This window comes from Vipera berus (genome assembly GCF_964194415.1).
Source record: "Vipera berus genome assembly, chromosome: Z".
Classification (NCBI taxonomy): domain Eukaryota; kingdom Metazoa; phylum Chordata; class Lepidosauria; order Squamata; family Viperidae; genus Vipera; species Vipera berus.
The window spans coordinates 44,936,992-45,059,060 of record NC_138205.1 but is presented as its reverse complement, the minus strand read 5'-3'; the positions used below and the strand labels follow the sequence as shown (position 1 = coordinate 45,059,060).

The 122,069-nt window shown below is 41.0% G+C and overlaps 1 protein-coding gene across 1 annotated transcript; it reads right to left on the bottom strand.

The window, feature by feature from the left end:
• Positions 1-5,940: 5,940 nt before the first annotated feature.
• On the bottom strand, positions 5,941-94,590 carry RAPGEFL1 (Rap guanine nucleotide exchange factor like 1). Its single transcript, XM_081344791.1, has 15 exons — positions 93,408-94,590; positions 53,159-53,237; positions 51,248-51,401; positions 50,930-51,027; positions 49,902-50,014; positions 48,072-48,239; positions 47,139-47,236; positions 46,756-46,878; positions 45,512-45,690; positions 38,535-38,625; positions 29,410-29,460; positions 28,452-28,539; positions 22,694-22,758; positions 11,146-11,200; positions 5,941-8,787 (listed from the first exon to the last, which is right to left on the bottom strand). The coding sequence occupies exons 1-15, from the start codon at positions 93,820-93,822 to the stop codon at positions 8,663-8,665; spliced, it is 1,902 nt and encodes a 633-aa protein (XP_081200917.1). The 5' UTR covers positions 93,823-94,590; the 3' UTR covers positions 5,941-8,662.
• Positions 94,591-122,069: the final 27,479 nt, after the last annotated feature.

Sequence of the window (122,069 nt, the reverse complement as noted above, 5' to 3'; positions counted from 1 at the left end):
AATTGGAGAGCTGGGAAAAATTGCAATTGTCTTTGCTGGGAAGAATTGCAGCAGTGAAAATGAATGTCCTGCCTAAATTTTTATTTTTATTTCAAATGATACCGGTCCTTAAAAAAGATTCTAATTTGGAAGAATGGCAACGGGGTATCAACAAATTTGTTTGGGCAGGGAAAAGGCCACGAGTTAAACTTAAGATTATGCAGGATACTCGTGAAAGAGGTGGTCTTAAAATGCCTAATCTTAAATTATATTATGAAGCTGCTGCGTTATCAGGAATAAGTGATTGGATTAATTTGACACAAGAGAGATTATTAAATCTTGAGGGCCATGACTTGTTATTTGGCTGGCATGCATATTTGTTGTATGATAAGAAGGTAGATAATGTGTTTAAAGTGCATATTTTAAGACAGGCATTGTTGAGAGTCTGGAAGAAGTACAGACATAAGCTAGATTATAAGATGCCGTTGTGGGCAATTCCAAAACACGCAATAGAAAACATAAATGTTGGCTTCAAACATGATGTGACTACGTATAAGGAGATTTTAAGCTTGGAAAGAAATGTCTGGTGTTTAAAGCCGTACAACCTCTTGCGAGATGAGAAGATTGTTCAAACTTGGTTTCAATATACTGTTACGGGCCAGGTGGAAAGAAGATCAGAAAATTGGTTTTGCAATGACTGACGAAAATTTGATAAAGCAAATTAGAAATCAGGGTCCAGCACATATTAAACGGATATATCTTGCATTGATAGAAATTGACTCAGAAACAGAACTTGTTAAAGATTGTATGATAAAATGGGCCCAGAATATCCAAGAAGTTATTACAATGGACATGTGGGAAAAGATATGGGTGAGGAACGTAAAATTCACACAAGCCCAAAACCTAAGAGAGAACTTTTATAAAATGTTTTATAGATGGCATTTAGATCCTAAAAAGCTTGCAAGTATGTATCCGAACTATCAGCCAAAATGTTGGAGGTGTGGTGGCGAAGATGCAACATATTTTCATATATGGTGGACCTGCAAAAAGGTTAAGGCTTTTTGGATAAAAATTTGGTGGAATATGCAGAAGATCTTCAAGCAAAGGATAAAGTTTTGTCCGCAATTGTTTTTGTTGGGCATAATTACAGATGCTACTGTTGTGGACACTAAGTTGATGTTGAATTTAATTACAGCAGCAAGACTTTTAATAGGTCAATATTGGAAGAAGGAGGAAGTGCCGACTATAGAAGAATGGACTCTAAAGGTTTCTGACCTGGCGGAAATGGCAAAGATCTCGGCTTACTTGAAAGATCATTCGCAAGAACGTTATATTATGGAGTGGAAAAAATGGATTGATTATATCCAGAACAAATATGGGACTAAAAAGTTTCATTTAGCATTTGAATAAGTCTTCCTTTCTTTTTTCTTTTCTTTTTCTTTTCATATGTAATATTAATATTGCTTGTAGTTATCTTATATGAGCTAGAGAGCGATAGATTTAATAGTTTATTGTTGTTAGCATATGGATGTTTATGATTGTTTTTTGTTTTTATACCTTGTACTTAGCTCTGGGAAGTCGGGGGGGAGGGGGAAATGGGGGGAGGGATAGGGAGGGTTAGCTAGGGGTGGGGGGAGGGGGGATTGTTAAAGATAAAATGTACTGTAAAACTTTTCAATTAAAAAAAAAGTGGAACAATTCAATATTATGATAGAAGATTCAACTGATCAACAAACACTTTCAATGGAAAACCCAGAAAAGGGAGTGACAATATGGAAAAAGGAAAAGACTTTCTACATAAATCAGAAGGAACCTGAGGATTAAGAAGAAGAGCAGACTGAAAAGAAGATAAACAGTTCAGGACAACTACATCGAGATGGAAAAATAGACAGTTTGTTAGTCCTCTCAAAAAAATGGCAACTGGATGGTTTTTTTTACATCAAACAATATACATAACAACACAGGGAGATTTGTTTGATGATTCAAAAGCATGGAAGCAAGCAAGCAAGGAAGATGATTTGGCAAAGAAAGCAAGCTAGAATAAGACCGAAGAAAATTGGAATTTTGACTTATTCATGAGAATTTAAAATAGAATATACTCAAATAGATAAGATGTGTACTCAGAATATTAGATATTGTTATGAGCTGAGATAAAGAAAACTTTGGTCATTTAAAACTTGGAAGTATAAATATTAAGTGTTAAATTTGAACATTGATATGCTTATAAAGATCAAATGTAAAGGTAATTAAGATATATATAAGCCAAAAATCTATCGATGAATGTGATAAATATGTTTTTACTTAGTGGTAATAATAAAAATTGTTAGCTTAAATATGAGATAATAGTTCAAAGGACTCAATTCTTTGGTGGGAAACTAAAAATTGGGAAAGATTAACCAGGACATTGATTGTCTAAAAAGATTGAATGTTAAAACAACTAGGATATGTATAAACTAAAAATTATTGATAAATGTAAGAAAGTTATTTTTATTTCGATATAATAAAAACTGTATTAATTTAAATATGAAGATAGTATATACCAAGGGGAAAAGAGAGGAAACATTTAATGTAATAGTTTGAGATCTGTACTAAAGATATTTTTATTTTACTGAATTATTGACCAACTCAGCCGCCACATTGCTTTTCAAATATTTAAATGTAAAACTAGAAAATCAATAAGATTTTCTTTAAAAAAAAGAAGTTGCAGGTGCTTCATCACTGGAGCTTTTTAAGAAAAGATTGGACAGTCACTTGTCTGAAATGGTATAGGGTCTCCTGCTTGAGCAGGGAATTGAACTAGAAGACCTCCAAGGTCCCTTCCAGCTCTATTCTGATTGAAAAATTCTAAGGTTAATTGAGCACTTCTTATCTGACTAGAACTTAAGTAGCAAGCTTCTGTGATTCTAAATCAGAATTTACTTACTTTGAACACTGTGAGGCAGTTCTAACTGGTTGTGTCTTGCCATTATATAAAAATACAGAAATTCCCCTCTTAGCCATGGTGCCGTGATAGCGTATAATATGAACCATGGTAGCACAGTGGTTAGAATGCAATATTGCAGGCTGACTTTACTCATTGCCACGAGTTCAATCCTGACTGACTCAAGGTTTACTCAGCTTTCCATCCTTCCAAGATCAGTAAAATGAGGACCCAGATTGTTGGGAGCAATATGCTGACTGTAAACCACTTAGAGAGGGATGTAAAGCACTTTGAAGTGGTATATAAGTCTAAGTGCTATTGCTATTGCTATCTCATGATATGTTTGTGGAAGTCATGAAAAACCTAGTACTGTATAGGAAGACATGACATAATGTAATATCTGTATTTCTCTGCTCTGTGAGCTTAAATGTAGATGGCCTGCATCTACCATTCTAGAAATCAGTCAAATTTTAGTTATTGCATGTGCTGAGTCTTGCTTCAACTGCATATTTATGAATGCTACAAACGTGGAATGTGCAATCTTCTATAATGTGCAACTCTTACCTCTAACAGATGCTAAATTAAAGTGTTAAAACATAAAAGTGTAAAAAAAAACTCAGAAAGACAGAACACATAAACTATCTGGGTTAAAAACAGACCTATCAGTCACAAGTTAGCACAACCAACATATGAACTCAGCTTCATCTCCTAACCCCACACTTAGTGGCAAAATTAAGTCTTGACATTAGAATCTAAAGTCAACATTAGCCAAGGAAGACAATAGAAGAGTCTGCATATGAGGTTAGAAGTGCCACAAACCAGTGACTGCTTGCATCTGTAAAATGTTAACCATGAGGACATTTATAGTTTCAAGGAAGAAACTTGCTTCTTTGTTTTGGAATTGCTTCCTCCATTAAGGCTCTTTCCATCCTGGCATTTCTATGCATGCATTTCATTTCAGCAATCGCTTTGATGCATCTATGCTAAACACAAATATAATCCATCTGGACTGAACACGATGGAATACCCCCACACACAGAATGTACAAGTGTATGCATTTTTGTATAGCACTCTCAGTATTTAATAGTTTGTATGCTTACCATTTGATTTTTTTTAAAGAAATTAAGGTGCTTGTCACAATTCAGGGGTTGGATATGTAGGAAGCTACCTCTATCCAATAATTTGTTCCTGTCCGAAAAGAACTGGTAAGGTCAGCACAGTCCAGTCCTATCTACTAAATGGTGTCACTAGATTTTGGAAGTATACATTTTCTGCCACTGGTCCTACTATTTAGAACAGCATTCCTTCTCTGCTATATCCTTGAGCTTGCTGTTATAGGAAAATATTTAAAACTTCAGGATTCCCTTGGCCAGATGGTTTGTAAGACTGCTTCATAACATATTTTATTTTACTTTATTATATTTATTATATTTATCTTGCCAGTAATTTATCATAACTAACTGAAGTCTGCAGACATACATATTACCTTCCTCCTATTTTCCCCAAAACAACAACCCAGTGAGGTGGGTTGGGCTGAGAGATAGTGACTAGCCAAAGTCCCCCACCTGCCTTTCATGCCCAAGGCAGGACTAGAACTCATGTCTCCTGGCTTCAGTATCATAACCACTACTATTTCCTAGGATGCAGTTTGATTTTAAATGGTTTCCTTGTAGCTGATTTTGTACTATGTATTTTATGATGCATTTTTATTTATGTCACCTGCAGTTCCCTGATAGTTTATAAATTGAACAAAATAAAAAAGCTATCAGAAGTTTGTGAATACTATTATGCTTTTAATTAGTAAAATAAATTCTGTTGCTAGATCTTTTCCAGCATGTATATAGCCTTACTATACAAATAAAATATTTTAATCCTTTAATCCTTTGCTTCATGAGAAATATGTAATGAAAAGATCAATATAAAATCCAGTATATTTTGCAATGTTTTTATTTCCACCATTTGTTTTCTTATCCAACATTTCTGTAGCAAAATAATAATAACAACAACCAATCATCATAGTAATAATAATAGCTACCAGACCAAAAATAAGCTGCACTTTCTTGGAATGATGCAATGCATCTTATATTCCAGTTTACAGAAGCTTTTAGGACTATATGTAAGTGAGCTGTCCCTCATTCCAACAGTAGAAAAATCTCTGTATATTGGCCTGATACAATTTTTTTTTAAAAAATGCATGTACAATTCAAGAATGCTTTGTTAAAATATATATATATGTACAACCTATATATAGATATATACATTATACATACAGACACTAGGACCCGAAACTCTCACCAGGAGAGAGAAAAAGAAACAAGACCAAGAGATCCTGAAATGAAAATCCCTGAACAAAAAAGCCACTAGAGGCTAGCCTTATCCCTTATACACCACACATACATTAACCTTTATCAAAGAGGAAGTCAGCAAAGCAGAAAAATCATTTTTAAAGTAACAGATTTATTTTCAGCATCTAGTTACTTGATAGCTATCAAAATAATGACCAAGCATTAAATATGTTAGAAATGCAACAGAGAGAAATGCAGTACTCAGTTCTAAAATGAAATTTACTGAGATTCAAGTATTTCCCTTTAAGCATAAAACTATATTCTGTACAGACGTGAGATGTGGGTTACTCAATAGGGTGCAAAATGCACCCTGAGCAGGCTGAAGAGTATTCCTGTGGTTAATTCACACTTTCAGAATGGAACAGATCCCTGGACTTAACACTCAGATTCAAGAGCCCAAACTAGAGGCACAACCTTATCATGCAAGAACTATAGATCTGATTAATCAAGGGTTCTTATATCTTGTCCATCTCATAAAACTTGTTAGATTTCTCAACAGAAGGCTATTCTAAAGCTGTCTGCAGAAAAATGGCATCTCTTAAAATAAAAGAGGCTACCAAATTCTTACTTTTATTGCAGATTAATTAGTCCAGAATACATAGGTATATTCCTAGTTCCATTCTGTTAGTTGTCATTGTAATTGAATTGAGTGCTTTTGAGCATGATCATGCAATTGAAGCCTCATCCTTTTGCATGTGTGATGTCACAAAAAAGGATTGGGCCTTTTATCATGTCATAACCTCCATCTTGACTTTTTTTGACTACACACATACACAAGTGTCCCTGAACAAGAATATATTTTCATAATAATTTGGAAGTAGACATTAACAATGTTTAGTACACCTTATGCACTTTGTTCATACATTAAAGCCAGGACAAGGGATAATAGAGGACCACTGTCCTTGCAACATATTATTTCAATAAATACAGGCAGAAATATTGCCTAATCCTGTATTACCTTGACATTTATTTATTGCAGTTTTATCCACAGTTAGATTTAGATAATTAAATAAAATCTTTTCCTCTCCAGCTGCATTCTCTTTAGGTGTCAACTCCTTTGTTACAACAAGTAAGCTTAAAAAAGGCTTTTAGTGCAATCAATAAAACCTTTTAGACAAGTATAATTGCTTGGTGGGGGGTGGGGAGGGAGGCTGAGGAGGCCACAGGTCCCAGGAGGTCCAATAGTCCAGGTATTCTCCTTTGCTGCATTATACCTATTTCACAAGAGCAAAGGCAAAATTTGTTTTTATCTGACTAGCCATTATATTTGTGTGCATAGTATGGAGTAATTAAACATTTCTAATGTTCTTACAAATCGTCTCATGAAAGAAAAGGAAAATCTCAACATCCTCTCCTGAGATGAAATAGTACTATTCCATACTGGTTCTTATAGTAACTAAAGCTACAGGCCCCATATCTGAGGTGCATGAATTCACATGACCAATAGGTGACATAAAGACTGTTCACCCATATTTTTGCCTTGCTACCCTCAACCTTGCTGAAGTTGATTACCTACAGTGACCCTTTTCAGAGACTCTCCAAGAGGAAGGGATAAATTGCTTTGCTCTCCTTGTAAATGTTCAAATATAAATGTATTCAGTTCCTTCAGATGTATACTGTTTAGATAGCATCCAGAATCATGGATTGTAGCTTTCATGGCTTCCTGAAAAACATTGGTTGAGTTTAGTCGAAGTACTGAAGATCAAGTTTAATAACAGAAAAGCAGAGTTGGAAGGGACTTGGAAGTCTTCTTGTCCAACTACGTGCTCAAGTAGGAGACCCTATATCATGTCAGACACATGATTGTCCAACCTCTTCTAAAAACCTCCGTGATGGAGCACCCACAACTTTTGGAGGCAAGTTGTTCCACTGATTATTCTTCTAATTGTCAGGAAATTTCTCCTTAGGTGGATTTCTCCTTAATAAATTTCCATTTATTATTTCTTGTCCTGCCTTCATATGCTTTGCAGAATAGGTTGACCCCCTCTTCTCTGTGACAGACCCTTATATATTTGAAGACTGCTATCATGTCACTCCTAGTCCTTCTGTTTATAAGACTAGATATGTTCAGTTCCTGCAACCATTCTTCATATGCTTTAGCCTCCAGTCCCCTCATCTCCTCTGTTGTTGCTCTTCTCTGCATTCTTTCTAGAGTCTCTTTTGTATCGTGAGGACAAAACTTAATGCAGTATTCTGAGTGTGGTCTTACCAAACCAGTATAAAGAAGTACTAGCACTTCACGTGATCTTGATACTATCCCTTCTGTTGATGCAGCCTAGGACTATAAAACAGTGACTCTCAGCAGAATGGGAATGGTTCATGTTAATTAAAATCTGTTGAATAGACATACTCTATTAAAGAAATACAGCAGATATAATTTTGGTATGCATTTTAAAATTTTTCATTATTTTAAATCCCAGAGAAAAGAAATATGTCTGTTATGTCTAGATGTTAACAAGATTTTCTCATCTCAGTTAAAATTAGATTTTGAAATGCATGGTAATGATTAACAGTTGGGGGAAATCAACCCTGGAGGACTGAGAATCTCCTGGTAATCTTAAAATATTTCCACAGCGCACTTTTCTCAGAAGGAGAAAGGAGAAGGAAATATAAACGTACATTAACACTATAGAAATATTTTATTAAGATATTAACTATAAAAAATAAATGCTTTTTGACATTTATGCACATGCTGCCTCTGGCAACTGCTCTTTTTCCAATTATTGAGATTGGAAACTTATTAATCTGATTCAAATATTTGTAATTTTCAAGCAGGTGTTACATTTACTCGTGATGGAGAGGTAAACCTGATGAATAGGGCTCCAATCTCCAGTGCAAACTTCAGTCAAGAAATCCAGTTGAATGTGATCTCCACAAAGCTGTTCCATCTCTTCTGGACATTTTATTGTCTGTCTTAAGAATCCTGTAAAAGGGAGGTCATATACAGAATTTTAACTGACAATAAAGGCAGCAGAGTAGAAAACTGATAGATTGACCAATGGATTGAATTTTTTTGGAAAAATTTCCTGCATATGAATTATTATTCACTGACATGAGGTTTGATTAAGAGATAAGACACAATTAAATTGTTCCACTATATTGTAAAGCAACTAAAAAGGTGCTATTTGGGTTTTTCAGCTCTGACATCAAACTGGATGGATAAATCTAGCAGGAGAGCTTCCCAGCAGATTGTGTCTCACTCTAATCGGTAAGATTAAAAGGTGCCACTTCTATTTTCCACCAACATGTCTTGGGTCAGCCATGACAAAGACTCTTCATCCTTGCCATCTTGTGACTCCATATTTGCCTCTGCAACTAAGGCAAAGCCTAGGTGGGTCCCCTGTACATCCAAAAAGTGCTCAAGTATCATACAGAGTAAACATTCTTTTATAGCAATGCCTGCCTATGGGCAGGGATTTCACTGGCTGTTTGACTCCAGCTTGTGAGAGAGTTCAAAGAGCAAATTCTGATTGTCAATAACTTGGAATTGACGGACATAAGCCTTTGTCTGTAGCTGCTGAGGAGATGATTCCATTTCCAAACCTGTGGAAGAAAGGAAGAAGGCTATTATTTAGGGAATATTGGTGTTACACATACTAGGCTTTATATTTTATGAAATCATGGCTTATTTAATAATGTTGAACAAGGCATAGGCTAGGTTCACACAATATGCTAAGCCATAATGTAGTTGTTTGTTTGGCTTAGTGTTCAAACTCATCAACTGTGATTCATAAATTATAATTTATGGCTTACTGTAATACACAAATCTAGTCAACTGGGACTTACTGTATACCTATGGGTAAGCAAATCATAGCATCATATGCTATATGAATCCAACTGTAACTACATCTTAGGTTTTGATATGGCACAACATTGTCTCCTAAAATATCTGATAAACTAACCCATACAGAGTATTTAATGGACTGAATTCAGCTTTTATTTCCAAAAGAGCCCCTCCCTATATTCCTATTTATACAGTTACGCAGTAGGTGAAAAATAGATTATGCTCATCATTCCACCAAAAGTGGTAGTAAAGTAATTTGGTCACAAAGCAACTTCTGATTTGTGGGATAGATGCAGAACACAAGGCATGAAGTATTTATCTTGATTCAGAAAAGGAGTCCCAGAAAATCACTACCAGATAACCACAGAACGACAATAGATAAGATATCTTCAGATTCTTTGCAGATATTCTTTGCAAACTTGTAAGCCTACATATTGGAATCCTACCAAAACAGATTCATTTTAATTTCTCCTTAATCTAAAGATAATGCTCAAGAAGAAACAAAAGGAAAGAACAGGAAGATTGCTATTATCACTATTCAAAGAGTGACCCCAGAGGCAGATCATCTCTTTCCAACTATGTGAGTTTCTTCAGGGTGATAATAATTAATTAGTTTAGCTAGGCTGTCTATTGATTTTATTTGGAATTCTGTATATTTAATTGCTGGTGCTTTCTTTCTCATGTTTCCCTTTACTAATAGACTCATATTTGCATCTAGAGAATTGTTTCCTTGGTTTAATAGGATAATTTTTCATTACAAGCCTTTCTACATGCAAAGCTGTATAATATTGCAATTGCCTCTTGTGTTCCAATTTTGGAAAAACATTTATTAAGAGGAGGTGGTTTTTTTTGGTGGACTTTAGCCAGGATTACTCAAAGTAGCTTTCTGTTTTCTATATCAGGGCTTTTCACCCACTGTGCCACTTTTAGGATATGGCAACATCCGAGTACCACCAGTCGCCTAACAAGGTGTCAAAAACTTGATGACCCAAAAAAAAGGAAAAAAGTGATGAAGTACAGGTAGTCCTCAACTTACAACAGTTCACTTAGTGACTGCTCAAAGTTACAATGGCACTGAAAAAAGTGCCCCCCTAGCCACAGCCAAGCAAGACACCTGCCTGCCTGCACAGAGGCGCTCTTCCTCCTATCCAAAGTTTTCATTGTTGTGAGCATTTCTGTTGAGGATTGGCAGTGGGCGTGGGGTGGGGTGGGGGTATGTTTGGTTTTTATTCCCCCCCCCTCTGCTGGGTGGTTGTAGCAGGTTTTGGTCACTTCACATGACCTGGGACACTGTGACTGTCATAAATATGAATCAGTTTCCAAGCATCTGAATGTAAATCACAAGACCCTGGAGATGCTGCAACATTCCAGCTGATCGGCGCTTCTTCTGGAGCCTGGCACTGATGCTGGTGCTTCCGCTGAGCCCTGATACCCTGCAGCTCCAGCCATCTCTCACTCAGGCTTGTGCGGTGCTGCCACCAGTTCAGCTTATTCCCCTCCCCCACTACCACTTTTCTAGGATGGTCACATACTACCTGCCAGGTACCCGTACCACTAGTTGAAAAGCCCTGTTCTGTATGACTAGGTCAAATAGAAAATTCTTGGTGGAAGAGTTTAGACCACTCTAGATAAGCTATGATGAGTCAGAAAGTTCAGCCTAACTGGTATTCTAAGTGTCTTTTATGGTGGAAACTTTGGAAGAAGGGAGATTTTAAATTATCTGCTCTTTGTAGTCAACTGAGCAAGGCATAACAGTCATACACCACAGTTCAACCTTAAACTATCCAGCAATCATGGTTTCACAGCTGTGCTACTCAGAGGAGGAGGTAGCAGTCTGAACAGACTCCTCCTCTTATGCCAATTATTTGCTATGACCTAGAGTGGTAGATTAATCAAAATAATGCCTCAGTACATTTGCTACAAAAAACACACCACCACAGTGGGATTTAACATATAGAGGTTCAGCTAATTATTTAAACAAAACTCAGCAGATCACAACAATAGATGGATCAGTTTAAAATTCTAGATTATTCAGATATTGTGTTTCTTCCATGTTCTGCTAAATGTCTCATAGCCAACCACACATAAATAGCCCCACTTGTGATATAAATACTTACAGAGAGGTTGACTTCGGCATTTCCTGATACTGCGTACTTTTTCTGCAACTGAATGCTGCAAAAGAAAATAGAAAGGGGAAAAGAGCACATCTACATTTTGATCATACAAAAGAATATTGGTCATATTTCATTAGTAAACAGCTAAAGTTTATAAGTAGGAAGTAAATATATATTGAATTTGCACTGTTTTTCCAACTTCATAGAGGAAGTTTGTTTGTTGGCTACATCTCCCTTCCACATTTGATAATATATATTTTTTTTGAAGAAAGTAGTTGGATTGAGGAGGTGGTTGGATTTTATTTACAAAAGGCACTAAAAAAACAAATTATCTAAGCCCTTTTTCTGTGAAGTTTTGAGCCAGTGTTTAATATGGAAACCATACTGATCATACTTGTAGATGATCTGGTGGAATTAAGTTGAGGAGGTACAACCATCCTAAATTTTCTTGCTCTTTCAGTAACTTTTAATAACATCGATCATAGTAATCCTTCTGCAGAGAGTGGGAAACATAGTGTTACGGTGAGTCTCCTCCTTTCTCCATGGCCAATTTCTGAATGAAGTTGGTGGGAAGAGAACAGTTAAGCCCAGGATGTATGGGAAGCCATAGGCTCATCATTCTTACTCCTTTTATTTAACATCTAAATGAAGCTGCTGGGTTAAGTCATCTGCTATTTTAGGTCCGATATCATCAGTATGCTGATGTGGCCAGCCCAGTGAGGGGATATATAGCAGTATCATTAGCAGAATGCTGATGATACGGTTATACATCCCCTCACTGGGCTGGCCAAATGATACTATTGAAGTCTTTCCAGTATCTGAAAGCTGTGAGAGTTTTGTGCATAATCTCAGGATCCTCCTTGACTCAAGGATCTGCTTGAAGTACAGATGGCAGTTTTGGCCAGGAGAACTTTCGCACTGGGTGAATCTATTACACCTTTTTCAGATAGGAGTCCATTCTTATGGTCTCTCACGACTTAGTAACCTCACAATGAATTTTGCAGTGCACTGAATATGGGTCTATCCTTGAAAACCATTCAGAAATTACAGATGGTACAAAATACATTAGCACAAGTGGTCAGCTATGACATGACGTGCAACATTCATGCCCCTTGAACTACACTGAATACTCCTCAGCTTCTGGGTGACAATTAAGGTGGTGATCAACATGATTAAAGATCTAGATGTCATAGGGCCTAGTTATCTGTTTCCTGGGACTTCTGCTTGCCCTGTAAGATCTGGCAGAATTAGCTTATTCCTGATTCCATAAATCAAGCAATGCCATCTAACAGGACTCAGTAAATACGCCTTCTCTGTTTGAAGACTTGCTGTCTACAACAGCATTCTTCCTGTGATTTGCCTGGGTCTAACCTTATGGCCTTTAAAAAAAAGCATTAAAAATAGTTCTTTCCCCAAGCCTTAATTTGAGTTAATCGGTGGTGGTGGGGAGCTTTTTATGTCTATTGTTGAGAGAGAATTTAATATACCTCCAGATATTGATATTCTTGGAGATTTATTTTCTTTTTTATTACTATTTTATATAAACTGCTCTTAATTTTATAATATAATCAATCCATAATTTTCAGTAGATGTAAGATTCAAGGCCTGAGTGTAAAATTCAAAAGTACATTCACGTGTTAAATCATAATGATCTTTGTAATGCCATGTTAACAAACGTATGAATAGTACAAAGAAGCAAACCCATAATATATATATATTTTCTCTCATACAGCGGGCTGCTGAATGGGATGCACTGTTTCACCAGCAGAGGGAGACTTCTACCAACATAATTGGGGCAACCCTATTGACTCCAGAATATCTATCATTTTGTCTGCTGTTTAACATACAGCTGGTTTTGCTATCAAATTGAATCACTCTCATTTTAAAGGCTCACCAAAAGATTTTGTTAAGAACCGTAACCAAGTAGGGTTTGCAAGATTTAAAATTACTTTATTAAAGAAATCTTTCATCAATTCTATGATTTTTGTGAGGAAAATAAGAGGAGGAAGGAGCATTAGTATTATTTCTGCCTTGAGTTGCATATGAAAAAAGAGGGGATAACATTTTTAAAAGAGCTGGACTTCCGGTTTGTCACGCAGCCGCTATGTACGGCTGGGAGACTTGCTGTCTCTCCCTGGTCCACTTTTGCGTTGCTGAGGGGCCCTGAAAAGGGCCTAAGGTCACCCTGAAGAGGCGACCAGGAAGGAGGGGCGCTCACTAGATTGCAGGAGAGCTGCAACTCTCCTGTTGGACCTGGCGATCCCTCCAAACCGGCGGACAAAAGGACCGGACATTATGGCTCGTCCCTAGGCTGTGAACAGCCAAAGTCACATTTTCCACCAGGCAACTCTTAAAGCAGCACGGAAGAGACTGGGTGAGATTTACCTCTTTTATACCCTAATTACTTTCTGTACCTCTTTAAGCTGCTAAGCATTTTCCCCCCTGCAGTGAGGGAAGGGGATTTCAGCCCTCCCACCAGAAAGAGTGGTGACTACATACTCAGGGACGTTTTAAACATTGAAAAAGTAACTGAATCCCAATTGGAACTTTATTTCTCAAAGCATGTGGATTGAAAGATTTTTTATTTCCTATTTTTCATTGTCTACTTCTGTTGGAAATCTGGATGCTTTCTTATAAAAAAAGAAAAAGAAAAACTGACTTCCGGTGGCTCCGCGGCGACGGAGGGAGCCTTCCCGGGCTGCCCGCGGCTCAGCTGTTGTTTTTTTCGCCCGAAACAGCGCCGATCAGCTGTTCGGGCGAATCCGAAGCCCCCTCCTCGGGAGAAGAGGAGGGGGCGAGCTCCCAGGTAGGGGTAGAGTTCTCCAGGGCCGCCTGAGCTTATGGCTTGGGCGGCTGAAGGATTGAACTCCCCCGTAGCCTGGGCTGCTCCCAGCTGGCCGTCGCCTCTGCTCCTGATTCTTGGAGCAGAGCCAGCCGTCTGCGACCACCCCTGCCTGAAGGAATGACTATGATTTAAAGGAGCAGGCAGAGCGATACAAGAGGAAATGGTAAAGAGGATTACTATGTTTTACTCTCCAGCTTGATGGACTTTTTTGGATTACAAATCTGAAGTGAAAGTGCGTCATATTTGGTAAAAGATGGCGGCTAAACCACCCCCTAAAACTCTTCGGAGTGCTGGAACTTCTCCCGTGCAACAATCATTATTGCAGGCGCTGCATCCTCCTGATGTATTGACATCAAAGGACTTACAAGATGCTCTTGAAAAACATACCCAGGTAATTTTGGAATCAATTAATATTAGATTTGCACAGATGGAGGAGAAATTGGAGAAATTGGAGGAGAGAATGGAGGAGAGGATGGAACAGAAGCTCAAAGCGATGAGGGTAGACATCTTGACTTCAGTGTGTAAAGTGGCTCGGTGTGTGGAAGAATTGGAGGAAAAGCTAGAAGACTTGACTCAAAAGAATGCTATATTAGAAGCAAAAGTATTGGAGAATGAAAATAAAATGGAAAAGGAACTGTGTCTTGCTGAATATTTCCAGATGCAGTTTGCCATTAGAATTAGAGGCTTAAAGGAGAATACTAAGGAAGATCTAAAGCAGCTGGTTTCTGAGGCTTTTGAAATAGTGTTGAAACAGCCAGCATCTGAAATAAAAGGAGGCATGGACAAAGTGTTTCGTGTGAATTCATGGATTGCCAGACAGAGGAAGTTGCCTAGAGATGTGGTGGTATATTTTGCAAAAAGGGAAACTAGAGATGAAGTTATACAAGCTGCTTATGATACTAAAGTTATGATTGCTAATCAAGAAGTTTTGGTCTTAAAAGAAATTCCTCCAAAGATTCTAAGGAGAAGGAAGGATTTTACATTTCTTGTGCAAGAGCTCAAGCAACGAGATATAAGGTTCAGATGGGAGATCCCAGTGGGGTTGATGGTGACGCACGAAGGTAAAAAGTACCGTTTGGTTACTGTGATGCAAGCGCGTGATTTCTACAATAATGTTTTAAATGCAACGCCATTAACACTTTTGGAAGCTGGAAAGGGATCTGGAGAAGGAGTGCATCAAGAGGCCGAAGATGGTCAGATAGAAGACAACGGTGTTGGAGGAGATCAAGATACAACCTCGTTGGATGAATCTATAAAACAGAGGGTGACGCGTGCTGCTGCAAAACGATCTAAGAAGAGAAAGTAGCAGGAATCGCAGAAGTCTTTGGAACTTTTACGATATAGACAAGTAGTCAAGTAGGGGAGGGGGGAAAAGATTTGGGTGTAGACGCAATATATTTCTATATTTGGTGGTTTTGTGGAAAGGGTGAGCTTTTTTGGATTAAAGTTCAAGTTTTGTTTGCAATCTTTTTTTTTTCTTTTCTTTTTTGTTGTGTTTGGAATAATTATAGATGTGGTACTGGAAGAGGAACGGTCGATTACAGAAGAGTTGACTTTAAAGTTTTTTGATTTGGGATCCTTGGTTAATTTGGAAAATTATTTGTAAGAATGTTATATCATGGAATGGATAAAATGGATGGAGTTTATTTAGGATAAGTATAGGGTTGAGAAGGGTTTTTTTTTCTTTTTCCTTTTTTTTGTTTTTAATATATGTTTAATACTATTAAGGTTTGTTCCATTCTATATAAGCTAGAGAGTGTCCTTTTCTTATTCTAGTTTTTTTTTATATATATATTTAATATTGTTAAGGTTTGTTTTATCCTATATAAGCTAGAGAGTGATGGATTTTAGAATTTATAGTTGTTAGTATATGGTTGCTTAGGTTTGCTTTTTTTTATATATATATACCTTGTATTCAGCTCTGGGAAGTAGGGGGGGGGAGGGGGGGAGGTAGGGGGGGGAGGAGGGGAGGTAGGGGGGGAGGAGGGAGGGGGAAGGGGGGTTTTTCAAGGGAAAATTGTATTTTAAAACTTTTCAATAAAAAAAAAAAAAAAGAAAAAGAAAAACTGAAAAGATTAAGACAACTTTGGGACTCAAAGGGAAACTTTAAAGGGGCCTGGCTGACTGCCCAAGGAAATAGATAAGATACATAACCTTGAGAACTTTGAAACAACAGCTGTGAAAGGCTTTGTGCTCCCTATCTAGGAAAAAAAATCTTTCTTTTGGATTTTCTAAGTGTAAAGCCTTTAGTTTAAAATACCAATATGACCAGGAACAAAATTTATTTATAGATGAGGATCAACAAACTCTTGCTATGTTAAAAACAGTAATCCAAATTCTTACCACAACCATTGAACTACTAAGAGGCTATGTGAAGAAAGAAGAAGACAGCCCAGATATGAAAGCCCAAATTTTGAGCACAACTAAAGAACCATCTATACAATAGAAAAAATGAAACATTTAAGTACAATGACAGAAGAATCTACTATTAATCAAATATTGATATTTGAAAATCCAGAAAAGACATTGACAACCTGAAAAAAGGAAAAGGTTTCTTATACAATTCAGAAGGAACTGAACAGTTGGATGAGAAGACAAACAATACAGAACAACTACGTCGATATGGAAGAATCAAGAGACAACCCACTAGACCTATAAGTCCTCTCAAAAAAATGGCGATCGGATTGTTTTGCCAACATCAATTAATATATATGATATTACAAGCAGATTGGTTCGATGACCCAAAAACAAGGACATGGAAGATGATTTGGCAAAGGTAAAAAGCTAGTATAAGACTCAAGAAGAATGGAGTTTCGACCATCTTACTGAAATCTGAAACAGAATGTACTTAAATAGATAAGATGTATATGTTGAACATAAGACATTGTTATGAACTGAGATAAAGGAAAAAATTTGGTCATTAAAATTTAGCAGTATAAATAAAATAATAAAATAATAATAAAATAATATAATTCACCTTTTTATGTGCATAAAGGTCATGTAAAGGTGAATAATGTAGATAAGCTAAAAACATTGTTGAAAGTAATAAATAGGTCTATATGGAATATTAAAAACAAAAATTATCAGTTTAAGCAAGAGATAGCAGATATAAAGAGGAAGACAGGAAGCATTAAATATTGAAATAAAAAGAAATTTTGATTACTACTTAAAAAAGAAGCAACTGAAAATTAACAAAAAGGAAGAATAGCATATTGTATCCTTGTTGACACAGAGGGTGAGAAGTTAAGTAAATGGGATGTGTATTTTGAATATTAGATTTTGTGAGGAATGGTGATAGATGAATTGGGACTATACTAAAAATCTTGGGAATGATAAATATCAAATGTTAAATCTAAATGTTAGTGGAAATTAAAATTTTAATTAAAATTAAAATCAATGTTAAATCATTGATTGTCTAAAAGATTGTATGTTAAAACAATTAGAATATGTGTAAACTAAAAACTATGGATATATGTAAGAAAGTTATTTTCTATGTGATGGATAGGATAAAACATGTCTTTTAATTTACAAATAGACAGTACATATGAAGGGAAAAAGAGAGGAAATATTTATGGCAGCTATTTGAAGTCTGTACTAATGATATCTGTATGTAATTGAATTACTATTATCCAGTCACCACATTTGTTTTTCAAATATGTGAATGTAATATCAGAAAATCAATAAAATTTGTATAATTTTTTTAAAGAGCCATGCCAATTTACATATAAGGAAAATACTTGATTAAAAATGATTGCTGACCTGCTGCAGAAAGAAACATTTTGGAATGCAGTTTTTAAAGTTCTATTTTTGTAGTATTGATAGATGAAAATAGGTAAACAGAAAGGAACTCTATTTTTCTATTAACAAAAAATTACTATTGGTTGTTGGTAAAATGTAACCCCTCAAGAAAAGCACTATATAGGGTTACTTAACTGCATTTTCATATGGTATTATAGACCTTAACATGTAACTAACTAATGTTATTAAAAGGCATAAGATTTTGTGAGCTACATTAGAGACGCAGAAGTGTAGAATTTAATTTGGGGTGAGGGAGGGGAAGACAAGTTGATTATGCAGATGAAATATGACGCAGATTATCAATTAATCATTGTAACATATGCTTGATAAGATTTTGAGATAGATCGAAACCTTTTGATGTATGTAAGTTTTTAGTAATCTCTCATTCAATTACACTGTTAAATTCTCTTTTCTACCACCCAAGGCATTCTTCTGCAGATCAAAAAGTGACTATTTTCGGGGGAAAACAGACTTAACCTTTAGCTTGATAGAAAGATGTCCTAAAAGTCTGCAGTTTATTGTTTTCAATCTATTGGTAGGTTCCTTATGGGGTTTCAAAGGAGCTCCGTAACTTTGCATAGTTCCGCCATTTTTCAAAGTTCTCACTTGTTCTCCTGTTTCACAGAAGCCTATGAATCCTATAGAAAGGTAACTTTTCCTTCCAAGCTGTTTCTGCTGACTTCACAGACCCATCCAGTTTGAATGTGTTTTTATTTTTAGCAACAATATGATGGTGGTTTGCCACTGCTTTCTTCTAAGATGTTTATTTCATTTCCCAGTTTAGCTCACAGCCATAGGGGTCTCCTGAGTACTTAACACCCTTTTTATTTTTCCCCGGAACAGCCAAGATTGTTTTTCTCAAACATTCATAATAACGTGTTCCTCTTTTTCCCTAAAACTCCTGAAATGCCAACCTGTTAAAAATGGCCAAAAGCAACTTCACACAAAAAGACGACAAGTTCTTTTGGATAAACAGGCTTGTTGGAAATATGTTATACGAATAATTGCAGAACTTTTCTTTTTAACGATTGGAAAAGATGAATGCCCAGCCTACAAATAATTCTGCATTTCACACGATGCACAATTAGGCCAGAGGAAGAGGATGAGGTCATAAAAAAAACTAGGGCTTCACTGACTAAGATGCAGCTTCGTCTCCCCTACGACCACCACCACCTCTGTCTCCTCTTCTCCAGAGATTAGAAAATCTGGGCCAACTCTGGCACTGAACACGTCTCTCTCACACATGCACATTTGTCTGTTAACAAGGAGAGCTGCTGGAGCTTCTGAAAAACTGTTGCCATGGTAACTCCACTGTCCCACTGAGCTAGACACTGAACGGAGGAGTCACCCCTAGATAATCTCCCTGGGGCAGGGGGGAGATGCAGGAGGGAAGGGGATTTGAGCCCTCCCACCCTTCCACTGTCAGACTGCATTTGCTCAGCCTTGCTGGAGGCTAAAGTCAACCATTCCTACTCTTCCCCAGTCCTACAGCAGGGACCAAAATAACGCTGAGTGTTTCTTGCAATTCGTTGTATCCTAGCATGGTGAGCAGTCTCAGCAGGAAAGGAAAAGCAGAAAAAGATGGGTTCTGAGGCAGAAAATTAGAACAGCATTAGCCTCCAGCATCCTTTTCTTCTTATGCCTTTACAGCAGAGAAAAGGCTTTTGGGCTCGCTATACAATAAACCTATATGCCTTTGGCATAGGAGGTGGAAGGGATTTTCTCTGGGTAAACTATTCAGGGAGTGGACTAACCCCTCCTCCTTCCTAAAACTCAGTCATCTCTGCTAGACCTTCATTTACTCTGCACATCTTAAAAATATTTTGCAAAGCAGTGTTCTGTACCAGCCTGCTACCGGCCCTGCAGAAAAGGCAGGGACAACCCCTTTAGAAACGGCAAGAGGCTGGAATTACGCCTGCCAAATTTATTCACATAAAACAGAGTAAGACAAGACACCAACCATAAAACACGAGCTAAGAAGCAGGAACAATCCAAGCGGTTGCGTTCAGCAAACCAGCCCTCCCACACATTCCCCTTAAATACAGTTCAGGGCGTGGCCTCTCTGTGCCTCCTTCCGAGGTGCCCCATTGCCTTCCTCTGTTTACTCCTGACTGACTGCCTCCTGCGTCGGGCGTCCTTGAACAGGGCCAGCTGTGGGTCATCTTCATCCACGCTGTCAGGCTCACACAGCTGGGTCTGCATCGTGACCAGATGAGAGGGGCCTTGCTGGGGGCTCTCATCAAGCTGTCCAATCCCCTCAGCAAGCTCTTCAACACCCCCCTCCTCCTCCTCTGAGTCATCCGACCCAACTGCCGAACCCACAGGCTGACCCTGAATCACAACAAGCAGCCCCAGATCTTCAGATGTCACTTTGGACATTAAATGTTATGGAAGTTGAGTCATCATATGGACCCAGCAATCTGTAAATCTGACCAGCATGGCCTGGTACAAATACCAAGGACTCAGTCGTCTGCCCTGGGCTAATCAAAAGAGCAAAGTCCTCTGTCCAAAGCATTTCAACTCCAGGTCAGGCTATTGACATTGAGAAACCTGACACAGAAAACCCACAACAATTTCTACTTTGTCACATATCATCCCTGAAGCTCCTTACTTTCTTTATTCCCTCTATTTTGCAACTGGGGAAAATTTCAGGGAAATTATTATAGCCAGCCCATCTCACAAGGTTATTGTGGTGGGGGTGGGGAAGAAGACAAGGAAGGAGTATTAGCTATGTTCACCACCTTGAATTACTTATAAGGTATCCGAGGAACCATCTCACCCTGATGGGACTTTTGCCTCATTTGTTCCAATGGAAAGGGCCTACTTTGGATCCCAAAGAATTTTGGCTGGTGAGGTCCAGGAAAAGAGTCTTTTCAGCTGTGGCTCCCACCCTCTGAAATATTCTGTTGGAAATGTGAGATCCACCTTCACACTCTGGCCTCCCAGAAAAGCCTGAAAACTTGGCTCTGTCACTTGGTTTGGGGCCCCGACAGAGATCTCCCATGCTGAAATGGCTGATGGGTAGAGAGGATTCCTACCCTAAGACTGTCCTCTGTGTTGGTTTTTAGTTTTTTTTTCTTTAATTCCTCTAATTATAATTGTCTTGTAGGACTTTTCCACTTTTTATCAAACTGTAAGCTGCCCTGAGTTGCTGTATCAGTGAAATGGATGGTATAAAAATTTAATAAATAAATAAGATAAAATAAAAGCAGGATAAAAATCTATTAATAAATCTAATTGCATATACTGAACTGGAAAGATACTTGTGCCTAGCTGTACATATAACTGTACACATGTGAGTTTCCATATCAGGGAAAAATCGGCATTACAGACTGTCCCCTGCCTATCGGCTTTGTTCCTGCAGGTGCAGGGAACAGGCAATGCTTATAGGAAGCTGATGTCATTTCAGAGATGTCAGCAGGGGATGGGATTCAACCAGCACACTCACATGGTAAGTGTTTTATGTTGAAGAGTGCCTGAATGGAGCTAATTCAAGAGGCCATCTGGGCACAGCACATCCTCTTTTCTCTCCCCAAATGCAAAAGCTGAAATCTAGACTTCTTTTCCTGGAGGAAAAGGGGCACAGGAAACCTATGCATAAATGCATAGGTATGGGTGCCCAGTCATCACCTTATGCACTGTTTGCCATGTCATCTGTTATAGCAGGGAAATGCTCCTCTGAATTGTTCAACATTGTAGGTTAATATTTTTAATTATAACTTAAAGGAAATGAACAAAAAGTTTGCTTTTATAATAGTGCAAAGAGGTTATTGCAAAGTAAATGAGTATAAAATACAGCAGCACAAGATTTTTTTTAGCTATGTGTGAAGATGAGTATGTGCTTGTATCTGTGAAGGAGAGAAATCACACAAGTGATGTCTAGTGTAATAATGAAGTTGCAAATGCTTCACAGCTTTGAATGTGAGCTCTTGGAAGGAACATAGCTTGGTGACAAAGCATTTGTTTTGCATACAAAATGTTTTGAGATCAAGTTTCAGATAGGACTCAAAATCTTATCCTCACCTGAAAAACCACTGACAGTCATGTTGATAATTCCAGTCTAAACAGATCAGTGATAAGTCAGATTGCAAATCTGAAATGTATCTCTTTTTTCTGGCACTGGATATAAGTGAAATAATTTTATCCCAGTAAAAATTGAAACAGTTTTTAGTTTGAAAGAATTTTATTCCAATGAAGTAGGTGAAAGAAATATCCCTGTTTAAATGATTCCAAAGCTTATAGAATCAGAAATTTCTCAGCAGCATTTTGCTGGTAGGAAAAGCTCAGTCTTTCCCTTCAGAATCTTTATAGAATGGGCTAGGGAAAAAAGGCACATAGAAATAAGATTTTCTTCTTTGTCTTATCTGTCACTTCATCTTAGTTCAGTGCATAAGCAAGTCCCACGTAATTTAGGAATCAGTGTACCTGCCAGTGGCAGTAACACTATGATTGTGATTTAAAAAAAACTAGCACAGATTTGGCAAGAAATAGAAACAACAATCTTGCAGGTGCTTTCTTCATATTTATCATGGAGGCAAATCATCAAGAGAGAGTGCCAAATCATACAGCATCTTCTTTGGCCTTTCATTGCATACAGTTTTTATATTCTCACAAATGGCAAATTATATAGAGTTCCAATTGGACATTTAGCATGCATTCACCCCGTTACTTTACAACCATCTGAATTAATACATCATTTTACAATTTTTCTGATGCTTTAAAATTGCATTTCCTTATGGAGACTCACTAATTTTTGTTTTAAGGGCCCCCTAGGAGAAGATGGACTAGACACACTTTAGATTTATTCCCTTTTTATGACATAATTATTCCCATTTTGCAAACTGGGAAATTAAAGTCACTATGAAGTACAGTAAAGAAAGTTGAGAATTATTTCATATAGATTCTTACCAGTTTCTCTACATTGACTAATCCATCCACTAAGGTTTTGCTAGCTTCATGTAAAAATGTCAAGTCTGAGAAGACAAAAGGGAAAAAGAAAGAGGAAAAGTAAGTTAAGAAAAGGATGAAAAGCAACAATTCATTTCTATTTTTTTAAAAAATATTACTAATAATCAAATAATCCTTCTCTACTGCGATTGTAGCAAGTTAGAAGAAAACCCTCTATGCTCCATGGCAGATTTATTAATTCTGCTAATAGCTCAATGTCTGTTATTCAGATGGAATTATATGCATGTATAAGAAAAACATCTGAGTAGTGATGATAAAGAATGAGAATCTTGCTATTTCCAGGAGACTGTGTATCAGAATTGGAAAACAAGTTTTGTCTTTAAAACACTAGCACAAATAGATTTTCTATTTGAAAATATTCATACGCATTTGAGAAAAGTAATAGTTTTGTTGATAACTAAAATAACACTAAACTTTCCCCTGAATAGATTCTGCTTCTTGAACATCTTGGAGTAACTAAGTACTCTCTAGATGTGTTCAAATTAAACTCCATACAAAGTCCTTGATTTATGACCACAATTGAGCCAAAAATTTCTGTTACTAAGGCAATTGTTAAGTGAGTTTTGTCCCATTTTCTGACGTTTCTTGCCACAATTGTTAAGTGAATCATTGCAGTTGTTAAATTAATAACATGGTTGTTAAATGGTTTCCCCATTGACTTTGCTTGTCAGAAGGTCTCAAAAGTTGTTCACATGACCTCCAGGATACTGCAATTGTCATAAATATGAGTCATTTGCCAAGTGTCTGAATTTTGATCACATGGCCATGGGGATACTGCAATGGACATAAATGTACAAAAATAATCATAACTGACTTTTTCCACTGCCGTTGTAACCTTGACTGGTCACTAAATGAACTGTTGTAAATCAAGGACTACCCATAATTTCTCAGTCACCACAATAAAGGTCATTATGGCAGACTAATGAGAAAGGGCTTTTTAGACCATTGTATTATTATTGTTCTAAATATCCTTACTTCAAAATTAAGCTTAAAATTAGATTTTCTGAGAACTGTTCTGTATAGCAGACTTAAGATGCTGTCTCCCATGCTAAAACAGTTAAACCTTAAGGAGCTGTACAAGCAATTACATGTAGTTCTCAACTTATGATCACAATTGATCCCAAAATTTCTGTTACTAAGCAAGGCAGTTATTGGTGTTTTATTCCATTTTATGATCTTTTTTGCAACAGTTATTAAGTAAATCATTGCAGTTGTTAAGTGAATCGTGTGGCCATTAAGAAAATCTGGTTTCTCCCATTGACTTTGCTTGTTGGAAGCTGACTAGGAAGGTTACAAATGGTAATCACATGATCCATGGACATACTATCATAAATACATGCCAGCTGAATTTTGATCATATGACCATGGGGCTATTGCAATGGTCATAAGTGTGAAAACCATCCATAAGTCACTTTTTTTCAGTGCTGTTGTAACTTTGAATGGTCACTAAATGAATCCTTGTAAGAAAAGGACTATATGTAATCTTTGCTAACCAGTTAACAAACGTATGTAGGAAGCATACCACAGTAGTAATAGGAGACTTCAACTATCCAGATATCAACTGGGAGACAAACTCTGCAATGAGTGGGAGATAAAACAGATTCCTAACCAACCTAGCCAACAACTTTGTCACCCAAAAGGTGGAGAAGAAAACTAGACACAAAGCTATACTGGACTTAATCTCTACAAATAGAGAAGAAGTGATAGAGGGAATTGAAATTGCCAGAACCTTGGGTGAAAGTGACCACGTCATACTGGAATTTAACATAATGCAAACACTAGCAATAGAAAACAATCCAACCAGTGTCTTACACTTCAAAAGAGCTGACTTTAACAAACTCAGAGAAAACCTAGGAAAAATCCCATGGATGAAAATCCTAAATGGGAAAACAACTCAGGAAGCATGGAAAACCCTGAAAAACGCGATCATAAAAGCCCAGACCAGCACAATACCATTGAGAAGGTAAAACAAGAAATTGAAGAAAAAAACAGCATGGCTGCACAAAGATCTCTCTGACAAACTGAAAGACAAAAAGGACAAATACAAAAAATGGGAAGAGGGGCACATAACTAAGGCCGATTATCAACAGACAGCCAGAACTTGCAAAGATGAAGTCAGGAAAGCAAAAGCTCAGAACGAACAAAGACTTGCAACAGAAATCAAGGATAATAAAAAAAGTTTCTTCCAACATATTAACAACAAGAAAAAAGTCAAAGAAACTGTAGGCCCATTAAAGAGAGAATATGCCAAGGAAATAACAGGCAACAGGGAGAAAGCAGAGCTGCTTAACTCATACTTTGCATCAGTCTTCACACAAAAAGAAACTATAGCCCAACATACCAAAAAAACCACTGCAAAAGACATACTAGAAACAAAATAAGCAAGAAAATGGTAAGAGAACACCTATCAGACCTTGACAAATATAAATCACTGGGACCCGACAGTTTACATCCCAGAGTTCTGAAAGAGCTGGCAGATGTTATCTCAGAACAGTTGCACCACATCTTTCATAAATCCTGGAGCACCAGGGAAGTACCTTAGGATTGGAAAAGGGATGATGTGGTTCCCCTCTTGAAGAAAGAAAGAAAACGGATGCAGGAAACTACATACTAATCCAGGGCTTTTCAACCTTTTCACCCATTGTACCACTTTTAGGATATGGCAACATCCAAGTACCACCAGTCGCCTAGCTCCAGCCATCTCTCACTCAGGCTTGTCTGGTGCTGCCACCGGTTCAGCTTATTCCCCTCCCCCGCTACTTTTCTAGGATGGTTGCGTACCACCTTCCAGGTGACAATGTACTGCAGGTGGTACCCGTACCACTGGTTGAAAAGCCCTGGACTAATCCATTTAATATCAATAAATTATCCTAGAAAAGATAATCAAAAACCAGATGTGCGAACAGCTAGAAGCAAACCAAGTCATAACTAGTAGCCAGCACGGGTTTGTTAAAAACAGATCATGCCAAATCAATCTTATTTCATTCTTTGATAAAGTGACTAAACTAGTAGACCAGCGAAATTCTGTGGACATAGTATACTTAGATTTCAGCAATACATTTGATAAAGTAGACCACAACCTATTCCTTAGTAAGCTAGAAAAAGGTGGACAACATCATCACTAGATGGATCTGTAGCTGCCTGACAAACCATACTCAGAAGTAAGCAGTGGGATACCACAAGGTTCCATCTTAGGCCCAGTATCTTCATAAATGACTTAGATGAGGGAATTGAAGGGGAACCCACCAAATTTGCAGATGATCCTGAGAAGACAAACTCAGGATCCAAAAAGATCTTGACAAACGTGAACAATGGGCCCTTATCCAAGAAAATGAGTTTCAATGTGGAGAAAAGCAAAGTTTTACATTTAGGCAGGAAAAACCAAAGGTATAAATACAGATTGGGCGAGACCTGACTAAAAACAGCAATTGTGAGAGGTATCTTGGAGTCCTAGTGGATGATCACTTGACTGTGAGCCAGCAATGTGCAGTAGCAACCAAAAAACCTAATACAATCCTGGGTTGTATAAACAGAGGCATAGAATCAAGATCATGTGAAGTATTAGTACCGCTTTATAAAACTCTAGTAAGACCACACCTGGAATACTGCAGCCAATTTTGGTCACCATATCACAAAAAACAATAAGTCTTTATTGATTAGCCCTTGGGCCATATCAAAGTGCAAAGTTCCAGCAACAAATTGTTACTAAAATTTGATAAAGGCAATTTAAAATGGAATTTGATAAAATACAATTTAAAATGGAATTTGATAAAATACAATTTAAAATGGAATTAAAATAAAATACAATTTAAGATGGAATTAAAATAAAATACAATTTAAGATGAAATAGTAATAAAATACAATCTAAAATGAAATTGTAATAATGTACAATAATTTAAGATATAGATAAAATATGATAACATTATATTTCGGAGTCGCCCTTGCAATCTACCCCAATCATTCCCACATATGCAGATCTCAACCGGATCATTTTGATGTCACAAAAAAGATTATGAGAGTTTGGAAAAAAATCAGAGAAGAGCAACTAAGATGATCAAAGGCCTGGAGACTAAAACATACAAAGAACGGCTGCAAGACTTGGATTTGGCTAATCTAAAGGAAAGAAGAAATAGGGGAGACATGATAGCAGTATTCCAGTATCTGAGGGGCTGCCACAAGTAAGAGGGGGTCACGTTGTTCACCAGAGCACCAGAGGGAAGGACAAGAAATAATGGTTGGAAACTGATCAAAGAGAGAAGCAACCTGGAATTAAGGAGAAACTTCCTGACAGTGAGGACAATCAACTAGTGAAACAGCTTGCCTCCAGAAATCATGGGTACTCCATCACTGGAAATTTTTAAGAAGAGACTAGAGCAGGGGTCAGCAACCTGAAACAGTGAAAGAGCCACTCGGAACCGGTTCCTCACAAAAAGCAAAACTGGGAGCCGCAAAAAATGTGTGTGCATGTGCAGAACAGGGTTTGACTGAAGAGTGGAGCCAAGGCGAGATATGCACCTACCCTGCATATTTGAATTGATTGGTTGAACTTTTTTAGTCCCACTTTTTTTTTTGGACTGCACATGGCAGAGGACTGGGAGCCGCAGGAGACGGCTGAAAGAGCCGTATGCGGCTCCGGAGCCGCGGGTTGCAGACCTGTGGACTAGACAATCACCTGTCTGAAACAGTATAGGTTCTCCTGCTTGAGCAGGGGGCTGGACTAGAAGACTTCCAAGGTCCCTTCCAGCTCTATTCTATTCTGATCTAGATTTCTACCCAATCTAAAATTGGCAATAATGTTGGTCAGGTGTTCTGTCTGATGGTGATTATCACATTTGCCAACTGCTGGATTCCCTTGCTTCTTTACCTCTCCCAGTCTTGCTGGAAAAATGTGCCAATTGATTTTCTTTCTGTCTCTGCATTAGCTTCAGGACATCTGGTTTCCATTGAAATTCCTCCTGGCACCTTCCTGTTCAATATGTCCACAGGTGGGCAGGAACAAAAAGAAGGAACACCACCATTCTTAACAGGCAAAATTCTCGTCAATTTTGGTTGGTTATAAAAAAAATCCAACATTTCACTCCTCTGCCAGTGGGAAGGAGGAGCAGGGAGGAATTCAAGGAACTGGCCCTCTCTGACTAGCTGTTGCTTCCCCCGACTGCTGCAATCCTATTCCATAGGTAAATAAGTATTGGTGTTTTCTCAAGCACAAGGCAATTCAGGCTTTGCATGAGCATGCTCCTCTCTAACCATGAAGAGATTGTGAAAATGGCCATTTAGGGCAACAGCTAATAACTAGAGAGGAGTGGGTGACACCAGGAGCTTCATACAACAACTAATAGAAGGAGACATTGCCTAGAGAAGGGTAGGCTGGGGAATTCTGGAAGTTAAAATTCACAAGTCTTAAATTTGTGAAGATTGGACATCTCTGGCCTAGGCTGATTAAAGAGTAATAGGGAAGGCTCAGCGCTAAACCTCTGCCAGGACAAACTGAAAAACACTACTTTTTAAAATAGGGCAGAAAAGTACAATGGTAAACTGCTTCGATGTTGGGAGAATGACAAGCTGAGGGTGATATCATCCAGTCAAGTCTTGTCAATGTGACCCAGTTAGTAGGTTTTGCAGAAGACTCTTAAGACAGTTTTCCATACATTCCAGTTTGAGAAAAGCAAGGACTTTGTATCCATCAAGTATCACTAACCTTTTAGGATGAGGGGCACAAAGGGGATAATGGGAGGTTTCATCCTAGACAGGACTTCTCTGTAGCTTTTATGATTCCTACAGGGATCCTAAAATGCAAAAGAGAAATGAAAAACTCAATATTATCTGTGATAAAAGCAGAGAGAGAATCAACTACGGTCATTCCTCTACCCCCAACCCCCATTTTTAAGTTAGGCAAAACCATGGATATATCCAATTAAATGTGTTAAATATGAATCCTTGATGAGGCTAGGAGGCTCAAAATCATTCTAATCATCACAAAAACTGTTTGAATTAGGCAAATTTAGGATTACTTTGAAAAGTAGGAGAGAAGGAAAAAAGAGAAAATCTTTTTTTTAATGTGGACCTTAGGGTAAAAAACTATTTTTCCCCCCCAAAATTTATATCAAAATGTTAAAAGAGATTCCAGGCAACATTCTTGGCCTATACTTATTTCATGCTAGCTGACAGCAAAAATCTGCAAATATTAAAAATTCTGCCATAGCTCAATAGGTGAGATTAAAATAATGGATCTGTTTTTCAGGTAAAATGTCCACCACAGCCATTTGTTTCTAGAAGATCCTCAGTAAGCTTCCAAGAAAATCCAGAGATTCCCTGGGACACTGTTTATTAACCACTGTATTAAGAAAAGAAACACATCAATGACTGCTAGAAAACATTAGAAGAGAGGGTTTTCAACATCTAAACTGAACTTATCAGTGGGAAAAGATTTATCCTAATTGCTGGAAGTGAAATAGCCTAAAATCTAGATTTTTTTTCTAGTTTTGATTTAGGACACAAGAGGGAAAAAAAGAATTCAGGGCTGATTATAAAGTGGGATTAAAATAAAATAATAAAATATTTGAAATGGATGCTCTTGTGCTTGCATTGCACACTTTTAGTTCCTTTTAGTCACACTTTTTACCAGCTCTTTTATAAAGAAAATATGAATGATTTACCGTGAGGTTTTCAAATTTACGAAACAAGTTCTTAAATTTGCCTGGAAGCTTCTGGAAGAAAAACAGAGTAATAGAGATATAAACAGTTCTAAATGTACACAATGGTTTAAAAATGATCAGTTGAAAGCAGAGTTTATCCTGTTCAGTTTGTCCTCAGTGATGGATGTGGGGTAATCTATCCAGACAAAAGGCTGCTAAGCACTGTGGAAAACGTGCAGATGTTGACTGAAAGTAAATTGAGCAAGCTACAATTTAAAGAGGAGAAAGGCGTGTCTCCCAACATTTTCCTTTCCAACTGCTTTTACAAAAAATAATTTCTCCATGAGGAGGTCATACTGTAAGTGACAGAAGTGCCCCAGTTTAGAAGCTATATACAGCTTCTGAGAAGCAGTTGAGAAAAACGAATGACCACATTGAGGCTTACATTAATCCCTGGTTTAATGGAATTCATTGTAAAATGAAAAGTGAAGCACAAACTCATCTTCTCCTTATTTCCAGGTGTTCCATTTGAGACTTCAGATAAGGGAAAGTAGTTAAACAGGCAAACCTGTTCAAAAAATCAAACTGAGAATTTATGCTGATTTCTAATGTTTTCTTAGATCTGCTTTTCCAATGAATGTTAGACTGCATCTTACAACTAGAACCATCTAACATGGCCAATTGCCTAGCAAGGACCATAAGAAAACTTGAGGAACCATCTTACCCTGAAGGGACTGGCTCACCCCACCCATGCCGGCAGAGGGGGCATTCTGCAGATCCTGTCAGTCGAGGAATTTTGGTTGGCGGAATTCAGGAAAAGTGTCTTCTCTGCTGTGGCTCCTGCCCTTTGGAATATCATACCCTCTGAGGTGAGATCGGCTCCCACCCTTCTGACCTTTCGCAAGAGCCTTAAGACCTGGTTCTGCCAGATGGCATGTGGCCCCAATAGGCTTCATACTGGAGGTGGTTGATTAATTAAGAGCTAATCCCACCTCCCCCACCATGCATCGGGCTCCCTCCTTCTCTATCTTGTGACAATAATTTTATTTTGTTTATATTGTTATTTTATTGGGTTGGAATATTTTATATTTGATGATTTTAATATTTTTATGCTGTAAGCCGCCCAGTCGCTTTGAAAGAAGACAGGTGGCAAATAAATTCAATATTAAGATAATCATAAGAAAACAAGTAGATCTCTTCAGGTGCAGCAAATATGATCTGGTTCAGTCAGTACTTTCTACTGTAGTATGACATGGCATTTACAAAACTGCATTTAAGACTGCATTTGGCTAACTAGCATGTTAAATACTGAGCTGTGGCAATTTAAGCCCACATGCATTACAAAATGGCTCCCAGCCTCTTTCAATAAGGGATACAGGTACACCTTTTCATTTTGAAATGTGTTTTGAATGAATGTGACTGTTAAAACATACACATGCTGCATAATGACCATATAGAATAGAGAAACTGGTTCTTGGGTCTGAGCTAGATCCATTAAATCCATTAATAAAAGACTGTGAGATACCTCTCACAGACATCAATCAGGTTATATAACAGCCTCCCAAGAAATCATCTGGAGTTTTATGCCCTCTATATTTATTTATTATTTATTTATTAATTTAATTTATATACCGCCCTTCTCCCGGAGGACTCAGGGCGGTGAACAGGGCAATACATAAAAACTAGATACAAAAATTAAAAATTATTAAAACGTGATTAAACAATGCCCATAATAAATTAATACAGATTAAAAATTGAAGTCCATTTATAAAAATCCCACCCCGTCCCATCAGGCCAGGCCAGCTTGTTTAAAGAGATGGGTTTTAAGATCGCGCCGGAAGGAGCGGAGATCGGGCGCCATCCGGAGCTCGACCGGAAGATGGTTCCATAAATCCGGTGCACCCACAGAGAACGCCCTCCCCCTGGGGGCCACCAGTCGACATTCTTTGACCGGTGGCACCCTGAGGAGGCCCTCTCTGTGGGAGCGTACTGGGCGGAGGGAAGTTGACGCCGGCTGCAGGTGCTCCCCAAGGTATTCCGGACCCATGCCATGAAGGGCTTTGTAGGTCATTACTAACACCTTGAACCTCACTCGGAAGACAACTGGTAGCCAATGCAGCTCGCGGAGCAAAGGTGTAACATGGGAGTATCGGGAAACTCCTAATACAACTCTTGCGGCTGCATTCTGTACCAGTTGGAGCCTCCGAGTGGTCTTCAAGGGTAGCCCCATGTAGAGAGCGTTGCAGTAATCAAGACGAGAGGTCACGAGCGCATGAGTGACCGTATGTAAGGCATCCCGGTCTAGATAGGGCCGCAACTGGCGCACCAGGCGAACCTGGGCGAAGGCCCCCCTAGTCACAGCTACTATATGGTCTTCTAGGGAGAGCTGTGAATCTAGGAGGACTCCCAAGTTGCGAGCCCTATCTACAGAAGGTAATAACTCACCCCCCATAGTGAGGGGTGGGATATCCTGAATATCCCGAGATGCCAGTACGCACAGCCACTCAGTCTTGTCAGGGTTGAGTCGAAGCCTGTTCCTCCCCATCCAGACCCGGACCGCCTCCAGGCACCGGGACATCACGTCGAGGGCATCACTGGGGTGGTTTGGGGTCGAAATGAAAAGTTGGGTATCATCAGCATACTGATGATACCCAACTCCAAACCCACGAATGATCTCACCCAGCGGTTTCATGTAGATGTTGAACAGGAGAGGCGAGAGGACCGACCCCTGAGGGACTCCACAAACGAGAGGCCTCGCTGTCGACCTCTGCCCCCCTGCCAACACCGACTGCGAGCGTCCCAGGAGATAGGAGGAGAACCACTGAAGAACCGTGCCTCCCACTCCCAATCCCCTGAGACGCCGCAGCAGGATACCATGGTCGATGGTATCGAAAGCTGCTGAGAGGTCTAATAGGACTAGGACAGAGGAATATCCCCTGTCCCGAGCCCTCCAGAGATCATTCACCAGCGCGACCAATGCCGTCTCCGTGCTGTACCCGGGCCTGAAGCCCGATTGGTACGGGTCTAGATAATCCGCTTCATCCAGGACCAGAGGGAGCTGATGCGCCACCACACTCTCAACAACCTTCGCAAGAAAGCGAAGGTTGGAGACCGGACTGTAGTTATTCAACACAGCCGGGTCCAAGGCAGGCTTCTTGAGGAGAGGTCTTACCACCGCCTCTTTCAAGGCGGCGGGAAAACTACCCTCACTCAAAGAGGCAGATATAACCGCCTGGAACCAGCCTCGTGTCCCCTCCCGGGCTGCATAAACCAGCCAGGAAGGGCACGGGTCCAATAAACATGTGGTGGAGCTCAGCCTCCCCATGATCCTGTCCACTTCCTCCGGAGTTACAGGATCGAACTCCTCCCAGGTAACATTGACAAGACTGCTCGTGTCCTGCTCGTCCGATACTGCCCAGTCGGAGTCCAGACCGGTCCGAATCCGAGCGATTTTGTCCGACAGATGTTGACTAAATTCCTCGGCACGCCCCTGCAAGGGTTCCTCACTCACCTCCTGATTAAGGAGGGAGCGGGTCACCCTAAACAGGGCGGCCGGGCGATTATCTGCGGACGTGATGAGGGCAGCGAAGTAGTTAGACCTCGCCACCCTCATCGCTGCGAGATAAGACCTAATATGGGTTCTTAGTCGCAATCGGTCGGATTCAGATCGGCTGGACCTCCAAACGCTCTCTAGGCCCCCTCTCCGACGCTTCATCTCCCGGAGCTCCGCGGAGAACCATGGAGCCCATTGGGATCTGCGCCGGGTCAGGGGCCGCAAGGGTACAACTCGGTCAAGTGCCTCCGTGGCCGTCCTTTCCCAGGCTTCCACTAAGGCATCTGCCGAGCTGTGAGCTGAGGAGGCAGGTGGGGACCCCAGTGCTGCCTGGAACCTCTCAGGGTCCATTAAGCGCCTGGGGCGGAACCATCTGGTTGGCTCAACAACCCCACGGTGGGGAGTGGCAAAACGGAAGACCAGCCGCAAGAGATGATGATCGGTCCATGACAGGGGCATAACAATTGGGGAGCCCCCACCAAGATCATCTAACCACCGACCAGATAAGAAAACCAAGTCAAGGGTGTGGCCTCCCTCATGAGTCGGTCCATGAATTACTTGCGTCAGGTCCATGGCCGTCATGGAAGCCATGAACTCCCGAGCTAACTCAGATGCTCTTCCCAGGGATGGTAGATTGAAGTCTCCCAAAACCATAAGTTTGGGAAACTCAATCACCAGCCCTGAGAGGATATCGAGAAGCTCAGAGGAAGCCCACTGTTAACATATTCAATTAACAGTTTATAGGCTACAGCAGTGCTTCTCAACAATGCTAGCTTTAAGATGTGTAGACTTTGACTCCCAGAATTCCCCAGCCAGCATGCTACAGGAGTTCAGAGTTCTGCTATGTTCAGAACTGTTCCAGACAACAGGACAAGAAACAACTGGTTTATAAATTACAAGAAAATACCTCTTAGTTAGACATTAAGAAAATAATTCCCAATGGAACATACTGCTATGAAAGTAATATACTCTCATTTGTTGGAGGTGTTTAACCATGATCGTTTGTCAGAGATGCTGTAATAGTAGATTCCCGCATTAGTCCAGATATTGAACTAGATTATCTTCAAAATGCCTTTAAACACTTACATCCTATGAATCTATATTTCTGTACGTAAAATGTGAGCTCATATGCCTGCATGCTACTCGCCTGGTTTTGTTTTATACATGATCTAGGATTTAGATTTGATTTTCTACTAAAATGTCAGAGTTATATGTTATATTCAAATGGTATATTTTAGGATTTATGCTTGGTAACTTAGAAAGAACAGGGATTCTATTGTGCATGTTTATGTATTATGTGAATTAGCTATTATGAGTTGTAAACTGTGATGTATTAGGCAAACCATAGTTTAATCCAACATGAAATCAGAGGACTGTATAGCCCAAAGATTAAGACACAAGCTTTGTATAATTTGTATAAAGCCAATACTTACTTAGAATTGAAAACTATAAAAGTAAATTCTGAATAAGGAAACATAAAATTGATCTTAAAAATGGAAACTATGAATCATATCCAGAAACCAACCAGCTTCCATTACTGCTCTTGGATGATGTTTAAAACTGTAGTGGGTTACAAAGAGAGAGAGAGGTTTAGTGGTTTTGTTCACATAAGCTTACCCACAATGTGGTTGCTTGGCTTAGTGTGTTATGTGTACACAGCAGTTATGATGTGTTAGGATATTACATTTAGTAGCTGGAACAGTAAAGTCTACAATGGGCCAGAACATACAGTTGTAGTTTACTGGTTGGAGAGTGCTGGCTCAGGCAATCTATGCTATGATTGGTTGCTGAGGGTGTAAAGGGGGAGTCTCTCCTTTCCCCACCTTTCTCTTCTGTGTGCTATGTATGCTGTTTTGATTTACCTCGTGATGTTTCTGTGTTCCTGACTATCTTTCTGCTGTAAATATAAATGTTAAATATATTTATTTATATATAATTACAACTTTGAGGCAGCGTGTCTGACTTCATTTGGACCAGTTGCTGCCCAATTCCCTGACATAATGTTTTCAATAAACCTTATTTGACAAACAATAATTTAATACAGCATATAAATCTAATGAGAATATTGGCTCATGAGTGAGATCCAGATAATTTAATAAGTAATATTGTAGTTGTTACAATGCACCCACCATTAATGCTGAAATCCTACTTGCTGAAACCCTGTTTTATAAGCATCACGAGAAAGAGTCCTCAAATAAGAAACCTATTACTGCATTTTCTGGGTCATGGATGTGCCTTGTTTGCATCTCTGCTTGATGCCAACAGTCTGATGCCAAAGATTATTTGAAATTATAGGAGCCCAGCTATTAAAAACTATTTGTACCCTCAATTCCTGATAAACAGGAAAAGCGGTTCTTGCAAAACAACCAAAAGGAACATTGTGAATGTAATGAACAAATTAGTGTCTCTCTGTTTCTATGTCTACCTAGCAGTTTGGGAAAGATGAATTCAACACTCACTGTATGGCAACTGTGATTCTTTCAACATTTAGTGTCTTACAGCAGATATTTAAGAAATCTCAGTTTTCCATTTTATTGCTGTAACAAGTTTTTTTTACCTGATTTTCAGAAAGTGTAAGAAAAATAATGAATTCTGGCCTAGAGTCTTTTGATATCTTTACAGCACTATTTTTCTGCAATTACCTGTAGCCACAGGGGAAACAGCATCAAAACAGTGATTCCATGCAGGACTTAATATAAAACTACCTAATGCAGCAAGATTTTCCTTAAAGTCAGCATTGTTCTACCATATTTACTTGGAAACAAGTATTATCCTCAGACGAGACATCCAATTTTTATTAAAAGCTTTCTTTGTAGCTTTAGCTACTTTTCCTGTTTCCTGCTGAATCTTTTTTCCTCATTTTTTATTACTATGAAGTGGGGTTTAGCTTTCATTCTTTACTTTCTTTCAAGTTTTACCAAGTGAAACAAGGACAATTAAGAAGTATTTATCAGGTCTGCCAAGTAACACACTTTCAGCTGTAAGCAGACAGCCTATAATGAAATAAAAACACATTTTAGATGCTAACAATAATGCTTTGCATGTAAATAGACGATTGACACAGATTTTATATGAGCACATTAAAGATATTAGGGTTTTCTAGAAGTGCAGAAACCAGTGGCGTAGCGTGGGTTGTCAGCACCCGGGGCAAGGCAAGTAATTTGCGCCCCCTAACCCGTGGATTTTAGCACTCGAGTCTGCCGCAGGGAGCCCCACATCCTGGGCGTCCGCCGCACCCCCCACCCACGCCTCCCCCGGGAAAAGGGGGAAGGTCCGGCATCCCCTCCCTCACGTGCGGCAGAAGCGCCGGGACCCGAGGCCGTGCCAGGAGGCGGGCGGCGCAGCGGAGCCTCCGCTTTGGAGCCGGCGGGGGGGCGGCTGGGGGCGCCGCCGTCCCTTTCTTACCTCTGATGCCTGGAAGAGAGCGGGACCCGCCAGCGCAGCTGCCCGTCTCGCTCAGGCATGCACCGCAGCTGGCCGGGGTTTCCGCCGGGGGCGCATCCGGGCGCGGGGAGCGAGGGAGGGGGCCGGCACGACGCCCCGTGAGCTTGGCAGCCCTTGGCCGGAGCTGCGGCTGAGCCTGGAGCCGCACCAGCCCGCACCTGCTGCCCCGGGAGAGCTCGGCTCGCTCCTCTGACCCCCCTCCCGCCACCGCCGCCCCCTCAGCCACATGCGCCGGGCCGCCACCGCGGGGGCCGCTCTAGCACGGAGAGGGGGAGGCCGGACTCCAGCCGCGCGAAGGGCGCTTCGGTTCGGCGCGTCTTCCATCCCTCCCTAGTGCGAGCGCGCCCCCCCAGATGTTGCGCCCGGTGCGGCTGGCCCCCCCCTGCACCCCCCATGCTACGCCACTGGCAGAAACTACATACAACAAATAAATATAAAACTACAATATAATACTGATAAAACCAGTAACTCCTAATAAAATATCTGGGTAACCAAAAACATTTTCACTAGTGCCAACTATTTTTACAAATCAAGCTTTCTTTTGCTAAATAGTTTCTCAAGCAAAGCACAACTAATTTTTCTCCTTTTTTAAAGTAAAAAAGGGATAAATTATCATGAATAATGTTGAAAATAAAAAGGCTGAAAGAATAGGAAAAATTAAATGCAATGGTTTATCACCAGCATTGTCTGGCTCCTCAGTTAAAAAAAGGTGCAAAGGATAGCAATTTCATAATAAGGTGTGGTAACCTTCTCTGTCCAACACTGCTGACTAATAGTTCACCCAGTTCCTCATTACTGTGAAGCAGTAAAGCAAGAATGAAGGTGAATATATGTGTCCCAGGATAATCTGCAGGATCCAATCTGGGTCGGTCACTGGGACCAGAGATTTTGTCTTCCAAGCATTTGGACTCATGCTGGAGCCCATCTTCAGGGAACTTTTCTCTAGCTTCTCTCTAATTAGATTGACTGACTAACTGATCAACTGATTTGTATGCTGCAACACACACCCATTGGGATAATTCTAGGCTAAATGAATATAGATATGTAGGTAGGTATTGTATCTTGGTTTGCAATCCAGTCCTCACAGCTTTATTCAGAAGCAAGTTCCATGGAATAAATTGGGACATACTTCCCGGTAGTATCTTGGAAACTCTGTGAAACTCTTTTCTGAGTTCAAACATTATCTAAGGAAAGGATGAAGAACTGCTCCTTTGATACGTCTCTGATCTCCCTACTCAGAGAAAGGAGTAATTGTTATGTTTTTGTTTAGTTTTTCATGTATTGGAGCCAGATAAGCTGGATTTCATATATCACCTCAAGTCCCAAAGAACTTGGTTTGGTTCTGGCTTTATACCCAAACCAGCAATCTGCTTTTAAAATAATTGATTCTTGTCATATTGTGCAAGGTCAGCTCCTGCAATTTGCACTAAATCATAAACTGTAGTTTAAAAATGAGAACCATGGTTGCAGTAAATCATAACAAGACATGAATCACTACTAGTCATTCAAAAGGCCTTTCAGTGGTGAGTTGAAGTGTTATTCAACCATTTGGCAAAAAAATTATATCAACACCAGCAATCTGCTTTTTTATCATTGATTCTGATCCCGCTTCCAAGTCATTGGAATTACTTAATTTCATTTTACAGTGATAAGTAAAAAAAAAGCCTAATAGATTTCACACCATGAAATGGATCTTGGACAGTGCTAGAATGAGGAAAACTTTACTGTAACACCTGTATAACTACAATTCTCAGAGAAATGAAGGTAATGTCATAGGACATGGCACAAAAAAAGTATTGCTAAAGAATCTTTGTGATATGATTAGAAGCAAGTGAGTAAAGATTCCATAGAATGAACCAACTGAAACTAAGGAAATACTCCAGACTTACCAACTGAAATGCATCTATTCCAGTCATAACAAAATCTGGATCTAAATGTCCAGTAGTTTTTAACTGTTTTTATGTTGGTAACGGTACAGCATGATAATTTGTCAGGATCCATTTACTGTACATCCTTAGCCATTTTGAAATATTTTAGAAATATAAAAAATTAACTGCAAATTTGGATGACGAAATAGTGTGTATGAGAGAGAAAGAGATAATAGAGATACAAATATACAAAAATCAGTTTCTCTTCATCATCATCTTACCTCCCAGGTGAGGCGCAAACGACTGACAGGTGCATTGTTCAGTCCTATAACCACAGCATAGAATGTTAACATATCCTGATGCTGTTTACATCTACAGGGAGAAAATAAAAAGGTAGCTGAGAATCAAACCAACAAACAATTAAAACTAAGCAGTTTCAACTGATTTTACTATTGTGTAGTGGGTCCGACGCAAGAGAGACGCCAGCCGGTGTGTGAGTTCAGCTCTTTATTGGAAGGGGAAGTGAACTGGGGAATGAGGGCTACCTGGCCTCCTTATATACCTGGCCAGGTAAGCTAACAGCCTAGGTTTCCCGCCGAAACTGTCCAGGCCAACGCCCCCTGGTGGCTGTTTCTATGCAGGTGCCTGCATACACAACACCCCTCCCCCCTTAGAGAAGACCCACATAACAACAACAACATGCAACTACTATAACTATGAGTATATATATACTGTATATATATATAAAAACAGTGGTGTCCTTGTGTGAGGGTCACTTGCACACATAGTCCGACAGGTAGGCTGGTGTCCTGTGTGGACGGGTGGATCGTCTGGGTGTGGTTGGCCCATGGGCTTGGACCGTGGGTTCCTGAGGCCTTTGTGCAGGGCTGCAAGGAGCCGGCATCAGGAAGTCCTCCTCCTCTGGTCCCTGCCCTGTGACGTCCTCAGCTGGGTTGACCCCTCCTGGAGTGTGGTCCTCCTGTTGATCGTGTGCGTTGAGTTCAGGGACGTGTGTGACGCACTCAGGGGCGTGTGTGACGTGCTCAGGGACTCTTCCTCTGAGCTGATCGATGTGTCGCCTTATGCGTCTGTCCCCCTCCACCCCTACAATGTACGAAAGGGGTCCTGTTTTCCCGACCACTGTCCCTGGAACCCAAGGATGTCCAGCCCCATAGTTCCTTGCCCAGACCAGGTCCCCCAGGTTGAAGACCCTGTGTGTGGGTGATGATGGCAATGGTGATGGTAGTGATGCTGGTGGTGATGGTGATGATGGTGATGTTGCCCTTCCGGTTTCGGCTGCTACCCGGTCTGGGTGTAGGCGGTCCAGCTTGGTGATGAGGCGCCGTCCCCATCGCAGTTCTGCTGGGCTTTTGCTGGTAGCCACGCATGGTGTTGTGTGTTGGGCTAGTAAAAATTTGGCCAGTCTGTGGTGCCAGTCCCTGCTGATGATGCGCCGGAGTGCGTCTTTGGTCATCCTTACCATCCGTTCGGCCTGCCCGTTGGTAGATGGATGGAAAGGCGCGGAGGTGGCGTGCCTAATCCAGTTCGCCTTCAAGAACGCCTGGAAATCAGCAGCAGTAAACTGAGGCCCATTATCAGACACAATTACGTCGGGGAGGCCGTGTGTGGCAAAGAGAGCTCTAAGCACCTGGATTGTCCTCCCCGAGGTCATGTTGGGGACAGGGACTACCTCTAACCACTTGGAGTGACTGTCCACCACTACTAAAAATAGTTGACCCTGGAATGGCCCCGCATAGTCAATGTGAATGCGGGACCATGGCGTGTGTGTGGCCTCCCACCGGTGTACTGGTGCATGTGGCACTTCTGGCCTGGATCTCTGGCACGTATAACAGGCCTTGACCCGATCCTCAACCTCCTTGTCCAACCCGGGCCACCAGAGGTAGCTCCTAGCCAGTGCCTTCATCCTGACCACCCCCGGGTGCCCTTTGTGTAAGGAGTCCAATACCCTGGCGCGTAGTGCGGGTGGAATGATGACCCTGCTACCCCAAAGGAGGCACCCCTTGTGTGTGGAGATTTCATCGCGTCTAATGAAATAGGCCTGAAACTCTGGTCCCGGGGATTTGTCCTGCCACCCTGTGCAAACCCATGAGTGCACCCTGCCCATGATGTTGTCTGTGGCTGTGTGGCTGGCAATGTCCTTGGCAAGAACTGGACACTCGGGTAGTTCCTGCAGGGCTAGGATCTGTGTGGCTGGTGCTGGGTCTGGGTCGTGTGTGTCTAAGGGGAGCCTACTTAGACCGTCTGCGTGGCCCATCTCCTTCCCTGGCTTGTGCACCAGCTTGCAATTGTATGCTGCAAGGAAGATGGACCACCGGAGCATCCTGGGGGACAGAATCTGGGGGGTTTGCCTGTCTGTGGTGAACAGGCCCAGGAGTGGTTTGTGGTCCGTGAAGACAGTGAACTCCCTGCCATATAAGTAATCGTGGAATTTCTTGATTCCTGCCACGATTGCCAGGGCTTCTTTGTCTATTTGGGCGTAGTTTCTTTCTGCTCCAGACAGTGTCCTAGAATAGTATGCTATGGGGACTTGTGCCCCGTTGGGCTCAAGGTGGCTTAGGACAGTGCCCACACCATAAGGGGATGCATCGCAGGCGATACAAATGGGCTTGGACTCGATGAAATGGGTTACTGTGGACTTGTCCGACAGCAATGCCTTCAGGGCCTTGAAGCTCTGATCATGGGTGGCCGTCCAGGCCCATGTTGCCTGTTTGTCTAGCAGCCTGTGGAGCGGTTCAGCGATGGCTGCCTTGTGTGGGAGGAATGTATGGTAGAAATTCAGCAGACCCAGGAATGCCTGAAGCTCTGCTTTGTTCTTGGGTGTGGGTGCTAGTTTGATGGCCCTCACCTTGGATTCTGTGGGGTGGATTCCCCTGGCGTCTACTCTGAACCCCAAAAATTCTGTGGAAGGAACGCCTATGCTGCATTTTTCCTTTTTGAGTTTGAGGCCAGCTGTGCGCAGCCTTGCCAGCACTTCCCTAAGCCTACCTGCCAGTTCCTCTGCTGATGCTCCTGCGATCAGGATGTCATCAAAATAGGGCAGACTCCTGGAATGCCCTTGAGTGTCTTTTCCATAACCTCCTGGAAAATGCCGGGAGCAACGCTGACTCCAAACTGCAGCCTGTTCACCCGGAACGCCCCCCTATGGGTTACTATGGTTTGGATGTCAGCTGTTTCCCTAGTGACCGTGAGTTGCTGGTACGCCTGCGCAAGATCGAGCCTTGCAAAGATGGCGCCACCTTGGAGGGAAGCGAGAACGTGGCTGACCGCGGGAACCGGGTAAGCGTGCGGGTTTAGGGCGCGGTTCACCGAGCACTTATAGTCGGCACAGATCCTTATTTCCCCATTGGATTTGAGGGGGGTCACGATGGGGGTTTCCCACTCCCCTCCATCTACGGGCTCTAAGATTCCCTGGGCCACCAACTTGTCTAGTTCGCGCTCGATTTTGTGTTTGAGCGCGAAAGGGACTCGCCGCGGCCGGACCCTAACGGGGGAGACGTTCGAGTTAAGCTTGAACGATATGGGGGCCCCGGTGTACTTGCCTAATGACCCGTCGAAGACGTCGGCGAACTCCCGGCAAACGGCCTCAACAGAGTCCCCCTGGATCCGATGGATCCCGGATACTGAGATTCCCAGGGCCTCAAACCAGTCCAGCCCGACCAGGCTGGCTCTGCGGCCCTCTACCACTACAACGTCCAGGTGCCCTTTACGACCCTTAAACCCCACTGAAATGGTGGCCTCCCCCTTCACCTTGACCGGCGAATTCTGAAAATCGATCAGGGTTAATTTAGTAGGCCGTAATTTAATCCGTTGCTTGCTCCGGCTAATTATGTGGTTAAGGGTCTTGTCCGAAATAATCGAGACCGCTGATCCGGAGTCAAGCTCCATGCTGCAAGGGACGCCTTGCAAACGGATTGCTAATCTAATTTTGGGTTTGAGCAGCCGGCAGCTACCCGTGTGGTTAATGGCCAGCCGGCTCTCGACATAGCCAATTTTTGTTTTGGTGGGGGCCCCAGTACCTTCGAATGGCGGTTCCTCTGGCTGCAGCTCGTGGATCTCCTCCCGGGGGCGGCGGCTACGGCAGATGGCAGCTATGTGGCCTGTTTTCTTGCAGGCCCGGCATGTGGCGGACCCGAACTTGCAGAGGCTGCGCATGTGGTTCCCACCACACCCTGCGCACCTCTGGGGAACGGCGGTGTTGCTGGGAGGCCTGGGCCTGTCTGGGCGTCTGGCTCGCTGGTCGGGGGTCGACTTCCGCTGGAGGAGGTCGATGCTCAGGTCGTCCTCCTCTGTGGCCCCTTGCCGGTGGACGCTGGTTGCCTGGTTGCCGGGCCGGGTTCCCTGGCAGGCTTGTACGGCCCCGCAGGCCGCTTCGTGGGCTAGGATGGCGTCCTCGGCTTCCTGGAGAGAGACCTCCTCTCTTTCGAACAGGCGCTCCTGCAACCGCCTGTCGCGTAGGCCGCAAATCAGCTGGTCCCATAGTCGCTCCTCCAAATTTGTGAACCTGCAAGCAACGGCAGCTTCCCGCAGGGCGGCGAGGAAGTCGGCGCCGGTCTCATCGGGGCGCTGGTCCCTTTTCTCGAATTGTGACCGTGCGGCTACCTTGGAGTGCCGGGGCCTGAAATGTGAGTTGAGCCTGGCCACGAGGTCTCGGTACGCGACGGTGTTGATGGCCTCCTGGGGGAACAGGTTCGCGGCAACTTCCAGCAGTGCTGGTCCCCCAAGGCAGAGCAGGGCGGGCGCCTTTGCACCGTCCTCCAATATCTGATTGAACTGCATGTACAGTTGAACGTGAGCCAGGTAACGGGTCCAGGTTTCGGGGCGGCGGGTCTCGAATTCGCGGGGTTGTCCGGCTCTAGCCATGGCGGCAGTTGGTCGTGGATGTGGCGCTTGGCGTTGCCGGTTCGGCTGGCGGTCGTGGGGGAAGAAGGAAAAATGCCTTTCCCTTCAGCTCGCAGAGCGTTTCCCTAGTGACTTCAGCTCTTGGTCGGCAGCGATCCCATCCTCGTCGCCACTATTGTGTAGTGGGTCCGACGCAAGAGAGACGCCAGCCGGTGTGTGAATTCAGCTCTTTATTGGAAGGGGAAGTGAACTGGGGAATGAGGGCTACCTGGCCTCCTTATATACCTGGCCAGGTAAGCTAACAGCCTAGGTTTCCTGCCGAAACTGTCCAGGCCAACGCCCCCTGGTGGCTGTTGCTATGCAGGTGCCTGCATACATAACATTTACCATGCCTGCCCTTATTTTAATTTAGTCTGATATCAGTTAGTAAAATAGGAGAAGACATCTTGGCTGCTATCATAGCCCCTTTGTACATATCACCTTACGACTTATATACAATGCCCCTTAAATCTGTGTTATCTTTATTGCAGTCAGACTTTCTGTCCTGTTTCACTCTCAAATGCCATTGGAGGAAGACAAGGAGGAGGAGATGAGGAGAAAAAATTGGTGTGGCAAGAGCAGCCTCAATTTGTGAACAGTCAAATTTGCCCTATTCCTGGATGCCGGAATTGACTCACAAGTCAACACAAAATTATGTCAGCATGACTGTTCTGCCTCACCACAAGGCCAACAACTGATACTGCCCTCACAGCATTATGCTGGAACAAAGTGATTGGTGGATTTCTTTGGCGCTACACACCAACAGAAAGAACCACCACCAATTGCTCTCCCTAAAGCAGTCAAAATATGCTCTTGGCTTTGAAGTGTGTATGTGTATCTGTATGTGTTGTGTTTCTGCTTCATAAAACATGATATTCTACTTTATTGGGCAGTTTGCCCAACAGCAAGCATTGCTTTGCCAGTAAAATCCCCACTGTGTATTACATGATCCAGTTTGTTTGGATCTCTATAGGATCACCAAACGTGTTCAAAACTTGCCTGACAGGATGCATTTTGAGACAGGACAGTAAGTTCTTTTAGCTTCACCTTGGACCTTCCTACCTCATGTGCCATCTATCAGGTAGTTTTTCAACAAAAATAAGGAAACTATTGTACTCATCAGGTAGCAAGGAAGGGAAAATAATTTTTAGAAGCCTTTACTTTTTTACAAAGTAATTTGTGCCCCAGAAAAAGGGACAGCTGTGGGGTTCACTTGGGTTAGGATGACTTCTAAATACTGCAGGCAAATAAACACCTTCACCTTCTCTTGTCATGTTTCTGAGCCCAGGTAGGCTGCCAAGGCTTAAAGAGAAGGAGGAGGTGGTAAGTGAAATGAGAAGAGATGTGACTTCATCACCAGGAAAAATTGAACTGCCAAATTCAAATATATCTGCCTTCATAATGGCTGAGAGGCAGCTAAAGGGATGTCATAAAACACAATCTATACAAATGATCAGTTCTGTGATTAGCAGGATGCTAAAAGTAAGTGTTAAATGATGAGAGAAAAGGCAACACTGTCTTCCATGAAATCCATAGGACACAAACATCATTTTTAACCAAACCATAGCCATTGCAAATCCAGGAATTTAGAGCACATCTCTAACCTGAATAATTTGTTCAAAATTTGTCACCCAGTGTATTCAACCTCTTCCTGCTCTCTAGCCCCCAGGCCTTTCTGCTGCAAATCCCCTCATCTAATAAACAATCTGGGAAGGAAGCTTAAGCAAAGGCTAGCTGTTATTGGGTATTAAAGCCAACCAGGTGAAATGAGATTCAACCTTCCTAGGAACCAACAGAGAGGGGAAGTAGACTGAACATGCAGGGAAGAAGCAGAGAGGAACATAATGGTTGAACAGAACAAGAAAGGAGAAAAATGGAAAGAGAAAAAGCTAAGATTTCATAGTATATTCTGCAGATCTCTCAGAATTCCAATATTCTTTTTTTAAGATTTCAAGACATTGGAATATATTCTTAAAAAACTGGAAGTTGGCAAAAGAGGATATGAACTGCCTGTACCTGCGGAGAAAGATGATTGCCTTGTGAGGACTTAATACACCCTCCTTTTGAATTTTAAACTATTTCCTTAACACAGCATGTTCTTCTAACCAGAGTATCCATATGTGTATTTATATGTCAAAAAAAGTCCAGATGGCAGCCACAACTGTGCAATTAAACTCTGCCTGTTGTTTACTTGTATCATGCATGCAACACATATAAAAAGGACTTGGAGCTTTGAACATTTGGAAAACATTAACAATCTCATGTTAAGTAACAGAAGGAGAACCATCATCATCAGTGACATTATGACTGTATTAAATGTAATCCCATTATGAAGAAAGGACCAAAATATGGCACTCACACAGCAGCAATCTTGATGAATTTCTTGAGCAAGTGAGCTCGCTTTCCTAAAGATTCACAGAGTAATACTTCAGTGGCCACCCAGTGCTGAACCTCACTGCAGCGTTGTAGCAGCAATTCCAGATTGGCAGTCTCCCGTCGGCCTCGTTCACCATGGAACACATAATCCACAAATTCTAGCTATAAAGAATTTGAAAAGGAAAGAGAGTAAGCAATGGGCCTTCTGAGATCCAGACTGAAGGCTTCACCCTGCAATCCTGGCGCCAAACAACTCATATATATGAACTCCTTTCATTGATCAGTCTACGTCACACATAACAAGGAGAAAGAGGGCGGAAGCTAAACTGGAGAAAAGATAAGGCTAAGTAAAGTTAAGCTGTCATATTGTATCAGTTCAGCCCACAAAATGGTGAAAGGTCCAATGACTGCATATTCCTCTATACAGGCTGTCCTCCACTTACAACTGATTGCTTAGTGACTATTCAGTATTAAGAATTACCGAATTCCCAGCAATATTTATGACCTTGTTCTAAAATTCCAATCCACAGTCACATGACTGCATTTTGGGTGCTCAGCAACCAGCCCACATTTATGATCACTTGCAGCATCCCATGATTACCTGACTGCATTTTACAATGTTTTTGCTGATTTTCAGATTTCAGCAAAACCAGCCCATAGCAAACAATTAGTTCAATTAATGACCATGCCATTTGCTTAATGACCACAACATTCATTTAACCACTACTGCAAAAAAAGTAATAAAATCAGATGTGTCACTCTTGTGCTGTTATTATTGAAATGGGGGCAAGCTTGCTAGCACTTCAGTGATGACTGGATAATGCTGTATGATGCTTTAAATCTCTAGTAATAAAATAACCAATGTGTCAGAGAGCAAGCTCATCTTTTTCCAAATATTCGGTCATGAGAATGTCCTGCTATTCTGAAGTGCAAAATATCAGTCAAGGTTTTCCATTTCTGAAAATTCATTAAAAAAATCTAAGAATGGCAGACAGTATAGTTCTCCTTGCAAAGTTTGAATAGGCCTATTGAATAGACCCAAAGAAAGCTAGCATCTCAAGGGGAACATTCAGTACAATATAGAATCACACATTAGCAAGAAACTGAAGCATCTTTGACTGTGTATCCAGCTCTTGTGGTATGCCGAGATCATGATGTTCCAGGGAGTTAGTGTCCAAACATGTCTAGAAAAGATCAAGTTAGGAAAGTTATGTTTGGTTTGCCCACCTCATGGACACACCAGAACAGTTCCCAGTGGAAGGCTGTTAGGTGATTTGCTACATCCTCAGCTTCCATCCGGTGGATTTCTGTGTCACCTGGTGACACTTGGATTTCCTCTGGCAGAGGAACCTGCAGAAAAGGTCAAATTGATGGGTAATGTTACCAGTATAAGATCTGGGTATGTATGCATATGAATGTGTATCTTTCTATCAACATATATAAGGGGAAGGGGAATGAGGGAGGAAGATATATTTATAAATGTTGGAAAGATGTAAAGATGAACTGTAATCATGAAAACAGCAACTCCAACCACAAAGAGGTCAAAGAATCACAACGCAAAAGCCATGTTGACAAGTCAAGGAGAGCCATGCCAAAGGAAATCCACTTACCAGGGATGGAAAAGTATCCTTTGTGCAGGCAAAAAGATGACTGTTTATCCCCAAGGTAGTGAAAACACACTCTTCATTAGGCTGTAGCACAGATTTCTCTGAGATTAGGGGTGAAAGTGATTGAAAGTTACTGAATTACCTGGACTGGCAAATAAATATCTCCCATAACATTTTCATTAAAAATGATTGTAGGTTCATGTTCACATTAAGTCAATAGTCCTCTTTTCTACTCATCACCTCTCAAATATTTTATGCTTCAACACATAGCTGGCCCACTTTTTTTGAGGCATCTAGCACCAGTGGAGTTCCTCACAGTGCAATCACTTCTGGAATGCCTGAGGGAAGACCTTCCCAAAAAGTCACTTGTCCTGTCTTGAGTATCTGAGCACCTTGGAGAGTTACAATTGCCTGGATTTGGGACATCATTTATTAGTATTTTTTCATTATTTCATTTTTTACTTTGGACTTAAGAGTAGAGACTCTCCTAGTCTTTAAAACCAAAGTCTAGCCAGTAGAATTTTCACTCATTAACCCTCTCAGAAAGCAGACAAAAGAACAACATACAACAGAACTATCTTCTATTTCAATTTACCTTATTGAATAATTAATAATTATTCATGATTTCACTACTCTTTCAGTTTTGCTGCACTTATGGATATTTCCTTTTATTTATGTGTCCCTGTGTACTATGTGACCCTAGGCACTAGGTAGGTCTACTACTTTCTTCTCAGGCTTCATTCTGGTGCAACAGCCAAAAAAACCCTAAATGTACTTCATTTTGACCAGATGGCAGTAAGATGTAGTAGTAACTACAACCTGCTGTGCTTTTCCCTCTTTGACCTTTTATTTTCTGAAGTTTTTGAGTTTCAAGATTGAGGAAGGATAACTCAAACCACAGAGGTGTCACTATCACTCTTCCTGAGGGACAGATACCTCCTGATGATGCAACAGCTACCAGAATGAGAGCTTCCTCCCGTGTAGGCTGTTCATCAGAATACTGAAGTTTCTCCGTCACAGACGTGAGGATGTCCTGCACAGAGGCTGAGAGGCGGCTGCGAATGGTAACATAGGAGTGGTCTGGCATATAGACTCTGCAGAAGACTAGAAAAAAGGGGAGACAACCAAACTGTTGAAACCTGGAATACAAAGGGACTTCAATGATGGTTTGAATCCTATCAATGTCTCTGAGACTCTGGCCATAGTTGGGGAATGGATGCGATCAAGCCAACATGTTGCATTTGGAAAAGCCTGTAATGTTGGTCCTGCAATGTGGAAACGAACAGGAACTGTCAACACTGGTGGAATTCTGTTCCTTCTAGACAGATTTAGGAGTTTCTTGGATTCATCACTCATCTGGGAAACCAAATCTATGACAATGACAAGAACGCTGCTTACTTCCCTCTCTTACCTCCTTAAATACAGACCTTGAGACATCACTCATGGCCGGCGTCAACTTCCCTCCGTCCAGTGCGCTCCCACAGAGAGGGCCTCCTCAGGGTGCCGCCGATCAAAGAATGCCGATTGGTGACCCCCAGGGGGAGAGCGTTCTCTGTGGGCGCGCCAGACCTTTGGAACCGCTTACCGGTTGAGCTCCGGATGGCCCCCGACCTTCGCTCCTTCCGGCGCGATCTCAAAACTTTCTTTTTCGAACAAGCTGGCCTGGTCTGACGGGATGGGGTTGGGTTTTTATAAATAGTTTTAATTTTAACATGTATTAATTTTATGGGCATAATGGTTTAATGGCTTTTTAATTTTTGTATTCTATTTTTATTGTGTATTGCCCTGTTCACCGCCCTGAGTCCTTCGGGAGAAGGGCGGTATACAAATTAAATTATTATTATTATTATTATTATTATTATTATTATTATTATTATTATTATTATTATTATTATTATTATTATCTCATGTTAGACTTCTATAATTTGATTTGTGGTGAAACTTGTGACATTTTAAGTGGCAGAAAAGCCCAACTCCTGATGCACATGAATCCCTGGAACATACAGCATCAGTGTCCCTGTTTGTTCCTGCCCCATTACTGTCTTACAAACTTAACTTGATGCTGCTGAATGATTACTGAGACATATGGGCTTAATTTTTAACTGAGCTTATTCCTATGGTATTATGCCAATGCTGGCCATACCTCCAAAACTTGACAGCCTTAAGTAGGATTGCTACATTTCCCCCAAAATTATTGTACTTGTTTCTGCTTCATTTGGCACACCATTTTCCTGCAAAAACAGAAGAACTGGAGCCAGTGAAAAAGATGGCATTACTGCAGTGTTTCCAAACTTGGCAACTTTAAGAAGTGTGGGCTTCAACCCTGAGAATTCCTCAAACAGCAAGACTGAAAAACTTTACATTAAACTAACCTGACTGCTTTTACTTTCTTTTTTCCCTTTTCTAACCTCATATTTTCTGAACTTTGAAAAGGCTGCAATAGAGAAGGCAGAAAAGAAGGCAGATGTCATGGTGACATTTTCCTCGGGAGACTGTTAAGTCCTGATTGGAAATGCACAAAATCTACCATAACAATAATTTTGAGAGAATGCCAAACCACATTTTAAACATTCTAAATTGATATTCTGATCTGGAAAAATTGTATGGCAAATCCTGTCTAATTTATTCAAAGGCTTGTGTGCATCTGTAAATTTTTGCCAATGGTTGAATGAAATTGTATCACTATCCTCATTCAGTTCCTATAAACAAAACATTAATTTTATTGTCTCTTCCACCCCACCGCCAAGCATACTCTTTATTATTTACTTTCATCTGATCCACGGAAGGCAACCCGAGTTTGAAGACATGAATCAATGCGGCGAAAATGTCTGAACAAAGGCTTGACTTGCTTGCTGGGTGGTTCGGTTTCTTCAGTCATTCTGTAACCAGATGGCAAGATTTAAAAGCCAGAGGAGATGCTAACTACATTCTCCACAATAGCTATGACTCACACAGTTCACTAAGCATCCAATCACATTTTAACTTAGTATGTTATGCAAATTCAGCCAATACGACATGCATACCCCAACATGTGATTGAGTAAGCCAAAGTTAAGCTTACAAATTCAGTCAATGAGATGAATAATACAGTTTGACTGACTGGCTCAGCCTATTATTGAACCTAAGTTATTAAGGTTTGAAAAGAATTATTTATGGTCAAGGGCCTTTCAGCACTTGAACATAATCATGCTAGGCAATATCTTTCTTCTGCCATGCTCTCATCTCAGTGCATCTTAACCCCAGTCCACAAGTGAGATAGGTTTAAACATTTTTAGCTTTACTGATATTCCTAAAGTACCAAATACCCAATCAGGAGAACTTTAAAAGTGACAACCAGCCATAATAGCAGGTAGCCTGTGTAGCTCCTACAGTAGAGGTGTTATCTGTAAATCCCTAGCAGCACCCTCATTATTCAAGCAATTCCATTCTGGACTAGTTGATTTCCAAATAATTTTCATGGGCAATCCCATGGAAAGTGGATAGCAAAAGTCTAGACAAGGTACAAAGGTAATAGAGCTTCTAGATCCAGATAAGATTTGTAACTAGCACACAAGATATACCTGTGCAAAGACCTTCCACTTGATCCTCAAATAAGAGGTGAGAATCCAGGAAGACCCTTATATAATGAATCACTTTAACCCAGGACACTTCAACTCCATTCAGAATTTTAAAAAATTCTGAAAAAGTATGAAAAGGTATGAAAAGGCTTCCATAACCACTGTTACTCTGTCTCACTTGGATTAAGCCCAAATGGGAACCAAAACTTTCCCATCCATGTTGCCATTTTTAACTTACTTGAGTTCCACTGTGTCCACAAGCTCATGTAACTTCAGGATTTCATCTTCCAGTTTGTGGTAGAGGGATGCATCCTTCATGATCATGAAATACAGATCCTGAAATAGAAAAGAAAGTTGCTTGGGCCAAATAACATCAAACTGCCTAAGCAAAGGAATAGCAACTACTGCCCACCAGTATCTAGCCAGCCATGAAGACTCTTTAGCCATATGAAATAATATTTAGGAAAAAAAAAGATTGCAATCTTGTAATTCAGCTATATTCATTTTTTAATTAGTTCACTCTCATGCAAGCAGGGCAAGAAAAGCACTGTTAAACCTTGATGACTTTGCCAGCCTTCTCTTCTTCTTGCAGAATCCCCTTGAACGTTTCAAGAAAGTGCAGTAAAATGATCAAAACTGCTCGTTTCCGGTGCACAGCTTCATCTTCTTTCCAGCATGATGGTGATGGGATTGCTGACGCCGTCATGAAGGTAACAGAGGCAGGTTAAGGTAAACCCACAGCATGAAGTTTCAGGAAACAACTAACAATTAGAGGGGAAAAGGTATCCAAATGACAGGTCTAGAAATGAAGTGGAATTAATCTGAGTCCAGATGGCAATACGAAAAACCAAAGGAATTTTGCCTTACTAGCCTGTTGATGCTAATTTAATGTGTCATTTTATACTGTATATATTCCAAATAATCACAAAACTAGCATACAAAAGATTTAAAGTTCTGAACATTTTGAATTTAAAACTCTCCATTTTAGTTTAAAAAATGTTCCAAACTTGATGTTGAACATGATAACAGCAGCACGGTTACTGGTGGGACAATATTGGAAGAAGGATAGTTTGCCCACTATAGAAGAATGGGTGTTTAAAGTTTCGAATCTTGCAGAAATGTCTAAGATTTCTGCTTATTTGAAAGATCATTCACAGGAAAGATATATTTCAGTTTGGAGGAGATGGATAAATTATATTCAGAACAAATATGGGACTAAAAAGTTCCATTTAGCTTATGAGTAGATTTTAGTGGGATATTGTTATTGGTACTTTGTTTGTAGTTATGTTAAAGGGGAGTTAAAGCACATTATGAATTTGGTTAATTGTATATTATGCATAATTTTTATTTAGAATATGATTATTGTAACTATAATCCTGTATTTAGCTCTGAGAAGTGGGGGGGGGAAGTGGGTGGGTTTGGGGTGGGAGGGATTTGGGGATATATTGTAAAATTTTGTTTTTGTAAAACTCTTTAATAAAAAAAAATGTTCCAAATTTATCAGAATTGTATTGTGAGCATTCCATGTCCAGAAATGTCTCTGATAAATGGGAATGGTGGGTGGAATAGCTTCAGAATACTTCTGGAAAGGCTTGAATATTTTATTTCAAACACTGAAGATAACAAATACTGAAGATGTTACCCAGTTGGGTAATGAAATGTCTGCAAGTAAAGAACCAAACTCAGAGAGCACCACATTTCAACCTTGAGCTACAAATATTGTCTTCTAAAGATTGAAGTGACCGTCATTCACTGGTTTCCTAAGAAAACCTTATTGAATAGATTGAAAACTAAATTGTTTATGCTGATAACAGTCTCTTAAAGATAAGCTGGAGAGAGGGATAAAAGGATATGTGCAGCCCATATTTTACAAATCATGCAGTTAAAAGAACAGGCAGTACAACGTCATTGCATTAGAATTTTCCTGTTCTCCTTAAGCAACAGCCAATTAAAAAAAGGAAGACAATAACACTGTATGATACAACTTTTTAGTGATTCACCAGCAGAATAAAATTTTAAAGAGTCATTTGTCCCTTACAAAGTATTATTCCAATTTTTAAAGGCTATTTTTAAAAAGATTTTTCAATAAGCTTCCTAGAGATCAAGTGTCTTTTAAAAATGTTAATCACTCTTTTATGTAATTCATTTAGCATCATTTCTTTGGCAGCTTCTAGCCATATTCATCAAGGTCAAGGGATACAAAAATCATATAGCTGTGGGCAATAGATTCACATTTAATGACTCAAAAAATTTCACCGGGTGCTGCTCACATATTTTCATGACTAGAAATATGCTTTTAAAATGAAAATTATAGTTGAAATTCTAAGGAAATTAACCAGTTATGCAACAGCACTCTGTAGAATAACTAAATACAAGAAGATCCAAGAATATGAAAACATGAAAAGTGAAATGGATTTTTCCCCAGTCCTTTTAAAGGGTCTTCTCCAAAAGTCTGCAGGAAGGATATTGTTGGTATAGCTGATGTAAGAACTGCTCCGTGGGCAAAAACAATGAGTGGGTAAGAACAATATCATCTAGGAGGATATCTAAGAAAAGACAAAAAAAATGGGAAGAAAAAAAGAGATTATAATGTAGCCAAGCTCAGGATACCAGGCACTACTAATGGTAAGGGACTTGGACAACTCTTTCCTTGTTTGGTTCAATAGGATGGGACACACAAGCAGCCTCGTGAATACTCTGCAAATGGCCAACTCAATTCCAACAAATCCTAATAGCCTTGTTGCAGTGCCCTGACTTGCTCATTTTAGATCATTTGCTTATTCACTTTCTTCCAGAGTCAACACATTTTATTTCAGAAGATAATATTTTATTAATAAATGAGCCTCTGTATATACACAGCATGCGTGTGTAATACACTGATGGTGTGGCAGGAAACTCTGGCCTTGGAGAAAGAGGAGGAGCATGCTGCAGCAGCTCATGTCAACCGAGATACTATATTAATCTTGGGTCTGTTAGTTGGTAGCTGTTTCAAGAGGAATTATAGAACCCTGAAGTTTGGTCTTAAGGACGACCTTTCTATATACTTGTCTCTTCTCATCTATGCTTGCAATGTGGAGAGAAAGGGTTATCACCTTCATATCAGTCTTTGCTGAATATGATAGCCCTCCAGGTAATTGAATTTCAGTTTTAAGAATTCTCTGGCCAGAATTTAAACTTGGAGAATATGAAGCAATGGTAAAATTAGTATATATGTATATGTGTGTATATGTATTCACATTAGGCAATTGTTTAAATCGGCCCAGGTTCGAATCTCAGAAGGGTATGGCTGACTGATGAGAACAAATGAGTTTGAAATGGCCATATCAGTCTCCCTTTAATTCTTTGTTAGCAATCCAAAAAATTTACACAAATAATGAGTTGTCACAGTTGCGACTACAGCTTGTGGATGGCCTTAGGTTAGGCTGATACAGGCAATAAGGTTTGGCCTGTATTTGGGCCTGGCAAGGTATTCTAAAATACTTAACAAATACTTAACACATATCTCCCTTGCCTCTCAGCTAACAAAGCGAGAAAGAGCCTGTGGCTTAGAGGTTAAAACAACTGCCTAATGTGAAATCGGCCCAGGTTCGAATCTCAGAAGGGTATGGCTGACTGATGAGAACAAATGAGTTTGAAATGGCCATATCAGTCTCCCTTTAATTCTTTGTTAGCAATCCAAAAAATTTACATATACACATACACACACACACACACACACACACACACACACAAACACACACACACACACATATATATATGCGTAACAAAAAATTAATTAAATGTAAGCAAGAATGGCTTCTATATATACTGTATATCATACCGCAGGACAAATATAAATACTTAAAGTATGGTTTCTAAAGTTTATAATGTAAATGAGTTGGGATTACAAAGAAGGGGAAATCAGAAGTACTGATACACTATTTTAGTAAGGTTTTTTTTCTTTTCTAGTTATTTTTTCTTTTTTTTAACATTTACAAAACAACAATATAGTGGAGATTTCAAAGATTTATATTTTCCTTTTGACCCATAAAAATAACTCAACGTACTTTGTTTACTATGGTTTATCTTTTATTAATATTATACTGCATATTAGTTGCATAACATTCATTGAAATTATATCTTTGATGTAAATAAATAAATAAATAAAATTAAAAAATTCCCCAGACAGAATGGCCATTGCTGAGACTTGCAGTTCATACATCTAAATCAGGGGTGCCCAATCGTGGCAACTTTAAGACATTTGGACTTCAACTCTCAGAATTCCCCAAATGGTGGTGGAACTGAGAGTTGAGGTCCAGAGGTCTTAAAGTTATCAAGGTTGGATACCTGATCCAGAAGGCTCTGATTTGGGAGTTACTACCTCATGCCATCATAATTAGGGCATATTCTAGTGATTTGTATTATGATTTTTTTAGAGAAGTGTCTCTGAGAATGTATAAAGAATAGTTGTACAATGTTATTGAATAAAAATATTTAATTTAGCTTCCAGAGAGAGACATTTTGACGTAGTGATTAAGGCTTTAAGCTAGAAAACAGGAAATAATGAATTCAAATCCTGACTTAGACACAAAGCTGGATAGCCCTAACCCTAACCTTAACCTTAACCCAACCCTCTCTCAGGCCTGGGAAGGAGACAATAAAAGGTCATAGGTCAAAATACAGATGAAACCCCAAATTCAGCTCTAATTCCCTCAAATTTTCTTTGGCATTTATTCTCCTTGTTCATAGAGACTGCTTTTTCATATCATTGTCTATTAATGAATGAAGAATAATGGCTCACTTTACCTTTCTTAGGAAAATAGACAAAAACAGAATTCAGATCAAACCTTAACACATTAGGAAGATATATTACACTGCATCTGTCAAATGGGGGGGGGGGGAAGTGTGACTCCAGTATACCAGAACCAAAACAGCCTTCCTCTTGGTCTTCTGCACAAGACCAAATTGCATTAGCGAAATAGAAGTCCCACACATCAGAAGAGCATCAGAGCAGAGAAAGGTGATGCAAAGACATTTCTTGGCTCAAGGGAAGCAGATATCAAGCAAGGACGATGCCATTGAGCTTGAGCACCGAGTCTTAGGAATCCTCCTGGACCTACCATTACCTCTGGGGAGGCTTCCTGAGACTTCATGTAGGCATTTAGTGTAAATAGGATTTTTGAGCCTTTCAAGCTTTTTAATCTTTGTAAACCAACATATAAATCACCTTTATCACCTCCCAACTATGTTTCATCTGCTGTTTACTTTGTTCTGCTAATGATTTTATCCAGGATGAATTTTGGTTTGTAAAATTATTTTTATTCTATTGTGGACCATATCAGGAGAATATATGCTGTGGCAAGGACTCTAAAAAAATCCAGCGGTAAATAAAATTAATACTTCAGCCACAGTAATTGCAGCATCCTTCAGTTCAATTCATATAGTCTTTGTCCAGAACTACATCCTAAATTGAGGCAATCTGGATTTTTCTAGCCACTATAATGAGAAAGGCTGTGCCTTAGGCTGCTGCAAACTCAGTTCAAAAACATTTTTCCCTGTTGCCTGACAACATGCACACACGGCAGCTAATGAGTTCTGCACAATGGGTGAACACTGACATTATATGTATTTTAAGCCTCTAAAAAATTAGAAATTCACTTTTTTATCACTCTTATCATGGCATTAACATTTCCTGTGTCACTTTCTTCTGCAAATACTTCACTCCCTACCTGCTTTCACTTTATTGTGAGCAAGGGCACAGATGTTAAAACAGTATGAATGTTAGTCTGTATTCTCCATTTAATGCATTTCTAAAAACACGTTGGTGCCCAAATGATGAAATAATAGTAGCACAAATAAGACCTGTGGGCTTCTTTGAAGTATTAAACAATCTTGGAAAGGGATGAGATGATCTGGCTTAGAAAAGTGCAATGAAGAGAAGATCCTTTGTCAGCACTAAATGTATAATTCTGATACATATTCACCCCATGAGGGTGCTATTTGCATCAAGTGCAAAGAACCTGTAGGGCCAGGGGGTGGTTTCTTTCCAAAGCAAATACACCAGCAGAATTGACTTATAACCATAACTGAGCCCACAATTTAATCATAAATTTTGACCACTGTAAAGCAGGTCACGTGACCAGACCTTATCTAATAACTTTTTTGCAGGGGTTGTTAAGCAACTACGGGGGTTGTAAAACAAACATTGAGGTTATTAAGCAAACCACTGTTCGCTATCGGCCAGTTGCAGTAAATTGCAATCACTTGATTATGGGACACTGCAAATGCCCATAAATTTTGTTTGGTTGCCAAGCACCCAGAATGTAATCATGTGACCACTGGAGGGGAGCATACATCAGAACTCGAAACTGGATTCTAAGTAGCTTTTTAGGAGTCCATTGTAACTTTGAATGATTGCTAAGCAACTGGTCATAAGTTGAGGACTATCTGGAGCATCAGAATGGTCGGCATGGAAAATCCAGTTCGGTAGGAAATAGTTAAATCCATTCTCATCTGCAATTTGAAGTGGCTGCTATTTCTTTTAAGAAAAATAACCATATCAATACTAATTTTCTGTAATTACAGCCATGTTTATTTTGCAGCCCCAATGTAACTTAATGGAACCAAAATCTGTCATATATTGATTGATCTCACAGAAAACATATTGCTGAGATATTTAATTAATATATTTTCTAGGATTACTTAATATAGTGAAGCACCAAATAATACGTGTTCACACAATATGCCAAAATACCCACAGAGAGATACATAATCAAGGTTAAAATTAAGCAAGCTTACAATGTTTTATAAAATATCTTTAGCTGCTCTCCACGTTATTCATAATTTTATAAAATTCATTCACTTCCCTTGGCTCCTTCTCTTACTGCTCTGTTATCTGTCTAAAGTTAACGGACAGATAACTGTTTACAGTTACAAAGAAGCTTGATTTTATCTATTTTCTGCAAATAGACCAAAGTGATATCAGAAATAGTCCTGAAGCAAGTATCAGTATGAATATATTTTCAAGGATCAAAGTTCATATGCCCTAAATACACCCTAGAGTTTCAACATTTATCCATTTACTGCAACATTTCCTTTCAACATCACAGCACTCCACCCAGCTCAGTCCAAAGGTACTTAACTGGCATGAGATGATAAACAAACATTTCTAAAATATAAAAAGGACGGTCTTTCCTTAAAGTACTCTGTTGTGTAGTCGGTTCTTTGCAGGCATTGAGCGAGACGGGAGATTTAAACAGCAACAGGCTTTATTGAACGTCAGAACGTAACAGAAGCAACTAGGAGCTGCTGTGCAGCTATTCATACGGTTGGTCAGTAGGCGGTGACCAATAGTTTCAAAGCAACAGTTTCCCGCCCAAAACCTACTTAACCAGCTGGAGACAGCCAGTCTAGGCCGGCCCAGCAACAGTTACAAACATACACGTGAATTAAGCAATTAGCAAACAGTACAACACAAGCAAACACTTATACCATATAATAGGCCAGTACATTACACCCCTTCCCCCTGGATAGCACACACATTCATTTGGTTACAAAATCTTGTAGGTACTCGTTTGGAGAGTTGGGGGGGGTCACCGGCAACTCCCGGTCTACCGGTTCGCTGCTGGGTAGACCCGGGCTCTGCGGTTCAGTGGAGTCAAAACGACTCGAGTCACTTTGGCTGGCCTGTCCTGGTCGGCCCACCCCAAAGTCGAAAGGTGCCATGAAATTGGCAGGGCTGCTACTGGTTGTCGGAGGACAGTCCGGCTCCTGTGGTCCACTCTGTGTCCCCAGGGGAAGCGCTTTTATGGCCCCGGCCCCATTGTCTTGTGTATGAGATGTCTCAGAGTGTTCAAACTGCTCTGCTGGAATGTGGGCTTGTGGGCTTGTGGACCCGATGTCTGTCCCTCTTGGGAGTCCTGAGCCAACGATTGCTCTGTTAGCCGCTAGTGCAACTGATCCAATATGTCAGCAAATGACTCGCCCATCTTCCATGGCCACTTCGTAGGACAGTGGTCCTGACACCTTAACAATCTTCGCTGCCACCTACAACTGCCCTTGCCCATAATTCCAGGTTCAAACCTGGTCCCCCACTTGTACGTTCCTCGCTGCCTTCGGATGTGCCGTGTTGGAGGCTACTCTATCGGGGTGCAGCCTGCCCAGTCTGGTTATTAGCCTCTTGCCCCAGCAAAATCTACGTGGATTCTTGACCACAGTGTGTGCGTTTCCTCCCATCGGTGGATAGGGGCCTGCAGCATCTCTGGTCTGGACTGTTGACACGTGTAACATCCATGTACATGGGCCTCAATAGCTTTATCTAGACCTGGCCACCAGAGGTAGCTCCTCACCAGTGCCTTCATCCGGACGATGCCCGGATGGCCTTCATGCAGAGACTGGAGAACCCTGGGCCTGAGTGACCTGGGGACTACGACCCTACTGCCCCAAAGGATGCACCCCTTATGAACTGAAAGCTCATTTTTCCAAATAAAAAAACTGTGGAACTTGGGGACCCACTATTTTCCAGCCATCCTGTGTGAATCCAAGCCAACACGCCACTTAGGATTTTGTCAACTGGTGTTTCTGCAGTGACGTCTCCTGCATGTAGGGGAAACTCCGGCAAGTCCTATATGGCCAAAATGTGTGCAGCTGGAGCCAGGTCTGGCTCCACATGTGACAAGGGCAATCTGCTAAGGCCATCTGTGTGGCCCATTTCTTTGCCGGTTTGTGAACCAGCCTGTAGTCGTAGGCCGAAAGGAATATAGATCACCTCCACATTCATGGCGACAGAATCTGAGGTATCTGCTTGTTCGTTGAGAACAAGCCTAGCAAGGGCTTGTGGTCAGTAAAGACCGTGAACTGCCTCCCATATAAATAGTCATGGAATTTCTTAACCCCAGCCACGATGGCCAAGGCCTCTTTGTCAATTTGCGCATAGGTAGTTCTCTACATGGGAAATGTAGGACGACCATCTCTCCGGGTGCGTCATGTCGAATTCTTCGAGCTTTCCAACCTTCGCCATGGTGAGAAGTCTTCGCAGCTCATGTCTCGCATTGCCTCGTGCTGCTGGCTTCTGCGTAGGCCCTGGGACGGATCCTCAGGGTGGGGTGGTCTCCAGCGTAGCTTGCTAGGCAGACCATGGGGGGGGGGAAAGCTGTTCCCTACCAGGCTCTGTGCTGGTCTCACCCCCTAGTGACTTCAGGCTCTTACAATGAAGCAGCACATCCCACCTTTGTCGCCAGTGTTGTGTAGTCGGTTCTTCGCAGGCATTGAGCGAGACGGGAAGTTCAAACAGCAACAGGCTTTATTGAAGGTCAGAACATAAAAGAAGCAACTAGGAGCTGCTGTGCAGCTATTTATATGGTTGGCCAGTAGGCGGCGACCAATAGTTTCAAAGCAATGGTTTCCCACCCAAAACCTACTTAACCAGCTGGAGACAGCCAGTCTAGGTTGGCCCAGTAACCGTTACAAAACATACACGTGAATTAAGCAATTAGCAAACAGTACAACACAAGCAAACACTTACAGCATATAATAGGCCAGTACATTACATACTCTCAGTACTTTTTTTGTAAAAGAAAAAGGTGCCAGAACTCACACGTCATACAACCCGCCTTGCCTACCCTACAAGGTTCTATCCAAAAAAGGTGGCGGAACTCCGTTCTGAGCGTTCTATGAGAAAAAAAGCCCTGCATACTCTATATGCCAGAATGTAAGGAAGGCATGTAGCTCCAAATCTATGACCTCTCAATTTTAAACCTAATCCATAAGGTCTGCTATTACTATGTACTTGAATACTATTATTTTTGGTATGTTAAACAAATGGAACCTCTACCAAAAATGTTGCAATGTGCTCCTCCCATTTTTCTTTCTTTCTCTTCTTTCTCCAAAGAGTCAGCTTGCTCTTCTGCTCTTCCTTGTCTCCTGGGCCTTTCCCCAAAATCAAATATTTTTGGTCCTTCTGCAAGACAGTATGCTTTACCCCTCCCTTCTCCCCATCCAGGCCTACCTCTTGTACACAAACAAGTAGTGCTTGGATTCACATTTGGAGAATGAAATCACTTTCAGGGCTTAACTTCATTTCCTGCTTTTTGCAGCATTAAGACATGCTTTTTCAGGGACTTGTCCTGGCACACTGGAAAGAGTGTACAACCATTAACAAATTAAGGTTAAATAAATAATGAAAACAGAGGCCCAAATTCTCAAGTCTGGTCCACCACTCATTCAGGGAGAGTAAGTAGAAGCTGATTTTTCTCCTGGTTGCTGATAATGGATGGGAGAAGAAAGAATGACTGAGAATCTATTCATCACTGCCCTGAAGCTACCCTTCATTACTGGGAAGAGGGCAATACTAGTGGGAGGGCATAGTATTATTCACCTTGTGGCTAAGGTCTTAATGGTAACTCTGGTGGCAGCATAGTTTTGTAGAAGTATGTGTGTGTGTGATTTAAGGATTGGAGGAAAGCCCACTAAGGGGGTTTAGTGAGGAAGAGCTTTTAATATTCTGCATATGAAAGCCAGTTTGGTATGATGCCATAGAAACTAGAAGACCATGAGTTCTAGTCCTACCTTAGGCATGAAACCCAGCTGGGTAGCTTTCAGCCAGTCACTCTCTTGACCCAACCCACCTCACAGGGTTATTGTGATGGGGAAAATAGGAAGAGGAAGAAATATTAGGTATGTTTGCCACCTTCAGTTACTTTTAAATGAAAAATCTAAAAGAAGTAATTAATTAATTATGCTTGTGAGGCAGGTGTAACACCATTTAGAGACTGTGTAGCTAAAATGCCTAAAATAAATTTGAACTGTTAAGCTAAAAGCCAATATAGATCTAACATGAGATGCATCAAATATAATTTTCTACAGATTGGGCACGGGAAGAGACTGCTTTATTTTTAAAGAAGTTCTAGAATAATTTAACATTGATCAGAACAGCAGGGGAGGAAAAGAAGCTACATTATTCCTTGTGATGAAAGGAAAACAGCTGGGAGGAGCAGGGTTTTGCTGTGGAAAACAGCTTGATAGAAAGTTTCTGCCATTACAGGGCAAAAGCAGTTTGGGAGAATAATAGGAGAGAATAATTGTGACAAAGGAAACAGTCCCCATAAAAAGGATTGGGAGAATAAAATGTCTTCCCTCTGCTACATTTTAATTTCAGAGCCCTTCATAATTGCATGCAAATAAGAAAAAGAAATTAAGAATATTGAGAAATCCACCTTGCCTCCAACATCACGTTTCGTTTGATGTTCAGCCAACAAAGAACAAATCATTTTAGTGTATAAATAACATTAGTGCCCAAAGCTTTATAAGCATCCATCCCTTAAACTTTTCAATTAAATTTAAGCCAGCACTTCACTTCCATAAGATTAGGGGTTGAAAGCAGTCTCTGTCTCTGCATTTTGCTTCCTTTCAGCACCTAGCAGATTTTTGAAGAAGAAGGAGAGCGAGGAAATTCATTTAAAAATGAAGCTCCATTCATAACTAATGGATTTACGTTACAGAAAGAAGCAACAAGCTCTTACTATTTCCTCTTTAAGCAGGAATACAATTTGGGGCATGGTCAGGGGACTCACATATGTCTAGGGATGATAGTCAGAATTGACCCTCCCCCCTTCAAAAACAACTAGATGGCCTCAGAAGGGCCTAGGCTCTTAGGCTGCCTGCTCTTCTCTTTAAAATTCTGAGAAAATACATAATAATTGAAAGATCTGAGCTATTATACCTGTAGTGCAAAAATCCATACTGTCAGATGTCTGAAACATAAAAAGATAAAAAATTGATGGCAAAAAAAGATCTGGTGATCCACTGAGTCTGCCCTTTAAGCTTTCGTTTGTTTTTCTTTTCATTAAGTAATTAATAAATTATTATCATCATCATCATCATCATTATTATTATTATTATTATTATTATTGATGATGATGATGATGATGATGATGATGATGATCATGTTGGAAGGGACCTTGGAGGTCATCTAGTTCAACCCCCTGATCAGGCAGGAAACCCTACCATTTCAGACAAATGGCTGTCCAGTCTCTTCTTAAAAACTTCCAGTGTTGGAGCATTCACTGCTTCTGGAGGCAGGTTGTTCCACTGATTAATTGTTCTAACTGTCAGGAAATTTCTCCTTACTTCTAGATTGCTTCTCTCTTTGGTTAGTTTCCATCCACTGCTTCTTGTCCTGCCTTCAGGTGCTTTGGAGAATAGCTTGACTCCCTCTTCTTTGTGGCAGCTCCTGAGATATTGGAACACTGCTATCATGTCCCCCCTTGCCCCTCTCTTCATTAAACTACACATACCCAATTCCAGCAACCGTTCCCTATATGTTTTAGCCTCCAGTCCCCCAATCATCTTTGTTGCTCTTCTCTGTACTCTTTCTAGAGTCTCAACATCTTTTTTACATCGTGGTAACCAAAACTGGATGCAGTATTCCAAGTGTGGCCTTACCAAGGCATTGTAAAGTGGTAGGAATGGCTGAAAATATTGTTGTTGTTGTTGTTGCTTTTGTTTTTGTTATGGAAATAGTTGTTGCCACTCATTGGTCATTTGGATTTCTCCAACCCAGATATGGATTTTGAGGAACATACATACCTGATCACTTAATCAGGTTTTCCCTAACAAAAATGCCTGCTACATTGATTTTTTTAAAGGTACTATCATATATACAATCCTTTTCAATTTACAAAATTCCCAAATAGTTGTTTTAGAGTTCCTAACCCTGCTACAGGGGATCTTTATGGGATTCGTCTGAAATTGAAATTCAACGCAAGCAAAATATTCTGCTCTTAAGCCATTATTTGGCTTTACAGAATTACAGAATAACAGAGTTGGAAGGGACCTTGGAGGTCTTCTAGTCCAACCCCCTGCCCAATGCAGGAGACCCTATACCAGGGGTAGGCAACCTTGGCTCTTTTATGACACGTGGACTTCAACTCCCAGAATTGAGAGCACGGCTGGCTCAGGAATTCTGGGAATTGAAGTCCACGAATAATAAAAGAGCCAAGGCTGCCTACCCCTGCCCTATACCATTCCGGACAAATGGCTGATCAATCTTTTCTGAAATATCTCCAGTGAACAAACAGGGAAAAAGAAAAGTTCTCAACACAGAAGTACACTCTGTGCATGTCCTCCCAACAACTCCTTATAGGATGAGTGAAACCTGCTTCCTATTACAAAAACAAAGCACAGGGATTTGCCCCATTCTGTCATCCTCTCCCCTACATTGCAGCACACTGTAGAAGTGTGTGAATTCTTTGCCTTCTTGCCAAATTTACTGCAGCTCTTTCATCAAGAAAATCCTATTGGATTCAGTTCGGTGTCTTGGGGGCGGGGAGAGAAAGGAGGCTAGCATGTTAATCCCTTGCATCATCCAGACATCAAAAGAGAAAAGGGATCCTCACAGCCAGGTTCCCAGACAATCAAAACTATTATGACCATGAGGAGAGAGAAAACAAGACTTAGTTAATTAGCTACCTTTGTATTAGGCATTTCCAAGCAACAAGGTTGACATTCCTCTATAAACCATTAAAAAGCACCCTAGTAGAATGCCTGAGGGTGATTAATCAGTGTGCTAAGTAAATCACAATAGGCTGCCAGAGAAATTTTCTACCCCCTTATACCCTCATCCCCACCCCACTATATCCTAATTATTTGTGGCACCTATCAGTTATTGACCCTTTTTGAATCTCCTTGAATGTCTAAGGGTTTAGCAGGTGTTTACCTCTATGAAGGGACGCGGTGGCTCAGTGGGTTGGGACGCTGAGCTTGTCGATCTGAAGGTCGGCAGTTTGGTGGGTCGAATCCCGAGTGCCGCGTAACAGAGTGAGCTCCAGTTACTCGTCCCAGCTTCTGCCAACCTAGCAGTTCGAAAGCACGTAAAAATGCAAGTAGAAAAATAGGGACCGCTACGGTGGGAAGGTAACAGCGTTCCGTGCGCCTTTGGCGTCTAGTCATGCCGGCCACATGACCACGGAGACGTCCTCGGACAAGCGCCGGCTCTTCGGCTTTGAAACGGAGATGAGCACCGGCCCCTAGAGTTGGAAACGACTAGCACACATGTGCGGGGGAACCTTTACCTTTACCTTTTACCTCTATGAAAGACCAATTTGGTTTCAGACCATGCATCCTGGATAAAGGCAAGTTACAGGACAAACTCAGGAAGACATATCCAATGTTCTGCCCTTGAGAATCACATGGCCTGAAAATCTCCAGAATTCTCAGACAGCATAGCTAAAGGAATTACAGATAGATTTGGGACCATCAAGAAGATAGTTTTTAACACACTGGTGCATACTTAGAATGTGGAATTCACCACCAACTCTGTAGGAATGCCTGACAATTTGGACATTTAAAAGAGGAATGGAAGTGATTAGAGGCTACAGACAGCAACTATGATAGTGCTGAAAACAGGTGACCTATGACTGATACTCGCACTTATGACCACTGCAGCATTCCCATGGTCGCACACTTATTATTTAGGTGCTTAGAGACTGGCATGTATTCATTTTATTTATTTTTTATTTATTAAATGTATATTCCTCTCATCTCACTGTTGCAGCGACTCTAGGTGGCTTACAAAATGATAAAAAAGGTAATAAAGATAATGCAAAACAATTAAAATTAAGAAGATTACATAAGAAAGTAAAAAACAAGGGGGATAGATGATATACAGCTGGGGACCTTCTCTCTATCCTGTCAGTCACCCCCAGCACGGCGTGCCCCTATCAGAACCCTAGGCCAGCCAGCAGAGCCAAGTTTTAAGATTCTCGCAGAAGGGCAGGAGTACGGGGGCCAACTGCACTTCCAGCGGGAGAATATTCGAGAGGGCAAGGGCCAGAGCAAAATAGGCTCTTCTGGATCCCTGCCAGCCAAAATTCTTTGGCAGACCAGATACAAAGTAGGCCTCTTTCACTGGAGCGAGTGGACATTTGCAGCATCCTGGGGTTACATGATCATCATTAGCGATCTTCCCGGGGGATGGGGGGAAGAGGAGTTCCAAAAAGCAAGGTCAGATTTGCTCAACACTCATGTGATTTGTTCAACTGCAGCAAAAAGATAATAAAATTGGGCATGGTTGTAGGATGACTCACTTAACAACTACCTCACTTAGCAGAGAGGGCTCCAGTCCAACTGTGGTTGTAAATCAAGGATTACCTGTATTGTCCTCCAATGCACGCTTTTGAGCCTTTCAAACTCCACTGTCTAAAATAAATTCTAGACTAGAGGGCCTTTTCCCCAATCAAACAGAACTCTTTTGTCTTAATTCTGGGAACCGTATCAGGAAGGGATCAATTGAAGAAAGCACAACTCGACACATTCACAAATCCATTTCCAAAATGAAAAAGTGCATCTAGCAAGTTCAGTAGAGAGGAATTATTACATATCACCTGCAGTTGTAGAAGGCTGCTTCACATTGATTCAAGCTTCTGGATTGGTAAATTGATTACACACACACACACACACATACAATGAAGCAAAATAATTTTCCAAAAATAAAAGAACCACATCCTGCAGCATCCACAGAGATGTATGATGGGGATGGCCATGTTAAAAACTGGAGTTTCTTAGAATATTGGAATGTTTAATTTTCCTTGGAGCAAAGTTTTCAGTATCAGAAAATGGACTACATTTTAGCTATTTCTTCTTTGCTCTATATCTCTGTATGTAAGTAAGCACTTTTTTGTTTGTAAATTGCAAAGCTGAGAACTACAAAAATTAAAAATAATAAGCTACAAAATGCGTGATACTATTAATTCTTGCTAAATGAGCTTGTGAATGCCCTATAGGAGTACATTATAAAGACCAGACTCTGTATGTGATTGCAAAGGATTAAGTAAAAAAGTGTCATGAGTACATTTTCTGCCAATTAATAAAAACTGTGCAGCCTTGAAAATGACCCAACGACATTGTGCTAGAGCAGGGGTGTCAAACTCAATTTCATTGAGGGCCGCATCAGCATTGCAGTTGCCCTCAGGGGGCCGGGTGGGTATGGCCAGGGTGGGCGTGGCCTACTGGGTGGGCATGGCTAGAGTGCATATGACCTACTGGGTGGGCGTGGCCAGCTCTACATCAAGGGTGACTATGGGGGCCTGGGCAGGAGTGGGACAGATCTGAGAGTCTCTGGCAGAAGGAGGGTCTCTGGGCCAGGGCCAAGGCAATGGGGGCCGTTACCTCACTGTTTCCAGGATGGCTTCATGGGCTGCATGAAATCACTTCGTGGGCCGAATCTGGCCCCCGGGCCTTGTGTTTGACATGTCTGTGCTAGAGGCTTCTCTGACACTTGCACATGGATTGACTATGGACATACCAATATGCTCAAATAACCAGCTCATTTTTCCACAGTTCTGGGAGGGATCCAGGATCTTCCTCAGGAACGACACAAAGCTTCAGGCCGAGATGCTGGCCCCAGCTCAACACATTCATCCAACAGTGCTCATCACAGACCGCAATCTAGCACGTTTGCCAAGCTGGTTCCCTGCCTGCAATTGAGCTAAGCCTTAATTAATTGGAAAGGAAAAATGGGCCATAGGGAGTAACAGTGAGTAATATATCCCTTTTTGCACCAAGCAGCACCCCAGAAAAAGACCAAGCAAGGCAAAAATAAGAGGCCAAACTGGTAAAGTTCTGATTAGTGCCGGAAGAAAGTATGTATTCTCATTGATAACCACTTCGGCTCTATCAGTTTCACCTAAGTACCTGCTTAGCAATCATATTGGCTGGATTTATAAATCACAGTAAGCCGCAGTGTGAGCTTATTTGCAATCTCTGTGATTTGAAAGCTGTGGTTGTGATTGAACGTAATGCACAAATCAGACTTCTATGGCTTGTTCAATAAAACATGACTAGACAAACTGAAATTTAGGGTGGTGTATGAACCAGCTTGATGCTGGCAAAAAGAACTGGTTCCTGTTCCTGTTTTGCTTGCTACTTGTGTTAAAATCTCATTGCCAAAAAACTTTGCTCATCACAGGAATTATCACAGGAATTACAGAATATATTCAAAGATATATTGATGACTGTTACACTAATGACAGATAAATTTGCACAGGCAGTTCCTGCAAACTTTTGTTGGTTAACAATTCAGTGACATCACTATTCTACCGATATACCATGTAGAATGCATTGAAGATATCCTTGTGATTATGACATCGGTAAAAGGTAAAGGTAAAGGTTCCCCCGCACATGTGTGCTAGTCGTTTCCAACTCTAGGGGCCGGTGCTCATCTCCGTTTCAAAGCCAAAGAGCCAGCGCTTGTCCGAGGATGTCTCCGTGGTCATGTGGCCGGCATGACTAGACGCCAAAGGCGCACGGAACGCTGTTACCTTCCCACCGGAGTGGTCCCTATTTTTCTACTTGCATTTTTATATGCTTTCGAGCTGCTAGGTTGGCAGAAGCTGGGACGAGCAACAGGCGCTCACTCTGCTACACGGCACTCGGGATTCGACCCGCCAAACTGCTGATCTTCTGATTGACAAGCTCAGCGTCCTAACCCACTGAGCCACCGCATCCCTTAATGACATCGGTACATATGTGTAAACCAAATGTTGGAATGACTTTGGGTCATTTCTTGGGTCAGACCACTGTTTACATTGCCATTCTTCCTCCAAGGTCATTCCTATGTACCATTACAATATGCACACCGCTGGGCAAAAAGCTTCGGTGCACAAAAACTTTTTTGCAGGCAAAAAACCAGCAAGAGCTGGAGAACCTTCATCTTACAAATAATATTCAAACTTTTTTTTAAAAAAGAAAGATGGACACTTACTTACAAATTCCCAGCTCTCAATATAATTTCTTGTGTCAATCACTGTTTAAGAAGAGCTTTTTCTAATGCTAAGCGATTCTGCTACAGCCTCAGCAATAAGGGTGATTGATTGGATCACACCAGCAGATTCAGAGATGAGGACAGAAGCTACCACTCAGAACAGAGACTGATTGAAGTAACCAAGGCCAGAACAGTGAGTCATGCAAGAGTCTCTACCCAAAGAGAAATTCTTAAGTTCTCACAGGAACCTTTTATTCTCTTGAACAATGTGTTAGCAACTGCTATAATACACTTTAGGAAACAGCCAGACCATTATCTCTTTAATAACTGTCTTGGAGACAGTGACCTGGTTCATACACCATGTAAGCTATACGGTTTGTACCATGTTCACTAAATGCAAAGACCATACTTTATACTTAACCACAATGTAGCTAATTCAAGGTCAAGTTTTGTGAAACCATCTTTTATGGGTTTCAATATATAAGACAGACTTAGTGTCATCCAATTGTGATTTTGATCAATAAATCATGATTAACTCAGCCAAAAGCTAGGTGCAAGACCTAATTTTGTTCATCTTTTTTTCTTTTTTTAAATAAAGAGACAGATAACTTATTATGCTAAGCAATAAACCCAAGGTCTCAAAGTGAAATCACTGCAAGGACTACACCAAGAATAAGCCAAGAGTCATGTGTGTGCAAGAGTGAAGCAACATGGTGACAACTGCACAGAGATGATGAAGAGATTGTATTGATGCTGCAGTTGGGTAGCTAGTAGATGGCTCTTGCATGAAGAGTGTCTAGGAACAGTGAAAAAGCTCCCAACCATATTCCTACCTAATGGTCACAGGCTATTATCCTGCTCTGAGCTTATAGATCTCTATATGGGGCCACCCCTCCACCTGATATTCTTTTTCTAATGCATTTCCTTAGAAGGGAAAAAAAACCCTACACCTAGTACAGGGGTGTCAAGCTGCCGGCCTGGGGGCCAGAGGTGTCATGGCGAAACCGCACCCACCCCATTGCTGGCAATGGAAAAAAGTCATGATATGTCACGGCACGTCACGTGACACTGCGAGTTTGACACCCCTGACCTAGTACAACCAGAAAATTTGGCATATAGAAGGATTTGTAATAGAAAAAAAGAAGGAAGAAAAATTGCAGATGGTGGGGCTATTTAAAAAAAAGCCCCTAGAAATCAGGAGAGGAACAGGTGAGTGAACAGGAAAGAGTTGGACAATGTAATAATCTGGTGTCATGATCAGACCCACAAAAGCAAGGCTAGCAGTCACGGCGACCTTGGACAACACCCTTACATCATTCTATCAGCAGTAGCACATCTGTGAACTTTGACACCAAGGAAGGAGAATGCCTAGGCACTGGCCAGAAGGCAGAGAAGCAGGCAGGCTGATTGGTTTTTTGCTGTGGCCACAGAGGTAACTGCAAAGGTCAGAAGACATTTAGGTTTTATGGCAAAACTATATTAAGAAGGCAGCAGGAGAAGTACCACTGTTGAGCTCTTGGTAACAGAAAACAAGATTCCAACAAAGGCTTCTTTACAGTAATGAGATTCATTAGAAGAGAAAAGGGATTAGGTTCCAGAAATCTCAATGACTAAATACTTTCACCTTCAGAACTCAGTTTCTCTCAGAGTAGCTAGAGTGGCACTTTTTTTAATTCTCTGGCTAATTCTGTTTGATGACAGGAGAGCTAGCTGTCACTTCCAAAATGGGCAGAGTTTGCTTGCTTTGTTTTCCAAATCCTCTTTCCAAGGTTTTGAAAAGACCCAAAATCAGAGGAGCAGGAACCGCTCTGGCTGGAGAGAAGAAGGCGAGCAAATCCAAATCCCTTTCTCTGGGACATCCTGGAAGAGCAAGGAAGCAAAGCCGTTTAGACCAGAACTAGGATCTGGTCTTCTCACCATGGCTGCTCCTCCTTGCATTTCTTCAGAGCAAGGAAGAGGGGTGGCAGTGGGATCAGCCCTGGCTTGCCTGTTTTAGTGCCTTGAGGTGGAGTGCCATAACCAGACACCCTGTACCACTCTTCCAATTTCTTGCCAACCTGAAACTTTTTAAGCTGCTGCCCTGCTTCTGCGAATGAAGTACAACCATGCTGAAAGAGCTGGAGGGCTATAGCCAAACATAGCCCAAATGTTAGAGACTATTCCATAAAGCATATTTTCCAATGATTAGGCCCAAAGGGTACGTTGAGGCATATATAAGAAAACTACATTGTGTCATAATGTGGCATACAAACCATACAATCAGCTCTGAACTTGATATACCAGCATATACATGAAATACCAGCAGAAGTGGCTGGTGGCCAGCAAACCATGATTGCCCTTGGACTGACAGCCATTAAGTGACACAATATTAAATCACCTACTAATGCTTCATGCTCAATAAGATCCTGCATATTTTGCAAACATATTAAGTGATCCTGAAGAAAGGCTATGCTCAAGAGATCCAAGTTTATTGATTTATTTTTGATATTGGTTTTCTTTTACTGTTCATTTCCAAAATGTCATCTCAGATCTTGGATATGAGATGCAGTATATGTATGTATGTATGTATGTGTGTGTGTGTGTGTGTATGTATATATGTATATGTATATGTATAAAGGTAAAGGTAAAGGTTCCCCCGCACATGCGTACTAGTTGTTTCCAACTCTAGGGGCCGGTGCTCATCTCCGTTTCAAAGCCGAAGAGCCAGCGCTTGTCCGAGAACGTCTCCGTGGTCATGTGGCTGGCATGACTAGACGCCAAAGGCGCACGGAACGCTGTTACCTTCCCACCGGAGTGGTCCCAATTTTTCTACTTGCATTTTTACGTGCTTTCGAACTGCTAGGTTGGCAGAAGCTGGGACGAGTAACAGGCGCTCACTCTGTTACGCAGCACTCGGGATTCGACCCGCCAAACTGCCGACCTTCTGATCGACAAGCTCAGCGTCCTAACCCACTGAGCCACCGCGTCCCTTGTATATGTATATGTATGTGTGTGTGTGTATGTATATAGACACACACACATTTATATACACACATACATATACATACATATATACATATACATACATATATACATACATATACATACACACGTGTGTGTGTGTGTGTTTATCAGCCATAATCAGTTATTTAATCTGATAGCAACTCCCTTACTGTGACAAACATTCTTATTCTGATCTTCTGCAGGGAATTCATCTTGGTCAATTTACTAACTGGCTAGTAATTACCTAGTAAGTTAGCCAGTCCATAGAAAGAATGATATTGTTGACCAAGATTTATTGTAGCTTTATCAGACTGATAAAGCTTCCTGAAAGAACAGGTGTAAAAACTAGGAACACAGATTTACTGGCACTCATTGTGAGAACTATGAGAACACAGACATTATTTTTAACTGGACTGGATTGTCTGCACACACGAACCTTAAAGGAAGCAAATAAAACCTAAAATGCACATACCTACACAATGTGAAAAATGATATGTACAGGTAAAACTCGAAAAATTAGAATATCGTGCAAAAGTTCATTTATTTCAGTAAAGCAAATTAAAAGGGAAAACTAATATATGAGATAGACTCATTACATGCAAAGCAAGGTAGTTCAAGCCATGATTTGTCATAATTGTGATGATTATGGCTTAGAGCTCATGAAAACCCCAAATCCATAATCTCAGAAAATTAGAATATTGTGAAAAGGTGCAATATTCTAGGCTTAAAGTGTCCCACTCTAATCAGCTAATTAAGCCATAACACCTGCAAAGGGTTCCTGAGCCTTTAAATGGTCTCTCAGTCTGGTTCAGTAGGAATCACAATCATGGGGAAGACTGCTGACATGACAGTTGTGCAGAAAACCACCACTGACACCCTCCATAAGGAGGGAAAGCCTCAAAAGGTAATTGCAAAAGAAGTTGGATGTTCCCAAAGTGCTGTATCAAAGCACATTAATAGAAAGTTATGTGGAAGGGAAAAGTGTGGAAGAAAAAGGTGCACAAGCAGCAGAGATGACCGCAGCCTGGAGAGGATTGTCAGGAAAAGGCCATTCAAAAGTGTTGGGGACTTTCACAAGGAGTGAACTGAGGCTAGAGTCAGTGCATCAAGAGCCACCACACACAGACGGATCCTGGACATGGGCTTCAAATGTCGTATTCCTCTTGTCAAGCCGCTCCTGAACAACAAAAAACATCAGAAGCGTCTTACCTGAGCTAAAGAAAAACAGACCTGGTCTGTTGCTCAGTGGTCCAAAGTCCTCTTTTCTGATGAGAGCAACTTTTGCATCTCATTTGGAAACCAAGGACCCAGAGTCTGGAGGAAGAATGGAGAGGCACACACTGCAAGATGCTTGAAGTCCAGTGTGAAGTTTCCACAGTCTGTGTTGATTTGGGGAGCCATGTCATCTGCTGATGTTGGTCCACTGTGCTTCATTAAGTCCAGGGTCAACGCAGCCGTCTACCAGGAGATTTTGGAGCACTTCATGCTTCCTTCCACAGATGAGCTTAATGGGGATGCTGACTTCATTTTCCATCAGGACTTGGCACCTGCCCACACTGCCAAAAGCACCAAAACCTGGTTCAATGACCATGGGATTACTGTGCTTGATTGACCAGCAAACTCGCCTAACCTGAACCCCATAGAGAATCTATGGGGCATTGCCAAGAGAAAGATGAGAGACATGAGACCGAACAATGCAGAAGAGCTGAAGGCCGCTATTGAAGCATCCTGGTCTTCCATAACACCTTAGCAGTGCCACAGGCTGATAGCTTCCATGCCACGCCGCATTGAGGCAGTAATTGCTGCAAAAGGGGCCCAAACCAAGTACTGAGTACATATGCATGCTTATACTTTTCAGAGGTCCGATATTGTTCTATGTACACTCCTTGTTTTATTGATTGCATGTAATATTCTAATTTTCTGAGATTGTGGATTTGGGGTTTTCATGAGCTGTACGCCATAATCATCACAATTGTGACAAATCACAGTTTGAACTATCTTGCTTTGCATGTAATGAGTCTATCTCATAGTTTCCCCTTTTAAGTTGCGTTACTGAAATAAATGAACTTTTGCACGATATTCTTATTTTTCGAGTTTCACCTGTATTTTACACTGGTTCTGTAACAATGTTAGATTCTTTTCTTGCTTGACCAACTAATAGTTGCTGAGAAATGGAGAAAATTACCAAGAAAGCTTATTTATAAGTGTCCTTACAGATAAAATGGGGGCGCAGACTCTTTCTTAGCCAGCTCTCCAGTTAAGGAGGCCTATATCGCACTTGAAGCCCAGGCAGCTTTTTTTAAAAAAAAGCTTTGGCTTAGGGGGTGTTTCATATGTATTCTAAATAGCAGGGCACCAATAGCAGAATGCAGATCTTTCCCCACTATTGGAAAAATAAATGTCATTGCATGGACCTATCTTTTACAAATCCTGATTAGAAGGAAAGAAATCAAAGTAGTAACTTGATATAAGTTGAGGGTTTTCTTTCTTCAGTTATGATAGGCATACAGCTAGTCCTTGATTTAAAACCACAATGGAGACAGAATTTCCATTGTTAAGAAGACAGCTATTAAGTCAGTCACACTGATTTTACGACCTTTTTTGCCATGGACATTAAATGAATCACATAGTTGTTAAGCTAATCTGGCTTCCCCCATTGACTTCGCTTGTTGGAATCTGGCTGGGAAGGTCACAAATGAAGACAGCATGACCTTGGAATCCTGCACCATTAAAATGCAAACTGGTTGCCAAATGGTTGAATTTTGAATTTTGTGACTGTGGGGATGTTATGACAGTCATAAGTGTGGGACCAGTCGTAAGTAACTTTTTTCAGTGCCACTGTATCTTCAAACATTCTTTAAGACAAATGGTTGTAAATCAAGATCTATCTGTTATTAAGGCTTACACTATATTTTACACATATTCATTGCTGCTTCCCGAATTTGGAATTTTTCCAGATGTGTTGGACATTGTAGCCACTGTAGAAGGTTGAAATTCCTTAAACTGAAATCCAATACATATGAAGAACATGAACTGGAGAAAACTATTTTGCTACCTCAAAAGGAGACAAAAGGCAACAGGTAATTTTAGTTGCAGAAGTTCCAGGGACATAAGCTATGTGATGGCTCATATGTCATGATGATATGATATTGTGCAAATGACATGAATTATTTCATTGGCAGTGCAAATTTGATTTGTGAGTTGCCGCCATTGTTCTCCCACTCATCTCCATGGGCAGGAAAGAAGAGCAGAGGGGAAGGGAGTGAAAACTTACTTATGCTCCTCTGGAACTGTATTATCTACTCTTGCTTTAAAATTGTTAGTGTCAGTTACTAAAACTACTATTCTAGCGCCTTGCTTTATGTCTCTAAACCATGGAGGAAATAGTTGTATTTGGAGAGTGCAGAGTGCACCTTTTTCTGCCATTTTCTTTTCCTCCACACTGCTAGGGAAAGGACAAGACAATCTGGGCAGGTCAATTAGAAACACCTTTTGGAATTAGTCCACAGGATGCTTTCTCTGCATTAAAAATTGGGAGATTTTCATGCATCATCAGGATAACGTTCCATCCAATTTGGTCCTGATGGTATTAATGATTTGCTTTGTGTCTAGGTTTATCTGGAACAAATGCACTTTTCTCATCATATTGAAATCAGAATTTCAAATATGTGAGCTCTTTGTTATTTAACAGACTTGCATTTTGTGCTCTGATATCAAAACTGGAAGACAGAGACATCTGTGACCTGCTACTCAATATTCTCCTCATTGGCTCCAAAGGATGGCAAGAGTCAGGGAGATCTTGAGGTTAACTTACATCAATGTTAACTATAAGGAATTGGAACAAAATCCAAATTAAAATTTGGCCCTTTAGCCTACTGCTATGCAAAAAGTATAATTCAAACAAGTGCGGCAATAAGAATTCCTACCTTTTAAAAAAAGTAATAAACGTATGCTCAGGTTTTTGGTCATGTGCATATTCCACAGCCCAAGTGCTGCTGCACCTAAGCTTACTAAGGAGTGCAGACCTCCTGTTAAATACCTATGACTTTAACAGAGGAATATGATACAAATGTTGCTGTGAAGCCATAGTAACTTTACTATGGGGCCATGAGCTGCAAATCTGCCCCGACATTTTCCATGGGCTATTTCACTGCTATTCCTTGGTGGGAAGCAAATTTGTTTGGAGCTAGGAGGACCAACCCCCCGAAAGATCCACTTCCCTTCTTTCTCTGCCCTCATTTTGCTTGCCCTCTATACAAAAACAGCTCCTTTGCTGCACATTTCTCCAAACCCACAGAGATGTCAGAGACCTGTTTGCCTCACTTCTCCCTCATTCAAAAGAAGCAATAGGAGAGCACGCCAGAGACCATTTTTTTCCTCCTCTTCTCTTATTGTGGGTGGCAGGAGAGAACAAGGAGAGAAAGGTGGTAGAAAATGATTCCTTTGGTGCCCAATGCTCTGATCTTGTGAAATAATCACTCCACAGAATTGGAGAACTGACTGCAAAAGATGTGCAGACCTTCTGCTGCCAGCATCTGGCATCAAAGCAAGTGTTCCCAGTCTCTTTCCTTCCCCTGCCTCTTGCACGGACAGACTTCTATTCTGCTTCGTTGCCAAGGCAGTAGGCATTAGAAGTACTGGGAACACTTCATTTAAGTCGCACATTTTCCTGCCATCTCCAGTTGGTTAGCAGCATTTAATTTGTTCTGTGAAAAGACTTAATTCACAGCTAAAACTTAGATATTCTGGCTCTGTACAGAAATAACTCTGTATTTTATTTTTTAAAAATGCAACAAGCAAGATAGTTTAAGTTATTTATTTCTAATTGAGAATTCAAATGTCCATCATCAGAAGCACAATGCAGACATTGCAAACTTGGGGATGGTGCCCTGTTGCTAGCTGACTTCACTCAAATGATGTCAGCCACCTGCAGACATTTGTGCATTCAACAAAGATGACTGCAAGAAGTTTGGGATTTGCATGTTGCCTAGCTTATTTGCCCAACCTGGATGATCAATTATTAGTATTTTAATATTAACAGATTTTAATCCAGTGAGGCATCTGCTTACATCCAGACAGCTATTACAAATATCACTCCAGCCACCACAATATTGGTTGACAATAATGGAAACTGACACCTGACGCATTTGGAGGGGTGACCGTTTGGAGAAAGCTGAGATGAGTTAGTCAAGTGACAGGAACAAGATCAGCTAGCATTACGATGAAGCTAAGGTGGAGCTTCATCATATACTAGCTGAAGTTTTCACCAAACAAAATGTTTCAGACTTGAAAGTGAGGACTTAAAAAAAGAGAGGGAAGTGGCATCATTAATGCAGAGGGAAAATTTATGTCCGGTAGTGGACATGTCCACTAAGAATTATGGAACCTCAACATAACAGACATTTGGGATAAGGAACCTGATCAATGGTAGCTTCTGTGGTAACAAAGAAACAGGCTCTTATCTGATGGCAAGGGGAAAAATTGTAATTTGGAGACAGTGGTGTAGCGTGGGGGGTGCAGGGGGGGCGGGCCGCACCGGGCGCAACATCTGGGGGGGGCGCGCTCGCACTGAGCTGCTCAGGGAGCCCCAAGGGCTGCACAGAGTCGGCTTGGCTCTGCTCTCGAGCTGCTCTTTCTTGCAAAGCCAAACGAGTCCGGCAGGTGAGATGGGCGGCCACATAAACTGAATAAAATAAATAGAAGCGCCCAACTCTCCGCCCAGGCTCAGGCCAACCGCAAGCGCCCCGCAGGCGCCCCGGCAGGCTTGGCCGAGCGAAGACGGACCCGCCGGCCGGCTGGCCTAGCTTCGTGCGCATGCGTGGCTTTATTTAGCGGGGCTCATGTGCGAGCTTGAATGCAGCGGCTCTTGCAGGTCGGAGCCCCGCCCAGCCGCCCTCGAGAGGGACCCGGAAGCATCCCGCATGCGCGCGACTCTTCTTGGAAAGTCTACGCCGCTGCGGGGCGCGTCTTTTCGGCGGTGCCATGACGTCACCGGGTTAGGGGGCGCAAATTGCCCCGGGTGCTGACAACCCACGCTACGCCACTGTTTGGAGACAAGAATGGAAATATACCAATGCTGGCATTGTTTAAAGAATCAAAACTAGGCAATCGCTGCAGATTTTGGGGCGGGCACAACTTTGGCAGATTTAACTTGCAAGGAGGATTACAGATACACATAAGGAATAACATAAAGTCAGCAACAGAAGAATTTGAAAGATGACAACTACATCCTTACAGGGGGTAACAGTAGAGTAAGATTGACAAGCTAGTTTTAAAAGATCAGCTATTAAAGCTAGGCATGCAACATCCAGTTCTGCAAAGGCTGTGTTCTTAGAGTTAGATATCCAAATTCACTGCTCACTTTTTAAATTAGCAGAATTGCCATACTGTGGGGAGAGAAAGAATAATGAGAGCAGGAGGTAAGAAAAAGAGAGAAAGACTAGGTTTGCATAACACAGTACTAGAAACTAAAATAGGCTGGATAATTTGTGGTACCGTGATTTGTAGGTTAACAACCGTTGTCTTAATATACTATATGAACCTGGCCTGCAAAAATCTTCTTGACCACTACATGGCAATAAAGTGAAATACAAAATTGATTCTCGTGTATTTTTGCAGCCCACATCTGGGAGTCTGTGGACAGTGGGTATCTAAACATCTGGATGCAGTTATTTTTTCTTTTGTAAGATTTAGCATGTGGCACACACACACACACTCACACAGAGGGGTGGGGACATGTCACAGAATTAGCGAGAAAGCGGATCCGCAGGAGGGAGGAGCTGCATTCCAGAGGAGAAAAAAGCAACTCAGTCCAGATATTATGTATAAGAGAAAGAAGGTGAAGACAGCCCTTCCTAATAATTCACAGAGTATATTGTAGAAACATATTATACTGCTATATTGTAGTGCTCAGTCTGGCAGCCTAAATATGTGAAACAATAAAGAACTCAGTTTGGATGAATCACCTTGTGCCATTTTTTAAAACAAATTTTATTGATTTTCTAATATTACATTCACATATTTGAAAAGCAACATGGTGGCTGGGTAGCAATAGTTCAATTACATACAGATATCATTAGTACAGATTTCAAATTGCTACCATAAATATTTCCTCTCTTTTTCCCTTCATATATACTGCCTATTTGTAAATTAAAAGACAAGTTTTCTCGTATCCATCACATAGAAAATAACTTTCTTACATATATCCATAGTTTTTAGCTTACACATATTCTAATTGTTTTAACATACAATCTTTTAAACAATCAGTGGCCTAATAGATTTTTAATTTTAATTTAATTTATTATCATTTCTATACCGCCCTTCTCCCGAAGGACTCAGGGCGGTGTACAGGGCAAGAATAAAACACAGAAATTTACAAAAATTAAAAGATAATTAAATGCATGCCCGATTAAAATACAATTGATACATAGTAAAAACCCCAATAAGAATGATAAAAAACCCCGCCAATCCCCCCTCAGGCCAGGCCGGCTTGCTCGAACAAGTATGTTTTCAATTTTCATTTCATTTTATTAAATTTATATGCCGCCCTTCTCCCTGAGGACTCAGGGCAGCTCACAACAATAAAAATTAAAAAACATAGAGTCAAAAATTTAAAAGAGAATTAAACAATAAATGCAAAATTACAAGACAATTTAACCCAGTAAAAAGCCTAATTAAAAATCGTAGTCAGTCCAGGCCCGCTTGTTGCAACAACCACCTCTTCAGGTCATGGCGGAAGGACCGAAGGTCAGGGGCCATCCGCAGCTCCGGAGGCAACTCATTCCAGAGGGTCGGCGCACCCACAGAGAAGGCTCTCCCCCTGGGGGTCGCCAGCCGGCATTGCCTGGCCGACGGAACCCTGAGGAGGCCGACTCTGTGGGAGCGAACCGGGCGATAGGAGGTTGACAATGGCAGCAGGTGGTCTCACAAGTACCCCGGGCCTAAGCCATGTAGGGCTTTAAAGGTTATTACCAGCACCTTGAATCACACTCAGAGGGTAACCGGAAGCCAATGCAGCTCGCGCAGGAGTGGTGTAACATGGGAGTACCAAGATACTCCCATAAGCACCCGCGCGGCCTCATTTTGCACCAGTTGAAGCCTCCGGGTGCTCTTCAAGGGCAGCCCCATGTAAACAGCATTGCAGTAATCCAGGCGAGAAGTGACAAGGGTGTGGGTAACTGTGCATAGGGCATCTTGGTCCAAAAAGGGGCGCAACTGGCGCACTAGGCGAACCTGTGCGAAGGCCCCCCTGGTCACGGCCGTTAGATGATCTTCCAAATTAAGCTGTGAATCCAGGAGGACACCCAAGTTGTGAGCCCTTTCTGAGGGGGGCAATACCTCCCCCCATCAAAAGAGATGGAACTTGTTGGACAATACGAGATGCCGGTATCCACAGCCACTCGGTCTTGGAGGGGTTAAGCCTGAGCCTGTTCCTTCCCATCCAGACCCGCACCGTCTCCAGGCACCGGGACATCACGTCAAGGGCATCACTGGGTTGGCTCGGGGTGGAGATGAACAACTGGGTATCATCTGCATATTTATTTATTTATTTATTTATTTATTTATTTATTTATTTATTTATTTTTATTCGATTTATATACCGCCCTTTCTTGAAGGACTCAGGGCGGTTTACAGGATATTTATATATTGGTGATACCTCACCCCAAAGCCACAGATGATCTCACCCAGCGGCTTCATATAGATGTTAAACAGCAGGGGGGGACCAACCCCTAAGGCACCGCACAAGTGAGGGGCCTCGGGGTAGATCTCTGTCCCCCTGTCAATACAAACTGCGAGCAGCCCGAGAGGTAGGAGGAGAACCACCGTAAAACAGTGCCTCCCACTCCCAACCCCTCGAGCCGTTGCAGCAGGATACCATGGTCAATGGTATCAAAAGCCGCTGAGAGGTCAAGTAGGACCAGGACAGAGGAACAGCCCCTGTCCCGGACCCGCCAGAGATCATCCACCAGTGCGACCAATGCCATTTCCGTGCTGTAGCCAGGTCTGAAACCGGACTGGTACGGGTCCAGATAGTCCGCTTCATCCAGGAATTGCAGGAGCTGATGCACCACAACACTCTCAACAACCTTCGCTACAATTTTAATTTCCACTAACATTTAGATTTAATGTTTGATATTTATCATTCCCAAGATTTTTAGTATACTCCCAATTCGTCTATCACCATTCCTCACGAAATCTAATATTCAAAATACACATACCGTTTATTTAACTTCTCACCCTCTATGTCAACAAATTAAAGATACAATATGCTATCCTTCCTTTTTGCTAATTTTCAGTTGCTGTTTTTTAAGTAGTAATCAAAACTTATTTTTATTTCAATATTTAATACTTCTTCTCTTCCTCTTTGTACCTGCTATCTCTTGCTTAAACTGATAATTCCATATAGACCTATTTATTACTTTCAACAATAGGTTTTTAGCTTGTCTATATTATTCACCTTTACATGACCTTTATGCACAAATCAATATTCCAATTAGCTATTAATATTTATACTGCTAAATTTTAATGACCAAATTTTTTTCTTTGTCTCAGTTCATAACAATGTCTTGTGTTCAACATACAAATCTTATCTATTTAAGTATATTCTGTTTCAGATTTCAATAAGATGGTCAAAACTCCATTTTTCTTGAGTCTTATTCTGGCTTTTTTCCTTTGCCAAATCATCTTCCATGTCCTTGTTTTTGGGTCATCAAACCAATCTCCTTGTAATATCATGTATATTAATTGATATTGGCAAAACCATCCAATCGCCATTTTTTTGAGAGGACTTGTAGGTCTAGTGGGTTGTCTCTTGATTCTTCCATATCGACGTAGTTGTTCTGAATTGTTTGTCTTCTCATCCAACTGTTCTTTTTCTAGATCCTCTAGTTCCTTCTGACTTGTTTAAGAAAACTTTTCCTTTTCCCAAGTTGTCTTTTCTGAATTTTCAAACATCAATATTTGTTTAATAGTAGATTCTTCTGTCATCGTACTTAAATGTTTCATTTTTTCTATTGTATAGATGATTCTTTAGTTGTGCTCAAAATTTGGGCTTTCATATCTGGGATGCCTTCTTGTTCCTTCACATAGCCTCTTAGTATTTCACTGGTTGTGGTAAGAATTTGGATTAGTGTTTTCAACATAGCAAGAGTTTGTTGATCTTCATCTATAAAGAAATTTTGTTCCTGGTCTTCTTCCATATTGGTATTTTAAGCTAAAGGCTTTACACTTAGAAAATCCAAAAGAGAGAATTTTTTTTCCTAGGTAGGGAACACAAAGCCTTTCACAGCTGTTGTTTCAAAGTTCTCAAGGTTATGTATCTTATCTATTTCCCTGGGCAGTCAGCCAGGCCCCTTTAAAGTTTCCCTTTGAGTCCCAAAGTTGTCTTAATCTTTTCAGTTTTTCTTTTTCTTTTTTTATAAGAAAGAATCCAGATTTCCAACAGAAGTAGACAATGAAAAATAGGAAATAAAAAATCTTTCAATCCACATGCTTTGAGAAATAAAGTTCCAATTGGGATTCAGTTACGGTACTTTTTCAACGTTTAAAACGCCCCTGGGTATTTAGTCTCCGCTCTTTCTGGAAGGAGGGTGAAAATCCCCCTTCCCTCACCGCAGGGGGGAAAACGCTTAGCAGCTTAAGGAGTTACAGAAAGTAATTAGGGTGTAAAAGAGGTAGATCTCACCCAGTCTCTTCCGCGCTGCTTTAAGAGTTGCCTGGTGGAAAATGTGACTTTGGCTGTTCACAGCCTAGGGACGAGCCATAATGGCCGGTCCTTTCATCCGCCGGTTTGGAGGAATCGTCAGGTCTAACGGCAGAGTTGCGGCTCTCCCGCGTTCCAGCAAGCGCCCCTCCTTGCTGGTTGCCTCTTCAGGGCGACTTTCAGCCCTTTTCATGGGCCCCCAGTGATGTGGAACTGGACGGGGGAGAGAGAGCAAATCTCCCAGCTGTCCATAGCAGCTGCGTGACAACTCGAAAATCACCTTGTGCCATTTTTGTTTTGGGGCCTGACAGCATTCCAGAAAGAAGAACTAAAGGGGAGATACCTGAGCGGTACTGAGGTCTTCTTGTCCAGAGTCCTCCAAACTCTGACAGTACCACTGATCTAGAAGCAGGATTGATCCCTTGAATAACCTCTGGAGACAACTTCAAAGAACTTTCAATTGCTTGTACGACTGAGCGTTTTAGTTCCCGCTAGCTGGTCAAAATTCTGCTAGTAGAAGCAACTTTGACTTTATCCAGCAAAAACATTGTTACCTTTCCATTCTATTAAAGGGGGGGGGAAGATAACTCATTATTTCTTTCATCATATCAGTTGTAAACTTCTGGCAGAGAAGAAAGCAATGGAGCCTAGAAAACCTTAACTTTAACAGAAAGACCCAGTTTGGATGTCAAGTTCAGATCAGAGCAATTCTACTGTGCTTTGTGGGGAGAAAATTCTATACAAGAGGCAGCTACAGAGGTGATAGGGAGGGGGGTTAAGGAAATCCTTGGTACAATGGGGGAACCATACACTGCAGCTGGGGTGGTCCTGCAATTAGTGATGCAGAACAGTAGAAAAAGAAAGCAAATCTCTTTGGCTCCCAGCTTTTTCCCAGGCAGGACAGGCCTGTGCAAATATTTCAGTCAGCCATCAAGAGCACACAGGCCTTGCATTTTTTTTTTCTTTTTTTGAGGGGAGCGGGGAGGATAACACATACATATAATTATATCCTAAGGGAGAGAGCAACATAAAAAGACACTGTGTCTCCAGCGGTTGGAGTGGGAAGCTGAAAACTAGAAACACTGGATTCACTTGAATTGACAGCAAATGCTACGGGAGCTCTAGAGGAACAGCCTCTTACAAAGGCTATGGCACTGATCGTGGAGAAGAACAAAGAAGCATGAGAAAGAGGTAATTTTCATCAAGGAAAGGATGCTGTTAGGCATGGCTTAGTTTCTAAAAATAAAATTGCTGTGGTTCAAGCCTGAACTCCAGACATGCCACTCCCTGCTATTTCTTAAAGAAAAAAATGCATAAGGTAAGCTAGGGTTATATTATGATTAGAAACACCATCTGTACCGGCTCAGAGCTATTCTACTTTTGCAATTGCACCCCAATAATGCAGTGCAACTAGCTGTATCTACACCATTCAGTACCATTATAATTTCAAACATTTGTTGAAAAAATGGTTGTAAGTTGAAATGCCTGTGTTTCATACTCAGTTGGTTGCTGAATTACAGGTTGGACTAGCCTTCAATAGGGTTGACTACCAATATAGAGCGCTGGCAGCTTTTCTAAGCTCTGATCCATAGTCACAGAAAGGCAGAGAGACTAATTGTAATGCATTACTAAACAAGCAGTGCAAATAGATTTGTTCAGCATGGAGCCATCTCCACCCCCCTCTTTTTTCCATCTTGCTATCTGTAGAATCTGTGTGTTTCACAGAAAGTCTGTATTCAACCCAAGCACAGGAGTATTTCCAGTGAAAAAACCTAGATAGTAGGGCTAGAAAAAAAGGTCTCCTTCACTTTGGAGAGAATTATCTAGAATTCCACCACAGGGATAGAAAATGCCCTGATTTAGGTCATCTCACTTATACTAATAGTAATACTGTAGAAGTTATGAGAATCCTGGGCAAAAATGGAAAGTACAATTTTTTTCACACAATTCTGTCCTAACAATCAACACCATAGTTAATTGCCAGTTGCCCCACAAAGGAAATAAAGATAAGACTTGCTCCAATGCAAAATGGTAGTTTTTCTGTTCTCCGCTTGATTTAAACTTGTTAAAAACAAGTTTATACTTCTCACAGTAGCTGTGATCACAATTTGCAGGCCTCAAAAGTGTTTGTGAACATTCAGAAGTTCTCAAATATATATATATATAGTGTACGAACTCTGCCAATCTCCTTAGGGAAAAAAGAACACCAGTAGAGATGACATCTTTCAAATTTTATGAAGACTAACTCACTATACTAGATTCATATATTGAGCTATATACTGGGTTTATTTGGATTTCATTGAGCATGCTGTGTGAATCCAACCTCTGCAAACCATGTTCACATGATTATACTTAGCCAAATATTTTTATCCCATCATAAGCCGCACTTTAGCTAAGGTTTAAAGTTTACTAGGTCAATCCAATCTGAAATTGACATCATTTGGAGTTTATATAAGTCTAGCTATCTTACTAATTCTAGTTATCACAAACCTCAGACTGTACTATTGCAGATCCCAGAACACAGTGATCTTTAAATCTTGTTTAAAATGCAGCTGGGTATATGTGCAAAATGTCCTCCACCTTGAACAATCTTCCTAATTTTAGTATATTTTGTAAACACCATAAATATCGGTTAATAAAGAGCGGGAAAACAATAGAAATAGAATAGAGAACTGTATCCTACAAGAAAACAGGACGGGCTGGTCAGATCCCTGAACAAGAATACTGCGTATTAAATGTTCTGTTATGGGCATCTCTAGTTAGAAGATATACAAAAATTAACTAATTCCATAAATTTTTATTTTTCTAAAAATTAGATTATGAAATCCTGGTCACAGGATGTCCTATGTGGAGAGCAAATATAATACAAACAGGTCTCTGCAAAGCAAACAGATGTATTAAATAATTAAATTAAGCAAGCCCAGTCATATTATTTCTCATCAACAAATATGGTGTGCAAATTTAAATGGGGGGGGGCGCAAGAGATGGGGGGCATTCACTTAGCCAACCACAGTGCTAATACAACTCATGCTAGTACATTTGCGGTCAACCAGACATTGAATTAAAGTCAAATGGAAACCACTTGTGTGAATGAACAGCACAAATCAACCAGCAGAGACAGAACTTTCATATCATCCAGTGGCAACTTAAATACAGTTTTTTTTTCTTTTCAGCCATTTTACACTTTAGTTGACATTTACTGACTAATTTTAGATATTATGCTAGACAAAAAGCTCATATTGTAGTGTGAGCCCAGCTGCTGAATAGTTAGAGAGGTATGTGCATTTGTAGACTGCCTTCATATTTCATTCTAAACTATGCCTTGCTTAACCATATTTGGGTTCACATTATATTAAGCTATCACTCATAATTCACAATCAGAACTGTTAGACTAAAAAATAGTCACATCCACAAGAAGGGAAGGACAGGTCAAAATCTGTAAGATGGTAGATGTGGTCATGTGATCAACCCCACCCTTTTTGTACATGTAAGCAGAATCGATGCACATACAAAAGCAGTGGGAGGACACTGGATTACAGTGCCATATCTGCCATCTTTCAAAAAATTAATCCCTCCTGTTCCCCATCAATATCACTGTTCAAGCAACATAGTAAATGAAAAGCAAACAAGACAGATTATATTCTAACATAATGTGGGAATCAGGACTGTAGGCCTCCGTAAATGCAAACTCTGCCCAACTGCTTCAGCAGTTTTCTATACCTCGGACAACTGTCTAATTGTCCGAGGTATAGAAAAATATAATATAAAAAATATAAAAATATAATCCAGCATTACTCAACCACACTTTATAGGAAAACTGGGACATTATTTATTTATTTATTTATTTATTTATTTATTTATTTATTTATTTATTTATTTATTTATTTATTTATTTATTTATTCGGTTTATAATACCGCCCTACTCCCAAAGGACTCAGGGTGGTTTACAAGGCAAAATTTAAAAACAGTACAATATAAAATTAAAATTAAATTAAATTAAGTCTAGCCCCAAAAAACTAAAATCACAATTTAAAAACATTAAAACCCCTCAGTCCAGACCAGATAGCTCAAAGAGCCAGGTTTTTAGGTCCCGGCGAAATGAACGAAGGTCGGGGGCAGTCCGGAGTTCCGTTGGCAGTTGATTCCATAGGTCAGGCGCGCCCACAGAGAACGCCCTCCCCCTGGGGATCGCCTGTCGGCAATCCTTGACCAGCAGTACCCTGAGGAGGCCCTCCCTGTGGGAGCGCACAGGACGATTATACAATGCTTACCTGTCTAGTGTAATGATTTAGCTGGACTAGAACAAGAAAGGCCCAAGTACAAATCCATTTTCAGCCACCAAAGATTACTAGGTGGAATTGGACCAGTCACTCTTTCTCCAACCAACCTGCATCATAAGGTTGTTGTAACAAGATAAATGGAGTTTCTCATGTACGTTGCCCTGAACACCTAGGAAAGGCAGGGTATAAATCTAACTAATAAATAGGATGAGAGTTGTAAATTGTACCCCACAAAAACCTTTACTGGTATCTGCAACAATTGCCTCCTCCAAGGTGTGCCCAATATGGGGTTTGAAATCCATGACATTTTTTTCCCATCAGGTTGCCTAGGGAATCTATCTAAAACACTTGTAACTCAAGAAAAAATGGGTTTACATCTTTCAAATTGCTTAATGAGGTAACACACTCTCAGTTACATCTAAAAATCCCCCCACCCCCAAGCCTTGCAGCCTGGGCCTTTCTTGATCATAATAGGTTTTCTACCCTGGAATGGTGTTATAGATTAACAAAGAGGTCCAGGAACTCAGGGTTATGCAATCTGTTTTGCTATCATGCAAGATTTTAAACCAAAGTCCATTTTTGTAAAGTAACTTGATAAAGTTCGTGCCTAGCCATTTCTGTGCTCAACATACGCTAAAGGAATATTTTAGTCAAGTCCCCATTAATCTGACTTCGATTCCCTCAATGGCCCATTTTTAAACCAAGATCCATCACAAGTGCTAAGTTAGGCTGGAAACAATACAAAAGTTCAATGTTATAAAGAAAAAGATGCTAGATCTCACAAATGCTGACCAGCTTTTGCCTCACTTGATCTGGAAACCATTCCTTCTATCAACAAATGTTTATGATTTATTAGGATAGGCAATTGAGAACATGAGGGCATTTTGCACTTGCTCAGAGATAGCTTATATTATTCTATATTGTAAAGATGTACTGTGCATGTTATCAGTGACTATACATTATTTATCATATTTGCATGAACCTCTTCAGATTTGCCTTTTTATTCAGGTTTATCCTATATTTCCCCCCCCCCCAAGAAAATAGATTGTAGTCGCTATAATTATTATGCCAGCCATCCCTAACCTGGGGATCTATCAACCTGTGATGATGATAATTGTCTATCTCTCTGTCTGCCTGTTTGTCTACATATCCGTCTGTCTATCTCAAGGCACTGAACATACATAATGCTTCTGCTTTCTATTTTGCCCCAATCATAACCTTGTGAGGTGGGCTGGGCTGAACAAAGAGAAAATGACAGCCTCAAAGGCCTAGAACACAGGTTTATGCTTTCTAGACCAGCATCTTCATCACAACTGGTTCTCAATATATATTCAATTACAAATTCCATCACCCCCAAACAACATAATCCAAGTGAAATGCCTTGAGAATGAACAGCAGAGTGCGGCAAAATGGTACAATATGCAATCATATAATTTGACTATATACTCTAACAAAATCAAAGAATTCATAGGTAGAAAACCTATTCTCCATCAGGTGCTAGGATGGACATAGATTCTCTCACCTCCTGAAGCATATTTTACTGGGAATATTTTTACCGTCCTTTTTAGCAAAATTGGGTAAACTCTTGAGTTTTTGAAATTCCTTGCAGTTCTTCACTAGAACTGCTAGGTCCAGTAATCAAATGCAGTGCAAAATTGTAGTCACCTAGCCATAAAATTAGTTACCTATTGCGCTTTATAAGACTCATCTGAATTACTAGATGTCAGGAATTCTAATACATTTACCTGATTCACACACCAAAACACATTAAATGCCCCCCATTTGAACCAGAGAATATTCTCTCTCTTTGCAAAAAGTAAACTTGTAAAATTGGGATGGATAACACTGATTTTGCTCAGAGGGCTACTAAAGCAATAGATGAAAAAAGGGTAAAATGTCACTTTCAGGATTCATAATTGCAATTGTGTCTAGCCATCCAAAATGGCTTCTCAGAGAATCTTTGGCCTATAAGATGTGCTTTACCCAGAACTCAGTTGTCAGTGGCACAAATTAGGGCAGAAGAACAAGACCTCAGTCTGAAGAATTGGGGTTTAAAGAGTGATGGGTTGGCCAGACAGAGCTTTGTACACACTACGCTTGAGATTTTTTTAACCATATCTGTCTCATGACTTCAGAGAAGCCTTTTTTCATATCTAATTTGAGGAAACTTTTCAAAATGTTTCAAGTATCACACAATACAGTGTTTTTCAAACTTGGCAATTTTAAGATGTATGATCTTGAAAGTTGCCAATATTTTTCAAATATTCAAATTTTTCAAATACTACAAGAAAATTCCCCCTTTTTTTCAAGTGCAACAGATTCCTAAAGACTTTGAAAAATAAAACTTTATGTCATATATAAATGATGACTGGCAACCCAAAGTCATTTTATTCATAACTCCAGCATGTATAAATTATAAAATTAACCATATCAATAGTTGACTTTAAGTGAAGTATATTAAATATTTCATTACCTTACAGACAAGGAAGTGGAAACCCAATACTTTAATGTCTGGATTTAGTTTAATTCATTTCACATCAGAAGATAACACTTTATGACAGCACCCTTCCTCATACATTTTTAAAGTGCATCAGAGAGACTACAGATAGTCCTTGAGTTACGACACAGTTGAATCCAAAATTTGTTGTTAAGTGAGAAATTTGTTCAGTGAGTTTTGCCCCATTTTGTCCCTTTGTTAAGTGAATCATTGCAGTTCTTAAATTAGTAACACAGTTGTTAGTGACTCTGGTTTCCCCATTGACTTTGCTTGTCAGAAGGTCACAAAAGGGGATCACATGACTCCAAGACATTGCAACCGTCATAAATGTGATTCAGTTGTCAATTATCCAAATGTAAATCATGTCACCATGGGAATGCTACAACAGTCATAAGTCTGAAAAAATGGTCATGTCACTTTTTTCAGCTCCATTGTAACTTAGTGAATGGTTACTAAGTGAGATATTGTAAGTCAAGGACTACCTGTAGTAGAATTCAATACCATTTAGACCACCAGACATTAACAAACAATTAAATATATTAAAATTACCATTTCCATACCATTAAAAAACTTGAAGAAAATAGTAAATAAATTAGAATAAAACAAGATAATTATATTGTTATAAGTATTATGACAGATCCAAGATTTCTGGTATGGACACTTCATGAATTAAATATCTAACTTACAACCTATTTCAGTCTTATATGCAACAGAAATGGATGGCCTTCAATGAACTGATTAATTGCTGACAATTTAGGATTAATCAGTTGATAATTTAGTATTAATGACAAAATAATAATCAGATTTCTCAGAAAAATTCTGAACTCCAATTATTTTAATACACAAATACTAGAAGTATTTTAAGTATTTTTAGTATAGTCCCCTCAGATGCATTGGAATTTCAATTTCCAAAATTCTACCAAGATGACCGAATGTTCTAACTATTGCACCTCCCCTAATACCTGAGGAACACCAGGTGGGAAAAAGACGCTGTAAAGCCGGCTGCAGTCAGATGTTTGAAGCACAGACATCTGTCTGTCCGCAGAACATCTGGATTACTTATGGATTGTTAACTAGCAACAGGATTGATATGAGGATACACATGAGAAGCCCTGAACATCTGTGGGGGTTTTTCTTTCTCATGGAGAACATGATTGAAATTATGAATAATCGTTTTTTGTAATGATCAATGAACTTTCTTTTACAGATCCTTCTCTGCATTCCTGCACATTCAAAGTAGCGGGAGGTTCAAAAGCCTATGTTTATTTAATGCTTGCATAGACGGTACTAGAGACTTGTCGAGGGTACTCAGGGCCTCCTCAAAAATAGACTCCATCCCCTGCTACCCCCTGCTGATTTGAAAGAAAAGCATTTTTCCATACAATTTATTATTGAATCCTAAACCAGGAAGTGAACTGACTGCAAGCTGTTTTGAAAATATATTAAAGGTTCAGATAGTCCTCAACTTAAAACAGTTTATTTAGTGACTGTTTGAAGTTACAGCGGCTCTGAAAAAAGGGACTTGTGACCATTTTTCACACAACTGTTGCATGGTCACGTGATTAAAATCTAGACACTTGGCAACAGACTCATATTTATGGCAGTTGTAGTGTTCCGGGGTTATGTGATGATTCCCTTTTGCAATCTTCTGACAAAGAAAGTCAATGGGGAAGCCACTTAACTTTGTTACTAACTTAACAAATGCAATGATTCACTCAACAATTATGGCAAGAAAAGTTGTAAAATGGGGCAAACTCACTTAACAAATGTTTCACTTAGCAACATAAATTTTAGGCTCAACTGTGGTCATAACTCGACGACTACCTGTACATTTAAGTTTTAATTCCACAATATGATTTGGTTACAAACAGTGATTTATAAAACATATTTTATGGTTTAACATGCCTGAACCCACGTACTTGTATTTTATTCAACAAATCACAAGGAAATTGTGGATTAGTAAAAGGGGTGAGCTTACTAATTGAGAAATAAGTACTGGATTTGAGAAACAAAAAGGCCTTTTGCCACGTCTTTAGACTGTAGTTTTTTAATCCCTTAGTGAACTCCCTTTTTATTCATCCCTTAGTATATGGCAGAACTGGATCTGCCACCCTTTGCTCTATGGGCACAGGGTGCAGCGCTTCTGAGCCATTGATCACATGACCGCTAAGTGCAAGGAGCAGTCATAAGTCACTCTTTTCCTTGCCATTGCTAAATGAATGATTGCAAGTCAAGGATTACCTCGACTGACTCATTGGAAATGTGTAGGTCCTGATTGGTTTAGGTCTTGGGTGCCCAGCTCTTGAGGGGCTGCCACAAAAAAGAGGGAGTCAACCTGTTCTCCAAAGCACCTAAGGGCAGGAGAAGAAATAACGGATGGAAATTAATCAAGGAGAGAAGCAACCTAGAACTAAGGAGGAATTTCCTAACGGCGAGAACAATTAACGGGTGGAACAACCTGCGTTCAGAAGTTGTAGATGCTCCTTCATTGGAGGTTTCGAGAGGAGACTGGACAACCTTTTGTCTGAAAAAGTATAGCGTCTCCTGCTTGAGCAGGAGGCTGGACTACAAGACCTTCAAGGTCCCTTCCAGCTTCTGTATTCTATGTTTTATATCAGCATATTTCATTTCATTTATTCATTAGATTTATATCCAACCATCCCTAGCTGATTGCCTATCCAGCACCGACCACCATTAAAGATATAGTTCAAAAGAGCTTTTCATCATTCCGGTGTTTTTTGATGTAGTCAGTTTACACATTCAGTTGCCAGTTATCAAGGGCAAAACAAGCAGGTATGAACCAGCCTGGCTTGTATTCCTGCTCCTACCCATTCCCATTAATCTCAGGGATGTCTGCAGAGAGGGTAAAAAATTTCAAGATGGCAGCCATACCTGTGCAACCAAAGGCTTGCCTCTTTTTTGTGAGTATCACACCACATCTCATTTATCAAACCACAACTGAAATAATATTGCAAATGTACAAACTCTTGCTAATTTAAAGTTTGTATTAGTCATCCACTTACATGTTCAGCACAGGTTGATAGCCTGGGGGAAGAATTCCCTAAACTTAGGATCTTTCACCTTCCATATACAGTAAACGTTTTCCTGATTGGTAATCGGGAAATAATATTTATGTACCATATGTCAAGTCACTCTTTTTGAAGCCTGCAATAAAAGTCCAAGTCTTTCATAATGCAAGAGGTTATTGCATAGAGAGCCACTAAAAATAGTTTTCAACCTACAAAAAGTAATTATTTATATGGCACATTTGCTAGGGAGTTCAAAGTCCCTCCCACATCTTCCAACAATTGTTCTTACAAAACTGCAAGACAAATCACAGGATCTTTGCTTCTACAGACATGATAGTATAACTGAGATAAAAGCTTATTTTATACTCATTACTGAGCTAAGATTCAAATTGGGTGGTTTTGATTTAGAGGTCATACTCCACATCTTCCAATATTTCATATTAAGCCAGACTTTGCCAGCTGGCATGTATGAGATGTATTCCAATGACAATGCTGGGGGAGGTGATGGGCTTTGTATTCCAACACATCCAATGCACACAGATTGAGCTAGGATGCATTCATAATTTGTAGACACAGCCCCAAACTGAGCTCTCCTTTTCAAAACCCTTATTGCTCACATTCACCTTGTTACATGCAAAAGGGATTTAAAAGTTTGGTTTTCTTTTCCTTCACAACCTTGAAGGTTGATCTGACCTCATCCTCTGGTCTAGCTGGTCCACACATGAAGGCAGGCTAGGCCAGGCCACCCCAAGAGCAAGCAAGCAATCTTTTTTAGCTCCAACATTATAATGACAATCACCCTATGACAAGTATACCTCCCCTACTTAGCGCCTGTACTCTTTCCAATAGGAAAATGCTACCTGTAGGTGCTTCCTATGTTTGTCACCATCCAGGTATGAACAAGGTGAAGGTGAGAGACACCTTGTTTCTTTTCCTAATCTGCTCTTCTACTGCTTTCCAAACAATTTCCACTATAATTTCTCCATATCACGGCTTCCTACTATTTGGGGTAATTAAAAAGAAAAGATGGAAATCAAATCACCCAAAGGAACATTTTGAAAGAAAAAAAACATTATATTCCTACTTTTGCTCCCCAAATATCTTCTCTCCAATATCACAACATAACCTTGAAATCAAACCTTTGAAAGGACTAGATTAAATTTTAGATATTAGTAAGGGCATGCTGCAGTTATTGAAGACAAAAAACACTTTGCACATACACAGAGACAATCTTTTTCTTCCCAATGGTGTCATATATACTAGGGCTATCAATCCCTAACATTCCAAACTGTTTCCTATTTACAGTTAAAGCAAGCTGATCTATATAATACTCCCACCATGAGCCTCAACCCTCCCCATAACCTTTTAATCCCCTTTGCTCTAGCCTGATGACAATAGCCTCCCCTCCCCCTCTTGCAACTACTGTCCCCACCCCCATCTTGGCAGCAGTCCCAACCTTCACCCGAAGTCCCACCCGTGGACCCCTTACCGGCTCCACAGCCATGTCCATGGGGGGCTGTAGGGTCCCCTCCCAGCCTCTCCAGCACCCTCCCCACTATACGATCGGGGCTTTCCGGTTCTGCCAACGGGACCCAGCAGCAAGTAGGCACCGACTCGGGACTGAGCTGGGTTTCGCCTCCTCCGCCACCTCCTGGGGAGAGCTCCTCAGACGAGAAGGATGTTGGGGAGCGTAGAGAGGAATCGGGGGCCCGCAGCTCCAGCCAGCGGCCATCGCCAGTGGTTTCCGTGCCTCCTTCCGTCAGATCTTCAGGTGGCTCCTTAAGAAATCCAGGCAGGATTTTTGATACGCTTTGCCTGCGAGACAACTGCCCTCCGGAACCAGGAACAGCCCGGGTGGCCAAGTGAGAGCCCTGCTTCTTCAGAAATTTTTCCAAAGGCTTCATCCCACCGGCCACTGCGGGGGCACCCAAGGGCGCAGCAGGGCCCCAGGACGAGGGTTGATCCAATGCGCCCTTCTCAGCCTAGGCCAAAATGGGAGATCAGGGGTGCCCTCTTTGCGTGCTGGAGAGAGATAATGGGAAGATGCGTGGTCAAACAGTCATGGCTATACCCGATGTTGGCGAAGGGGCAAGAACTGGGAACGAAAGGGGGGCGGGCGCAGCTTTAGACAATTTTAGTGGACGTGGAAAGGGATTAGAGGGCAGAATAAATTCTCACAACGGGAGCAATTCGAGGGGCCCCTGATGGACCTGGTCTATCTGACCCCCGAGCTAAACGAAGAAGTAGAAAGGGAGGCGACTGCATATGTAGCCTTCTCTTCTCTTGACCACCTCAGCAGCGCCGAGCTGGCTAATCTCTGCCAGGATTCGCCGCCGCCGCCCCCGCTTCTGTCCTTAGCGCAGAGAGGCGTGCGAGTAGGGTTTTCCCGAGTCAATGAGGGGAGCTACGTTTGCAAGCCGGATCTCCCCGCAGCCGCCACACTGCAGCCCCGTCTCCCTCGCTTTTCCCACTCCGGGTGTCTTGTACGCTCTCTATTCGCCAGGCTGTAGCTGTTGCAGGCGGGATCCTCCTTTATGGATGCTCTTGACAGCGGGGGAGGCAGGCACTGAAAGCAGCAGGAGCGTGGGCTGGAGCCTGCCTCTCTGCAGGGGAGTTTGCAGACGCCGGGGGGGAGGGGTTCTCGGCTCTACCCCCTTCTCCTGCTTCGTATTTCCCGGCGTAAAATGAAGCAAGAGTCGCGAATCGGCAGCCGGCTTTCTTTCTCCCTCCAGATCTCCTTTACCCTGGGAGAGTAACAAGGCGGCTCTAAACTCCGCCCCTATCTTCTCTTCCTCCTCCCCTTTTCTTCTTCTCTCTTTTTTTTTCTTTTACGCTTGCACTTGTTGCGTGCAGGATTGAAGCCAAAATATACGCCTTGATCGCGAACGTTGAATGGAATTAAAACCTCGTCCTCCATCACCACCACCACCATCAACCTGAAGTTGTTGTTCAGGTTATTTAATCAGGTTGTTCAGCTACCAGCTTCATTAGAGTTTATGGGTCTTGATACAGATGTGGTCATGAGAGGTTAGAAGTCCGTATGTTTCAATTTGCTTGTGTTCCATGAGTTATTAGATAAACAAAAAAGCATTAGGCCAACAATTCTTTCATCTTATTTAAAGTGCGTGTAATAAGTCTCTAGCCTGAAACAACTGCGCCACAACTTTCAGGTATAAACGGTGGTGCTCCACCTTTTTCTTCCACTGCAGTTTATGTTGGCACAAAATTGCCCTGGCAAACTTAGTATTCTGCCTTCATGGCACCACACTGCCTTTAGTATGTTTCCAGTTCATATTTTAAACTCTGGTATGTTGAACCTTCTAGTCCTGGGAAAAATTAACCTGACCTGTTTTTCCTGCTTAATCCATCATAGAACCAAACTGCCCCAGGCTTTGGGGAAGTGTCCTCATGTGATCAGAAGTGTCAGAGTTCTCACAAGGAGAATAGAACTGAACATTTATTTTTCATCTTCATCTTACTGCACATACAATATGAGCTAGAAAGAAGCATCTTTTAAAAAACCCTTATTTTACCATATTGATACTGTCAAATATGTTAATTGTTTAAGTATCTTCTAGTCCAGGGCTTCTCAATCTTTTCAGAGAATGTACCATTTTTAGGATATGGCAATATTCAAGTACTACCAGTCGCCTAGCAGGTGGGCGTGGCCTGCTCGAGACACTCACTGGACACAGCTGACTCAAGACAGCTGGGTCAAACGGAACAAGTCGCACTGGCTAACTCAATGTGGGGACAATTCGGTGCCCCACAAACTCTTCGCCTCCCCAAACTGCTAGCAGCCAAGCACATGCACACACACACACACGCACGCACACACCCCATTCCAGGCTTGGGGACTTTTATCCACAGAGGAAAGAGAGGGCCTTCTCCCCAAGCTCAGGCATGATTGGCAATTTGCTAGCTCAGATGTGGATACAAGTCTCCAAACTTGGAATGTGTGTGTGTGTGTGTGTCTAGCATGCTAAAGAGCTGTTCTTTTCCCAATCCCAGACATCGTTGGTGTTCCTGTGTCCGGTGCCTCCACCCGGCAAAGCAGGAGGTGGAGGACGTTTGCAGGAAGCAGTTTCCTCTGAGTCCCACTTCTGTCTTGACAGATCCTTCGACAGCAAGAGGAGGTGGCAGGGGAATAGCGTTCCTGAGTCCTGCACAAGGGAGCCTGACTCTTCTCGAAAGGGAATTCCCATTTCCAATTGTGTGTGGTAAGGATGCTGGCTTGTTGGGTCACCCTTCCCTCACACAGCTCCCCTGCCACCCCCTCCTCCTCTCCAGAGATCTGCAGGGGAGACAGAGATCTGGAAGGCAAGGTGCAGCCTCCATATTGGCCACTTCTACCTCTCCAAGCCCTTCTCGATTAAACATACATTACATACAAATTAAAACACAGCCAAAAAGAAAACATAGTTAAATCATTAATTACAGCTCTTCACGTATTTTCTGGGAAAACCACCTTTACTGCTGTTAGGAAGGAAGAGCAAACCTTATTAAGGAACTCTTAACAGGAAGGGAACTGAAGACCCCAAAAGGTCTCGTTCTTTCTAATCTGCCTTCCCTTTGAGCCTTTAGTTCTCATTATTTTATTATGTATTTAAGAAGAAGATCAAAGGCCTCCGTCGCTCAGGATACTCACCTTAAAATCAGAACCCAGAAAAATTTAGTTAATCCACAATACCACCCTATGAAGAATGAAGATAATCTTTGGGCCCTGAGAGCATGCAGGTGTCCAGTCAGAATATTAGTGGCACACCTGTCAGCAACTGGAAGTGCATAAGTCCATGTACTTTCCTTCCCTGTCTCACAACTCAATCCATACATTATTTAATTTTCAGGCACATCTTTTTCTCATAAGCTCCTTAAAAAACCCACAAGGTATACTGTAATTAGCAAGAAAAATAAATCTATCACTCCTGAATTCTTTTCCCAACGGGGAAAGGAAAGTTCACAGCCTGCAGGTTGCTAGCAAAGTCATCAAAGAACGTAGTTGTTGCTGCTAAAGGCAAGAATAAATAACGAATCAATTTTGCAGCTCTCTCCTGTTACTACATCCTCTTACCTCCAGAATGTGGCCTGGGATTGCACAAGGGGCTAGGCTAAAATCCGGTTGAGTAGTTTGCAGCCAGGTGTTCAGTACAGACCTTGCCAATGTGATTTTAATAGCCCAGGAAGGGATAGGAAAACCCGAGGAAAACTTTGCAATCAATAAACCATGGTGGACTACGCTTGTTTTGCCCTATTTTGATTCTCCTCCACAACAGCAGCCCATGGATTTCAAAACTGCATGGCCACAAAGTAGAGGCTTTCAGCCTCCCAATTTGCATTTCAGCCAGGGTCATGGCCAGGCCATATGCCCCCAATCAAAGGAAAACCCCGAATCCAGCAGGGCAGAAGGCAGCCCAGCCACCACGCCCCTCCAGTTCCTTCTCACCCCCTGGGCACGGGATGCAGCCACTGCTCCTCACCGTAGCTGGGGCGGGACTTGCAAGTACCTCTGTCCTGCAAAGTGGCGCTCCCCCCCTGCTGCCATGTTGGCAGCCCCGACTAAAGGCCAAGTGCTTCAGCTGCGCCTTGACAAGGAAGGGGACAGCAGCCAAGAATATGTCCGATTTGAAGCTTGTCAGAGGTGCTCAAAGGCTGCCCAACTTTACACTGGAATTTTGGAGTTGGAAAGCGGAGGGGCAGCACTGCTTTTGCAGGCCTGGCGGCACATAGTGGAAAACCTCCTGCCTCCCTCCCCCCACCCACAGCTACCTCCTTCAGAGTTGTTCTAATTCCAATGGGCCTGCCAGTATGGTGGCAAACAAGAGCACCAGGTGAACCGTGCTTTGCAGGATGAAGCTGGCGGATCTACGCCAGCAGGCCCATCAGAATCAGGATAACTCTAAAGGAGATAGCTACAGTGGGGGGGGGGAAGCAGGAGGCTTTCCAGCAGGTACCACAAAGCCTGCAAACGCAGCGTTGGCCCTCTGCTTTCCAACTCCGGGATTCCAGAGTAAAGTCTGGAAGTCAGCAGCCTTTGAGCGCCACTGACAAGCTGCAGATCTGCTGTAGTCTCAACCACCACCCCCTTCCTTGGCAGGGTGAGGCTGGAGTGCTCAGTCTTTACTCAGGGCTGCCGGCATGGCCACGGGGTGGAGCACCGCTTTGCAGGACGGAGGAACTTGCAAGTCCCACCCCAGCTATGACAAGGAGCAGCGATGTGCCCAGGGGGCAAAGAGAAGGAAACGGAAGGGCACAGTGGCTAGACTGCCTTCTGGCCTGCTGGATTCGGGGTTTTCCTTTGATTGTGAGCTGGGGTGGGCCGTCCCCTCGCTGTCTCCAAGGCAGCCCCAGACCAAATGTAAACACCCCACAGGCATGTCTATCCCCTCCTCCTCCTCTTGTCTTTGGTGTAGCTGCAACTGACTCCTTTCCCCAGGCTATGTGCAGCTTCTGGACATGCCAGTCAGCTGGAGCCTGGCACAGATCCTGAGCGCTCAGCAGAGCCCTGGCAATACCACGGCTTCAGCTGGCTCTCCCACAGGCCTGTGCTGCTTTGCCGCCACTTCAGCTCATCCCTACATTATACTTTTACACTTTTGTTTTACACTTTTTTTACGGTGCTTTTCAACACATCATAAGCGTACCACTGCCAGGTGCTGACGTACCACCAGTGGTACGCGTATCACTGGTTGAAAAGCTCTGCTTTAGGATGCTGTCCTAGGGAGACAGGATTATGTGCTTCAAATGTCCCTAAATTGCAAGAGCTACAAAGAGACTTTACAGACTAGTGACTGTCTAGCCTTTACTTAAAAATCTCTAGTGATGGAGCACCCACAATTTCTGGAGGCAAGCTGTTCCACTGGTTAATTGTCCTGTTTCTCCTTAATTCCAGGTTGCTTCTCTCTTTGGTCAATTTCCAACCATTGTTTCTTATCTTGCCCTCTGGTGCTTTGGTGAATAACGTGACCCCTTCTTTTTGGTGGCAGCCCCTCAAATACTGGAATAATGCTATCATGTCTCCCCTATTTCTTCTTTTCTTTAGACTAGCCAAACCCAAGTCCTGCAGCCATTCTTCGTATGTTTTAGTCTCCAGGCCTTTAATCATCTTAGTTGCTATTCTCTGAATTTTTTTCCAAACTCTCAACATCTTTTTTGTGATATGGTAACCAAAATTGATTGCATTTGCTCTTAGCTGAAAAGAGAAGTGGCTAAAAATTGGGAATCAGAAATTAACTAGTTTTTTTAAGGTATCATATATAACAGTAACCCTCAGTTTAGGAAATGGGTTGCCTAAAATAAATAAATAAATAAATAAACAAATAAATAAATACATATACATACATACATACATAATTTTTATGCATTTTTATCAATGCAAGAGTTGAAGTAGTCATTCATGTTCTATACATAAATGCAAACTCCACTGAAAAGTAGTAGAAATCTCAGAACCAGAGAAGTTACAGGAATACCAGGTCTGTAGTGTCAGCCCCACTAGATAGACCAGACCACAAAATCAACTCCACAGAAAGGCTATTGAGATTGGCTATAATAAAAGAGTCTTACAAATCTGATTTCCTCTCCTTCTGACCTCAATGAATCAGAGAGACTTTTGCCTGAGCTGCTTCAAAATATTATCTTGCTTTCTAGGACTTAAATAATGTTTCAGCCTTTCTGTTAAGTAATAACATTGTGTATTTCAGTCAAAGTCATCTCCCTTATTCTCTGCAGTTACCATGGCTTTCTCCAACAATACCTTGCTGCTATTTCACAATATCTGCTTGTCATCATTTTTGCAGTGGAAATGTTTGAGAATCTCCTCAGGTATTTAAGAACTATTGAGAACATCATAGAAAGTGTATAATTTGATGAAGGGATGGGGGAGGCAAATTTCTTTTTCCGTGAAGCTAGGATATGCACACGAAAATATCTAATCTGCATGCTGCTTTCATGGTGTGAGCTCTAAAGTATCTTCTTTCATGTCCTTATCCTGCTAAGAATCATAAGACTATTCATGATTTCAGGGAACTTTAGGCTGAGAATGAAATCAAATCTCTCTAACCCAGTAACATCAAATAAGTTGTGACCATAACTCCATCAAATCCTCCTCTATGATGGGAATGGTAGTCCAAACATACCTATAGGACATTAGATCGAAGAAGACAGATATAGATATAATATTGCAAGAGAAGCGAGCAAATGCCGAGCAGAAGATGTCTGATTATTTCAAAGATACATAATGTGATACATGGGAAATGTTTTGAAAAGGAACTGGCAACTTTATCCACAAAGCACCTTTATTTTATTAGTCCACGCAATTATACCAATTGCTATCTCTCATTGGAAGTGGGACAGTTATGTTTAGAATATAACTATCTTGATAATAGTAACATTATTTACCTGGATAATGGGACTTCCCAGATGTGTTGCAACAACTCCCACAATACAGTACCAAACACAGCAGTATGACCAGCATAATTAGGCTGGCAGGTGAGGCTGAACATACCTAGAAAGCATCTAATTGGGAAAGACTATGCTAAACATTATGTTACATTAGCATAGTGTCCAAATGCGTGAATAATTACTAAACAATATATTCTGTTTAGTCTGAGGTTCAGCGCAAGAGATAATGTCAGGATATCAATCCCTCCAGATATGATGATGATGGTGAAGAAGAAGAAGAAGAATTAGAATTAGAATTAGAAGAAGAAGAAGAAGAAGAAGAAGAAGAAGAAGAAGAAGAAGAAGAAGAAGAAGAAGAAGAAGAAGAAGAAGAAGAAGAAGAAGAAGAAGAAGATGATTTCATCTATTTCCTTACAACTTTCTCCAACAACTTTCTCCAACCTGATGGATTACAGTTCCTATTGTGCCAATCTATAATGGTCATTTCAACTGCAGTCCAGCAACATTTGAAATGCACCATGTTACAGGTAGTCCTTGAGTCTGGCAATTAAAGGTTAAGTCCTGATAGTTGTAAAGCTGGTCAGCATCTGACCAGGCTCATTTTTATTACCCTTTGTCAGACTGTGATTACTGGAACACCAGTTTTTTGGCAAATTGTAAATTGTAGTTTACAATTTGTAAATTGCAGTTATGTGACCATGGGATGCTACAAATGGCCCAAAATGTATTCATGTGATCGGGGGTGGATGGGGTGGTGCAGTGCAAATTTGGAACTGTGTCATAAATATCTTTTGGCAGGGGTGGGGGAAGAGAGTTTGCTTGTAGCTTAGAACAGATCGGACATAAGTCAAGGACTACTTGTAAAAAGAGCTACCGTATTTTCCGGCGTATAAGACGACTGGGCGTATAAGACGACCCCCCAACTTTTGAGATGATTTTCAAGATTTTTCGTCTTATACACCGGAAAATCAGTGAGCCCGGGAAGGCACGCCCTCCCCTCTCACTGTGGAGGAAGCAGGGCAGGCTGGCATCTGGCGAGAGCCGGCAGGGCAGTCCTGCGCACGCACGCGTGCGCAGGACTGCCCTGCCGGCTCCCGCCCGACGCTCTTTCCTCTTGAGGCAGCATCGCTCCCCGGCTCCTAAGGAGTCCTCGGGGATGCTGCCTCAAGAGCCATGGCAGGCGCCTCACGCTCTTCCCTCTTGAAGCAGCATCGGCGGAGCCGTCCGGCGTCGGGCGGGAGCCGGCAGGGCAGTCCTTCCCTCTTGAGGCAGCATCCCCGAGCCGGGGAGCAATGCTGCCTCAAGAGGGAAGAGCGCAGGGCAGTCCTGCCAGCTCCCGCCAGACGCCACCCTGCCCTGCTTCCTCCACAGTGAGAGGGGAGGGTGTGCCTTCCCGGGCTCGCTGATTTTCCGGCGTATAAGACGACTGGGCGTATAAGACGACCCCCCAACTTTTGAGGTGATTTTCATGGGTTAAAAAATCATCTTATACGCCGGAAAATACGGTACCTTGTGTGTGTGTGTGTGTGTGTGTGTGTGTGTGTGTGTGTGTGTGTGTATGCATATATGTAGATCTTTGGTCATTCGGGTTTTTTCCCACGTAGAATTGGAGGTATCAGGGCAACGTTTCGACGAAATCTCATCCGTCATCCTCAGGCTTCAGCTTCGTTCTCCCAGCCCTTAGTACAGGACAATTTTCATTAATATAAAAGATCATAATTTTCAGTTTCAAGGATCCCATCAGAAATTCTTGCCTTTGCTTCCTTAAGGCTTTTGTTAAACAAAACGTTTTCCAACTGGCCTTACCTCCAGATCAGGATGGTGGTTAGCCTGATAACATTCAGGAAACAATCAAAATTGCTTACCATGCAGGGCCCATGATAAAGGGAGAACCCCATTTAAATGAATAACAACATAAAGGGCCATAATGTGTTGTGGCTGGTTTTATCTGTTGAATGTTGTTTTTCTTATTGCAAACTACCGAGATAAACTATGGAGTAGGTAATATATACCTGTCTGTATAAAGAAATAAATAAGGAAAGGAACTAAGAATGCGAATCCCATCAAAATTAAGAGGATAGAGAAAAACTGGCAGAAAAGTGCCAACTGGCTTCTACACCTCTTTTCATTTTTTAATATGTTATGTTCACACTTGCAAAAGGGACAGAAGGAATACCTTGTTAGTGACTTTTTCCATAGTCCTGTTCACAAGGGTGTAGAATCCAGATGCAATTGTCTCCCCTGAATTCCACCTCCCTCCCCAAGTACTCTGTATTAATCCAGCTGTGTGTATCATTTTGGGATGATGTGTCCTGTCAAGGTGGAAATTGTAGCCTCAAGAGTTTATATCCATGAGCAAGAAATCCATCTATCTATTCATATGTAGCAAACCATCTGAAAACTATGTTCAATATACAGTATTATTACCCGGTGGCATAAATAATAAAGAGAAAAAAAACACTAGGATGGAGTTTTGAATATTGTTGATTCTGATTGACCGGAGTCACCAAGGACATGGAGTTGTTTTAATTCCTACTACTATTTTTCCCCAATTACCTTTGAAAGTAATTCAGTGTACAGGCAAGATCAGTTTTCCCTGAGTGAGTTTTTGATTTTCCATATTTAAGATAAAATGGGAAACATGAAGGCACATGAACCCACATACTTTTGAATTTTAATCACAGTTACTGAAAAATAGTGGAAGAGAAGGTAGTATAAATCCTAAATTAGCCTTAATATGAATAATTAAAAAATAAAACCTACCCAAAGCTAAGAAAAAATATCATATTTTATGCCTTCCCAAGATACTGGACTTGACTGTGAACTTAAGATACTTATCCTGCAGAATATCTGGAGCAATGACTATGGATCAGCTGATATCAAGGAGCACATTCCCCCATTTTTGTTAGATATGAACCAGTTGTTTCATTTCCTTTGGTTGAGTCTATTTTTAGAACTTTCACATGTTTCAGCCATGTTTTATTAGAGTTGGTCACCATATTTTCCAAATCATGAGGTGTGAATTTCAGAGCAATTGATAAGGACAGTGCAGGACCTTGCAGCATATGTGCCCAATCATTACATGGAACATCTCTGAATTTCAGTAGCAACCACACTGGTTGGCTGCAGCACCATTTTTTAATTGTTTAACTTTATAAGATTTTAAAAGATTTTTTATTGTCATAAATTCAAATCCCTAATGTTTAATAGTAGTTAAGCACTGTATTTAGAAAACATTAAGCTTTTTCAAACCATTTTTAAGCAGGATCCAAAGTGCAACACCATATAATACCACCAGTAATATTAATGACTGATAGAGAGTAGAGTAGAGTAGAGTAGAGTAGAGTAGAGTAGAGTAGAGTAGAGTAGAGTAGAGTAGAGTAGAGTAGAGTAGAGAGGAGCGGAGCGGAGCAGAACAGAGTAGAGTATAGTATAGAGTAGAGTAGAGTAGAACAGAACAGAACAGAACAGAATAGAATTCTTTATTGGCCAAGTGTGATCGGAAACACAGGCAATTTGGGTGCAAAAGCTCTCAATGTACACATTTTATTTATAATGTTTATGCTGCTTTTTCTCTAGAGACACAATGTCAGTGTCCTAAAGACTCAGGCAGTCTGGTTGATTTGTCTATTGACCTTTGCTCTGGCCACTCATTTCTATTATTGGATAATTCAGGCAAATTCAGGCAAATTGTTCAGTTTGCTCAAGCTGAGTTTCATCAAAGTGAATAGTAGTCCAGGAGCCATCAGTTGTGAATATCCTGGTATTAATAGTTAAGCTACATGAATAAGCAGTATTTTTATGTCAAGTAGGATATCGCTGTCTGCAAAAATCAGCAAACATTATATCTCTAATTCATCTTATCCATATTTGACACCACACTGATTAGCAAAACCTTTCTGCATGACAGTATCGATCACAATGTTACACAGCAATGGAGATGCAACACAACCTTGCCTCAGACTACTTCCATACAGGGAAGTCTTTGAATATTTTGCTATTAGCAAAATCCCTCATATACCTGCTATAGGAAGCATATTATTTTAGCAGGCAGAGGTTCAGCAGTGGCTGCCTTCCACAGCATTGGCCAATCAATGGTGCAAAATTAACAACACAGTGATGAGCTTCTTTCCATGTCTAATTGTCATAATTATTGTCATAATTTGGTCACAATATCTTCTTCCAGAGAGAAACTGGTCTGTTCTCTTTGTGCTTATCATATTTGACTTTTCTGACGCTCTTGTTGCCTTCCTCATTGTTGAAAATAGAAATGAATGTTGATTGTTTTAATCAATGTTGCATTTTTTTCAGACTCTCAGAGCATTTGAAGAAGCAATTCCCATAATCCCCAGTTAGCTCAGTCAGTTCTGGATTCAACTCCTTTCCTTCCTGCCAATCCATGAAGATTCCCCCAAGTACCAGGAATATATGAATAACATTGTTAATTCATAAGCAAAACACATCTTCTGTATGAACAGCTGGCAGGGGACCTCATTCATATCTGTTTGGTTTTATGTTTGTCTTTTCTGAGTATATTGTTGTCTGTTACATAGTGTTAACAACACTGTCCTAACTAACAGAACTCATTACTTACAAGTAAGTATATTTTAAATTTATAGAATTTTTAGGACACAGTTTGGAGTTAAGAGTATTCTGTTGAAGTTGAAGATAAAATATAAATTCACCGCCCCGAGTCCTTAGGGAGAAGGGCGGTATATAAAAACAAACAAATAAATAAATAAATAAAAATAAATAAATTCTTACTCAAAAACAAAATAAGAGCAGAAGTAAGTTCTAATATAACCACTGCAATTTTGAAGAAATTTTACCAACCCCCCCAACCCCCGTTTGTTATAGATTTTCAAAGATCTGAATGGGATAAACGCAGCATGTTTATTCAAAATGAAATAGGTATTTCGATTTCTAGTGTAATATAAACACAGAGACACACCTGTGGTGGATATTCTTTCTAAATTTAGATATCATGTGCCAACTCTCCACCCCTTTACTATAACTTAGGCCTTTACATAAGAACTGCCAACCAAGAGCAAGTTTAGGCAACTCCTTGTTGGTTTCTCGGCTTTTCTTTCTTACAAGAGAAACTGAGCAAAACAGAGCAGATGGTTACGTGCCATCTTTGGGGCAGGGCATGGGGGTGGGAACTGGAATGTCAAGATGGGTAAGTAAAGAGGGCCAGCAAGCCCCAGCAAGCAGGAGAACTGAGATGTTTTAGGGCAAATAGTGCATGGGAAACAATGCCAAGTAGACAATGAAGTTATTTGTTAGGAAGGAAAACTAAGCTGAGCCAAGTGAAATATTGGGCTTGAATTCAACACAGAGATTTAGCATCCTTGCCATGGAGAAATTAGGCCAGCTTGGCAAGCCCCTCACTCTCACTCCCAACTTAGATACATGCAGGTATACCTGGGTTAAGGGAAGCCTACTAGATGATTTGTCATAGATTGGTGAGAATATCCTAACTTTTTAAATGTGTACACACTATGATCTAAATGGTAGACATCTACAAAAGTGTAATACTTTAAAAATATTTTTCCTGCATTGAACAAAGTACAAGGAAACTCTTTGCACCAGCTCCAGGAGTAACATAAGGCAGCATTGTTGCTAAAGACTGAGTGGGCTACCCCAGTCAACTGATGCACTCTTTTGGGTTCCAGTTCCAGTTCTGAACTGGTTGTGGAATTAGAGCAGTGGGAGCTTTGTGCTGCAGCGGTCCACCTCCTTCTTCAGAGATTAGTCCCAGTCAGTGTTGACAAAGGGAAGAGATCATGTCCATGGTCCTCTCCCTTGTGGGGTGGCTCCCTTTCATCCACATGAAACTGATGGTTGAGGCCATCCATCATTTTGGGTTCCTGTATGACCAGTATAAGGGACACGGTGGCTCAGTGGGTTAGGACGCTGAGCTTGTCGATCAGAAGGTCGGCAGTTTGGCAGGTCGAATCCTGAGTGCCACGTAACAGAGTGAGCGCCTGTTACTCATCCCAGCTTCTGCCAACCTAGCAGTTCGAAAGCACGTAAAAATGCAAGTAGAAAAATTGCGACCACTCCGGTGGGAAGGTAACAGCGTTCCATGCGCCTTTGGCGTCTAGTCATGCCAGCCACATGACCACGGAGATGTCCTCGGACAAGCACTGGCTCTTCGGCTTTGAAATGGAGATGAGCACCGGCCCCTAGAGTCAGAAACGACTAGCACGCATGTGCAGGGGAACCTTTACCTTTACCTTTATGACCAGTATGTTGATGAAATCCAGTTGCATATCTCAACCCTGGGCTACAGAGGCTGTCAGTGTAGTGACCCTGTATCTAGACATTGGGGAAGAACAGATGGGAAAGAACAGATTTCAGCTCAATGCTGACCAGAATTGTTTTGTAAGTTGGAGACAGTTTTACTATTAGTCTTGTATGGGGTTGTAGTTCCCCATTCAAGACTGGTCCTTTTAGATTTACAGCTGCAGTAGAAGGGCCTTTGCATAGACTGATCGTGCCAGTTGTGCCCTTTCCTCAACTGGGAGGGCAGACAGTAACTCACACCCTAGTCACTTGAGAATTTGACTATTGCAATGTGTTCTATATGGGGCTTGTTCTTGAAGTCCCTGTGGAAGATACAGTTCGTTAAAACTGTGATAGCTTGAGTGGTAACAAGCACTTCTTATTATGTCCATCTGTTGTCACTGCTGTAGATGTTGCATTGGTTGCCAATCAGCTTACAGGTGCAATTCAGAGTGCTGATTATCACTTATAAACCCTTTCATGGCATGAGGCCTAGTTATTTTAGAGACTGGTTGTTAGGCCTGTGTCTTTATAGAAGATAAATATCCTAGCTCCAATATATTATATGAATGTTGCACGTGAAAAGACTGAACTTACTTCTAATTACCCACCTGTAAAAGAGGCACAATAGAATCAGTATTTTATCCAGGGCTTATTTCTTAGAAACAGGGAGATTTTCTCTAAATACAAGTCTGTGTAGACTTAAAACATAAAAAGCAAATAAGCCCATGGCAGTCAGGGGCGCCGTAGCCAACTGCATGGCTAAACTCTCAGATAAATACATCATTCATTAATAGTTCAGGCAAAGGCTCAAAGCATTCTGAAATGCTGAATAAAGCTCATTGTGTCTGTTCAGCATATTCAAAACTATTTCACAGAAAGTTGTTTTGTTTTAAGTACATTCTGCACATTATAGTAATGCTTTAAAATGTATGGACTATGCTGAACAATACATAAAAGGCAGATACTGACTGTAGTTCCTAGAACTGGGAATGATGGGCACAGCTACATATATAGCTCATTTTTTAGCTAAGAAAAAAAAGGATTTTTATTCATCCATGTATTTATTTTTGTACAATAAGAGGTACTATGCAAAAATGCACAATATGCATTTTATCTTTCCCCCTCCCTTGGGACAACACTAGTTGCAACTTTTAAAATAACGTCCACATCCGTCAGCTCACATTTGATTAGACTTGTGGCAATATAATAGCAAGAGCTATTCCTATTGAAACCATTTTTTAACCTGCCTGAAGGTATGTTGGCTTTTTTCTTCTACCCTATCAGATAATAGTTGGAGAAGGCAAAATGTTAATGTAACTCAAGTATATAATACTTTTAATAAAGCATCCACTTAATTAATGCAGAATTACTACTTCTGCTCCTCCTTTCGCCTCTGCAAAATCTGTTGCAATATTATAAAATAAAAAATTAAAATATATAAGAATACATTTTGCAAAAAATGTTTTGACAGTTTTCACCATTTATATTTCTGCAACGTGTTTTAGTGACATACGGCTAGCTAACCTCTCTTCTCATGCTGCAACCATAGAAACAAATTATTCTTTAGCCAAAAGTGTTCAGTAAAAGTTAAACTAAAAAATACTGAATAGCACAAAAGAAATAACACATTTTGTCATATAGAAATACAGTTTAGAATATATGCTGCTTACTGTGTATAATGTATACGTGTGAGAAGTTGTTTGCAGGAAACAGGGCAAACCCCATTACATATGTGCATTGGTTATGTGGAAAAGTGTAGCTTTGAGAAAGGTTTATGGGAGTTGTAATCCTACATATGTGGTGGACAATAATTGGAGAAGCTAAATTAGTCTATCTCAGGGTTTCCCAACCTTGGCACTTTAAGACACATGGACTTCAACTCCAAGAATTTCACAACCCAATCATGCTGGCTGGGAAATATTTGGACTTAGGTCTTAAAGTTGCCAAGGTTGGTAAACTATGATCTATCTGAATACATTAGCACAGCTGATCCAACCTAGGGATGAAAAGGAGTAACTAATCTACTGATGTTGGACATGCCCTTGAATTACTCCTTCTCCAGTTTAGTAATTTATTTTTGCTAAAGGCCTGTTATTGATGATGCTATTTCACCAGAAGTATCCCTGCCTATCATTACCCAGGTCAACAGAATCAGACTTTATACTACCAAGCATGTGCATTAACAGGGTTAAGGAATTGATTACTTTTAGACACAAAAAACTACTATACTTAGAAGGACATGATTTACAATTGGGATGGCATGCCTATTTATGATATGGAAAGAACAAAATTCATAGATACTTTCAAAACCGCTATGTAAGAAATGCCTTATTTTTAACATGGGAAAAGATAAAAGTGAAAATATATATATTCCAGGGTGGCTTTCAACAATGGAAGTGTTCGCTCACCCTAACTTAATTAATCATGAGAAAACCTTAACACAGAGGTCCCCAACCCTCAGTCCATGGACCAGTACTAGGCCATGGCATGCCAGCAACCGATCCGCACAAACAAGCAAAGCCCCATCCATGGGAATCGGGCAGCACACAAAGCCATGCATTCTCCAGTCCACGGAAAAACCTTTCTCCACGGAACCAGTCCCTGGTGCCCAAAAGGTTAGAGATCTCTGCCTCAACGTACAAATATATTTTGCATATTGAAGGGAACTTAAAAACCAAACAAGAGCTGGAAAAACAGGGCATCGACTTATCATGGTGGCCTTATTTACAAATACAAACAAGATATGAGAAAGATAAAATGTATGGTTTCTATAAAGAGCAGACAATGTTTGATCAGGTAATATTAACATCAGACGAAAAATTGATTTAAATTTTTGTTAAGCTTAAAGATGGAAAATAAACAAGTAAAAGAAACAATGATAACATGGGCTAAAAACTTTGGGCACAAATAGAGTTAGAAAATTGGCAAAGTGTATAAAATAACTATAAAATAACAATGGTAACTGCATATAAAGAAAATCTGTACAAAATGTTTTATAGATGGTATCTACCACTGGCCAGATTAGCAAAAATGTTTAAAAATATGTCTAGCAATTGTTGGAAATGTAGGCAAAAACCAGGCATGTGCTACCATCTTTGGTGGACATGCCCTAAAGCAAAAAAAAAATTGCACAAAATTCATACTTGGTTAGAAAAATTGTTAAGAAAGCATATAGATTTTAAACCAGAATTATTTTTATTAGGAATAATTACAGGAAAATATGAGAAAGAAAATGCATATTTAATGGTACATGTACTAACAGCAGCAAGAATTGTTTATGTGCAGAATTGGAAAAATGAAGAAACGCCTTCTGAAGATGATATAATCAAGAAAATACTGACTGTGCAAAAATGGACAGGCTCACGTTGAAGATTAAAGAAAAAGAAGGTACAGAGTATTTTCAAATATGGGATGTATTTTACCAATGCCTGGTAAGACGGAGTAGAGATTAGTATTTTACTACATGTTATTAAGATAAGACCCAGACAGCGTGTTGTTTATTAGGTACTTATGAAATGTAAATTTATTTAACAAATGATATATAAATATCATATCGGTCTCCCTTTATTCTTTGTTAGCAAGCCAAAAAATTTACACAAATATGAGCTGCCACTGCTGTGGCTACTGCCTGTAGATGCCCTTGGGCTAGGCTGAAACAGGAAATAAGATTTGTCCCATGTCTGGGACTAAGCAAGTGTATTCTGAATGCTTAACAAACATTTAACATATATATATATATATATATATATATATATATATATATATATATATATATATATATATATATATATATATATATATATATATATATATATATATATATATATATATATATATATATATATATATATATATATATATGTATATATATATATATATGTATATGTATATATATATATATGTATATATATATATATATATATATATATATATATATATATATATATATATATATATATATATATATATATATATATATATATATATATATATATATATATATATACATATATATATATATATATATATATATATATATATATATATATATATATATATATATATGGATCTTTGGTTATTCGGGTTTTCCCCCGCGTAGAACTAAAGGTGTAGGCGCAACGTTTCGACGGAATCCCATCCGTCATCATCAGGCTGGTGGCTCTTCTGGGAGAAGCATGTGGTTGTTTGTTCCTCTTTATATATATATATATATATATTGTTGTTGTTGTTAGTTGCGAAGTCGTGTCCGACCCATCGCGACCCTATGGACAATGTTCCTCCAGGCCTTCCTGTCCTCTACCATCTTCTGGAGTCCAGTTAAGCTCACGCCTACTGCTTCAGTGACTCCATCCAGCCACCTCATTCTCTGTCGTCCCCTTCTTCTATTGCCCTCAATCTTTCCCAGCATTAGGCTCTTCTCCAGTGAGTCCTTCCTCCTCATTAGGTGGCCAAAGTATTTGAGTTTTAGCTTCAGGATCTGGCCTTCTACAGAGCACTCAGGGTTGATCTCCTCTAGGACTGACCGGTTTGATCGCCTTGCAGTCCAAGGGACTCGCAGGAGTCTTCTCCAGCACCAGAGTTCAAAGGCCTCAATTCTTTTGCGCTCAGCCTTTCTTATGGTCCAACTTTCACTGCCATACATTGCAACTGGGAAGACCATAGCCTTGACTATACGCACTTTTGTTGACAGGGTGATGTCTCTGCTTTTTAGTGTGCTGTCTAGATTTGCCATGGCTTTCCTCCCTAGGAGCAAGCGTCTTTTAATTTCTTGACTACAGTCCCCATCTGCAGTGATCTTGGAGCCCAGGAAAATAAAATCTGTCACTACCTCCATTTCTTCTCCATCTATTTGCCAGGAATTAAGAGGGCCGGATGCCATGATCTTAGTTTTCTTAATGTTTAGTTTCAACCCAACTTTTGCACTCTCCTTCTTCACTCGCAACAAGAGACTCTTCAGTTCCTCTTCACTTTCTGCCATTAGAGTGGTATCATCTGCATATCTTAGGTTGTTGATATTTCTTCCAGCAATCTTAATTCCAACTTTTGATTCATCTAGCCCTGCCTTTCTCATGATGTGCTCTGCATATAAGTTAAATAGGCAAGGCGACAGTATACAGCCTTGCCGGACTCCTTTCCCAATTTTGAACCAATCAGTGGTTCCGTGTCCAGTTCTCACTGTTGCTTCTTGGCCCGCATATAGGTTTCTCAAGAGACAAATAAGATGTTCTGGTACTCCCATCTCTTTAAGAACTTGCCACAATTTGTTATGATCCACACAATCAAAGGCTTTAGCATAGTCAATGAAGCAGAAGTAGATGTTTTTCTGGAACTCTCTAGCTTTTTCCATGATCCAGCGTATGTTGGCAATTTGATCTCTAGTTCCTCTGCCTCTTCGAAATCCTGCCTGTACTTCTGTTAGTTCTCGATCCACATACTGCTGGAGTCTAGCTTGTAGGATTTTAAGCATAACTTTGCTAGCATGAGAAATGAGTGCAATGGTGCGATAGTTTGAACATTCTTTGGCACTGCCTTTCTTTGGAATTGGAATGTAAACTGATCTTTTCCAATCCTGTGGCCACTGTTGAGTTTTCCAAATTTGCTGGCAAATTGAGTGTAGCACTTTTACTGCATCGTCTTTTAAGATTTTGAATAGCTCAGCTGGAATACTGTCACCTCCACTAGCTTTGTTGTTGCTCAGCTTTTCTAAGGCCCACTTCACTTCACATTCTAGGATGTCTGGCTCGAGGTCAGTGACCACCTCATTGTGATTATCAGGGACGTTAAGCTCATTCTTGTATAGTTCTTCTGTGTAATTTTGCCATCTCTTCTTAATCTCTTCTGCCTCTGTTAGGTCCCTGCCATTTTGGTCCTTTATCATGCCCATTTTTGCATTGAACGTTCCCTTCATCTCTCCAATTTTCTTGAAAAGATCTCTGGTCCTCCCTATTCTATTGTTTTCTTCTATTTCTTTGCACTGTTCATTTAAGAAGGCATTCTTATCTCTTCTAGCTATTCTCTGGAATTCTGCATTCAATTGGGCGTATCTTTCTTTTTCTCCCTTGCCTTTTGCTTCCCTCCTTTCCTCAGCTATTTGCAAAGCTTCCTCAGACAGCCATTTTGCTTTCTTGCATTTCTTTTTCTTTGGGATGGTTTTGGTTGCTACCTCTTGTACAATGTTGCGAACCTCTGTCCATAGTTCTTCAGGCACCCTGTCTATCAGATCTAATTCCTTAAATCTATTTGTCACCTCTACTGTATATTCAACAGGGATATGATTTAATTCATACCTGACTGGCCTAGTGCTTTTCCCTACTTTCTTCAGTTTAAGCTTAAACTTTGCAACAAGAAGCTCATGGTCTGAGCCACAGTCAGCTCCTGGTCTTGTTTTTATTGACTGTATAGAGCTTCTCCATCTTTGGCTGCAGAGTACATAGTCAATCTGATTTCTGTGTTGACCGTCTGGTGATGTCCATGTGTAGAGCCGTCTCTTGGGTTGTTGGAAAAGGGTGTTTGCTATGACCATCGTATTCTCTTGACAAAATTCTATCAGCCTGTGCCCTGCTTCATTTTGTACTCCAAGGCCAAACTTGCCTGTTATTCCGGTTATCTTTTGGCTTCCTACTTTAGCATTCCAATCCCCCATGATGATAAGGACATCATTTTTTGGTGTTAGTTCTATAAGGTGCTGTAGGGCTTCATAGAACCGGTCAATTTCATCCTCTTCAGCACCGGTGGTTGGGGCATAGACTTGGACTACTGTGATATTGAATGGTTTGCCTTGGATTCGAACTGAGATCATTCTGTCATTTTGAGGATTGTATCCCAGTATTGCTTTTCCTACTCTTTTATTGACTATGAAGGCTACTCCATTTCTTCTGAGGGATTCTTGCCCGCAGTAGTATACCTGATGGTCATCTGAATTAAATTCACCCATTCCTGTCCATTTTAGTTCGCTGATACCTAAGATGTCGATGTTCAGTCTTGTCATCTCTTGTTTGACCACGTCCAGCTTTCCTTGATTCATGGATCTTACATTCCAGGTTCCTATGGAGAAAAAATCTTTACAGCATCGGACTTTCCTTTCACTACCAGACATATCCACAGCTGAGCGTCCTTTCGGCTTTGGCCCAGTCGCTTCATTCTTTCTGGCGCTACTAGTACTAGCCCTCTGCTCTTCCCCAGTAGCATATTGGACGCCTTCCGACCTGAGGGGCTCATCTTCCAGCGTCATATCGTTTTGCCTTTTGGTACTGTCCATAGGGTTTTCATGGCAAAGATACTGGAGTGGGTTGCCATTTCCTTCTCCAGTGGATCACGTTTTGTCAGAACTCTCTGCTATGACCTGTCCGTCTTGGGTGGCCCTGCACGGCATAGCTCATAGCTTCATTGAATTACGCAAGCCCCTTCGCCACGACAAGGCAGTAATCCATGAAGGGGATATATATATATATATATATATATATATATATATATATATATATTTCAAATGTTAACTATTTAGATATATATATGTTGTTGTTGTTGTTGTTGTTAGCTGCGAAGTCGTGTCCGATCCATTGCGACCCTATGGACAACATTCCTCCAGGCCTTCCTGTCCTCTACCATCTTCTGGAGTCCATTTAAGCTCACGCCTACTGCTTCAGTGACTCCATCCAGCCACCTCATTCTCTGTCGTCCCCTTCTTCTATTGCCCTCGATCTTTCCCAGCATTAGGCTCTTCTCCAGTGAGTCCTTCCTTCTCATTAGGTGGCCAAAGTACTTGAGTTTTAGCTTCAGGATCTGGCCTTCTAAAGAGCAGTCAGGATTGATCTCCTCTAGGACTAACCGGTTTGATCGCCTTGCAGTCCAAGGGACTCGCAGGAGTCTTCTCCAGCACCACAGTTCAGAGGCCTCAATTCTTTGGCGCTCAGCCTTTCTTATGGTCCAACTTTCACAGCCATACATTGCAACTGGGAAGACCATAGCCTTGACTATACACACTTTTGTTGGCAGGATGATGTCTCTGCTTTTTACTGTGCTGTCTAGATTTGCCATGGCTTTCCTCCCCAGGAGCAAGTGTCTTTTAATTTATTGGCTGCAGTCCCTCTCTGCGGTGATCTTGGAGCCCAGGAAAATGAAATCTGTCACTACCTCCATTTCTTCCCCATCTATTTTCCAGGAATTGAGAGGGCCAGATGCCATGATCTTGGTTTTCTTAATGTTAAGTTTCAACCCAAGTTTTGCACTCTCCTTCCTGAATGGATTATTACATCTGCATTTCTAAAGGCTGCCCTCTGCCTAGTTTCTGCTTGGGGGAGAAGGGCTGGGACTGGTTTCTGAGGGCTGGTTTCTGAATTTTTTTTAAGATCTCCATTATTCCTTTTGGAGAAATATATTTTGCCTTTTTAATATTCCTCAAAATATTTCTTTTTCTGGATTCTTCCCACAATCCCCCCTTTGTGCCATAAGAGTGTGAGTGACACACTTTTACTGGCACAAGATTAAAAATTGATCTGGTCAGGGAGACTTGATAAACAAGCTTTTAAACTCTTAATGCAAAAAGAAAGGGAAGACACTAATATAGGCAGCAGAAAAAGATCCCTGCAATGGCTCCCAAAAGGGGAGCTTCCAACCCATGAAGGTTTAAAAGTCAGGGCAAAAGTTCTGTTAGATGGAAAAGAAATTTATAGTGTCCAATATTCTGTGCCAATTATTTTCAAATGTTGGATGTCACTTTGAGCTTCCAATCAGGTCTGCACATACCTCCCAAAATTCTTCACAGCCATGTTTTTCCTTGGTACATAACCACTGGCTGCCCATTTTCAAGGGTTGCTTTCTGAGCCTGCTTTAACTCTTAGTTCAGTGCATCCAGGTTTGTGATATCCAATTGAGGTTAGCCAGTGTGCAACCTAGACTATTAATTTTTTTTAAAATTGCACACAGTGAGCATTAGGACTCCCACTCTGAGTCCACCAGTGCAACATATTCAGAGCTTGGGTTTTAAAGATCTCTTTTCTGCTACCTCCTCAGTGAGAGCATATGAATTGCAAATCATCTGAGGAGGCCTATTCCCTCCCCCTTGGAATTTGCAGGAAGTTTTGCATGCAAAGCTTTAGTGTCACAGAGCAAGAACCAGCCTGAAGCTTTACTGAAGGTAGGTGAAGGGGATAGACTCAATGTGATTCTGAATGGTGTGTGTGTGCATGCAGCTACTTCTACAAAACAGACAATACAAGCATCCTTGACAAATTTGCCTCCCACCAGAGAGAAGTCCAAGGTGTTCAATACTTGCTGTGCCAACCATTCCCAAATGCCATCCCTTCATAAATACATTCAACTACTTAATTACAATACAAATGAGGCAAGAAAGAAAACCTTACAGTGAGTTTCCACCCTCCCACATAGTTTTCCTAGTTGTCTTCTGAGGCTTCACGTGGGGACCAATTGTTCCAGGATTCCTTCCTTTCTCTGCAGCTTTTTCAGGCCTCTGGGCGATGTAACATTGGGAAGATCTGTTCCACTCTGGTTGCATGGTGACTTTCTAGTAGATGGCTGGATTCAAACCCAATTCCATGACTCAAAAGAATGGAGGCAGTGTCTGAGTCAGTGTGGTCTGCTTCCAAAAATTGTGGGGGTCATCTGTACAGGGCTGAAAGTTATGAGAACAAGGTCCCCTCCCCCTTTCTGGGTGGACTCTCCCAGGAGAGCCTTTGCTGATCAGATAAAGATGTGGAGAACAGAAGATAAGAAATGGAGAAATAGTTGGGAGGGAGCGGTAGCTGTACAAATGCAAAATAAATATGAAAAAAATGTGAAACTATATGGGTTTTATAAAGAACAAACTGTATTTGATGATATTGTTAACTGATGAGAAATTAATTAAGAAAATGTATATTTTTTGTTAATTTTGGAGATGGAAAGTGAACAAACCAAAGAAACAATGACAAGGTGGGCAAAAAAGTTTGGTTATAATATAGAGAGGGAGGGTAGCTGGCAGGCAGAGTCTGAAAAAGCATTAAGGTTAACATTGCAGATGTTAAATAAACAGATAAAACCCACTTAAACACATACAGTAAATGCAAGAGTGAAACTTTTCCAGCAGATGAACTTAAAGCATTCCCTCCTGATAACTTTGGGCTGTTCTTAAAAGTACAGAGAGAGAGAGAGAGAGAGAGAGAGACAGACAGACAGACAGACAGACAGACAGACAGACAGACACACACACACACACACACACACACACAGGGGGGGGGGAAAGAACACATTTCTCTTCACCCTATTTGCTGGCCAGACAAACAGAGTGAGGGTATTTTCCTTTTGGTGGCTTATTTTAAGCAGAATTTCTAGCAGAATTAAAAAAAAATCTCTTTGGATTAGAGAAACCCATTTACTTTACACACAAAGGCTTTGACAAACGTACACAAAGAAAGAAAAGTAAACAGAACGCTTAGTTTTACACATCCTGGTCATTCCCACCATAAATCTCAGTTAACTCAGGGAAGGCAAAATCTTCACATGGTTGCATAGAAAGAGAAAGAGAGAAAATCACTATTCCTATATTTTATTTTATTTTTCCTTTTAAGTACCTTTATTTAGCCAAATTGGTTTCCCAGCAAAGCCCTGAGCAAAGCCCATTCTTCACAAATTTTTTGTGCTCGCTTCTTTTTCATAGCGGCTAGGATAGGCACTCGGCTCTCGTCCCACGCCTCAAGCAAATCTCCAACAGGTATCTAGACTCGACCCTCGAACTACAGCTTTCCATGTTCCCTTTATGATGTGGGTTCAATTGACTTAGTCAGGTCTTTTCCTGTGGCACAGCCCAGCCACTCTTAGCAACACTAACCCTGCCACCCCGCCGTCAGTTTTCAGACAAAAAAAACAAACAACGTCTGGGAGGACTCTGGTTCCCTCACAGAGTACGGGAACCTCCTAACTAGGGAACACATTGCCATCGAAAAAGGGGTCTGGGAGGACCTCTGCTTCATGCATTGGTATGGACCCCTCCTACACACTGCCACCAGTTTTCAGATCCAGGAAGGGTTTGGGAGAATTCTGCTTTGTTCAGTAGTATGGGCACCTCCTCCAGATGGGCTTTGCTTACAGGGCCTTACCAGTTGGTTGCCCAAATCTGATTCTATCATTCACTCATTCCATTCCATTTTCACACAGCCTCTCCCTTTTCCCTAACAAAAGGTCCTGCACTCTGACCAAACCTCCATGTTTCCAGGGTCTGCTGGTTGAACAGATCCTTTCTGCAGTTAGTAAAGGCCAGAGGGAGCAAAATCCAACTTTCATTGGGAAAAGGATCTTCTCACTCACACACGCAGACACATACACATTTCCTTCACTCCCCTGGGCTTTAAAAGTTAAAATTTATAGGTTTCCAAAGCAGCCCTTGAGCTCAAACTCAAAACTCCCTTTACTACCCTTGCTCCAGATGGCCAGGGCCTGGGAAATCCATCCACAGACACCAGGGGTCTGCTGCCGGCAAGAGGAGGCTTACCAGTCTCAGTCCATTGGTGAGGTTAGCTTGGAGTCCCATTCTGAGTGCCAAATTGTTGAAAGAAAAATGTTCATCAGGGTCCAGTTCAAGCCAGGAATAATAAAAATGGAGACTGCTTTAGAAAGAAGGTGTCATGCCTCCATCGGAGCCTGAATGTACGTAGGAAAATGAGCTGGAATGGGACCCTATGGAAGGCAAGGGAGAGGTCTCTGCGGCTTCAGAGGAATGTGGGGAAAAGCAGGTCAAGGCAGACCAGGGACCTTCAGGATTGGGACAGGATGAACAAGAGAGACAGAGTTCAGGCGATGAGCAAGGGCCACCCCCACCTGATCCTAGACCACAGAGAGTGGAGAGAAGGAGGGAACAATGCAGGCAGGCTCAACTACTCGGGAAGAGAACATCCCTCCCGTCTCCACAACGCACACTTGAAGACTGAGAATTAAGGAGACGCTGTGGGGAGGGCCATTTGTTGGGAACTCCTTGGAGTTTTGTGTGTTGTTCCTGATCTCTTGTTCTATGACTTCTGCTTGGAAAACCTGGAAACCCTGACTATTGGACTGACTGACAGTGTTGCTTGAATGTTTAAAGACCTCGGATTGTATTTTGGATTCTCTTTTGAAACTGCTCAGGTAAGTTTGTATTCACACAGACTCATTAGGTTTATTATGAATGTGTTTTTCCTTGTTATCTCTATGTCCTTGAGTACATTCCTCTTCTAATCAGACTGTATGTGAAACTACTTGCAGCCAGAGTCAGCTGAAGGTGTGTGCGTTTTCTTTTGTTGGAGGCTTGCCAGAAACATGGGAGCATTTGGGGAAAATTTGGAGCAACTAAAGGACTGTTTGAATTGCCAGCTGACTGCATTCCCTCTGTGCTGTGCCCTGGGTCATCACAGAAGGTTGTGGTTTATTGAAGAGGAGAGCCAGACAGAAAGATGGCTCTGGGAAAACTGACCACATGGAGCAGGAAGTGGTGAGTTTCTATACCTTCTGGGGCTCTTGAGGTTGTTTCCTGTTCCTTTTTGAGGCTTTGTATTTCCTGTGTCATGTACTTTTGACCTGAGTCTGAGTATGCCCTTTTGTTATTGGTGGGTTAATCCTATTATGTCTCCTGTCCTTAGAATTTGGGTGGGGGTATGTAGATTTTAGGTGTCATTATTCCTTTTGGAGAAATATATTCTGCCTTTTTAATATTCCCCAAAATATTTCTTTCTCTGGATTCTTCCCACAGTATTCAGAAGAGCATGAAATAATAATAGACTAGTCCTGATGTTACAGTCTTGAACAGAAGCCCTACTTATTGCCAAATTGGTGGATAGATCTGCAGCATTCCATATTCCCGGATTACAGACTTACCAACATTCCTTAAGTCCCATCATTTATTTTCTAACCTGTCTTGAGGGAACTCTCACCCTGAAAAGTAATCCATAAAAGTATTTACATAAATGGCTTGTTATGTGGTTTTATAGTTATAATCTCCAGTGCAGAGACAGTATGCCTTTCTGTATCACCAGCTATATAGGACAATTACGGCAGTATTTAATATTTATTTGTTATGTATATGTAGGGGTGTGGGTCTATACATATGTGTATATAGTATGGATAGGTGTGTATCATGTATGTGTTCCACTTTGAGAGCGGGCAACTAAATTTTATTTTTGATGTGTGCCGTTGTGCCCACAGTAAAAAAAATGAAGATAAAGGTTATCTTATCTATTTTAATTATTGCTATTGTATCTGCTTCCAGGCTTCCAGAGATAACTGCCTAGCCATATTGAGAGAAGAATGTTGATGACATGAGTTTTGGTCAATGAATCAATTTTTTGCTACTGATATATGCATGACATTATAGGGAGACCATATTCAAGAATCAAACTACGAGAATCATTGTAATCTAAAAAGAATAGATAAGAAGAGTGTCACATACCATCTTCAAGAATGGAACAAACTTCAATATTGGGATGAAAGGAAACAGACAATAAATGGGCAATTGGGGTAATATTCAATCTTTTTCTACATGAACAAGGGTTTTAGTTTACTCAAATGTAAAAGATTTTTTTATGTTTGTAGGAATTATATCCATGTGAGATTGATGCTTTTTCCATTTAGATGGAAGATGCTTCAGAAGCTTGTAGATTTTTATTTATTTATTTACATCATCCTATTCCAACTAACTCTGAGCAGCTCACAGTACAATGCCATAAAAATCAATACAAGCCAAAACAAGATAGGATTCAATTAGAGTATGTAGACAAAAATAAAAATAACAGGCATACAGAACACAGCTTCATCTATCTCAACCAAGGCCTGGAACAACAACCAGTTCTTTAACGCTCAATGGAACACCAAAGGGGTAGGAGCTACACTGATTTCAAAGGGCAAGTGTGTGAGGAAAAAAAGGCACACCATGGGTCCCCCTTAGATGACACTATTTAATAGAAGAGAGGTGGAGCATGCCAACTCTGGTGGCAAATAATGCAGAGATAGATACTCCTTCAACCTGGTCCTATGTCATGGAGGGCTTTATAGATAATAATCAGCACTTTGAGTTGTACTGGAAGCAGAAGAGTAGACACTAGATCATTATCAGCCTTAGAAGATATTTTGAGTTACTGAAATAGTTTTGTATCAAACTCTAGTATCAACTCTTTGCTCAATATAAATTTACTCAAATTCCAATTTAATCAGATTCCATTCAGATTTCCATTAAGTAGGTCGAAACATTTACAGATCTAAGCAAAACAATTCAGTCATTTCTTTTGGTTGATGGATATATAGATGTATTCAAGTTCTTCCCATATTTCATTTATTTTTTAAAAAAACCTTATTTCTTACTATAAAAATGGATATTAAATTTCACATCCACCCCATCTTCCTCAAACCAGAATTCTAAGCAGAGAAAAAAATAGTTAAAAAGATCAGACACCCACCCCCTTTTCCTTTCTCTCTTAAAGCAACACAGCGGGGAGAGGGAGTAGAGACAGGAAAAGAAGAAGAAATTACACAAAAATCTCACCATTAACAAAATAGTTTTCTCTTCTTCACATGCATTTCCATGAATTCTCTCACATATCCTCCATGGGACTTTTCCCATGCAAATGCTTATTATTGCCTTTCCATTTCACTTTTACAGCAACAAAAAAAATCTGCAGTTTACTGTTTCTTTCACAGTCTGAGGTGGGGGAGAAACTCACTCACACACACAGAGGATCAGCATACCCACACTTTCACTTCTATTCAAACTGCTTGCATAAATAATTTCACATAAAAGATATTTCATTTCATACTTTCTCCTGACAAACCAATAACTATTATTATAATTTCAAGGAGCTGTTCACAAGCCAATGAGCTCCTTTTTTTTAGCAAATCTCTTTCTTTGTTTTTAAGTAAGGCCTTTTTATTAATTATTATTATTATTAGACACAACACAGATAGACACACATACACTACCTCCACACTCCTCTAACAAAAATGGACTATATATTACCTGGGATCCAACAGGCATATAAACTTCTTTTATTAACCCATATGTTTAGTACTTGACATAACCAATTTTTAAAACTTCCATATTTTGAGTAAAATGCACTAGTGCTTTTAATAGGATTTCTTGGCCACTCAAAATAACAATATTGAGTCATGGTACCTTTATTCTTATCCCAGGTGTATTTTCCAGATGAATCCATCACATCCTGCTAGCATTTAAAACAACAATACTTTATCACAATACTTTTACTTTTACCTCAAGTATATAGTTTATTCTGTCAACCTTGCCCTCAAATGAAGTAATTAAAACTACATAACTGTGGCTGTTATGTATGCAGGCACCTGCATAGCAACAGCCACCAGGGGGTGTTGGCCTGGACGGTTTCGGCGGGAAACCCAGTTTCGGCGGGAAACCTAGGGCCAACCCCATTGGCTGTCCGCTTACCTGGCCAGGTATTTAAGGAGGCCAGGTAGCCCTCATTCCCCAGTTCACTACCCC

Bases quoted from the DNA above. Each gene is read 5' to 3' on its own strand.
- RAPGEFL1 (XM_081344791.1), bottom strand. From the start codon at position 93,822: ATGAAGCCTTTGGAAAAATTTCTGAAGAAGCAGGGCTCTCACTTGGCC. The intron at 53,238-93,407 runs GTAAGGGGTCCA...GTCTTTTCTTAG, and splicing joins TGGACATGGCTGTGGAGCCG to ATATCCTCCTAGATGATATT. The intron at 11,201-22,693 runs GTAAGAATCTAT...TTTCTTTTGCAG, and splicing joins TAGTCAATGTAGAGAAACTG to CATTCAGTTGCAGAAAAAGT.